Source organism: Aptenodytes patagonicus, chromosome 6, assembly GCF_965638725.1.
Source record: "Aptenodytes patagonicus chromosome 6, bAptPat1.pri.cur, whole genome shotgun sequence".
Taxonomy (NCBI): Eukaryota; Metazoa; Chordata; class Aves; order Sphenisciformes; family Spheniscidae; genus Aptenodytes; species Aptenodytes patagonicus.
The window spans coordinates 7,928,659-8,063,465 of record NC_134954.1 but is presented as its reverse complement, the minus strand read 5'-3'; the positions used below and the strand labels follow the sequence as shown (position 1 = coordinate 8,063,465).

Sequence of the window (134,807 nt, the reverse complement as noted above, 5' to 3'; positions counted from 1 at the left end):
AAGAAAGTCCCCACCTACTTGAATGACCTCGTTAACTCTGCTTCTTGTTTGTCTAAAGTAGGAGTACTTTCTGGTAAAGGTCGATAGATTAGGCTTGGCGTGCAATAAAATAAAATAGTGTTATGGAAAAACACAGGAGAGAACCAGGAGTCACAGTGTGGCACCGTGAGGGCCGTGCTGCCTCACAGCCATCCCAGCGCCGGGGCATGCTCTCCTCCATCGCTTACGGGGAAGGTTGCACTTCGGGTACACGTGGCTGGAAAACAGGGAAGCACGCACCACACATTTTCCATCTTTAGGTTTCTATAGGCCAGTCATAGTATGTCTAATAATGTTTTTATTCTGGCAGCTGGGTGAGTATTGAGGGAAAATTCTTCCTGTAAGTCATTTCAACAGGACTCGTTAGCTTGTTGTGCTTTTCCACTCTAAGATACTAATTTGAGGGACTTTTTTGCTCTGTGCCACCAACATCAGGTAAGAGCTCTATTTACATTACTGATTTTTTGTATTTAAAAAACCCCAACATACAACAACAAAACCCTACAAGCTGCTGTTGGCAGCCACTGCAGTCTCTAGAAATACTTGTTTCTATCTAGAAATGACCCTGGACACTTTTTTTTTGTTGTTGTTTCAGATGAGCACATTTAGAGAAAGAAAATGTCACAGTGCATGTGTCAAGGTCCAGTATTGCTTTGTAAGTCTTTTCTTAGTCGTTTATGGATTGCTTGCAGAAACTTGGGGAATTTTTGGACAAGGCTAATGACTGTTATTATTCTATCCACATGTTATTGCTAGACCCATGAAGAATTATATTTTGCCATAAGGAATCATTTTGGGCAGCTGTCTTTAATAATAATGCCCCTACATACCAGCCAGCACGGAAATAAATGTAGCCCAGGATCAAAATAAGGATCACTACTAGAAATACCTCGTATGCTTCACGCTTTTCTAGAATTCAAATGAAAGTTTTGAGCATCTTTTTAATTACTTCTGGGTTTCATGAAGAACCCAAAGTGTCAAAATACTGTTTTATTTAAAAAAGAAAAATCCTATTTGCTTTGCAAGTTCAGGGGAGATATTTTGGCTATTATATAGGATAGTTTGCTGAGTATATAGGATAGGAGTGAAAAAGATTATTCTTATTTATTTATTTATTTATTTATATTAGCTTCTCTCCTATCTCCAGTTTCATATAGTTGTAGATTAAGGCTCAGGGCACCTGGGAAATAAGTAAGAGCCACAAGTGATACTTTCTCTGTGTTACGACCCAGACTGGGTGACTCAGGGGGTCGTAGCAGTTTCGTGATTCCCTTGGGCTAAATTAAGGTGAAACGACACCAGGTGATCAATTAAACGCTTTATTTATGGAGCACGCAACTTAAACTTGGAAGGCGTAATAATAGGTGGCGTGGATTCTATTGGGGCATTTATAAGAAGAAAAGGAAAGAGAAGAAAAGGAAAAAGAGAGAGAGAGAGAGAGAGATCACCACCCTTGGATCCCGCGATGACGATGACGGACGTGGCAATCCTTCGGTGATGGGCGCGCACGGCTCCTTGGAGTTGTGCCTTTTATCGTCTAGTTTCTGCCCCTCGGGGAGTTATGTAGCTCCTGATCCTTTGTGCAGGCGCCACTGGGGGGGTGGTCGTGAGCCCCTTCCTCAAATAAACTCTGTATGACCTCTGGCCGTACATGGTGCGTTGTCCTGCCGGGCCTATCGGAACATGGAACTGCGCACCCTCCGGCGCGCCCTCCGCGTCCTGAGCTATCTGACCTCTCGTTTAAGGTTTATTGCTGCCATACAGACCGTGACTTGTTTTACCACAATGTTTGAGACATTAACTCTTTCAGTCTCTCACACTCTGTCCTTCAGCATTGTCCAGCACCAGGGCAGCAACGCTGCACCTGGAACTGTAAGTTTCCCTTGAAAATAAGGCTAGGGTTAGACAAGTCCTTACCTTTTGTGATTCACGGGAATTTTTTAAATGTCAGTATTTAAATCAGGAACTATATGTGCATTTTATACTCCTTAGAGTTTGGAGCAGCTTTGATTCGATAAATATTTGGTTCTGAAACATTTTTACTTAACTGAGCCTACCATATGAGAGCAGCATCACACCAGTGCTCTGAAAATACAACAGCTCAGATAAAACCAAGAAGTTCAGTGGAAGCCAGGACAAGCAGGTTATTACTTAAATTAACAATCTAGTAAATAAATGAATTAAATGGTTCCTCATCAGGAACAGTTTTATGTCTGCCTTTATTGCTGCAGGCTATCAAGGGCCTGATACAAAATGGTGTCATCTAATACAAACTCCCAGAAAAGTGAAACCCCAGCAAGAATTAGTGGTGTACAATGTATTTCGTCCTTCTTGACATAGTGCTGTGACTATTGTCCCAGCAAAGTCAATACAGTTGATTCCTTTCCTTTCCTTTCCTAATGGAGCCTAATGGAAAATTAAAGAGATTTTGTCCTTTTGATGATCTGCAAGATGTGTCATTATTGATGTCCTTCATCCACCTGGACACTCATATGGTATTCATTATTGTGATACCAGACCAGTACTCGCATTGTTAAAAACACATGCAATGTGAAGTGGTACTGTGCTTGCTGCTGAGGAAAGCCTGAACGGGTGCATTTTCTTCTTGCTTTGCTGAATAACTGCAAGCAGTGCATGAGGAAATAACGTGAAAGATTCAGGGCAATAAGGTAAGGACAAGAGACACAAAAGGTAGGGGTTGGGAGGACTGTAGAGAGAAGTGCCTCTGTAAACAGATTGAGTGTGTCTTTTGGGAAAGGCTTTGCTCAGTAAGAGCAGACAAACACTGACTGATATGTTGACATTGAACATGCCAGCAAGCGTGACACCTAAATAAAGAGCGTGTATGTGATCCACAAAAACTTCTGTAAGCTAAAACTGTTTGCTTTTAGCTGCAGTGGTTGGAATCAGAGGGACTAGGCATTTTGTCTTGATTTTTGTTTTTTCAACAGAAAACTCATCTCCTCCAATGGGTATATGCATGTGACTTCCATACGCACACCAGCTGGGAGACTGTTATCATAGAGAGGTGTTGTTATACGACCAGGGGGAAAAAAAAACCAACAAAAAAGCATATGTGTGACCTGACTTCAGACTAACCTGTTTGTACAAGCAGTTTCATAAAACGATTTGTCTCAATCCTTTCAGTCTTTTGCTCAGTCCTCTCTTGCCAGTACTGGGTTACAGGGAACACGGTGGTGTAGTTGAACTGTCACCACCCCGGGTAAGGCTGTTGGCCCCGATGTCAGGGAAAGGTTGAAAGATTGTGGAGCTTGGGAAGAGGAAGAGTCTGACCGAGATGAATCCCTGCAAAACCACAGGGCAACTTGAGCTGAAGGAAGGAGTGAGGGTGTCATGGGAACAAAACGAGCAGGGGGCGGAGGAGAACACAAGGAGAACAAAATATTTCTATCGAAAGTAAATGAATGTTTTCAACTAGCTGTGAAATCTAGTATGATCTTTACAAATATGTCCTCGGTGGAAGAAGTATGATGGATCTTCATTACAAAATAAACATCTGCTTGGTGAAATCACGGTTATCTAATGCACTGCTGATCTGTTCAAGCTATAATGCTCTCTTACCTTGTACTTCAGGAATATCACTGATAGAATATGATTAAGAAGGAAAAATGTTTTAAGAAAATCTGTAGAGATGCAAAATACACCATGCAGCATTGATGTGCTTGGCACAATATGTATTTATTACTACAAATATGTGTTAGCTTTCTCAGTGAACTTTTTACTCTAAATCAACTTAACTGTAAAAAACTAAAATAGAATAATTTCCTGAAGGAGATATATCATAGCAGATGAAGTTAAAAAAACCCCAACCCTGTACAAAAGAGATCAGACTCCTCCCTTCTCCCACACTGTTCCGGAAATTAACTTTTGTAAACAGCTTTGTTCAGTCTATTGTTTATAAAGCAACATCATCTTAACTGCAGTCCTGGTTGACGTAGAAGGGTTTAGAGTTCCGACACTACAGTGAAGCATTCAAAGCCCGATGAAATAAAGGTTAGCCTTTGGATCAGGTCATTAAGGCCTTTTGTCAAATGAGTCCAGAGTAATTGTACGCAGCTCTACCAGCAAGTATTTTATATTATTAACTCAGAGAAAATAACTAGTAAATGGTGTAAAACATGTTCTAGTTCTAAAGCCATAGAAAATACTGATGAATGCTAATATAGATTCACTTAGGTAGAAATCACATGCTTTGAAACTCTGGGAAAGATCATTGAAAGAGAACCATATAGAAAAATTGTAAATACCAGTGTGAAAAAGGCTTTTACCTCAATTTTGGAGACCTGCCTAAGGACCTTATTGGTTCCAGAAACCTGCAGAGCCTACCTGCGCAGACTTGTAGGCCAACTCATCCCATCCAACTTGCAGAAGCTGCAAGTCCAGGGTGCTGGACCTCCCGTCTCCAGCAGGAGAGAGGGGCCATCTCCCAGGGTCAGGGGCCTGGGGGGCACTAAGCTTCCTCCCGCAGCAATGCGGGAGGAGCAGCGCGTGTCTCGGCAGGGCTGGCTCCCGGTGTGCCTCCAGCCGGTGCGGTCCCCTCCGGCAGCACACCGCAAACCTGCTGCAGCTGGAGGAGAAACTACAGTCTTTGGCCAGGAGCTCCCACCAGGACCTGTCCTTGCGCAGGCACGGCGGCTGTATCCTGCCTTCGCCTTGCCAGCAGTGAGATGTGGTTAAGAGGAGAGGAGAGGAGAGGAGAAGAGAGGAGAGGAGAGGATACCTCCTCGATCAGTAGCAACCAGCAGCTCAATTACATTAAACAATTGAATCAAGGATTGGATGGCAAATACAATTTATAATACCACACGATACAGCAACCAGAGAGAAGCATCTCCTGGGCTGTGAGTAACAAATCTGACAAACTTGATTTAAGAAATAATAGGACTAAATGTGAATCTCTTGAAAGCTGTGCTCAGGATTTCTAAGGAATGGTCCTGGCCTGAGCGTGAGGTCACTGCTTTGATGAGTAATTTCCTCGTGTAATTATTTCATATCCAAGGTAATCCGTATGAGATAAGAGTTTACTGTACCTGACATTGGTGGCTAGGTCTTAATAGTGAATAGGGTTTATGTCTGATGTAAATCTTCTCCGTTTTCCTTTTCCTATGTTTTCCCCTTCGCAGCTTCCAAACCTCCCCAAATCCCCCAGCTCCCTGCGTGAGAAGCAGTGCCTGGTGGCCTGGTGCCAAGTTTCCTCGATTCTTGTTCTTAATTGACCTGTAAATTCACCTCATAAACTCTTGCAGATATAGCGGCCCTTCTACCTTACAACTTCTTAATCATCTTCTTAATTAATGAAATCCTCAATATCCCCAGTACGTTTTTATCAGATGAGTCTGTCATGAAACACATTAACTCGGACTTCATTGGGTTTAGTAACATTCTGTTCTTAGCCTGGTTATGTGTTTAGGTATTGCGCTATTCGTCTTCAGGTTGATGAAAGAAGCGGGTGCCAGTGCATATCACAGCAAAATCAGAAGCAACCCCATTTACAGCTTTTCCTTTCTCAGCAGCTCCCTGACAAGCCTAGGGTGCCTAATCAAGAATAGTAAAGTTAAAGGGCAGTATATTTTCATAACAGTGAATTCAAAACCAATGCTGGTATCCGAAAGACTAAAATATTGTAAACAAAAGGAGATGTGGACCTGGGTGCTGTCGGATATTCTTTGCTGTGCTAGGACAGAGGTGGGGCTGGGGAGCAGGGGCTCTGGAGGACGGGCAAAGGGAGTGGAGGGGACTCCTCCCCTCGAGCCAAAGATACGCCATTCACCGCTGCCATGGGCTGCTGCTTACTGGGTTTTTTTTATTTTATGTAACTTTTAAAAGGGGAGATTTCAGTTCAAGGCCGCAGGTGTCCTAACATGACGGCTTTATGCGATTCCAGTTTTGTAGCAGCGCAGCAACGTCAGCTCTAGAGGAATGTGGCCGGTGAGTCCCACCCACACACATTCCTCGCATGTCCAGGAAACGTACTGGAGGGAGGGGAGCATTCAAGGACTACTAACACTTTATTGCTGCTGTATGATCTGATGTTGCCTGCAACAGTGCTTAAATGAAAGAACTTGGCCTTGCAAACAACTTAAAAAAGCCCCAAACAAACAAAATCCCCCAAACCCAAACACAGGTAACTTTAAGCAGCCTGGAAATCCAGCGTGCCAACTTCGACACACAGAGCTGCATGACTGCAGTGTGGGGCATGTGGAATTGGCTTGAGCTGGCTTTCCTGGTATATTGTATTAATTAAGCTGGTATTAATTATGCTTTTTAGGAACAAAAATCATGCCTAGGAAAATGTTGCCTATAAATATCTATTTGCAGTATCAGTGTCCCTTTAGCAGAAAACAGGATTTACACAAGCTGCATTTTAAACTCTTGGTATCACAGTTAATCCTAAATGCTGTAAACTGTAATGGCCTATTTCTTTATGTCAAGTTCTTTTCCTCCCTATATCCTGGTTTCCAACTCTAAAGCGGCTTATGCTGGTTTATCTGTAGTGCTGACATTCAAAAACCTGTATGACTGGCAGCAGTAAAACTTTATTTAGCCTCCTTCTCAGTCTAAGAAAGAAATTGGTTCGGCACAAAAACATTTAGTAGCAAAATCAAATATGCTGTATTGTTTCTATTGTTGTTTAGTTGTTGTTTTCCCCTTCTGTTCAAATATCTTGAGGAAAGACTGATGATGACGGCTGACAGTTCACTGTAGGAATTGCTTTTCCTGTTTAAATTATTATCACGATTGTTAGTGACAGCCTGAGGAGACGTTGTTGGTCAGTATTTGTAAAAATATAAGGACTGCTGCTTTATGGCGTTTGGAACTCTTAACTGTACAAGGCTGCTATCTGGATGCTGAATTAACAAAGATATTACAAGACTAAAACCGTTTTCACCCAGTTTCCCTCTCAAAGGAGAACTTAAAACTCATTTGTTAGACTGCAGGCTTGGTGACTGACTTGACATTGTTAAATGAAATCAAATAAGCTAATGGTCCTGTTACCACAGTTACAAATCTTTAATACAGAGATAATGTGTTAGCTGCCTTTTCTGGTTTCATGAATACTTTTTTTATTATCATAGTAAAGGCCTAATTACCGAACCGAAAAGAGAGATACACTGGGACCCGGGAGATGTCGGATGCCTGTCAGATGTTAGCACGATGGAATCCATTTGCCCCAGTTCCACATGAAAGAAATAATAATAATAGTAATTTATCTGCTTTTAAAAATGTTTGGATTTAAACCGCCTTTTACTACATGTACGTCACGTCTGACACACTGGTGGTGGTCTGATATTAGACTCGTCATGTTTTATCAAAATGTAGATTTTGCCTATTGGAACATTTCATTATTTGCCTATCTGCTTTCAAAATCGCTACTGGTTTGGATACAAGTAGTATAAATGCAAAAAGGAAGATAACATTGATTATGGGTAAGATTCCTAAAATGTGAATAATTGGGCGTGGGGGACTAGGATTAGCCTTTTAAAACCCAAACTCTCCCAGTAAGTTCTAAGTATTGTGAAAATCCTATCATTTAAAAGTGCATTTTGCGTGACTGTAAATTGTGTGGTCTTTGCCAGCAAAACCTGTACAGTGCAGAGCAGCCAATATTGCCATCCCCGGTACAGTCAGGATCTACCATTCCTTCTGTCTTCACCAAAATGTTGTTGTTTCACTTTTGCCCCGTCATCCCCAGATGGTAACACTGACTCCAACTTACTCCATCCTGCCTCGTCCCTGCAGCAGTTTCCCCGCGGAGGGATGGAAGGGTTTCACAATGCAGATGTCCGAGTGCTGCTTGGCAGGCCCTAAATCTCAGGTCAGAAACCGAAGGGCCTGGACTCGGTCAGTACCTTTTCCATTCCTCTGCATATGCAGTTTAAGTGACACCGGCCTTTCAGAGCTGTGCACAAGTGAGGGGTGGGAGACAGGAGGAAAAAACCGTAGCCCTTGGCTGGGGGGGTATTGCACCTCAAACCTCACATCTTCTGTCTTTTCTGTGTTTAAGGCAACAACAGCTACTCACAGCTAATCTTTCTCTTCATCTGCCAGGGCTGCTTGCTGGTCTGGGTTTGCTTTCCAGACCCCGGGCTGGAGAAGTGAGTTTGTGCCTTCTGCAGGGTAATGTGCACAGGCACAAGAGGCAAACCTGCCGGTAATCGCTGTTACTTCCTGTAGCATGCAAACAATGCCTTTCTTGAGGTTAAATGCAGTTAGTTATACACCGTTTGAGCTGCACAAAGGCTATTTGCTTCTCACGTACAGCTGTGAGTGAATTTCCTCCAGTGTTCCATCACAAACACCGTACTGCCTGAGCGCTAAGGGAAACAGAGCTGTTTAGGTGATACCAGGAACAAAGACGACAGCTCCTTTGGTCAACACAACTCCGTCCGGCAAATCAGGTTACTGAGACCTCTGTGTCAGAAGCTGGTGGAGGAACTGATCCCGTTTCTGGTGTTGGGTACCACGGGATCAGACGAGGTGCCGGAGTCGGGGGGATCAGAAGCTGAAGCAGTAGCAAGTAATATTCTGAATGTGCAGACCATAAGCGATATACCTAGAAAATGGGGTCAAATAATGTTTCTTTTCAGTTAAACATGCTAAACCTGTAGAATAAATTACTGGGAGCGTGGTCCCTTTTTCACTCCTCTTGAAGCAATTCCAACTTCTCTTCCAAATGTTTAAGGGGTTCCCCTTCAGCACTAATCAAATCTGCTCAATCTGGGGAAAATAAAAAGGTACTGAGCATTTCAACCCACTGATCTAACAGAAAACCACTGACTGTCATAACACCAGTGATCCTAGTTGGATAAGGAAGGAAGTGGAGCATTATTTGATATGGCAAAGACCAATAATTTACTTTGTATTGTGTGAATCATGGCATCTTTTTTTCTGCCACTGCAGGTGAATAGGTTTTTTCCTACTGATAAATGCCTGAAAGGAAGAGGAAGAGATACGCTGCTATCTCTGTTCTCTTTGATGACATGAAGACATCCTCATGTAAGAAATAACATTCATCCGTGTCAAAAAGTCATGTTTGCTGGGCAATAGAATTTAAATTTCTGGGTATAAGTCTGAACTGAGCTAAATATAACTGTTTCATTCCTGTTAAAAAGGGGAGGTAGTATCAAATACTACCATGTATTTCTAATTTCCCAACCATGTCAAAATCTATAGCTATTTCTTAAAAAATGTTTAAAACCTATTTCTTGGTGTCTGGTATTAATCCTCTTAGTGGACTCAATGCAGATGTGTGGAAAAATGCTAGTCAGCTTTAGATTAGATTCTTCTGTACCTGAGGAAACTAGCAAAATAAAATCCCCAAATCCTTGTCATATCCGGTGTCTAGGTGAAATTCAGTGCACAACTAGAATAATAGATTTTTTTGTTTATGGAAAGTTGAATATTGAAATGGAGACCTTATTTGGGGAGTTAGAAGAGAAAGGCTACAGAGTATGTAAAGCTACAAAGTGACCTGTACTTACTCATTTCTGTTTTCTTTATTAAGGATTCAAATTTAATTCCCAGGCTTGGGATTCATGCCTGCACAAATTACCGTGATCAGATTTGTCTGGTTTAGATTAAGTACAGCTTACTTTGCAGAGACATACATGGAGGCCAGCAGCTCCAGTATGGACTACGTGAATGTATAGGGAGGGATGCAGAAGGTTAGTTCACCAACACTGCAATCAGGACATGAGCCAGATTGCTCCAAGTGCTTTCTTTCCCAAACAATTCAGTATTTGTTTGTTCTTGTTCCTGTAACTATGAAGTCCACATGAATATATTTTTTCCCCTGAGGTGGTGCCTTATAAGCAAGGTAAAATTGTTTCAAATACAATTTATTTTCCTTTCAAGGTGGACATACAGCTTGGAGTTATTACCTGTATATAGGCATGTAACCAGGTATTCCATAGATAAAAATTAAAAATGAATGTCTTCCTAGAAGTATAATTACTGAAAAAGCTCAGTATACTTCATGTCACAACTTAAACATTTATCATACTGCTTGAATTTTGTGTAGCCAAAATCTTTTGATGGATGTGGGGGAAAATACATTCTATCATATTCTATATTATATTCTATAATGTAAATATACACATTATACTACATTCTAAGACTGGAGATGGAAAAAGTAAATATCATAAGGAGAAAAGCTAAGTATTCTTTAGAATTTTTTTGCATTTTACAATAGATACACAATGTCTTTTCTGCCCTTCCAGTCTGTGCATGGGAAAAAAAAGGCCCTGAAAGTGTTAGTTAGTTTCGGGTTGGGTTTTTTTCCATTGAAACAGAGTAATAAATTTTGATAGAGTTGTGGGGGGTTTTTTTGAGTGGATATTAAACACGTGGATCTGTAAACAGCACGGACTTCAGTATCAACAACATCATAACGAGCGCTTGACTTCGCTATGGGAACGGCCTGAAGCCCAGCCAAGCGCTACTCCTCCCCTGGCACCTACTCAACTGCGCGGCTCCAGCTCGGGGAGGCATTGCTGGGAGAGAAGGCTGCCTGGCTGCCAGCAAGGGCAGGCTGCAGACTGCATCGGTACTACTCTTTCCTGCTGAATTTTATTACAAGGTTGAACTTAGCGCAATCCAACTTTTCAAACAGGTAGTATCGGCATCACGGGCCAGCTCCCTGGTGACAGCAGGGAGGCTTTGCGACGCACGCAGCACAGCGAGCGGCTCCGTCAGCGACGCAGTTTGGATGATTTCATGTGATACAACACTAATCTGGGATTGCAGTGGACCTCTGCTGTACCGCTCATCAAACCCCTCAGCAATTTGACTTTATTTCCTGCCGAGGCTGCTCTCAGCTACGTCTGTGGAAGTTCAAACCCCCATACTCAGGAAGCGATTTGTCAAACTTTCCGCCCTCAGTGTAGCTGAGTGCAAAGCCGGTCAGACTGAAGGCCATGAAAACTGGGCTATTAATTTGGTAGGTTGTAAGAGATGATAGTTGGGACAGGATTTCATACTGTTTCCTAGTATACTATCTTGGAGTGGGGTGAGATTCGTATTTAATTTTCAGAACCGTTCTCTCCTGGGGACAAAGTAATTTCGTCTTTCAGAGTTATGCATCAGAAGTTCCCTGTGCCCCTGGAGAAGCTGTCAGGACTGTGGTGAAAGAAAGAATGAAAGAGTGGTGAAACATTGGACCAGGCTGCCCAGGGAAGTGGTTGAGTCCCCATCCCTGGAGGTATTTAAAAGACGTGTAGATGAGGCGCTTGGGGACATGGTTTAGTGGGCATGGTGGTGTTGGGTTGACGGTTGGACTCGATGATCTTAGAGGTCTTTTCCAACCTCAATGATTCTATGATTCTATGATTCTATGACTGGTGCTGGCTTTCTTACTGTAAGTCTCTAATTCAGGCTCTAAAACCTCTGAGCATCGAATTCTTCATCTGTTACTTCAAGGTATATAACACGCGATCCAAGGTGAACTGCAGTTAATACCTTGCTGCAAAGGTATTCAAAGCTGTGGGCTCTGGCGAAGAGGTAACTCTATTTGTTGTGCTGCCTGAGCAATGGGCTTATATTTGATGTCATCTGAAATATCCTATATTTCAGAATGATGCTACTTACTATAGCCCCCTTGACACTGTGATCAACTGATGTTACGAATTAGCTAGCTAGTCCCTAACACAGAAGGAGCAGGCTACCTTTGTCCCTTCTTGTGGAAACATCACACGTTTTTGTTTCTACTCACCTATCAGACAGGATTACCTTCTTCATAGGTAACTAGTACTTGTCTGGAAGTAGTCCTAAGCCTTGAGGAGTAGGAATGTATAATGAAAGATAAGGATAGTGGCAGCCTAGAGATGGAAATATCAGAAGTGCATTTTGCTACCATAGATCCAATATTTAGATCCTTCGACAGAAGAGAACTGTTCTTTGCTTTGTTTTATAATTCTGCTATCCTGAAAATAAGGCTTGCATATTGCATCTCATTAGGTTTTATCTGCACCTGTACACATTGTACATGTAATAATATCCAAAGGCTTCTGAAGAATGAAAGACATGACTTTCAACAATATGAACACAAGTTTAAAAGACCCTCATTTATTTATTTATTTATTTATTTATTTATTTATTTATTTATTTATTTATTTAAAGCTCAGTTTATCATGTTTATTGAATGGTCTGGGAACCAAAAACATTGAAGAAACTAGCAGGAGAATTAAGTATTAGATTTAAAACTTGGGAAAATATTTTGTTATTCACTGTAATGTGTTAGAAAAAAATCTAGAATGTAATTGGTTTTATAGAATCTAAAGATTAAAAATTCATTAATATGTAAAAGACAATCCATGACAGTGAAAATATAGACTACATGTTTGTAGACAATAGGACTTCCACGTGAATCTTAACAGTGACATTTAAAGAAATGTCTCCGCAAGCCAATCCTCTGCAAGACGTTATACCAGTTTCTCTGTAACCCTAGAACATTTTATGATGATCATTAACAAGCATTGCATAAATCTACAATGACCCTTATAAACCCAGGCATTTCAGTTTAATATATTCATGGCTTACCTATGTAACATTGATGTTAACTGCATCTTTTGATCATCTTTAACCTGAAAATATTTGGAATATACAACATGTTTTATAATAAAGTAGCTTCTTCCTTAAAAAGCTGAGCTGAAAGTGAGGGATTTAACACTTCCCTGTCTTAATTTTACATGATCCAACAACAAATCCACCAATGAATGGGGCACTTTGAGATATAGCAGTATGTCTTTTTTTTTTTTTTAATAAATTTATGGTAAACCTTATTTAACAGAAACCTTGATGAGCCATTGTTTTAGAGTGATCATCCGGGTCCAAAACTCCAGCTGCTTTTACATGAAAGACCTTCAGCAGCTCTCCTGGTGCTCTCTTTTTGGGCCCCCCCATTCTTCATCACTAAAGGGCTGCTAATGGATTAAGGACGGTGAGTGGCTCCACAGAGCCTACATGGAACCAGGAAAGTACAGGAAACTTGGGACCACGCACAAAATGTATTTGTATACAGTCATATTTGAAATTAAAGTATCGTCTGTCCTTCTTGGGCTTCACTTTGTATGGTTAAATTCGTTATCAAAAGAGTAAACAAATTAATAGGTGCCCCCATCCCTTAACCCAGTTCTCACAATCACGTATGTCTGGATTTTGCATCATGAAACTGTCCCTTTTTGTAAGACTCATTTTTGGGGTAGCTATCTAGAGGCAAATGTTTTTGAAACAAAAAAACCTCTGAAAGTTATAGGAAGCTTTTAGAAATTTTGGACCTTTTCAGACTTAAAAAGTGTTTCCTCAAGCAATATGAATGCACTGCACCATCTGTATTTCTCCAAACGGTATCATACCGATAAGTATTAACGTAGTATCAGACATTAGAATCAACCAAAGGTAAGGTAATCATTTCCTCAAATCGCCTGTGTTTTCAGGAAATCTTTCAGAACTAGTGCATGAGGGTAAGCACCAATCAAAGGTTTAATTTTGGGGGTTTTTTTCTTCCATTGACAGGTATTTCACAGAAACCATCTGTCTTTGCTGAACATTTAGGTTGCAGTGGAAACTTTTTCTTACAGTGGAAACTTTTTCAGACAGGAGAAGATGACAGTGTAAAGATTATAGGAAACCTAAGATTTTTTTTTTTTAGGATTATACTTTACTGTGAATAATCATTTGATATACATATAAAAGACAATAGTTACATGGGCAAGTTTGAACTGCCATACCTCCTTAATGAAAGAACACTAGTGTTATTTTAGTTGTAGAAGTTATACCGAGAGAGACATTACTACCTTAAATTTCTGGCTTTGCAAGAAAAGCTTCTAGAAATACTGCATCACTTAATTTTAAGGAAATATTTGACCTTCTGTTCCACTGCCATAGCAAAAGAAAGCGGTTAAATGAATCACAGAATCGTTTAGGTTGGAAAAGGCCTTTAAGATCAAGTCCAACCGTTAACCTAGCACTGCCGAGTCCACCACTAATCCATGTCCCTAAGCACCACATCTACACATCTTTTAAATACCCCCAGGGATGGTGGCTCAACCACTTCCCTGGGCAGCCTGGTCCAGTGCTTGACAACCCTTTCAGTAAAGAAATTTTTCCTAATATCCAGTCTAAACCTCCCCTGGCGCAACTTGAGGCCATTTCCTCTCGTCCTATCGCTTGTTACTTGGGAGAAGAGACCCACACCCACCTCGCTACAACCTCCTTTCAGGTAGTTGTAGAGAGCGATGAGGTCTCCCCTCAGCCTCCTCTTCTCCAGACTAAACAGTCCCAGTTCCCTCAGCCGCTCCTCATCAGACTTGTTCTCCAGACCCCTCACCAGCCTCGTTGCCCTTCTCTGGACACGCTCCAGCACCTCGACGTCCTTCTTGTAGTGAGGGGCCCAAAACTGAACACAGTAGTCGAGGTGCAGCCTCACCAGTGCCGAGTACAGGGGCACGATCACTTCCCTGCTCCTGCTGGCCACACTATTTCTGATACAGGCCAGGATGCCATTGGCCTTCTTGGCCACCTGGGCACACTGCCGGCTCATGTTCAGCCGGCTGTCAACCAGCACCCCCAGGTCCTTTTCCAACGGGCAGCTTTCCAGCCACTCTTCCCCAAGCCTGTAGCGCTGCATGGGGGTGTTGTGGCTGAAGTGCAGGACCCGGCACTTGGCCTTGTTGAACCTCATACAGTTGGCCTGGGCCCATCGATCCAGCCTGTCCAGGTCCCTCCGCAGAGCCTTCCTACCCTCGAGCAGATCAACGCTCCCGCCCAACTTGGTGTCATCTGCAAACTTACTGAGGGTGCACTCGATCCCCTCGTCCAGATCATCAATAAAGATATTAAACAAGACCGGCCCCAAAACTGAGCCCTGGGGAACACCGCTCGTGACCGGCCGCCAACTGGATGTAACTCCGTTCACCACAACTCTCTGGGCCCGGCCGTCCAGCCAGTTTTTTACCCAGCGCAGAGTGCACCTGTCTAAGCCGTGAGCCGCCACCTTCTCGAGGAGAATGCTGTGGGAGACGGTGTCAAAGGCTTTACTGAAGTCTAGGTAGACCACAGCCACAGCCTGAGTCAACAGTGCTTCCACATGCGGTGCCCCCAGCAGCGGCAGAGCCCTTTGCAGCGGAGAGGCGCTGGAGGAAGGCTGCGGGGACGTTTCAGCCGTGTTTCTCGGTACCATTCATAAACGCCGTTTCTTACTGCGATCAAGAAACGGCGCTCGCTCCCCGCGCCCCCCCCCGCGCTGCCCCGGCAGGGGGCCCGCCCCGCCCGCCCAGCGCGGCCTCCCCCGGGGCGGCCCCGGGCGGCTCCCGCCCCGCAGCGCCGGCTGTTCCGGAGGCGCCGGGACGGGACGGGGACGGGCGGGGCGGGGCGGGGCGGCGCTCGGGGGCGGGATCCGGCGCGGCTGGTCGCGGGGCTCCGTGCGGGACGCCGCCTCGGCTTTGGGAACGGGTATTCTGTGCCGTACGTGATCTCTTTACCGTATATGATTTCCTTTATCTGTTCAGGTATCTATTTTTTTTTTTTTTTTTTTGTCATCACGGGGATGCTTAATGATCAGAAGGGGCACATTTTCCAATCTGGGATTGCGCGTTAAGTTAGAAAATGTCTCTAGCAACAGTTAGTTATGAGAGGTGGCGAAGGAACTCGCTTGCAAAGGCTGGTTTAGGGAAAGATCTTGCTGCCGAGGCTGTCCTGGGAGAGCCCTGCTCAAGAGAGCTGACAGCAGCAGGCAGGGTTCAGGCAATGGTGGTCCTGACACCCAGCAGCGAAGCGAGCAGCGTTAGAGACGTGCCCTCGTCTCAGCGAGGCTGGGTACCCAGAGTGTGACCTGTTTTTTTGGCTCTCGGGTGTTGGGACGCCCAGGTTTCAGGAGAGACGTCTATGTAAAGGGAGAGGGTACCTTACTGCATCAGAACAAAATAATTTTGTGTCAACTTCTAGCTCATTTCATTCCTTCTCTGAAGGCTATTTTGTTAACTTTAGCAGAAAATAACCTGTTTAATTAGATCAACTAGATTATTTTTAAGTATACTGTTTCTCCAGCAGTCAAGGTTAAAGTCCAGTGGCTGAATAGTCTAATATAATGTGATGATGAAAACAAGTGCCACAAAGCTAGCAAGGGTGAACTAATGCATGCCTCACAGCTATTTGGCTTTCTAAGTCTGTTTTTTGAATCATAAACCTTCTTGGAAAGGGCCTGGCTTGGTATTTAAATGGCACCATGCATGATGTTTGTGCTTGGGGGCTAATGTTAATATGCTCTTGGCGGTATTTTATTGAGCTGGATAAGAAATTAAACTGATTGTCATGCTAGTATCCTGTTTTTCTGACAAAACACAGAAGCTCTGTGGTTGACTGAGTTAAGACCTTTCTAAATCAGTTGCAGCATATCTACTGACATGGGAGATGTAGCTGTGTAATGCAGTTCTGAAAATGAGAAAGTGACTGAAAAGAAACCTGGACATTCTGCCATTCCTTAAAAAGGAACAATCTAGGGATGTTATTTCCATACTGTTCTCTGAACTAGAACAGTTTTGTTCCGACTTCCTTTGGAACAAGTATTTCCTCGATTTCCTTTCCAAAAGTTTTTGGCTGTCCTTAAGTGCCCAGGCTCAAAACTCCTGGAGGGGGGAGAAACGCTGTGCCTGGGCACGTGGATGCCTCTGAGGGTTGCTTCCATGTTACCCATTTGAGTAACAATTCAAGAAAGTAAGGAGAAATTGAGGAACCGGTTGGCTGTGCTAGTGCTGGGCAAGAGGGTTTAGGCTATCGCAGCAGTTGACTGCTACTTCCGAGAGCAAAGGGAAAAAGTCTGGGAACTCCTATGGATGAGGAGGAAGGCTGGCAATATGGGTTCTAGGTAGCACAACACATAGGGACAGGGTATGAAGAATGAGACTTCTTGGTATGAGTTCCTTTCTCTCGTGAGCAGTACAGCGAATGAGGTGTGGGGGTCTGCTCTCAGCTTGCTAACCCGCAGCCGAACGGCCACTCTTGGCAGTTGAAGGACCGTTTTGGGGGGCCGGGGGGCGATTCTTTTGCCTTTCATTTCCTCTCTGTGTTGCAGCGGTTGAGGTTGGAAGCCACGCTGCGGGGTTCAAGTTGTGTGTTTCAGGAGAGGTGGCGGGCAGCGCCCACCTCTCCGTCTCCCAGTGCACAGGCACGGCGGGGGACCTCAGACCGTCCAGAGACTGTTTCGTCAGGGTCATTCATTACCAGGCAAACGCTTTGCATGAAAGCGTTCCCAGTTCCCCTGGTGCTTCCTTCCTGCCAGCAAAATCACTTCTGCTTTCCCTTGTGTAAAGCTGAACCCAGGTATGTCCCCTCCTCGAGAGAAGAGAGGGTGTTTATATCTTATTTGTACTCCCTTTGGGGGAGTGGACCCAGAGCTATGAGTTACTATGGGAATCTGTCAGGAAAGGGCAAAACTCGGCACCTTCTCCTGGCCCAGGCTCCCTCGCGTAGCCCTAACCCAAAATAGGCCCAGTGAGGGGTGAGGTGCTGGGAGCTGGAGCCTGGTCCCCACCCTCCTCTCGCCCTTCAGCACTCCAGCTGGGGGATTTTGGGGAATGTTTGATCAGCAAATACCTCAGGTAATGTAATAAAATGTGAAGGACGCTTACAATCCTAGCATAATTGAGGTTGGAAAGGATAACCTTTGGAGGTCATTTGGTCCATTCCTCTGCTTAAAGCCAGCCTAAATTAAAATTTAGATCAGATTGCTCAGGGCCTTGTAAAGCTTTTTATAAGATGTACGCAAAGATATACAGCTGCTTCTTCTGGAACACCACGGCCAGCTTATTCACTCCAACACGACTTACTCTCGACTTACGTTGTAAATTCAGGTTGCAGCATGGGGCCTGCGTAGCACAAGGCAGCTACTGTTTTTGTTGAACCAAAATTAATTCAGTCATGGACTTCTACTTGCTGAAGCACTTTCTTTCTTTTTGTCTTTAATTCTGTGGAATTTTAACTCCATTACAAAGAAATAGCATTCTCCCTCTTTTGTATTAGTGGGAGCTAAATGCAAGTATCTTTACTTTTCCCCGCTAAGTAAGTAACGTTTCAATGACTGTTCCCTATATTTATTTTGAAACTGTTACTAGAACTAGTAACACCTAGCAGCATGTAAAGCCTCATTTTATTAAACTGCAATGAAAATGTAGGCTTCAAATCATCGCTTTGTGTAACCCAGGCAGCTGGAACAAACACGTTTCTAAGTGACTGGTCTTCCCATTGCTGCTGTTTCTTGGCTGAGGTTTCAGCAGGTGGGGATTTCCCTATGCCTAACAATGTGGCTGAACACTATATAGAGGCTGACAAAAGTGAGTTTTTGTTCCTCATTGCTTTGGTATTTCAGAATTTTATGTTATTTCACAATCGTTATAAATTATTCAGATGAAAAGCAGGGCACGACTGACAATGTGTTAATCTTGGTGACTGAACTGGAGGTTGTAGAAGGCGTCTAGAAAAAAAGCAATAGAAGAAAAGAGACAATTTTAATAAAAAGAAATAATCTTAGCTATTCTCTTTAGCATCATATCTGATGAAATGGAAGTTGAACTTTGTAAAAATCTTTGTTGCTTTCCTAGCTATAAAGCATATCAACATTTTCTAAATCCTAGATTGCACAGTGGCGTGTATGTGTGGTTGTAGGGAGAAAAAAAGATTCTGGGCTACTATAAAGCCTTTCTTTTAAATAAATCATACAATTCTGTCTCTACTCTCCCTTTACCAAGGGGTTCAGTTGTAATTCTCATTATTTCACTGAAGTTCAGGTAGTTGGAACATCTCACAGTATAAACTGATAAACTGATCTTTTGCTAGTTTAAATAACGTTTTTTTATTCATCTTTAATTTGTGCTGTTCCTACAAGCTGGTAGTTTTGTCAACATATTTTAATATGGTTATATAGTAAACTTGTTACTCTATATTACCAACTGTGAGAACAAGGTTTGTTATGTAGTTTGAACGTGTACTTTTGGATTTTTGAATTAGATGTGTAATTTTAAATTATTTCCTATGACTTTTTTTTAACCTGTACTCATATGGGGACTAGAATCCAATTAAAGTATGTAAAACAGGATGGTGGTTTTGTTAGTAAAGTCAGTAAAGTAGGAGAAAAAAATATTAAAAAAAGGAACACTTTAAGACCAATTTATTAAACAAAGAGGATGTTGTGTATGTGAGGAGTTGGGAAGTGAGCTAGGTGCCACATCATCCCAGAACCATTAGACATCCTTTTGTGACATCTGCTTTTACTCTGGGAGTGAAGAGCAGGAAGGAACAGCTTTCAGTTTCAATTTGATCCCCAGCTTTGAATGACCATCTTCATTGAACTGAACTAGTTGGAAGAACCGTAACAGACGAAATATATTACTAGTTTAACTTGAATTGCATTCTTAGAATAATCTAGAATAACTAGGTTTATTGTTTATTTTAAAGCTTTTGATCCTATAAAAAAGAGCCCCTATATGGTTCTTTTTTGTACTTCCACGTATGGATCTCCTGGCTATTTTGGACCTCTGTCTTTAAGAGAAGTTGCTGCCATTGTCTTGCTTCTCTTGTCACCCCAGAGACTGAAAGGAGTATCTCTCAAGGTTGATGCTGGCATCAGCAAATGTTCTTTCTGCTTTTTTTTAACTCCTTTTAGCAACCCTGGAAGAGTAGAAAAAAAAGACAAGGAGTTGGCCCTTTCACTCATGATATTCTGCTGTGGAAGCCCACTCGTCCGTGCAAGCCCACCCTTTCTTATTGTGCGGAGACAAAAATTGCATACATGATATTTAGTAGTACCGCTTCAGAAGTGGAATAGCATAAAGAACTGAATAGGTGGTAGCATGGCGTCACGGCTGCTCCAGGATTTGCCCAAGCAGGTTTTGTAGTCAACATCAATACAGTAAACCACTTGCTCTGACATTACTGCAGTAATTCGTTGGTATGAATTGCACGATGCTTCTGAATGGCTGCACAATGGAGTCCTGCACGGCAAGGACTAACTGCACATCCCAATGCTTTCCTCTGAGCTGAGGATGATTTCAGGATACTCAAAGCATGAATGCAGGCGTAGATAATTCAGACTTATGCTGTGGTGGAGACATAGCCTAGAAGGAAGCGGAGATATTGAAAGTTATTTTAGCTTGTATTTGTAGTTCAGCTTTCCCATACGGTTTAGACAGGCAAGTATCTTTTATCAATAATAAATAGAGAACTCTGAATAACTCTTGTGTGAAATTATGTATTAAAAAAACCATGAAATAAAAATGTTGTTTTGCAGAACAATTATAAGCAGATCCATGGCAATGCAAGGTGAGTAAAATATAAACAAAATGTCATCTTTTGTTAATATCAAAGATAACACGGGTCCTTCTGAGGTGTTCAAGCAATATTAGCTTAGCTATTAGTTTACCTTCTAATTTTATGAAATATGTATAAATGTTTTAAACTGAAATTATTTACATTTTAAAACTGAATCATTTACAAAACATATATCTTACATTTTCATATCTTGATTTCGGAAGTTAAATAAAATAAATAAATAAATCATCTTGAAATTCAAGTTATTTCTGCTTACAAGCTGAACTTGGTAAATCTTTTTAAATCCATAACCCTCTGAGTCTGCTAGTGAGGCATTAGTATAGTCCTAACTTGAAGAAATTGGGAGAAAATGTTTTATATAGTGGAGAATGGCTCATTACTAGTCTGTTCTGTACAGGACGGCAGCCTGTCAGTTCCCTGGCAATTCTTTGAATTAAGGCCTCCTTCTAAATATAAATGAACAAAGGCACGTCTGGTCCAGACAGTGAACTGACCCTGCTTGAGCAGGGGTTGGACTAGGTGGTCTCAGGAGGTCCCTTCTGAGCTAAATGATTCTGTGATATCTTCATGACATCATGTGCAATACCTGCCTTTTTTCTGCACTTTAAGGATCAGAACTCCTTTAAGTTATACTGATGTTTAGTATATATACTGTGCGTAAATACGAGCTTGTTATACAGTTTTTGCTATACAGAAAACAGCTGCTTAATTTTGTTATGTGTCTACTCTGAAAAAGGAGGCAATGTTGGGGATCTTTTACCCTAGGGTAGGAGGAAACGAGCAATACTGAGAGTATTATGTTCCATTCTTTCCACACGTAAACCTGCACCAGCACCTGGATTTTCAAACTCTAACTATGCACCAGAAAATCAAGTCCCCTATGGCTACCCTCAGCATGCACCTGGGACTTACCAAGGTAGGTTGCTTGACTACAGATCTACTATACCAGTAGGAAATAAGCACGGGAAATAGGAGGTTTCACAAGGGTGACCATCTCTGATTTACTTCTCTGCTGTTAGTTCTGTAGAGTTTCTGCTAATTTCTGTTTTGCTGAAAAGTCATCTTCTTTCCTTCTTGGTGCTACATGTTAGTAGGTGCTGAGCAGTACCAACAGTGGTAGGAGTTAGAAATGTTGGGTGTTCCTCAGTGGTCACTGTGGGGAGTTTGTTAGGGAGGTGTTACTGATGCAAAGCAATTAATGCGTGGCAGCTTCTTGCTGATAATCAGGTTTTTAATTAACATGCTATTTCAGTATTTCACTTTATTTTTCTCTCGAAATCCAGAACTGAAGAAAGAATTGTTTTCCTCTCGCAGTTCTGCTGGTCCATGTATTCTCTTCCTGTTTCCTACTCTGTTGCTGTACTTGGCACTTTCACTCCTTGGCTTGTCTGCTATCTCATTTTCTGCTCCGCATTCAAAATGCAGCACTCCTAAATAGATTCTCCTGTTCTGGCAACTAATTGCTTTCTGAAGAACCAAGTCACAAAGAGTAATATCTAATCAGGCTCAAAGCATAAGTTGTAGATAAAATGCAAAAAGTTTGGCCTAAGTTACTGTGCTGTTCAAAAGTTAAAGCCTGTGCACCTTGTGGCGAGGCAATCTGAGGTCTGTAAGCACGGTTAGCTTCAGCGGGGAATGAGCACGCGCTGCCTGTGCGATGAAGGTCAGGGGAGCATTTTTCGTTTTGAATAATTGTACGTGCACACACTTACACACGATAGCAGTCGACAGTCAGTCTGTGTGCAAAGCCTGTGCTCAGACATAAAAGTGGTTTTGTATTCCATAAGGGTGGGTTCTTCTCTGGGGTGAGTGATCCTGCCACCTATGAGTTTTAAGCTACAGCTGTTTACATCACCTGAGGTACTGTCCTGCTTATGGCCACAGCGTGAGCTTTCGCATGTGACAGTCCATGTATTGTAATGTAATGTGAAGCATCAGTGCTGAACTGATTTGTGCTAAAAATAAGTCTACAAGTCAGTATCTCGAACTATTTGTCTTTGTACAGCTCTACAAAAATACTCTTTGTGGCTTCTGCGTTGTGCTTGCTTCCGAGTAAAATATAAAATTCCTCTGCATCAGATTGAAAGCCTATCTGCCTACCAGAAAAGCATTAAATGAGGGAAAAAATAGAGTTCTTGTTCTGTAACTTTCAATAGCAACTTCAGCAGCTTCAGCTACAAGGTCATAAAGCATCTCTCTAGCAAAGACCACGTTGCTGCGGGACCGTACTCAAGCAAGGCAGGGCTCTGCGCACAGCCGGGGGACGCGGGATGGGTTGTGAGCACTAAGGCAGTGCTGCGTGTGCCATCTGGTGGGGTGCTGAGCATTTAGACCCTGAAGTGCTTCATGAGAGCTTGCGTTTCCTATTGAGTGCTAACTGGGGAAGACTTACTTGGCATGCACAAAATGTGGAACTATTTCTTCCTTTACTATGCACCTCCTCCATGAAGGAGGTGTGGATTTCCTGAGTTTTGAAAGACCATCTGGTTTGAAAACTGCAGATGAACTTTGCTAAAAGGACATTTCTTATCACATAAGTAGAAGGTATAATTCCAGGAAAACTTTGTCTTAAAATTCCTCATTTGCTCAACTGACAACTTGTAAATGCCAATACTTTTAATGTATTTTAAGGTATTCTGCCTTCTCTACTTAGAAATAACCTTCATTGATTTCTTTCTAATTTTTGAATTGCCTATCTTTATGTGAATAAAATTTCTGCTATATTCAAGAATGATGCATTTATTTATTTTGTTTGGTTTTGTCTGCAGGGATTAGAACATCCCAATCCAGTGTAACTTCATGAAAGTTGTAGTATTCGTAACTGAAATATATTGTGGGTATGAGGATCTTCATAGTTCAAAATAGTGACCAAGTTAATCTTTTGAAGATTCGTGGGGCAATTCTTTTCCGACATCTAAGTTTCACAACAGCATATCTTCTACCACGCCAGGTGTCGCAGGCGCGGGGAGCTATGGCTTCCAGGTACAGGCCATGGGGGTCCCAGCTGGATTTGCTGTTCCACCCATCCAGAACCAGCCCATCGCGAAGGAGGGGACAATCTGGATGCCCGTCCCTCCTCCTCTTCCCAACTGCCCTCCTGGACTGGAATACCTCACACAGGTACCTGCACCCTTCCTCCTTCCCCAGAGAACAGATATTCACCTGAGAAGCAGCCTGCATCTGTTGAAAAGCTAAAAAAAGCGTCTGGCTTTGTTGCGGCTGCATGGGTTGCTGCTTTTGGGCTGCTGAGTGAAGCTTTTTGTAATGTGATTGATGCATGTTTGAGTGTGGAGGTGCCTGTTAGGGCTGCAGCACTTCATGGAGTACTCTCCTGCCAAGTGAGATGCTAAAGGACCGGGGCCACAGGGCTGTCATACATCCTTCCCATTTCTGAAGCTACTGTTTGTGAGATGTAATGTGATTTGGCAAGGTGTATATAATAAATATATATAATATAGACAACTGTAGCACATTAGAGGTGCTTAATTTTCTACATGATGCTTTCTTCACACCTCTTCATAATGTTGTTAGGAGACGCGCTAGTCAGGCTTCACAACGTAGAGAATGCTAATAGCAAAATAAGAATTTTTTCCACATTATAGAATATGTCCTTGTACCGTAAAAGTGCAGTTCATCTCCTCACTGGAAGCAAATATCAAGGCTTAACACTGGTGTATTGTTGCTAGTTTTGCAAATTGCTCAAAAAAAAAAAAAAAAAAAAAAAAGCACCAGTGAGGAGAGGCTGATTTTTCCCCGAGTTTCACTCAGAGCTGAGCAGCAGCTGAGCTTCTGCTCTAAAATGTCTCAGTTTCCTGCTTTTGTCTGTATGGACTCCTGACGTAGGCACGCGGGGTATGTGGTGTCAGAGGCTCTGTCAGGCTCTGGAGCTGAGCTGCCCCGAGTCCTGAAGGGAGCACAGGCACGTGAGCCCTGCGTGCTTGTAACCGGACCTGTTTGGGTACAACTTCTGCCATCTGCTCCGGTGCTCTGAAACACTGTTCTGCTAAATTGACAGAGGACGGGACAGGGGGGGTGTGAGCTACTTCTAGAGCTTTACCGGTAGGTGATCTGCTGCTGGACAATGTATTGGTCCGTAAATCTGCATTCTGAAATGAAACAGCAATGCTTCTTAAAAATAGATTTCTCTTAGTTACAACTTGTTAACTATTTATTCTGTTTAATTTTTCAACCACGAACAGATTGACCAGATATTAATTCATCAGCAAATGGAACTTCTTGAGAGTAAGTGCAAAGTTTTTATAGTGGAGAAATGTTTAAATCTAGTAATCCCAAGAACAGTAAAATTTAGACTTTCTTGGACACTACGTGTTTAAGGTGGGTCACCACCTTTCTCTTTCCTGCCTCTGTTATCTGTTTCAATTCCTGCAGAAGTTGTGGAGGAGAGGAAGGAGAAAATAGGAGGGCAGAGGATTTTTAGCAGGTTCTGTATCTTAAAAGATACATAGCAATGCGACTGAATAATCTTGGTAGGTAGTTATAGCTGAAGTCACACATTTCCCATGTTATTCATTCACACGATTTCTACTTGCCTCTCTTCCCTACTTAAAGATCTTCTTTCCTGTCCTCTCTTACTCCATCTAATGCCATAGACTGGCATGTGGCTCCAATCCCATTTCCAGGCAATCCTGCTGTTTTAGCAAATTGAACTGCTTTCCGTCTGCTCCCCTCATTCCGTTCACTTTAAGAATATCAAAGTCACGTTATCAGTGTCTTTCAAATAGAAGAAATAAAATGGAACATTCGTCTTGGCTGACACCTAATGCTGCTGCATTTTTCTTTCCATAATGCTTCAAAGAATACTTTCATTTGTTAGAGAAATTAATCAAAACTTCTGTCCTGGCTCTTGTTGTTTTCCATTTGTGCTGCTGTGAATCTTGACTATGAGGCTTTTTTTGTGGCTTTCTCATTCTGAATGTATTTGTGCCCTCTAGAGCCCTTTTCTTTCTTCACCCCTAAATTCACAAGTTTCTTTAATTCTCATCCCTTCAGCTCTTCCCTGGGAATCTTCCATGCTGTGTTATTTATAATTGTGGTGCTTGCTCTGGCAGTAGGTGTCCGTGTCTGGTGGGAGGGGACCGATGGACATCTCCATGCCCTTTCTGCGTTGCCATCTTCATGGTGGCTTCTCCTCTCTGAACTTCTCTGTCAGGCTGCTCTGCTTGAGGGTCCTTCCCCACCGCTTCCCTTCGCCAGTAGCTGCCTCTGACAGACTTTGAGCGAGGCCTGCCTTCCCGAAGGGTAGCTTTAGAGTTAGCATGGTGACTTTTCTGACCAGACGCACCGCAGAAATTTAACAGTTCTGTTCCTATTTTTCAGTTTTGACTGGCTTTGAAACACAAAACAAATATGAAATCAAGAATACACTGGGGCAAAGGGTGTACTTTGCAGCAGAGGACACTGACTGCTGTACCAGGAATTGCTGTGGGCCATCACGACCCTTCACCCTGCGGATTATAGACAACCTGGGCCACGAGGTGATAACACTGCAGAGACCCCTCCGGTGTTCTTCATGCTGCTTTCCCTGCTGCTTACAGGAGGTGAGTTGCTCCCTCTCACCATCTGCCTTCACGTGGGACACGGTCCACCCGTGCAGTTTTAAGATGGGGTTGTCTTGAATCAGGAGGCAAGGTGAAACAAGTCTGTAAGTTGTGGGGAGAGAGATCCTGTGGGATTTGTGCATGGGATCCTTGGTCTGGGAAGAAGCAAGTGTGCTGCAACAGTTAGATTCACGCTGGCCACTTCTGATTACAGTAACGAAAAGTTTGTTTCAACAGCATGTCAGGGAACTTGCGGCTAGTGCCGAAATCTGGGCTGGAGATGGACTTGCAATGTTAAGAGTTAGGCAACGGCTTTCGTAAAATAACGGCTAGAGTTTTCACTTTACTGCTGTGAAAGCTGTAATGAAATTCAACACGAGATGATGAGCTTTTTAAATATTAAAATAATTACGGGGTGATGCAACTTCTGAAACCTCAAATCTGAGCCTACTTAGAGTTCTTCCTGAGGCATTTGTAGTAGCTGCATCCTGTAATGTCTTCACTGAATGCTTTCAGGATGCTCACAGCCTTTCTTTCACTAGACTTTGATCTTTATACTGTAGATGCATGGCTTGTGTGCTCCACAGCCTTAGGAGTATCTTATTATTTTCAGTGAAGGCAAAAGTTGCGTATGAGCTCTGCAATTTGTGTGCCGTTTTCTGAAAACATTCACAGAAAACCCCATGCAGCTTCATGCATTGGAAAGCCAGATTGCTGTGGAAAAATAAGTTGTGGTTGGTCTGTGTGCTAGTGTGGGTTTTGTCTAACACGCGTATCAAAGCATGAACGTTCACGTGGAGGTTTTCTTTTTCCTGTGAAGCTGGAAGTTCAGGCGCCTCCAGGAACACCAGTTGGTTACGTTGTCCAGAACTGGCACGCCTGCCTGCCAAAGTTTACCATTCAAGATGAGAAAAGAATGGATATTCTGAAAATTACTGGCCCGTGTGTTGTCTGCAGCTGCTGTGAGGATGTTCATTTTGAGGTATGCAATGCTAAAAATCGTTTGTATGTACCTTCTTTCAGATAGTAGTTCGATAGTAGTTTGTTGCTTGACTCATTGCCTGTCAACTGAACTGTAGTATATATTAAGTAATTAGTACATAATCTTTTAATGCTAGTATAATCAACTCACTTCTCTAGATACCTTGATTACTCTAGATAAGCCAGACAAAATTCCAGAAATGATGTCTTAAAGCCACTCATCAGTGATCAGTGAGACTGATTCCCTGTGGTTGCACACAAATCTCTTAATTGAAATATTTAGCAGCGAAATCTTTTTGATTCTGTTAGATTAGGCCCTAACAAAAAAATGTTATTCTCAGCTGTAACAGGTATTTATTAAAATGACTTCCTACAACCACTCATTTAGTCATTTAATAATCATTCAATGACCAAGTAAATCAAGATAATTTAGACCTAAAATATAGATTTGAATGACTGAAGAGTTACAACTTTCACTTAGAAATTATAGTGATTAACGCATCATTATTTTCATACACATTAAGCAGTAGATTACACTAGTCAACCATTTAATATTTCAAATGATGTTGCAAATAGTTGCTAAAGCAAATTTAGTATAATTTTATTTTGGGGACTAGTCTTTCACATGACCCTGAAGACTGGATCTAACTTTAGGAAACATAATGTTGACAAAGGGCTAATCTCTGCTTTGGAACAGAAGAATGTAATTGGTTTAATTTTCACTTGAGCAGTTCCTGATACATGGCAGGAGAAACTAATTCACTCTCTTGGCTGAAAGACAACACTTCCAGCAGAGCGTGTGTGTGTGCGTGCGGCAGCTGTCTTCCAACACCATTAAACCATTGAACTCCGCAGTCAGATTTAGAATTAAGTTCATGTCTGTGCTACTTAAGACTGACTTTCTGATAGTCAGGGTTGCCTTTTGGTACCAACAGTTGCATTCAATGACTGCATTAATTCAAATAACACAACCTGAAGCTTTCAAATGGATCTATCACGAAAAGGATTTGGGAATATTATGAATGACAGATTTGGTTTTTTAATTTTATATTAAACTAGGTGAAGTCTGTGGATGAGACTTCTACTGTTGGGAGGATTTCTAAGCAGTGGACCGGGTTTTTGAGAGAAGCCTTTACAGATACAGATAACTTTGGAATCACATTCCCAATGGACCTTGATGTAAAAATGAAAGCTGTCATGATCGGTGCTTGCTTCCTTATTGTAAGTCTGTCATTCACTAATACTTGAATATGAACTGACTTTTTCATCTCCATGTTCAAATTGTGCTGGTCAAGGATTTGACTCTGAGCTCCCTGAAGTGGGCGACAGCTTGTTGTGAACTTCCTGTGTGTAAAACTAACCACGGAGGGCAACCAAGAATTATTTCAGATAATAAGCTTATCCTAGACTACAGGAAGTGCTAACTGTATTTAAGGAGAGCCTCATATGTGATGGGACTGAGAAACCCTGTAAAGGGAAGACTCCTTACAGACACATTAGCAGAGGCAAGCACGTTTGTGTGGATGGTGAAACCAGAAAAGTGGTTAGTGGTTAGTGATCAGCAATAGCCAAGAGACCCATCCAAAGCCAGAGCTGCTCACCTGCTGGCTGAATGCTGCAGCCAGTTCCTCCCGACTCTCCTTCTTGGAAGTATGTGAAGCACTGAGCTGAGCAGGATTAAATGCTCTCAGAGGAGTCCTTTCCAATGGGAGGGACTTCTGTGGAGGCAAAGCACATCTAACTCGATACAGCGCTTTTCAGCTGCGCGCTGACTATGCCATGTCAAATACTGCAGTGCAGCTCGCTTTGCTCTTTGAAAACAGTGTGCGACACGCTCGTGTTTCCACTTACCTGTGCAATTCAGCATCAGGTACCATTTCAAAAAGTGCACTGCTTCTGTGCTGGCAGCGCTGCAGAGGGGGAGGAAAGGGGTATGTGAAGCCCCTTGAGTTTGGAAAGTTCTCACCAGCCTTTAACAGCCCTGTGCACGAACCAAGTTTTCCTTAGCCGTGTGTGTTCGTGTGCTGCCATGTGCATGAAGCACAGCGTTAGTGAGTGCGAGCAAGCCAGGACTCCTGACACAGAAGATCGGGCCCCCAGATGTAAACTGAAGATAGTCACCATTATATGGACTCCAGTTTGAGGTAAAATTGAAGGGACCGAGTCAGGTCGAACAAAGCCAGGGCAGGAATCCTGAGTAAAGGAAGAATAGCTTCGGCTAGTGATAATTTAAAGTTTCCACGTAGGTCTTTCACTGCCTCTTTCTCTCCCTGTGGGTGTCCTATTCTGAGAGACGCAGATGATGAGGGGATGGAGAGAGGTGCCCCCACCTTCTTATCATTTGAGGTTTCCGAGAGGAAGGTGCTTTGAATACCTTGCAAAGCAACCAGGAGATCTCTGAACTAAGAACCGCCTTTAAGAAGTATTTGTTTTGATTGCTTTTTGTTTCTCTCTTAGGACTTCATGTTTTTTGAGCATAGTAACTAATAGTGAACAAGAGTTTGGCAATGGACTCTACAACTTTTATATAGAAGGAAGAAGAACATAAATCTCCCAACTTTCCAGTGGATTGCAGAGCTCCAGGAAGAATGTGAGAAACGTACATCTTGTGCTTGCAGTTATATTTCTATAAACTAAAAGCTTTATGGTCTTCTTTTTTTTTTTTGTAATCTGATGAAATAAATTGTAGTATTCAAATAAGAACCCTTTGTCTGTACAGATGAATACTGTAATTTATAGAAATATATAGCTGCCTTTTTTCCCAAGAAATTTGGAATTGTAAAATAACTACTTGTAGTTACTTTAATTTCTAAAAAAGAGGACTACTTCTATATTCAATATTAATATCACCAATGAGCCTAATCAAGAGGTCCTGATCTTTTCCTGTGTATCCTTCTTCGGTAGTTTTGCCTTGGTGTTCACATTCTGTTGTTTCCAACTTCTTAGCAAATATATACGTTCAAAACAAAGTAATCTAAGTGAGCAGAACTATCAGAAATCACTGTAAAATTGTATTAATCTAGGGACAAATCTGCTGTCAAATATGACTCCTTTAGTGTAACTTAGTTTCATCATTTGGGTTGTTTTGAAACTTAAGGCTTTGATTTTCACCAACAGAAGTTTAGAGGAGACAGGAAATATAAATGCCTGTGGTTGCTTCTGTTTAATAATCCTTTAGTAATTGCTTTGTGCATGAGTGTGTTTTTTCCTGAGGCAAGGAAAAACTAGTTACTTACATTTCAGTTTCTCCAGTCCTCTTTCCTCTTCATTTAGTCCATGGTTTTCACAGATGGTAAGTCTTGTCTGTAGGTGTGAGGGCGCAGGAATAATAAACAGAACAATTCCACTTCAAAAGCAGACGCATGACATGGCATGCAATTCTTAGCATTTATAGCTTTATTTAAATGTGCAAGCAATGGAAAAAGCTGCAATTTCTTACCCCAGCTTCACACAAGCATGTGCATATAGCAGTTCTTGGGATCCAGCTATGGGGAGAGGTCCTTGCCAATATTTTCAGTTGTATTCTAGTTCTGCTAAAGATTCCTTTTGTTCAGTATTTTCAATTTATTGATTGCTCCTGGCCAGTCAAAAAGCAGAGGAAAAGAGGAGTGCCATTTCTGCTATGTACCTGGACTCTCTTTGATGTTATAAGAATTGTACAAACTCGTGACAACAATCTGTACTGTTCTGAAAGTCTTTAAAGTTGGATATTATGCCTTGTTAAATTAGCTTCTGTTGCTAGAGACAAAATTCCCTGAATATGGTGTCTTTAGTAATAGGGATGCTGGAGGTGCATTTTTGATTCATCAGCACTATTCTTGGGGTATTAAATTATTGTTATTTTGAAAATATTTTGTGCTTTATTGACCAGCTATTAATGAGATACCGGAAATTCAGTCTTGGTAAAATCTGCTAAAAGTTTCTGATTGCTTCAATTAGGAATAGAAGCTACATGTATAGACACCAGAGTAATGCACCCAGGACCAGACCTGTCCTGTAGGGATTCATATGGCTAAGCCCATCAGTATTAATTTTCCTGCAAGGGGGGACACACAGCTTTGGTTCTGCCTGTAGCTCTGAAGTCCCAGGCTCAAGCACGTTCAATAGCTGCACTTTCAACAGAGAGCCGTTACTCAAATATCCCGTAAACATTTTTTTTGGAGATATTTGAAAATACCTGTTTAATTCCGTGGCAGGTCCTGCATAGAATTTCAGTTTACTTTTTGCATTAGAGTGAGGTCTGTTTGTGGCTGTTTGAAGAATAGATGGAATAATATTTTGCAAGTAGGCAAAACAGTGATACCTTTGCCTATGCTGAAAAGCATCTTGCATCATAAATTCATCCCTTGACAATAAACTGGGGAGTGTATGCAAATTTAAGTGAGGTATTAGGACCTTGGGCTAATGGGACATAACCAGGAGACTTTATTTTCATTCCTCCAAGTAATTCAAAATGTTATGTTCAAATGTTGTGCTTAAGTATTCACCGTAAGTCCTGGAAGCACTGTTGTCCCAACAACCTTGCATACAAAATTATGTAGAAAAATTCACATACATCTCTGTCAAGCAGTAAGGGAAGAATGTCAGAATGCAAACAGTCAAGAATGATCAGCTTCACATCAAGATGTGTCGGAAAAAAATCTTGCAACTCTTGTATCTTAAGTAGAATTGCAGTTGCAAGCAGTAACAATTCTGTAAAGTGTAATCAAAGCAAAGATATCTTTGCTTACAAACAAGGTTTCTCAAATACAGTGAAACCCAACAGGGAAGTTGTGTAAGTTGTGCTGTTGTCATTTAGATTTTTTGATTTTGTGCTGCTTGAGTCCAGTGGTCAAATTGCTACAGCTTATTTCTTTACCATGTATTTAGCAAAATTAGTAAATAAGGTGAAGAATTCGATAGCCCAAGGGAATCAGTATGTGAATCCAGCTACATAGTAAGGTGTAGAAGTTCAAGCTAAGCCTCTTAGATTTGTGGTATCCAGAATTGTGGTAAGAACAGGAAAAGAAGTTCCACAACCTCGGATCACAAAAGGACAGAGAGAGCATTGGACTAGGGGAACTTTCCATCAGTTGGGTAACTGGATAGCTCTGATGCTGGTTACACAGCTCATAAACTTTTGTTTTGTGAAATGGTTCACAGTCTCTCAAGTGGTAAAAATATTGCATGAGAAGTCCTAACTAAAGCTATCAAGGGGTAACTCTTTAGTTAACCAAACAATATCTTATGACCTTTGCAATCTCTTTCACTTTTTCCTAATGATATTTAATTGAAAAATGCTTATTCCTTAAATTTTTCAAGAGCTTCTGGAGACAGCTGTACTCGCTCATTTCTGAAACTGATTGTGCTAAATGCAGAATAAATCATTCTTTGAGCTGTCTTTCTTCATTTTGAAAGAACCCATAACAGCATCCATATTTAATAAATCACCAGGCTCTAGAACTCCACTCTTCATCCATCAGACTATAAGCAATACAATGATTTATCCCCCTATCCATAAATCCAGGCTTTGGAAAGCATTAGAAGACTTTCAGCACGCCGCCTGTTATTCAATACCATCTCAGTTAGGTAGAGCTGTTACATAAAACCTTTAAAGAGTGAGATTTGCAGATGGATTTCTCTAGTTCTGTTAATGACCTTTCCATCTGTATCATCCCTGTAAGTTTTTCATCTCCAGCTGTACAGGAGATGCAGTCACAATGAAACCCTAGGGTCTATACGGTACAGAAAGGCATAATTTATATGATGTTTCTCAGTAGAAAAGCATAGTTAATTCCAGTTTCCAGAAACCAAAATTATAAGTGTAAAAAAAAAAAAAGAAAAAAAAAAGTAATTTACTCCTTCTTTAGTCTTAAGCAAGATTGGGTTTTTGTTAATTGAGGAGAGAGGATAATTTTGCTAATCAGAGAAGAGGAGGAGCATTGTTTTAAAGTGTATTGTATACCGTTGGTCTCCTAAAAACATTTTAATTCATATTAGCAAAGTTCATAAAAAGGCCTCCTTGGGTCTTTTTGTAGACCCAAGGACAGCCCTTACATCCCTCACGTACCTCATCTTGGTTTTACTAATGAGAATAACTTTGCCCAAAAGCCGTCAGCAGGAGCAGGGACTGCACAATAAAAGGTGAGTCAGGGAAGGAGAAAGCAACTGGCTTTCCTGAACTGAATTTAGCTCATTTACTGGAGGTGCAGGGCTAACTCATTGGAAATGCTACGGGTAATAAAGAAAATCGAATCTTTGTTCAAGGGGATGTATTGTAAAGTTGCATGGCTGAAGTGTTTGACTACTAATGGGCACTGTATGATATGAATGCTAATAATCTGTGGCAGGAATACTTACAAAATTGATAAATGGTAAAGGTAAAGGATGATGGAGGGAGGGAGTTGTGGAATCAGAGGAACTTGCAGATAAGGGAACCTCTCACGACCAGGGCAAGGAAGCAGATACAGGTTGCATGGAGGGGAAACCACCAGTACAGCACAAGATGAAGAAGCCATGTCAAGCAAAAAGCAATCATGTGGTAAGATTTGATCTTAAAATTAGTGAGACAGGAGGTAAAAAAGGTATAAAAACCCCACAGAAAACAACAAGAGGTCAGAGGGAGAGAATAACAAAGAAAAAGGTGCAGCTCTCCCAGGGTGGAGGGAAGAGCCCAGCTAGTGGAGAATTCTATTGTGTTGGATCAGGGCTCTGTATGTGCTTTCATGACATAAATACTTGAACATGCTATGCTTATGTACTGGAACAGATTGCTCTAGGACTCTAGAAGCTCCTTGTCACCACTCACAGGGAGACTTCCATGCATTGCCGATTTTGTTCTGGAGAGACTTTATCCTCTGTTCTATGGATATATTTGACTTATCACTTGGTTTTGGTTTATTTGCATTTTTTCCCTGATAACACTACGTTATTAAAGACAGCAGCGAGGAGAAAATGCACATGAAAGCATTGCAACAAATACCAAAGAGGGAGAAGAGATGAGAACAGGGATTTACAATGACTGTCTCTCCTATTTTCAATGGGTGGCAATAGGTGGCAGTGTTAGCACTGGAATTATTTTTTCACTGCTTAAAACCTCACTCTGCGATTCACAGGCAGTTTGGTTAGTTGTCATTCTGATTTTCTCAGTGGAAGAATTTCAGATTACACTATCTCCAAAGTATGTATTCCCTACATGAGTGTGGAAACCTAGATGTGTCTTTCCCACCAAAGCTGCAAAATCTTAAGCTTCAAATGCAATTACGTGCCACTAGGAACATGAAAAAATGTGTGTGAAAGTATGTTAAACTATGATTGATTTAAAAAACCTCAGACAAATACTGTGTAATGTCCTTAAAGTTGCATTAGGCTTGGTAAATGGTAGAATTTGGAATTGGACTGTGATTTCTGACATAATTTACTACACAACGCAAAAAGTTATTAATATATCACAGCAGGGTACGTCAAAGCAAACAGGCTAATTTCATTGCTGGTTTAGTGTCACTGTTTTACATCCGAGGTGCATTTAGCCCCCTAGACATGAGATGGCTTCAGTGTGCGTGGCTGTGACGTGGACCGCAAGCACTGTGGGGCAGTGAAGGAGAGGGCGAGGGACAGAGGAGAGGGCGAGGGACGGGAGACCTACGGCCAGGCGGGCCTGGGAATCTGCTCCAGGCTTCCCCCTAGGCTTTGCTTGTGTTTTTCTTTTCTTTTCTTTTTTTTTAAATTTAAACTTGCTGCTCATGCCTCGGCTGGTTTAACCTTTAGCTGACCTAGTTATTGAATCAGGGCAGCTGGCAGCAGCTGAGGAACTCAGTATTTCTCCTTTGTTGATTGCCATTTACTGAGGAGCAAACAGAAACTGGTACAAGGCTGGGCAACACGTGCAGAGGGGAGCCTGCGCTGCTGCTGTACGCACCGGGGCCTCAGCAACTCCTGGTGTCCCCGGCCCCGCCGCGCAACCAGCTTCAGTCCCAGATTACAAATGCATGCCAAAATAAAAACTGGGGAGTGGGCTAGTGCAATGCAGGGACCGCTGGCCTGGCCTTCTGGCCAGGAGCCTCGTGCGCCTTGTGCGCGCTGCAGCGAGGGAGTGACGCGGAGACAATCAGCAACAGGAAAATTCCAGTGCAACCCTACGTCACAACTGCGAGGAGCACGGACAAAGGCGTATTTCAAAGGTAAGTGGTCAAATGCTGCAACACTGCCATAGCACGGCATACGAAGCTGAGAGATGGCGCTGGCACTGTGGTGGTGGCACTGTGACGATGCTGTGAGCTGGCACTGAGCCCCAAGAGCGAGTGGTGGGTAGCAAACGCTGCGTGGCAACTCCTATGCAAACTGGGGAAGCTGGGGTTTATGGTGAAAGCTATAATTAAAGATATTCATAAGAAGAAAAGTATAAACAAAAGGTAACCTGCTAATTTAAATGACACAGTCATAGATTTTGACCCTGAAGACACTAAAGACCTTGGGGCTGCCTTGACTTTGTGGCTTACAGCAACGTTCTGCTGGTATTATGTATAACCAGCACGTCAGTGCAACAGTGTTCTGTACTTGAGATCCTGGTTGCACGTTGCTGCTCTGAAGTATGTGTAAGTGTACAGTTCCTCCTGAGCGTTGGGACTGTGTAAGTGTACAGTTCCTCCTGAGCGTTGGGACTGTGTAAGTGTACAGTTCCTCCTGAGTGTTGGGATTTTTTTTGGCACAATTTGAACAGCACAACCTCCCAAAGTATCTGAACTTGCACAAGCAGTGCTTTGTGCTGGTCCACTTTCTATTCAGTTATATCCTGCTATACAACTGAGCTGCCATGTACATCACTGATGAGCTCACTCCAACAGTCTTTACATTCTGTAAGTTGTTCCTTCAGTTCTTTATGATCTTTCCCAATCCCTCCAGCTGACATTTCAGCTCAAGCTCTGTCTCCTGGTTTTACTGTGGCTCTCTCCAGCCATGCAGTATGACACGGAGCAACGCTTGCCCTGGGGAATTTGAACAAAATGAATCCTAATACTGCAAGGGTTGTGTACGTTTGCCAGAGACCTAAAGTTTAGCAGCTAAATCCTGTCTTCTTTTACTCCTGCAGCCAGTCCTGCTTTTTAACTCGTATAAAACTTTTTAACTGGTATAAAACTATTTTTTATCGCACCGAGTATGGCTGTACAATGGAACGAGGCACACTGCTTTATTGTGTCAGCGAATTTCTCATTTTCAGGGAGCAGAATTTGTGGCTCCTGGAAAACATAGGTCTTTCAGTAGACTGAGGCTGAGCTTGCCGGCACTCTGTTTATGTCCGTATTCTGCTTGTTGCCAGCTTAGGATAGAAAAGAAATACAAGCAAGTTGTTCAACACAGACAAGGGCTCACTGTGCCCTGTCCTCTTTTTCCACTGAACAAACTTTGGAAAGGCCATGAGAGGTAGTGAGCTAATATTGAAATGCACAAAGAATTAAAGCCAGCCATCGAAATGAACAAGAACTTACCTGTGCGTTGCAGCACACTTTTTTCCATGGAAAAAAAAAAGAAAAAAAGGGGGGAAAAAAGGAAAAGAGCAAATAGTTAATGTTTCAGGGGGAGAGAAGAGAGCAAGAGAGAGGAAGGTAAAATCTCTGTTGAATAAATCAACTAAATTTATGCACATTGTTTGTGCTCCGTTTACGGTGTTCAACTTTCTAAGCAATAAGTTTAGTTGAAGGAAATATTTGTGCAAAAGTGCATAGTAAAGAAAAGTAATGAAAAGTAAATTATAAAAATGTCAGTGGTTATGTATGCTTTAAGGGAACTACTACAATGCGGTGCCAGAGTAAAACATCAACTAATCAATGCCTCTTAAGCTGCAAATATGAAATCTTTACGGCAAATTGTTTTTCCTGGGGATTTGCACTTCAGTAATTACGTGGTGAAATTTAGCGAAAGCTTTCACTATCAGATAAACTCGAGCCAAATTTGCAAACAGAAATATGCACTAGTCAAGTTTTTATCTTTTCAAAAAGATGTAATGAGGTGTAAACATCTATGAAATATGTTTGACTTCAAAATCCTATTGAGCCAAAGCTCAGCGAAGTCAAAGGCAATTAGCTGCCTGGTCCAGAGGGCACCTCGCACCACTGATAAACCTCTGCATCTCAGCTCAGATCCAGCCACACCAGTTATTTCTATCCAGGTACAGATTAGGGGATTTTTGGTTAATGTACATTTAAGATTAGAATTTGACCATTTAAAAATACAAATGTACCTGCTGACAATGGAAAAAAGCAAGAGAAGTGTGCTAAAAATATCAGGGCTTGAAATCTCAGCATAATCAAGCTGCAGCCTGGAGCAAACGGATAAGAGAGCATGATGAGTGCTTGCCTTGGAGGTGTGCTTTGGTGCTGCCTGATTACACGTACATGGAAAGCCGTTGCAATTCCTGAAACTTCATCCCTTCCCTGAGACCGTCACCTTCCGCTCCACCTGAGCTATCCACCTGCAATTCATACTGATTCAAGGGCTTTTTCTTCGGCTAGGAGGAAGAATATGTCATATCCACCCAGGCCGCAACAACTGATGCTGTCTGTCCTTTTTGCTGCTGAGGTAAATCTGTATTGATAAAGCATTTGCAAATGCCTTCCTACAAACTCCCACAGCAATTCCACTAATAGCTGGTTGCTGTTAACAGGCTGTCAGCATGGCGTCAATGGTTTACTCTGCTGAGGACCGAAATGTTTTAATCTAACTCATGTTCTTGGCTGTAATATGAGGGTACATAAGAGGAATGCAATGAGTGTCACATTCTGGTCAGAACAGCTGATCAAATGTCTCTTCTCACACTAAAATATAAGAACTCTCATTTTTTTCTCCCAAAAGAAAGATAAAAAAGCAGCCAGGTAGAATTATGAAGATGCTCCTGTTAATATAGCAATTTTGTGCTTAAGGTTTTTATATTTTCATATATGATGGAATTCTCTAAATAATGATACTTGAATTAATGATTGTATTAGATTTAGTTAGACAGTGCCCTGTTTAGTGGAGATTTCTGTGCCTGTGGAGCAGTAACTAAGTTTCTTCTAAACGCCATCAGTTCCTTGCTAATAATGGAGCAGATGACTAGTGCAAAAGGTTACTTTGGTTTAAAAGTTTACATATGCAACTCCTGAATGAGTTTTAGTGCAAGATTAAGAATTTATACCATAAGTTTAAAATCTGTAGAAGACTGAAAAGCATTCACACAAATCATCTCCTTAAAAGCAATATTCGCTTCTGCTATCACCACTGGGTTCCCTATAGCAGTGCTATAGGGCGCAATCTTGCGGCAGCTGGGGAGGACCAAGGCGTTGTGCCGAGTGGCTGCAGGTCCTGTTGCCAGTGACATGAGCTGTCCCCCAGTGACTTGTCACGAACAGCCACCTCAGGCACAGCATACGTGGAGAAACACAGCATATTTGCTAGTACCTGCTTTCTGAATCTTTGCTGACCGCCAAGTATTTTTCAGTGGGTTAGGGGGAGACCAGTCACAGAGAGATGCTGCTTCCTTGCTGTCATCCATCCATCATCTACATTAGGTGTTTTTTAAATGTTTAATCACCAAAGTATCAAAGCCTTTCTCTGGCCAGTCATGCTCTCCGGTTATGGAGCCCCAAAATGATGGGAATCACAGATTGAGGTTTGTGTGGAGTTAGAAGTGGATGGACAAACTCAGAATCAAACCTCCTCCATAATGACAGACTGATAAATCACGTCTGTTTTCCTCTACAATGCAAAGAGGGAAAAAGCAAAGGAATGACCTAATTTAGTCATTGAGATGTATGGTGTGACAGAAGAGTGTTCCTAAAAATGCACATAAAATGTAAATCCATCTTTCCTGTAAGTGCCTGGGCAACAGTTGACTTCTGTGACTCACTTAAAAGAAATTCCATGGGAAAAAGGTTAGGCTTTCTCTGGGATGAAAAGAAAAAGAGTAAATTATATAAAGGGTGATTGTAAAGCAAATCCCTGCCTAATATCCCCTGTCTACACTACATGAAAAGCAAACACAGCCAGTAAAATTTCAAGTGCTGCAGTAAGTTCCCTGTCTTTGAGAGGTGAAGAGTACACACTCCCACAAACAGAGCTCGGCTTTGAAGGTCAGCCTGAGAGCGCTGATCCTTTTCAAAAGAGAGAGGGAGTGCATCTCCTCTGAAGCTCTTGGCATGCCGACTGAAAATCATGGATATTTAACCAGTAGCTTTTTCCTTACTCCAATCAGATGTCGGTCTGATGTGGAGTAATCTACAGTGGAGTCATGGCCAAAACATGTTCCCCAACTGGCTGCAGGGAGAAACAGCCAGAGTGGAAAAAGTGTGTGGATGGCCTACGTGCAGTTGAGTTCAAATGCACAGCGTTTGTTTATGGAAGCTTATATTCAGCTGCACCATCAGCTGTCTCAATTATAGTCCTAGAGCATAAGGGGAATAAAACGCTAGAATTATGTTTGAGAACTAGAGAATTATTTGTCATAATTCAACAGAACAAATGCATATTGATATACAGCAAGCTGGGCTGCTCACGAACAGCAGAAGGAAGATAGGAAGAGCAGGATTAAATGAAATCAGAAATGAAACAAGAATCTTCAACCTCTCTGACACTGATTTGAAAAAAGACACACAAGGTACCAAGAAGAGAAAGAGGCTGCAACTGAGATTTTGCAGAAGCTTGGCTTTGGCGATGTATGCGTTTTCTTGAATTTCTGTGATTTAGAGGGATTTTTTTTCTGCCTTTACCTTGTCTTCGTTTTCCTTTGGAAATTGCATCGTAGTGCTCTCTCTGGCTTTGGTAGCTACTTCAGGCATGGTCCAATTTAAAGATTATATTTTGTTTTGTGAGCAAGTGATTTCTATTCTTTGGATTGGAAAACTGGGGAGGTTATCACTATTATCTCTAGGGGGGTGAACCTTAAAACTGGGTAACATGAATAGCCTGTGGCAATACTAATACCTCACAACAGCTTTATACAGTGATTTGAGGAGTCCTGATGGCTCAGTAAATATTTAATAATAGTCTCAACATCATTATTCAGATTGCTAGTCCCCTGCTAGCCCGGGTGGTGCTCGGTAGGCTTTTGCAGACTGTCACTACAACGCTGTGCACAATGTGTCTGACGCTCCTCTGGAGTCAAACAATACCAAATTTACCAAATGGATAGCAACAATAAAATCAAATTAATAATAATCTACTGGGATTACTTGATGTTCCTGTCTGAGGAAAGATGTCCACTAAACGCTTTTTGTCTTGAAAAACTTCCAAAATTGTTTATAATATGGATGTGCTATTCAGGAAGGCAAGGTTGAAAAAAAAAAAATTGCCTTGCCTTTGGATGAGAAACTAACAATGTTTGTAGTAGTTCCTAGTTCCTTGCACACAGTAGAATTTCAAAATGACTTTCATGGACACTATTTTGAGAACCAGAAACCGTGGCTTTTATGTTATCTGGCAGCTTGAAAACTTTCAGATGGCACTAACCTCCAGGGGCCTGATCCAACAACTCCCTCGATCTGCGTTCAGTTTAGGTACAAAAACTCCAACTGGCTAGCGTAAAAACACATGCAAAGTGAGAGGATTAAGTGATCCACGGTCTTGGGATCCGATTCTTGCATCTCACGAACCAACAGCTTCAAAAGGATCTTGAAAAAAAGATGAAGGCCACACGACTGGAAATGCTGTACTCACGGCTGAGGGCGTTTACCAAAGGGCTGGAGAGGCGTGTCGGTGTTTCTGAGCACTGCTCCAGGTTGGAGCAGGCTGGCGGACAGACTGGAGGCGGTTGAGTCGTCTCCACGCAGAGCTGGCAGAACAAAAGATTATGCACAAAAAAAGGGGGACTGAGCTAAAGGTAGTCACATGTCCCTGTCATGAAACACAGAGAATGAAGTCTGTATGGACCTGCGGAGCTTTTACACTGAGACTAGGCTAATACAGTACTAATACAGCTCTGGCTACATGGCATGAGCATATTTTGGTAGAAAAAGTGAAGAAGCAGCATCTTGAAAACGGGGATACGTGCAAGGGAAATGATATGAAAGTGACTGGCATAAAGGATATTTTTTGTTTATAATTTGTATCAAATCTATCTGGTTAGAAACAACTTAGTAGCTTAACACAAATGTTTACCTAGCCTTTCCAAGCAGAGTAACAAGAGTAGTATTACTGATTTTTTTTTTTTTTCCTGAATCAGGTATACAAATCCCACTCTGGGAACCTGAATGCAAGAATATCAATATTCCCCACTACATGTGGGGAGCATTACAGCTGAGCAACAGTGAGTTCTGCAGGCTTTATTTCAGCAGAATTCTGAATTCTAGCAGGCAGAATGTAAGCGCAATGAGACAGCCACATTAATAAGACTTTCCAGTAAGTAAGGGTTTTGCAGAGGTGATAATTTGCTAGATAGCTGCCTGCCAGAGTCAGATATAGAGGCTATAAGGTTTTCCTTATTTCTTTCTGGCTACATCAAAGAATGTTGTTAATGTGTAAATATCTCAAAGGCAAAGAATTTCTTTACATTGGTACAGGGATACAAGGAAAGGGGACTTGTGTTTACCCCTTTTCTTTGCTATAACAAGATGGCTTTTACCTGGCCATTTACTAGGAGCGTCCTGGGGATATGCGCTCTGTGCCTACCAAGTTTCCCTCCTCCTTTAGGTACCCTGGAATAGAGGCTGCCTGCACAGTTTATCTGGGGACACTATTAGGTTGAGTATTGTGATTTCTACTCTTCTAAACCCTATGAAAGTGATTTTGGCTACAGCCTTATATACTATGCATATCCTCTTTATGGACTGAAGAAAGACTGAGGAAGAGGGAAGATCAGAAGAAGACAGTGACCCAGGGTCGTTAGCATGTGATGCTCAGGCTATGTGCAATTTTGGCCACTTTCTTAATTCTGCTTGGGATTTTATGAACAGCCATTCACAGTGCTGGAGCACTGCTGGGCTACCTGTGACTCCTGCTATGTATTCATCACGATGTTCCTCCCCATTCTGGAGGAGGTTGCTGCCTTCTCCCAATACATAAAGTAAGTTTGTTTAGTTTTCTTTAAATAGGAAGGAATTTCATTCCATCACATTCCCTAATGTAGAATCAATCTGTATGTTGCCTTGAACAGTACAGGCTTTGGATTATCTGGAAGTGAAGCAGCCAGATCACCTCTGAAACTACCCTCCTAAAGCCCAGACTACAGGAGGAAGATGTACTGCCAATGTCAGGTTTTGCCAACCTTGACAAGTCATCAGAATTATCTTAGCTAGAGGCTTCATCTTCCTGAGCATCCGAACTAAAGAAGCACAAACTGCAGTCTCTAAGACATTATTTCAAAGATTCAAAGTAGCCATCCTTCTGGCTTCTGTTGAGTGATGTGCTAAAAAATAATTAAATTTCCAAATCTTTTGAAAAGAGCCCTCTTGAGGATCTATTGGAAGTTCTCAATTTATTTCAGTCATTCCCTGAACAGCAGTGTCCTCGCTTTGGCAGCACATATACTAAAATTGGAACAATACAGAGAAGATTAGCATGGCCCCTGCGCAAGGATGATAGGCAAATCCATGAAGCGTTCTATATCTGCTTCTCACCCCACTCCACCAGCGAGCAGGCTGGGGGTGCACAAGAAGTTGGGAGGGGACACAGCCGGGACAGCTGACCCAAACTGACCCAAGGGATATCCCACACCATATGACGTCATGCTCATCATGTAAAGCTGGGGGAAGAAGAAGGAAGAGGGGGGATGTTTGGAGTGATGGCGTTTGTCTTCCCAAGTCACCGTTAGGCGTGATGGAGCCCTGCTTTCCTGGAGATGGCTGCACACCTGCCTGTCGATGGGAAGTAGTGAATGGACTCCTTGTTTTGCTTTGCTTGCGCACACAGCTTTTGCTTTACCTATTAAACTGTCTTTATCTTAACCCATGAGTTTTCTCACTTTTACCCTTCCGATTCTCTCCCCCATCCCACCAGGGAGGAGTGAGCAAGCGGCTGTGTGGGGCTCAGTCGCCGGCTGGGGTTAAACCACGACAAGCAGATAGGTGAGTTGTCTTGAATGCAGAGTGGATCACATTTATCAGAACTATGCTGCTATTCGAAGCTTGCCTCCTCTGTGCCCTTTCCTGTGTAAGCTGAGAACAGTCAAGCTCCCAGTCTTAAAAAAAGGCATACGTGCTTTTGCTCGCTGGCCTAAGAAGTACAATCAAGAAGCAGCATCCAGACTGAATGCATTTCACTTTCACAGTACACAGCCCAAACCCTAAAACTTTTTCATTGCTTCAGTAACTCCTGGTGGTTTTAGTGTTAAAGGTCTGAATCTATTCTGCTCTCACACTTACCCTACCGGTCACTGACTTAAGTGATTAAGTACACTAGCGTGGGTTAACAGCTGTGACCCCTGCTCTGCAGAGAAAGTTTTCTAGTAGTCATCCAAACATAACCTTGCTTCATATTCCTTTTTACCAAATTAAACTATGTGCACATGCAATGCAAGATGGAGAACAGGATGAGAAAAAAAACCTCAAAGGCAGTGTTTAGCTCCTAAATGTTTCTAAGCTTGAAAGCACGTTCTCCTACTGATTCAGTCATGAGATTTTCTTGCTTTCTTGCTCGTGTCAGGGACAATGCTCACAACCTCAACTTTCCTGGCAACTGTATTTAACTATTCATTTAAACATAGTATTTTTACTTTCCACGCCTTGTTTTTATTGGCTGCCACCTCTTTTTCCCTGCAAAAGGTTTTCTTGTCAAAAGGCAAAATAGTTAGGTATTGCAAAGCCATACGATATTTTGACCAACCAGACAGGCACTAAATTAAGTAAGATCTGTGGCTCTTAGCTTTTCCTCACCTTTCCCGTGGTCGCTCTTTCACACAACGCCTGCTGAAAAGTGGAAGTTGGAAGGCTCTGTGCAAGGGGACTTTAGCAGCAGCAAAATAATGGCCAGCCCCATCTCCTTTCTTTCTTGAGTCCAGCACTCCAGAAATGCTGCCAGAAGTTGTTCTGTGGACCATTTGGGATTTCTCATTTAGATCATACAGGAAGTAGGGAATAAGACTAATTTAATGGCAATTTTGTTATAAATCAAACTAGATGACTAAAAAGACCTACCTGTCAAAATTAGGTTTTGTCAGACAGCATTTTCTGTTTACCTTATATAAGTCAGCTGGAGAGAATGAGATCATTGTGGCGGGACAGTCATAAAACTCCCAGAGCAGGGGCAGGAAAAGAAACTTCGACCAAAACCATTCCAGTAATCGAGAATATGAAATCTGATGTCTTCCCGTAGGGGAATACTTGTGGGACATGCTTCTCTGCTCCAGCGGTTTTCCCAAATTGCCACTCTAGGAGTCTCCACTAGGCTTCTGAAATCACAAAAAAAGTAGGCTTTAGGGTAACTATTGTAAAACACATACTGACCTCCCCTCCTCTATTGGTCATACACGTGACACACTTCAGTCTGTTTAATACCACAGGCTTACTTCAGAGGAACATTTTTTACATTACGATGGTTTGTTGACATAGACACAAACACTCACATAGACTCCCAGCTTCAGACAATTTCATAAACGCTTTTTTCCACTAGTTCCTATTAATCCCACAGTAGATGTTTAAAGTTATTTTTCTTTCAGCCAGTTTTCTTGAATGTCAGTTCCTTTTCCACTATATTCTTTTCTGCATCCCTAAACTATAACAAAAGCAAGACTTTAAATTAGTCACTATGATTAATTGTCCATTTCAACACCTCTCATTTGAGGCTCTGGGAAGCGTTTTATAGTTTATTGGGTGATGGGACTGAAATCTTTACAAGATCAACCCTGATCAGCAGGGTTTACAAGATACACTCTGCGGGATTTAATTCTTAGTTTCTTGTGCCTATATAAATCACGTAAGAATGAATGCAATGAAAGCAAAAAATGGCGATCAGATCTTTGCGTCTACCAGAAGCAGTGACGGAGGTCTAAAGCATCTGGTTTAAGGCCAGGTCAGCAGGATTTATTCTCTTATGATGCTCACTGACTTCTGTAGTGCAGGATAGGACCTTGAGGCTGGAGCAGTCATGTCATAAATGCCAAAGGATGGACCACAGACGAAAACCTAGCAGAGCTTTTCATGGGCACTCATGTCTTGCTGCTCAGTCTCAGTAAAGGAATGTAGCTCTCCTTGTAATTTCAAAGCCACTCGTTCAATCTTTTGAGTTAATTATGGGATGACAGCTGATTATACCCTGGAAACGCTTGCTAACACTATTAATCTTTTGCTCGTATAGGCTGTTTATAGTTATAATTATAAATGAGTGAATGAAGCAAAGTAATTTCTGATTGGGTGGCTTGGGAAAGAAACTATGACTGCAGCCCGAAGTATTCACTCAGCACTCAATAGCGAAAGGTGCTGAGCATCCGCTGAAACCAGTGGGGTCTCAGCACCCCTGAGGAGTGCTCAGCACGTCTCGGCAACGGGCTGGATCACACCCATAATAACAAGACTGGGGTGGCAACTCAAAGGAATGTTCTTATTGAAGTTGAGGATAAATTAAAGGGAGGCAACCGAAGAGAAACTATTTTCAGGCAGCGAGAGTAGAATTTCAGTAACATTTAGCCTGATTCCTTGGAAATGAAATGTCTATGGAAGATTTCTTATTAGGGTTGAAGTACTTAAGAGGCCCTTATTAAAGGCTCGCATGCACATACTAAGTCAGGCAATGTGATGCACATTTTAATGCCATATTATTGCCAGATGGGCCTTTACATTCATATTGATGTATTTTTGCACAAAATATACATACTTCCTTTTTTTAATTCTAGTTTGGTTCTAGTATTTCATTGGCTTGAGGTCAAATTAAAACAGCCACAAGCATCTAAACAAAATGTATCTGAAGAACATTTTTTCCTATGACCGAAAAGGGATTTTTTAAGCTTTCTATTACTTTGGAATGTTAATTTCTATTAGTATTATTCTATAATAACAAACTTCTATTTTCAGCTACCCCTGACTCATGTAAAATACTGATAAGTGTTGAATTTATAATTCAAAACCAGTATTTTCTTTTTAGGAATTACACAGGGTAAGTCATTTAACTGGAAAAAATAAGTATGACTTACTAACTCAAAGGTGTTTTACTAATCTAATCTCAAAACTAAACTGAGGGTTACTACTTTGATATAATAAATTAGATCAGTGATATAACCACATGAAGCCAAAAACTTCTGTTCAATTCTATAGTTTGTATGCACTTGACCCGGGCAGTGAAATCACAGGGCTACGGAATTACCTCTGTAACACAAAGAGAGGACAAATTTTATGAAACTAGAAAGATATTTGCGGGGACAAGCTATGACAGAATGGGAGAGGAATTAATTTGTTCTTTGTAACAAATGACTAATGACTGCTGCTATTGAAAATACATGGGGAATGACTGACTTGCCCAGACGAAGTAGACTTTTGACTGTTATATGTCAAATTCATTATCTGTTAGAAAACTCTTTATGATCTTTATTGAGGTAAGGGACTTAGGATCCTTGCAGGATGACTTTTTTTTTAATCCTTGGAATACTGCTGGTGCATTGTTGACAATTCCTTCTGTCCCATGGCTTTCTACAGACCAATCTTGTTATTTTTCTTTTCTTTTGATTTTATTACTGTATAATGAACAATTTCAGTGTTGCAAGATTAGGGAAGGAGGTTCATGTGACCAACACCGCTCCATTTTAGCATCTGTGGAAAAGGTATTCTAGTGGGGCTCCAGAATAAAAGAAGAGATTTTGAGACCTAGATGCAAGGTGAGGTGAGTTCAAGGACAGGTAAAGCACAGGAGGAGCACAGACTGTGTTCTTCTTAAAGACAGTGAAATGAAGACTAGTTAGAGGATGTGAAAAAGGTCTCTTATGAGAAGCTCCTGTGATTCAGAAGGCAGATTCCTACTACAGGACCTAGCTCCATCTGGCTGCAGTGACGGGCTGGCGATGCAATGAACTACGTCTGTTTCCATTCCATGTGGCACCAGCTATATGCATTTTGAAATATAAAATTGTCGGTGGTTTGGGGAAGATGGAAGTTGCCAACCCCATGATGATTTCCTACAGACAATTAGGAAAGAGACGGGGAAAAGGAGGTAGGGATAGGCAAATACAGACAGGGAGTTACTGAGACTGCAAAAGAACTATCTATACATCTGAGGAAAAGGCACTGAAGGAATGGAGATTACTAATAGGTCAGGAAGCTGTTGCCTCCTGAAGAGGTCCTGTAGAATTTTGCCCAAGTATCTGCCAGCTGAATTCTAGATATTATTGCTGATCTGTTGAAAATGCACTGGGTCTGAAAAAAAAAAATTAGTTTGGCAACTGATTGTGAGGCTGCAGAAAATCACTTTTCATAGTGACTTTCTGAAGCAAGGACTGCTTGCAGTTGCTCCCTTTCTGGTTTTGCTCACTGTTGCTGGAGTTGAAGAAAACTCCTTGGGCTCCCACGTTCAGAGCCCCACAGCTAATGAATGAACTCTCTCCCCTCCTCCACGCCTACTTAACCAAACTGAGTCATTTCTCATGAAGAAATTGCCTTGTTGCAGAGGAAAAGGAAGGTTTTATTCTTTATGAAAAAGGCTTGATAAAGTCAAAAGTCAAAGGAGCAAATAGTGACAACAGCAAGAAGGTGAGACTGTTTCTTGGGACACTTGTAAGGAATTGTTTCTGGAGTTAACCTCTGTAGTATAATGTGCATACATGGACATTGTATTACACTCTGTTATTATTTAAAATTATTTTGATTTGAGGGTAAGTTCCTACTTAGCAGTTCAGAGATTTAAGTGTTGAGTACACTATAACAGTAATACCGTACTGAAGCAGCTTGCAACAGCACCAGGAGAGCTGAAGACCCTGCTAACCACCAGCTGCCAGTTCAGGCCTTGAAGTTGGTATTTCTGGATGAAAGTAGCATTTCTAACCCAAGTGTCTGTGGAGGCAGGGTGAGACGGAGCCCTTGGGCACTGCGCAGCTGGCGGAGCTCAGTTCTGAAGTTTCACAAGCATTTTCCCTTCCATCGGCCAGTGTCCGAGTGAAGTCTCGGGGGACAGGAGATGTCTTGGCCACATCTGTCACTTTGAAAGCAGTGTTTTGGGTAGCTTTCAGCTCTGTTTTCTCTCTGGGGGCAAAGCTTGCATTTTTTAAGAACAGTCGAAAATGAAATTGGCTTTCAAGAGACCAAGGAAAATGACAAGAAAATGTAAAAGTTTCTAGTCAAAGTCTGGGCTTGCACTTGTAGGTATGAGCTGTCTTTATATCACAGTTCTCTCAACCCATTTTCCTCATACATTCGAAATCGGTCTTTGGCAGCTATTTCCTTTTCTTTCATTATTGCATATTTGCAGCCTTCTTTCACTAATTCTTTTCATTCTTCCCTGCTACTGTTTACACGTAGTTTTTGATAACAAAATGCCTCTTAGGATTTCTCTTGGATGCTCCCTCCTCTTTACGCCTGTTGGTTTCCACCTAACAGTGCTGTTTCAGGACCTGTGCATTAGTCTCTGGTGAAACTAGCTGCTGCTTCTGACAGAGGTGAGGTGCCGGGCTGCGATTTCTCAGAGCACTGTGTGTGTACGTGACACTCAGCTGCTGATTTTACTCTCAATTCTCAGGGCTGAAGCTTCATCTGCTACCCGTCCCGTCCGTGGGAGCCGTGACATCATCTCCATAGTATTCTGAAATGATGCCCAACAGTCCTGTCTTTTTCCCCTCAGACTTTATTGCAGTCATCTGTCATTTCTTTCATAGTTGATGGTATTAAGTGTGTTCTACGTGTCTCTTGTGATTTAATTCCTTCTCGATGAGTTCTTAATTTTTCAGCTTTGTAATTACACTTCCTTTGTATCTCCAAGTACAAGTGTTACCATTAAGCTGTTCTGGATCTGAGGTGAGGTTCGATCTGTTAAGGATCTCTTTTGAAACGTTTGTTTACCTGTTTTTCACCTTAAAACTATAGCTGTAATATAGTAACTATTTTTTCCATCTTCATTTTTCATAGGCCCAATTTTTTATTTGAAATCTTGAACTTGATTTTTAAAAAAATGAAGATAGAGTACTTGCAGTATCATCCCAGTGGTGGCATTGCTCGCTTTCCGCTAACGCAGTCTATGTACCTACGTAAGCTGATCAGCAGCAGTAGTGCTGGTTCTTGGAAGAGTAAGCAGAGGCCGTTCATGGATGTGTGCATAAACGTGGTCATGCTGTCTGCATTCAAAAGATATTTGTTCTCTGGTGAATCTCTGTGTGCCTGACAGAGGTGGCAGGAGAAAATAGGTCATGAGTAATTGCCCAAGAACTGGAGGGTCTTTTTTGTTTCTCCTATAGTTGGCAACTGCAGCTTCATCATTGCATGAACGCATTTTCAGTATTTCTCGATTGCTGCTCTCCTGGGCCTTCTCTCTTCTAGGAGCTCCTTGGGAATGAGGACCCAGTCTTTTTCTTTGGTTTGCTCTACCTCCCTCCCTGCTGTGTGTGCTGCCTGGTCCAGAAAGAATGACCTCTCCCAATTAACCATAAAAGCATCTGGGCACATGATGCAGGCTCTGATTTCTGCTCAGGGTTCCAAACAAAAGCATGTAGTTCTTACAGCTGCAGTAGCCAAGGTCAAGTTTTCCCTTCTTTCCCCCTTTTTTCTTTCCAATGTGGCTCCAGAAAAGCACATCTGTTAGGCCCATAGAGACATTTAGGATAAAAAATGAGGTGTCTATTTGACGATTATATAGGTGGATCTCAGATACATGAATCCTGCTTTCAGCACTAAGTTTTGTTTGGGATTATGCCTTTGGTCCTCAAAAACTATTTGCAAGGTGTAAATCCACACTGATTCCAATAGGCTACCATCTGCTTTTATAATTTTACATGGCTTTTAAACATTTAAGCTGTTGTTTACAGTATTTTTTCGAAAATACTTTGTATCGCAATAGGAAAAATAGTGGAGGTGGGCCAGTACCTCTCCTTCATCATCACCGTGCTTGCCTTCAGTAATTTGGCGGTTTGTTGGGTGGTTTCTTTAATGATAAAAGTGTAATAGTTTTGTGTGTTAAGATTAGGCAAACGAACTGTGTTCTTTTATGGAAATCCGAATGACAAAATGATGGAGGGTTTGACAGGTTATGTCGTTCGCAAGCAGATCGGATGCGCAGTGCGGCCCCGATGCCAACAGCGCTAACGCCCATACGCGAAAGGGTTAGGTTGTTTTTTGTTGGGTCGTGGAGTAACGGCTTCGGTTGCTCACAATCTCCCGAACAACCTTACATTTTCAGGAATACGTTTACCGGGACGTAATGGCGGCCAACGAAACCACTGACGAAATGCTTTGAGGGGGAGGCGAGTATAATTCCCCATGCGGCCAGCACCGCCGGGAACGTTTCCAGGAGTGGGTCGCTAGCGCCAGCTCGGCCCCGCACCCGGGCCGGTCCCGGCAGCGGAGGCACCGCGCCGGGCCGAGCCAGGCTCGACCCGGGGCAGCTGCTGGGTCCGCACTCCCGGCGCCCGGCCCGCTCCATCCCCGCGGCGGCGGGCGGGCGGGCGGGCGTGCGCAGCGCCGCGCACCTACGGCGGCGGCCCGGGCGGCGGAGACCGAGGCAGGGCTTGGCCGCTCGCCCCTCCCCCGGCGGCGGCGGCGGCGGCGGCGGCAGCGGCAGCAGGAGCAAGCGTGCTCCCGGGCGCGGCGGCCACAAGCGGCTCCCGTTGCGCCGCCGGGCGCCCTCGCTGCCCGGGTCCTCCCACCGCCGTATAAAGCCTGGGGCGGGCGGCAGCGCCCTTCGCTCCTGGCCGCAGCGGAGGAGGAGCGGCACCCCGGGCGCGGCGGCTCCCCGGGCACCGGTTTTTCCCCTCGTTTTCAACCCCCGCCCCCTTTCCCCCCCGCTCTCGGGGGCTGGCGGCGCGGGGAGCGGCGGCAGGCCGGCGGGTGCGGAGGGGGAAGATGGCGTGGAGCGGCGCCCGGCCGCCGCGCCTCCTCCTGCCGCTGCTGCTGGCCCTGGCGCTGCCGGCGGCGGCGGAGCGGCGCCCGGGGCCCGGGCCCGGCCCCGCAGGTGAGGCGCGGGGCGGTGCGGAGGTTGGGGGGGGGGGGAAGAGAGCGATGGCGGAGCCCCGCGGCGCGGTCCCCCACGGTCCCGCCGCCTGTGGGAGGTGCGTTCGGGCGCGGTGAGGGTGGCCGCGGCGGGGATGCGCTGCCGGCCGGGCGGTACCGGCGCCGGCTCGGTAACATCCGCCAGGAAGGGAAAACCCTCCCGTCTCCTGTGCGGAGGCCGGGAACCGCCGTTTTCCCGATTTATTAATTTCCACCCCCCCATCCCCCTCCTCCGCCCCGCACTTTAAAATGCCGCTCTGGGCGCCGGAGCGGGCTCGGCGGTGCGGGAGGGGGCTGCGGCGCCGGCCGGGGCAGGGCTCCCCAGGTTGCTCTCGAGAGGAACCGCTTGGCTGAAAAGTGCTTCAACCCGCCGGAGATAGTCATACAGAAATAGATGCACAACCCCCCCTTGAAGAAGAAAAAGATTCCTTAATGGGAAGTGAGTCTCCCTGACTTTCTCCTCCCCCCCCCCCCCCCCCCCCCCGGCTTTTCTTCCCTTTCCCTGAGACAAGGTATTAATGAACATGTTTTTCCAAGGCTGGCAAAAGCATAGCGTCATTCGCTTCTTCCCTGAACTGTTGCAACTGCTGCTGAAGTTTCCTACTTCATGCAAAAGTCGGCTGGAGACTTCGGTGCCCCTTCCCGTCCCTCAGAGGCTTGCTTGCTTTGTGCTCGTTGCGTTCTGTAGTCACTTTAGTTTCAAGGAGCCAGAAGAGAGAAAGAAATTTTATCTTCGGCATGTAAAATAAAAGAATGTATACAGGAAATTCCCTCAGAGAGATGTGTCCAAGCACATGTATGTCCAACTATATGCCAAAACATATTTCTTGCTCTAATACTGTTTTAGAATCTCTGATTTCTATTCTAGGCGTACAAAGGTATTTCATCCCACTAGATTATTACCACATGAAATCCAAAATAGTTTCAGTTCTTGGCTTGTTTACTCAAGGGTGTAATCAAGTTATTTTTAATATTGAGCTTAATTTTCTTCTGGTGTGCGGGAGGAAGCTCCTTTTTTTGAGAGGCAAGTTTTGTCAGCAAGTTCTAATTTTGATAGGAAAACTGCTGACTTGGTTGATAACTAGTGTTTAAAAAAAAAAAAAAAGTGTTGATGAATACCAGAGTACTCAATTAGCTTCTCATTTCCAGTTTTCTTAATGCTTTGCTGCTTTTAGCTGTTCAGAGGATTTCTCGGAAGGTTGTGGTGTGCACTGTAGTTCGCAGTCTGTCAGGGGCGTGTGAGCATTACCGTTCAGCCTTCAGACTGTCCCTCGGAGGTGCAGCCTACGGGGGCATGTTTGGAGTAGAACGTTGAGCTCCTGTGTCTGTAGTCAGGGCAGTGAGATTGTAAGTCGAGCTCCTTTGGAAATCAGTTATTGCAATCGCAGTTATATTTTCTCAAAAATATCTATTCAAATAATGCCGCTTTTAACTACATACTTGAGTTGTGGGATCTCAAGCTGATGTAAGCTGATAGCTGGCATGGTAAGGATTTTTCTTTAATCTTGCTGGTATTCAAAGGTGTGAAAAGCAAAGAGTGCGTAGTCCAGACAGCGCTGTATGATTCGGCAAACCAAAATGCTACATCTATATAAATAATAAAAATGATGCTACACAAATTACAGTGCTAGAAAGCACTGATACATTTATATATAGGTGTTCACACAGGAAAATCTTAATTCTTTTAAATTTAAACATGTGTAGCCTGAATTGTAGCAGGCTCTGCTGAGTTGTAACCACTCCTTGAGTAGTTTCCTGACCCCAGACACTGCCTGCTGTGTTACTTGTTTTTATTCCAGTTTTAACCCTTAAATGTTTTCCCTGAGCCTGTGCTGTATTGCTTGAAGAGGGGCAGACCTTAGCGTGCCTCCAGTTCTAGAAATCTGGGTTTTAATTTCTAGTCTCTTGCTACTTTGTACAACTTGGTGTAAAGCAGCACCAAAGACACCCTGTCAGATTTTAAAGCGGTCCATCAGTATTGCTTGCTTCAGAAATCATCTGTAACAAGAGTGTCTAAAACTGGCTGCCAAGTTGCATCTTTACTTCTTAATAAGACTTTACTGCTTTGCTTGGAAAAGTTATAGCAAGAGAACTGCCTGTTGCACAGCAGTGGTTACTTGAGCAATGAGCAGTCAGCGCAGCCCTGCGGCAAACCATGTTTGCAGAAATCCCTCCTGTGCTCCTTTGTCTCAGCTTTGTGTTTCAGGCAATCACAGAAAAGAGCACTGTTGAGCTCTGAAACACCGGCTCCTGTATGGTGAAGATACAAAAGTTTCTGTGTTAATACAACAGCGTTAAAATATTTCCGTTGCACCATACTTGCTGCATGCACGTTGCTTATCATGTTAATGCAGTCCAGGACGTGTGGAAAGCGAATGGAAAAGACATTTGTCATTGCGCTAGAAGCAGACACTGCTCTTGGCAACAGACATAAATGATGTTCCTACCTAAAATGTTTTATTAATCAGCTGTTTGCACGGGAAATGGCTTTGCTGCCTTTGAGTCTGTTCCCCAGAACAGCTGTGGGGACTTGGCCGGCTGGAGTGGGGCTGCGCTGAGGCGTTCGGGCTGCAGGTTGTAACGGCGGCAAACGGGCAGCTTTTGAGGTGGGCCCCGTGGTTCATTGCTGTCTGTATGTGCTCCCGAAATGTGAAGGGTGGGAGGGTGGGTTGGGAGGGGGTTTGTCACGGAGGGGGCCCTGGCAGCGTGGGTGGCTTTCCAGAGCCAGCCCGTCCGGGAGGTGCGAGCAGCCCAGCAGGCTGCGGGAGCGCTCTGAGCCAGCAGGCTTTCCTCCACCCCGGCGTCCGCCAAATGCCGGTCACAAATGCTTCAAGCAGTAATTGCTGACTGATCTAGCTGTGCAAGGACTCACTTGGAGATACATACTATTGCCATTTCTGTTGACTTTTTTGGGCTCAGCCAAAATGGTTGCTGTGAGTGACAGTGGGCGATCGATAGGCCTTTCCCTCTGAGGCACCTGTGGTGCACAAACAAGGGAATTCAGTCATTCGACCATCTTGACATACTTATTAGGAGTACTGAAAGAGTTGGCCTGCTTGGTGGAGGAGAGGCCCTGACTACAGCACTCTACGCCTGCCTCCGTCTCTCTGCCTGATTTTCTGTTTCTTGCTTCTCTACTGATGCTAATTTTGTCCCATCTTGTCACCACAGTATCTAAAACTGCTGCATAAACCCGTGTTGGGGAAAAACCTCCTCTAGGTCTCTTGGGAGTTTTGTTCCCTTTTTGTGAAGGCTGTACGAAAAAGCTGCCACCCGCCTCTTACAGGTGAAGGGTAAAGGCACAGAGTGACGTACCCAGGACCCGACCCAGCAGGAGACAGCGTTTGGGTTACCCCTGCCCCAGGGACGCCATCATCCCGACTCCCTGGGGAGTATTTAGGAACGCGTGTAGCATCAGTGTGCACCACTTCAGGTGGGTAATGATCACTCGCGTAGATACCTTTAGGCTCCAGCTTTGAAATAAATGGTGAATAACAAATGAAACACTGTGTAGTGTGGGGTGTGTGTGTTTGGAAATTAGTTAAAAGTAAGTGAACATGGCTGTGGAGGAGGTGCAAAGCAGCAAAGTTGTTCTTCCGTCACATATTTTTCCCTTGAAAATACTCGTCCTTGAAAGCACCCAAAGCTGGCAGTCTGAGTTCTTCATAGCACCTGGTTTAGAGGCTGCACAATGCCGGTCTCTGTTGCAAAATTAAAAAAAAAAAAAAAAAAAAAAAAATTTTAGAGGTTTTTTGGCCAGGCTTTTCTTTCTTTCCTTAGGTGGACGGAATAATTAGGCTGTGGAGGCAGACCACAGTGGTGGATGTGACACTGCTTTTCTCTGCGATATGCAGTGGGGTTGGATAGGATCACTGCAGCTTTGACTGTAAAATGTATTTCTAATTAAAACAGGAAAAAAATAAAACAGTTGTGACATCATCAATATTTGATGCTGTAAATTGCAGTGTAAAGGTGCAGTGGAATGACCACCATGGTTATCTGAGCTAGGGGGGTTTTGTGTGAAACGTGTTCCTGGCAAGGATCTAAACTAACGGATTATTTCTCAAAGTTTTCTTTACATTGGTGGCATATTCTGGAGAGTCATGATTTACGTCCGAGTTCTTGGCTTTTTCCCTTGCTGCTGCTTACTTAAGCAAAAGTGACTCGGTGTCTTCATGGGGAAGTGTTTAGTTTGTCTCTTGAGTTAGTACTATTACACTGTGTAGTCAAAAGCAGTATCTTTCCATTTGTGTAGAGCTGCTAGTCTGAAATATAAATTACTTGACATGCTGCTCAAGTGAATTCCCTTGTCATGAAGAGTAAGTATGGTCACAATAAGGGCATTTTTGTTTTAATTTATAATGTCAATTTTTTTATTGACATTAAGGGACCCCTGAGGGACCAGTTGCAAGGCAAACAAGTTTGAAAGTGAAGAATATTTTTGTTCCCTCTTAATTTAAACATAGAGCATGGTTCCCTCCAGCACAAAACACAACTTGACCAAACAGATCAGTAGCAGGAATGTGTCTGTCTGTGTGGGAATGTTGTAGCTCTAGAGAATAAATGACACTTAATCATCAAGGAATACGTGCTTGCAAGCACAGCCTGTGACACCACAAGTGGCTTTAGGTGGTTTAATAGAATGGCTTCTGGAGTATTTCCTTACGGAGAATTCAGTTTTCAAAACATGGATTACACTGCTCATGAGGAGACTAAATATGTAAAGTCACTGTTTCATCCCAGATATCTTTATTTCCAGGAGTTAGAATTCCTTTTACAATTTGTAGTAGAAGGAAAAACAAACAAATGACAAGTCCACTAAAGAAACAGAGTAAATCTTCTATTTGATGGTCAGAGTAATCTGGCTTCTTCATGTTCTCAGCGTGTGCGCATGTCTATATGCCTTTTTTTAATATATGTAATATTTTAATGATATTGGTTCTAACTGAGCGCTGAGACTGCAGAAACTTAGGTACCTACTAATTGTTGAAATATTTAGATTATTGACAAATTATACAGTTGACGTATTTAATCATTTCATTCTGCTTGAACCAAAATTAAAGATACTGTGGATTACTGTATAATTTCTTTTAAAACACATGACTGTTTTTGTAATGGAGCACAAAGTAATTACAGACTAATTTCCTTAATAGTTTAAGGCTAAACAGTAGAACTCTGCCTTGGCTTAAAACATTACGTCAAAATTTATAGGACAATTCTGAAGAAACACCCTTTATTTTAGTGGTTGGCTCACCAGCTTTTATGGTCTGCCCTTTGAAAGTATTCCAGGGTTCCTTCTTGGACAAGTTGCAAATTTATTAATTCACTGTGGATTTTCTTGGAAAATAGACATGGGGAGGTGGGGGGGGGAGTCCTTTTTGGTAGTAGTACTGATTCTTGCAATGTAACTGCAAGTATGTTTTTAAAGCTGACACATGTGGTGTTTGTAATTAATGCAAACAAACTGTAAGGAAAAAAGACAGAATGTTAAACAAAAGTAGGTTTGGCATTTAAGTGCCATTCCCCTGAGAGTTAATTCTGTATCTGTGGGTCTAAGTGTTAATGTACTGAATGAGCCCGTTAGGGGTTCTCGCTGAAATCAGCTGTGCAGAAAATAATCAGTATCTAATAGAATTGCTGTTGTAATTTTTTTTTACTCTTTTTTGCAAAAAAGTAAAAAAGGATTTTTTACCTTTAGTTTTGTAGTTCACATGAAACTTTAATACAGCAAAGTGTTTCCTTAGGCTATCCTCGTAAGCAGTTTACTAATTCTGTTTTACATCACTGTAAAACAATCGTCCACATGTTGGTGTGAGATCAGAACCAGGTCCATAAACTTAATGACTGAAGTTGCCGGCCCAGGTGTTTGATGTTAAAAGCATCTTGAAATATGTGTCATACATGACCTGTCATGATGTATGTTCTGAGGACAGAAGTTTTTGATGCTATTTCATGATTTGAAGGACTGAGTTGTTTGGGGCAGGGCACTTACCTGTATCTCACAAGTGTGGAGTTTAAGTTGCTTGTTCATACAGAAAAGGGATCTTTGAAAAGTACGGTGGTTTTTTTTTTCCTCCTTCCAGGGTTGCATGGCCTGTGTTTCTGTTTGGAGAACTTTACATGTCCAGTATCTGGACATATGGCCAGACGTGAAGCTGTAGGGCAGCTTTTTCAAAAGAACTGACTAATCAGCGAGGTAGTGTCTGCTGACAACATGAACCATGGTGCAGGCATGAAGGACAGTTACGCATCTTCAGGATGGCTCCAGTTCCAGCTCCAATTTCTCCTTTTTTACGCAAAGACTAGTCTAAGGAGAAACCATTTTTGCAAATCTTAACTGCTGAGTTTCATTGATGGATTGATTAGCTGTCAGAAAACGGACTTTAACAATGCCTGGTGCTGTGTGTGACTGCTTCTGTTTAAACAGCTGGATTTGCTAAACAACAGCTTAAGAAGAAGCACGCTCTTCTCTAGATACATATTTTATGAGAGACACAGAGAGGGCAAGGCTACTAAAAGGCAGAAGCTGAGTAAACTTTCTCACTTAGACAGCTGATGTTAATTGTGTCCTGCTCTCAGCTGCACAGCCCCGATGACAGTTTATAGCAGGGCCATCCAATCGGCGTGTTCAAGCAAGACCCAGCCTGTGCCATGACTCCATCCACTCCCACTCTCAAGAAGATTTTTGTGGTTTGATTGCTGTCTGGGCACTAATAAACAGCTGTAACCTGATCTGTTCCCCGCTTGTCAGGAAGTTAGGCAGGTCTTGTTGGAGGAGTTGCTTCATGCATGGCAATGATGTCATTTACAAAGAGTTGATTTTAATTTTCTTTCTTATCTGGGAACGAAGGAATGTGTCTTAGCTTTGCTTTACTACAGAGTGACTGATTCAGTAAACAGGGTCTCATCCAAGTCCACTGAAACTGATGGAAAAACTCTTGACTACTGCTGCTTGTATCTGGTTTTGTTCAGCTATCAAAATGAGGAAATCTTGCATTAGAATGAGTGCGGGCCTGAGCACCGGCCAGCGCTGCACCCGGGACTGACGCGGGTGATTGATGAGTGCACATACAGGTCTTAATGAGCTCTTGTTGACTGTATATTCAATACTACTAAATTAAAAGAAAGTAAATTAAGAGCTGAGGCAGAATCAGCTTTCAAATGTTTTCTGAAATCGGTTGTGTATTAATATTGGGAGTAACTGCTAATCTTTGCCTGAAAGTGTGTGTATGTATATATGCATATACAGAAAAATAGTTACCGAGATACAGTCTGTGGGTGGTGGGTTTTTATTTATTTCTTTTAGAACTGGCTCTATTCAACAGTTGATCATTTCCATGTAAACATTTTAGACGCTGTATCTATGTGACATCAGAAGTGATGTGATAAAAGGCAGGCAGTAAGCAGCAGCTCGGCAGGCTTGCCATTTCAGTCAGTACACATGGAAGAGGGAAATGCCTGTTCACATCCCTGTGGGCTGTGAATTAAAGCACAAGAGAATTTCTTTGCGTGAGAAGTCTTCGGTATTTTCATAACAAACTTTAGATTCTGAAATGCACGGTTGCTATAACACTGTTCACCTCTTCATAAATGGATTTAGATTGTAGATGGCGTTTAACAATAATGGGACTCTCCAATGATAAGCATCTTTCTAAGTCTTGGAAAACTTCAGTTTGGATTCAGTTAGTGGGGGGGGGGGAGGGGAAAAGAACACTCTAGTATCCTGTCCAGGGCCTGTGTGTTAGCAAGTGCGAATCTAGCATAAATTCTGCATTAAGAGAAAATTCAGAGCAGCTCTTGCTTAATATAAGCACGCATTTCTGCTAACCCAGCTTCTTTGTTCCTTTGAGACACATGAGAAGAGGGAGAACCCTGTAACAGGCAACATCTGCTGTGGCTGAGGAAGCTGCAACAGTACCAGCTATTCGAAAGTAACTTTCCCTAGACAGCTTCTGAAAACTTCCTGCCTTTACTAGTTCTGTTCCCTGGCTCGGGACAGCGTTGGGAGTTTTGATACCAATAGCTATTGCTCTGTAGCTTCAGCAAGGTCTACAAATAACCTGGAAGAGCACAGGAAGGATTATCCACGGAAAGCCCGTGCATTGAGTGATCCCTGATAACCACAAATGCCAGTTGTGGTCATAAACTGTTTGCAACAGTTTAAAGGCAGCAGTATTTTTTTTTTTTCTGCAGGTTGAACCATTTTGAGGATCAGGTGGTAGCAGAAGTGATACCTGTGTACCTACATTAGTTCTGCAATAACTATGCTTATACCATCAAAAGACAGACTTCTATTTACTTTGCTTTAATTTAATATGTCTGGTTTAAAGTGGAGAAGGTAGGAGTCTGCTAATAGCTAGCCAAGAAGAGTCTCGTACTTTTCTGGAAGTTACATAAATGTTTGTGCTGCTCTTTGTATCTTGCAGTGAGACATGTATGTATTGAAGTGTAGTGATTAACAGGAGGTTTGTGATACAGGGGAAAACGGACCAAACTTTCAGAAGAGGTCTGTACAGGAAGGTCTGCTTCTTCAAAATCTGGCCTTTAAGATTTATTTGAAGCATTGGTTCTTAGAAATCCATCTCTCTCACACAAGAATGTGTATTGGTATAGGAAATCAGTATGTACTATGTGTTTGGCAACCCATGACTGTTCTTAACTTGCTATCTGTTAATTCTAATTTCATCTTTTATTTTAAATCTTATAACTTTCCAGTCTTTCATGAGTTTTTCAAGCATATTTTGTCTCCCCTCTAAGGATATTTTTTAACAGCAGTCCAACAATGCTATTAAATTGCAGAGGATCCAATCTTACAAGGTGATCATGGCTATAGTTAACGGGACTTTGAAACCAGTTTGCCTCTCTGGGAAGCAGTAAGCTGTGGGATGAGTGGAGGCATGCAGCAAAGTGTTCTGTGCAGAACAGAAGTTGACTGTATAATAAAAAGATCAGGTTAAAAAAAACCCCAGAACTTCCAAATATAAAGTAGTATTGTTCATGCGCCAGTCATCTTTCCCCCTCCTGGAGTGTAATACACATTTCTTTCCTGAGAAAAGAAGACGACCATCTTTGCTATTTCAGCACATTGTCATGTTTCTAAAGAATCCTGGGGGAAAATAAACAGCTGTCAGATGGCTCTGTCTTTTCCCTCTTTATGCCAAAAGTTTTATTTGTCCAGAAATTCTTCTGTTGGTTTACTACTTTCTTTGACCATATGTATGTCATATAAACTGACACTGGGTAGATACATATGTTTAAAGTTTGTGTTTTTCACATTGTGTACTTAAGATCTTTGTTTGCTGCTGGATTACATACAAGTATATGTATGTAGGTATAACTTATAATCATGGTTACATTGTATATGATGGGTTTCTCCTGTCTCCAGCTGTTTGACATCTTTTCAGAGTATGTGGATTTTCAAAAGTTTTATTTGATGTAGAATCTTAAGTTTAGGCTATAACTCCTATTTATAGGGGGGGAAAAAATCAACTTTCCTTTTGAGAAGTCTAATATTGCCTTCTTGAGTGATAAGTGGAAGATCGTGTTGTGCTAAAAATCTGGATTTTGAAAGTGCTCTATGATATTTCAACTTTTTAGTTGGCTTGACAGTTCTTTGGGTTTTGAACATATGGTCTGAGCCCATATAAATAGGGAAGGGAACTTGCTGTTGGCACCATCGGTGACCCTCTAGCTATCTGCAGAGCTTCAACATGGCTTGGAAGCATATGGAAGAATTGGTTTTAGTAAAGTCTTCAAAACTGCGTGGGAAGAGAATTGGTTATCATGACTGTATTGACTCCATACAGTATTGTGTAGCCCAATGATCCGTTTCAGTTTTTTGAATGCTTTCTTTACCATTGTGGGCTTAAACCTTGTGCTGCATTCTCTTTGAAAGCTCTTTCACAGTTTTGCAGTTAATTGGGAACTCAGACTGTTATGTTACTCAGTTTTATGGAGGAAACAGCACTTGAGCCTATAAAGATATTTTCTGACAGGCTTTATATCAGCCATTTTTTTTTATCTCAGTCAGTTTTGTCTTTTTCAGAAGATATTGTAGAGTATTTTACATTTTCCAGGATATCTTCCAGAAATACAACTCATCTGTTAAAGAAATTACAGAAGGTTAGTTGTATAGCGACATTGTATTCCTAGTGTTTAAAGTCTTATTCTTCCAAAATTTACCAGTTTTATCATGAAGTTATGAGAAACTTTAGATCTTGAATCCCAGTTATGGATCATGCCTTCACGTACTGTAACCTGAGCCGCACATAGCTCAACCTGCTCTATTATCCTTTTATTTGCTAACTCAAATGTGTTGTACTCAATATGCTTATCAGGGCAATGATACTGAAATGGCATGTTCTCCAAACAGGGCTGGTGACATGCTGGAAAGCACCCACCAGAAGCTTCTGGTGTGCAGGCAGCTACGCTGAGGGCAGAGCTGAGGACTGTGATTTCTCCTCCAGGCACAGAAATATTCCCCTTTTAGGGGAGCAGAATGGATAGGAAGGTCAAGGAAACTGCTAATTACATTTTGTTTCTAACTCAGACTACTGTAAAGTCTCAGAACATGGATTTTGTTGATGGAGTATGTGCTTTAGGTTGAGGTGCGTAAGGAAGGAAAACAGAACTTGTTGAGGACAATTCCTCTAGTTCACCTTCTTGTTACTGGCTGAGTACAGAAGTTGGAAGGGAAGGTGACATGGCCAAATCAGGACTTACAAATTTGAGATGATTATACATGGGCTAGGTTGCCTGCCTTGGAAATAAACAGGCATATTGAAAACTTCAATCCAAAACCAAACAAGCTTTTTTCCTCCTTTTCTTTTCTTTTTTTTTTTTTAACAGTTAATCTGTGGAAACAATAAATAATAGCGGAAATGCAATCAGAAGTCTGCAGTTAGTTGGGACTGTTTACTGTCACTCTGACAGCTACTTCTCAGTTCAACTTGCTTTTGAACATTCCTCATTACTGTGCTCTTGAAGTGTGACGTGAGGAATCAGGCTGAAAACAGTTTTTAAAGTTGTGTTGTGCTTTAGTGCATCTCTCCAGTGATGGGGAAGCATGCTCCTATGTGATGCTCCTATGTGGTGTAAAGGCAAGCTTAATCCAGTCTGTGGGTTGGTTGTTTTGTTTGGGTTTTTTTTGTTGTTGTCCTGGTTTCGGCAGGGATAGAGTTAATTTCCTTCCTAGGAGCTGGTACAGTGCTGTGTTTTGGATTTAGTACTAGAACAATGTTGATAATACGCCGATGTTTTAGTTGTTGCTAGGTAGTGCTTACACTAGTCAAGGACTTCTCAGCTTCCCATGCTCTACCGACTGAGAAGGCTGGAGGTGCACAAGAAGCTGGGAGGGGGCACAGCCAGGACAGCTGACCCCAACTGGCCAAAGGGACATTCCATACCATGGGACGTCATGCTCAGTACAGAAACTGGGGAAAGCTGGCTGGGGGGAGCCGCTGCTCGGGGACTGGCTGGGCATCGGTCGGCGGGTGGTGAGCAATTGCATTGTGCATCACTTGCTTTGTATATTATTATTATTATCATTATTACATTATTATTATTGTTGTTGTTATTTTATTTCAATTATTAAACTGTTTTTATCTCAACCCATGAGTTTTTCTCACTTCTACTCTTCCAATTCTCTCCCCCATCCCACCAGGGGGCGAGGGGGAGGAGTGAGCGAGCGGCTGTGTGGAACTCAGTTGCCGACTGAGGTTAAACCACAGCAGTTGTTTTTGTGGGAAACTACCCTGTTGGTCTCCCACATCTCCAGAGATGCAGGAGACATAATAATAGGCACAATTACATAGCTTAATTAATGGGCTGGGATGCATCCATGTGCCTCTTCCAGGTATCCATCTCATCCATCTTCTCTTCCAGGTATTTGCCCAGCCTATGCCTTAGATGAAGGTCATGCAGATCACTGCCAGGGTTACTACCTGTCCTTTCTTTGACAGTGTGTATGTAAATTTTTTTTTTTTTTTTTAAAAACCCATGGAGGTATTCCTAGTATGCTTCCAGTTCCCAAGCTTTTTCCATGATCTCTAGGAACTTGTTTATTTGCTTGCTAGAAACCTTTGGTGAATTATTTTGCAATTGTACATGTCTTTGCTCATTTAATGCAGAGATTGATGCATTGTTGTTACTCCGTTGAGCAGTTCTCAGTGGGACATAATCTGCAAATGGCAAAGTAGACTGTGTTTTATGTAGACCCTAGAACATGGATAAAACTGTATTCCAGGAACCAAACATATTTGTTTACTGTTATAAGCCGCTAGTTTTAAAGATAGAGATAGATTTTAATGGCATAATGTGGTACCATGCATAGATGTCCTTTGATCTTAAAGCTCGCTCCTACTCCAGAGAAGTCCATGGCACTTGAGTCTAAGGACTAAATGTCAGCTCCTGTGTGGCTGTGAGCAATATCCTCAGTTTTGGCTGCTCTGAAGCTACTGTACTAGTGCCCGCAACCCCTGGTAGAAATTATGTAGTAATCTTTGTCAGTGTTCATTCAAGATAAATAAGAACCATGTGGGTGTGTGAGGAATGACCGCAGTTCTTTGCGTACGTCTTTGCCAAGGTACAAGGAGAGAGGTCACTGCTACTTAAAGCAGTCCTGCCATGGCAATTCCTGGCTGAGACCTTGCCAGGCAATTCACTGAAGACAAAGGCTCTGGTTTATAGTCCTTATTTCTGGAAATAAATATTCACGATGCAGTCAGATCCCTGATGGTAGCAGCACAAAAGATTGACTAAAGGAGTGAGATGTTTTGATAAACCTTCACTGAATTTCCTAAGATGTTGCATGTGCTCTATATGCAGTGTTGTCTTTCACAACTTGAGTGCCGAAGGGTTTCCTAATTTGCATGTAAAAATGAATTCTGTTTGTCACTGGATATACTTTTCTTGGCCAAACACGTGCTCTCTCAGGCTTGTTTTCAAAACAGAACAGCAGTTTTGTGAATGTAACTATCGGAAAGCTGTCTGGAATAATTGCACTCTAGTAACTTCAGCACCCTCATACCTAGCATGAACTCTTCAGAGATTTCCCCCCCCCCCCCCCCCATGCCTTCCTGTTGAACTTCAGTATAGGGTTTGCATTTCCTTTTTACGCAAACTGACTTTACTTGTGGAAATAAATGCCAAGCTTGGTAATCTCCTCCAGTGACTGCCAAGATGCCTCTGGCAGGCTGCATGCCGGGGGAGCCCAGTCCTGCTGGGCAGCCCGTGCCCTTTGTGGTGTCCCAGTACCCTGGGAGGGGTGTGACCGCCTGCTGTGTTCTTGGTTTCATACATGTTTGCATTTTAAGGATGCTGTTACTGTTTGTTGGAAACTATTACTGAGTGTGTATTTGTCCCCTTGCATGAGGGGGATAGTCAGGCTTAAGAAACTGGGTAGCTCAAGTCTGTATGTAAGAGCACACAGGAGAGCTGTAGGGGTCTACCCAGGGGTAGACACCTGGGTGGAGGGCAGGGCAGGGATTTGTGCCAAAGTGGATGGTGAAGCAGGAACAGTGTTGCTGCAGCTAGACTTCGTCTTGGGGTTTTTGCGAAGACTGAGAATTTTGCGGCTCGCTTGCTGCGGAGTACTGGGCCATAGTGGTAACTTGGGGTCTGAGTAATTGCAGACAGCTTTCTGCTGCTACGCCTGGGTCTTCATTGCACAGCTGGAGCCCTGGAGCTGGCACAGCGATGCTGCTGGGGACTCTGGGCCAGTCACTCAACCTCTCAGCGCGACATTTGCATGCAACTCCGCCTGCGGTAAGGGCCCTGGTGCTGCACTGAACCTCTGTACTGGCAGGGCTCTTCGTGAGGCCAAACCTGCTCCGCACAGCAGGGACACTGTGGGTGGCTGCAGCTAAAATAGATCTAACCGAGCACATCCTGAAATGGAAACAGCACTTGGATAAACTTACTCCCCTGGCATCTGTGTTGTACTTGCACGTTTACACTTTTGTGAGTTCATGAAAGTCACTTTGGAGTTGTGTTACTGGACACAAATGGGACAGGTGTGGTAAGGGGTGGTTGTACCTAAATGTAGCAAACAAGGAATAGATTTTTCAAAGTGAATGAAGTTAAAAGGTTAAAAATAAATTAGCAGAAGTATTTGGTGGTCAGAAGCGTTCACTCACTTCCACAGGAAGAAACAAATATCTCCCATGCTATGCTTAGTGGAACTCTGCCAGTAAAACTGGTGCAAGTTCTCATTTACATCTAAATAAAGTCGCAGGAGCCTACAGGAATTACACTAATATTGTTGTAACGTCTTACTAGCTAGAAGAGAATGGTGCTGCTTTCCTCATTTGGTTAATAATAGTCTCTATAATGTGCCAAGGTAACTATCATTTAATGCACTTTGCATTGTCTCTCCATACACACTATAGACAGAATAAAAGTATGTTAACAAAACAAAAACCCACAAAACAAACCCAAACAAACAAAAAATCACCCCCCCCCAAAAAAAAAACCAAACCCAACAAAGACTAAATAGTCTATAAAGAAACTCTAATTCTAAATGGACTCTAAGTGCTATAATTACACTTCTGCTGCACTTAAAAATTATTTAAGTATCACATGCACCTAAAATTCTGTAGTGCAGCAGAGACATGGAAGTAAAGCCTTTTAAACCTCTTCATCTGTAATTTTAAAAAACTGACCATTGGCAAGTTTGCTAAAAAGAAAACTTTTCCAATGTGAATAATACCTGTATAAAAATAGCTTCCTGTTTGTTCTGTGACCGTACGCAAACCTGACTCAGGCAGCTTCATTGCTTCATTGGCTGTGAGTGTAATACAGGTTCTCTTGCAGTTTCATGTCGGTATAAACTGCTTTATTTGTCTGCTCAGCTTTCTCCATTTTATATAGCTCAGGTTGAAAACTCTTATGACTGGCACATCATTCTCTTTCCTCCTGTTCCACAAAACTCAAGTAACATACCAGGCTCCATAGTGAATCTTGAAATACATGAGCAACGTATAGGTAGAATTACTGTGGGTTCCATTAAAAGAGAGTAACAATATCCCATAAAGAACAGTAGAGTATTTTTTGCTTGCCAAACTGTACTTATAGGTTGATTTAATACTTTCTTTGACTTAGTGACTACAGGAGGAATCTGATGCAGCCCACATGTTGTCATTTACATCATGTTGTCAAGTACAGATTTTTGAAATCCTTGCTGTTAGCATTCCTCAGGAAGGGGTAGGTGTGAAATATGTCTACCCAAACCAAATTCCATGGTTATAGTCAGTGCTTGACTGGTCACCTAGGAAACTTTCAATAATGGATTCACTTGGCTTGGCGATGCAGTCTGGTATTATCAGATTTTTCCAGTTCCCTCTAATTGGAAAATGCAGTGCTTGAACAAAAAAAATAATCATAACTTAATCTCTTCCATAGAGAAAAATCCTATCCTCTGTCTTCAGTTCTGTTTTAGTCATAGTCTAAGATATCATGTTCTTTATTCATTCTGTGGTGACTCCTGTAGAATTACTTTAGATTGCATGACCTTTAGATAAACTGTTTTGGAGGTGTTGAACCATTATTGCGGTGTTTATGTCTATCGGTGAGTCAGTGCATCTGTGAATGCATTGCACTGGAATTCTCTGTGGCGGTCCTCCTGTCCTTCTGACATGTACTCATGGGATTTTCTTCTGATTCTTGCCTACAAAAGACTGCTAGCACTTAAGTGAGAAAAAGATGGAGCAATTAATCTTCTAAAACTGTCTTCCCAAAATTTTTGGGTGTTCAAGTTGAGTTGATTGAATCATTTCAAGTATTTTCAGTTTCTTCTCTACTGTGTAATGTATTGCAGGAGTGTCAGACTGGTTCAGTAGAGCCAGCAGTTAAAATCTTCACTAGGGCTGTTGAGCAAAAGGAGCCAAAAAAAAAAAAAAAAAAAAAGCTGTGGCACGATGTGAGAGAAATCCACAAAATTGTGCGTGGTGGGGAGGACAGGTAGAGATGTTGTCTGTAGTTGAAGAACTTGGGCTGTGTCAGATTCAAAACTGTAGGAGCCCTGCTCAGGGCACAGAAGATTTTTTTTGTTGTTGTGTTTGTTTTTTTTTTTTTTTTTGTGGGTGGTTTTTTTTTGGGGGGGGGGGCACATGGTGCTGTCACTGCTTAAAGGTTACATCAGTTCAAGGAGTGACTAGGTAAGAGCAAGGTCACAAAGGGGACCGAGTGTTTCGGAGTATACGGAAACCCCATCCAGGTCAGGAAAACCCATAAACTGAGACTGGTAGAAAAAGCAGAGAAAGCATCGTATATGCTTGTCTTATCCTTGCTCTTCCTCATGTACACTGTTATAGCTGCTGTTGAGGATGCACTAGCCAGACCACTGTCTGACTTGGTAGGAGTGTTCTCGGAAGTGACCTGTTGACTAGTGCTGAATCCAAGCCTTATTTCAGTGGAAAAAATATCAGTGGCTCCTGAGACTAGTCTCCATAGTTTGCCTGCTGTGGCTATTTTAGACAGACTTGAATTTCATGATGTTGTCGTTAGAGACAAGGAAAAATATTTTTACGAATATATTAATGACAAAAAGAGAGCCAAGGAGAATCTCCATCCTTTATTGGATGCGGGGGGGAACATTGTCACCGAGGATGAGGAAAAGGCTGAGGTACTTAATGCCTTCTTTGCCTCAGTCTTTAATAGTCAGACCAGTTATCATCAGGGTACTCAGCCCCCTGAGCTGGAAGACGGGGATGGCGAGGAGGATGAACCCCCCATAATCCAAGAGGAAGCAGTTAACGACCTGCTACGCCACCTGGACGCTCACAAGTCTATGGGGCCGGATGGGATCCACCCGAGAGTGCTGAGGGAGCTGGCGGAGGAGCTCGCCAAGCCACTCTCCATCATTTATCAGCAGTCCTGGTTAACGGGGGAGGTCCCGGATGACTGGAGGCTTGCCAGTGTGACACCCATCTACAAGAAGGGCCGGAAGGAGGATCCGGGGAACTACAGGCCTGTCAGCCTGACCTCGGTGCCGGGGAAGATTATGGAGCGGTTCATCTTGAGGGTGCTCACAAGGCATGAGTGGGACAACCAGGGGATCAGGCCCAGCCAGCACGGGTTCATGAAAGGCAGGTCCTGCTTGACCAACCTGATCTCCTTCTATGACCAGGTGACCCGCCTAGTGGACGAGGGAAAGGCTGTGGACATGGTCTACCTGGACTTCAGCAAGGCCTTTGACACCGTCTCCCACAGCATTCTCCTGGAGAAGCTGGTGGCTCATGGCTTAGACAGGTGTACTCTGCGCTGGGTCAAAAACTGGCTGGACGGCCGGGCCCAGAGAGTTGTGGTGAATGGAGTTAAATCCAGTTGGCGGCCGGTCACGAGCGGTGTTCCCCAGGGCTCAGTTTTGGGGCCGGTCTTGTTCAATATCTTTATCAATGATCTGGACGAGGGGATCGAGTGCTCCCTCAGTCAGTTTGCAGACGACACCAAGTTGGGCGGGAGTGTTGATCTGCTCGAGGGTAGGAAGGCTCTGCAGAGGGACCTGGACAGGCTGGATCGATGGGCCCAGGCCAACTGTATGAGGTTCAACAAGGCCAAGTGCCAGGTCCTGCACTTCAGCCACAACAACCCCATGCAGCGCTACAGGCTTGGGGAAGAGTGGCTGGAAAGCTGCCTGTCAGAAAAGGACCTGGGGGTGTTGGTCGACAGACGGCTGAACATGAGCCGGCAGTGTGCCCAGGCGGCCAAGAAGGCCAATGGCATCCTGGCCTGTATCAGAAATAGTGTGGCCAGCAGGAGTAGGGAAATGATCGTGCCCCTGTACTTGGCACTGGTGAGGCCGCACCTCGAATACTGTGTTCAGTTTTGGGCCCCTCACTACAAGAAGGACATTGAGGTGCTGGAGCGTGTCCAGAGAAGGGCAACGAAGCTGGTGAAGGGTCTGGAGAACAAGTCTTATGGGGAGCAGCTGAGGGAACTGGGACTGTTTAGTCCGGAGAAGAGGAGGCTGAGGGGAGACCTCATTGTGCTCTACAACTCCCTGAAAGGAGGTTGTAGCGAGGTGGGTGTCGGTCTCTTCTCCCAAGTAACAAGCGGTAGGACGAGAGGAAATGGCCTCAAGTTGTGCCAGGGGAGGTTTAGATTGGGCATGAGGAAAAATGTCTTTACTGAAAGAGTGGTGAAACATTGGACCAGGCTGCCCAGGGAAGTGGTTGAGTCCCCATCCCTGGAGGTATTTAAAAGACGTGTAGGTGAGGCGCTTAGGGACATGGTTTAGTGGGCATGGTGGTGTTGGGTTGACGGTTGGACTCGATCTTGGAGGTCTTTTCTAACCTTAATGATTCTATGATACATTAGAATGTCTGTTTTTTATGTTGCTCTGCAAACTATGTCTGTGCTCCTACAGGTATTTTTGCTTGACTGAGCAGAGGTACACTTGAAGTACCCTGGTGCTTGGCTGCAGAGCATTGCATGAGTAACTAGCAAGGTGCATTTCTTCTACAAAGTGGGAAGCGGATCATCATCTTGTGTGTTAATTTTGCTGGTGTCAAATAAAACAAAATGGCAAGCGGTGATTGATTTGAATACACCAAGGATGACATCTTGGGTATCTGAGGGCTGCTAAGTCTGTGGTGGTGGACAAGGCTGAAGGGTTAATAGGGGTGTCTTTCACACCAGCCACTTCTAGCACATGTTACTGTGCTGGTAAGGATAAACCCGGAGGATGTTTTTTGGGAAAGTGAAGCAACAACAGGCATTGTGTCTGTTGGGGCGATTAATTTTACTTTCTTGTAAGGATTGATCTCATGGGCTCTGTTTAGAGGGCAGCTGTTGCTTGAACTCAAACCAAATTGGGGAGCTGCAACGTGCTCTGGGATCCAGGCTGGTCTGATTGATGTTGGAGAGGGGTGCTGTCTTTCTCATAGCTTTGAATTATGTACCTGGGTTATGCAGTATATTGTATAGGGTGCTGAACGTTGTTCAGTAGTTTAATCGGGAAGCTGTTTAGTGGGAATTCATGGCCTCATTTGAACTATGTCAAAAGCCCCGGGGTATGAAAAGGACATTGGTTGCATGGTCATTTGCCTGCATGCAGTAAGAGGGCAAAATTAGCACTGCTATAATTTACAGAGGCTCTGAATAAAAAAAACCCCAACCTTACTCTTTTGTCTCTGCCCAAGGACTTAAAAGCAGTAAATGCTGCCTGTTGGGGAACTGGTTTCCGTGGTTGTTTTTTTTCCCACCCTGTTTTCATGAAGAACGTGAACCACTTGCTTTCTGGGGAGTTACTGAGGTTGGGTGAAGTTCTCTGCTACCATTCAGTCCTGTGATAAGAGGTCACAGGATTAGCTCAGACTGAAATGTAGTAAGTTATTTTTGTTTTGAAGATTCCTTCCTGTCCAGTAGTCATACTAGCTTTGTTTTCGTGTATTGAGCTAGTTGTTTACAGAGTAGATAGATTTCTTTGCTTCCTCTTCCTGAGGATAATTTTAAATACAGCATCCTTGTCCATAGCAGTTCTTGTTTGATAATGTCTCATGCCTATAACATGACAGTGTATTTGCCTCCTGTCTTTGAATGAGATGCAGGCAAGTCATAAAGCCCCCTGATCCAGTGCTGTTCAGTGCATTTTTTGTTATGAACTGTGGCCTGAAAACATATTAATACATGTTCCTTCTTTTTCTCCCTCAGATAAACTACTAGTTTTTACTGTAGCGACTAAAGAAACCGATGGTTTTCACCGTTTCATGCGAACTGCAAAGCACTTCAACTACACAGTAAAGGTATTGCACGTTTTCATACCAAATATACATACTATACTGCCTTTAGGACAGAAACAGTGCAATAGTAACTTAAGTTGCATTAGCTTCCTTGCATGCTGTGGCAAAGTAAAACAATTACAGAGCTCGGGGGCGGGTAGGACGCTTGCACGTGGCCCTGCTGCTGCCCCTGTTGCTTACCTGCTGGTCCCCGTCTGAACGACCATGGGAGGGTGCTTCTTCCACTGCCTTAGGAACTGTTTTACAGATTAGTAGCTATTGTGGTCAGCGTCCTCAGACACTTACAGGTTCTGTCATGATTTACCATATAGCCTTGCTTTTCAGTGCGGCTAATTTTGTTTGCATGAATGCTTCTGGAAGCTGCACTGCGCTCAGAGGGCTTTGGATGTCTCCTTCCTACTTAAACAAGGCTGGATCCCTGCTGCGGGGAAGGAGGGAGGGCCACAACTGAAAGTTTCATTGTGTTTCCCAAGAACCTGTAATTCTTTGAGAGGACAAAACGTTTCTGTCATTCTTGCCAGCCTTTTCTGCCTTGCTCCATGTCTCCGTATGTCACATACTGAGGTTGGTCTCCGTGTGACCTTGGGAAAAAGGGAAGGCACTAACCTTCTTCTAAACTTTTCCCACAAATTGGTTCTGCAAGAGAAAATCCAGGGATTCAGGTGGTGTTATGAAATTTTTCTGCTTACTTATCACAGTGTCTACACTATAAATAGGAAATTATTTGGGTCTCTGAAGTTTGACTTCTGCCACTGAACTTGGAAGACCGAGGTAACCCTTCCTAGTATGATAATGCTGTACTAAAGCACCTGTGAAGCCTGAGCTCTGGATACATCTATTAGGTTTACAGATTTGTCCAAAACAACATGCAATGTAGTTCTTCCAGGTTTTATAAGTTCCCAAAATATTATGCTCAAAACCTAAAAAATATTTAAGGGTTTTTTTCTGTTTTTGAGATGTAATTCGCTATAGCGCTTGGCTAAGGAGGAATTTTGTTTAGCTGATTTTAGCAGCCAGCTGTATATTGGGGAACCTATCCTTTCCTTGTACAAAAGTGTTCTGGAGGGATTTCAGAAAGACTGGAGCTTGCAATTTGTATTAGTAATACCCTGATCCACCAAGGTCTCTTACACTTCCTGTTCCTAAAGTGATTATATTGACTTTTAAAGGTCTCATTCAGAATGTTTTTCTAATACAAATTTCGAAACAATTATTAGCTTTGTTCTTTTCTTTTGTTCTCCCCCCCCCCCCCCCCCCCCCCCCCGTGGGAGACATGTTTGAATAAATGGTGGTAGCAGGCAATTGCTCGATTCTTATTTGGTTAAGAAATGTCTCTCTCATGTTTTTGCAGTGATGTCATTGTGCTGAACGCTGCTTCAGACATGGAAAACTTATGATGCTGGAAATGCTGGCTTGCTATGCTTTAATGTGTTGCTTCTGCTTTAACATCTGTTTTCAATAAGGGTCTGCTTTAAAAAGCCTCTTGTTTTTGGGTACTAGCAGAAAGTGCTTTTTTCTTATTCCAGGTACTTGGAAAAGGTGAAGAGTGGAAAGGTGGTGAGCTGCCTAACTCTATTGGCGGAGGGCAGAAAGTTCGACTGCTGAAAGAAGGCATAAAAAGCTATGCTGATCAAGAGGACATGGTTGTAATGTTTGTTGAATGGTGAGCAAACCTGGCTTGTTGCCTTTACATTTTAGTCTGGGTAGGCATGCAAAAGTAGCTGCTGTGACATGCTGAAAGTTACATGCTGCTTTTCCCCCCTCACTGTTTATTTGAGAGACTTTGCTTCCATTTTTCTCCATTCATAAAAATAGTAGATCGCTCTTGGAGCAATCGTTACTTTTTTAATGGATTTACAGATGTAGGAGTTGTTCATAGTTCTGCTGCTTTGAGGGGATAAAAAAATGTTACTGGGATCTGACAGGCTTTTAGGCAAGCGTTTGTCCTCTCCCTGTTCAGCTGCGGTGAGGGCAGGACGTGGCTGCGGGCTGGGAGGGTGGAATCGGGGCGGGGGGGAGCAAAAGCAGCGCCAGAAAGAAAGTGGCCAGTAGGGACCAGAGTGTGATCTTGTTCAGTAAGTAACAGTGATATGGAGGAAGCTGGAAAATGGGCCCCTGAGGAAAGCACTTAACAGGAGAACTTCTTTTACATGTTAGAGAACTGAAACAAGAGGCTTGGTGCTGGATATACCCCTGGTGCCTGTGCTGTCTGTGCGATGGAACGATGGAGAGACAGTGCTGCTGCAGGTGCCAGATCACAGCTCATAGCACAGCTATGCCTGAACATCCTCACTGGAGGCCAGATAGGTTTCTTCCTGTCACAGAGAACAGGGAGCTCAAACATGTTCAAATCCTACTTTTTCCATTGCTTCCCTCTGCTTTTGTTTCTCCTCCTCCTGTTCTTTTGCTCCTGTGATGAGAGCATGATCAGAGCAGCTAAGAATCCAGCTCACAGCAGCCGCCAAACTCTTCCACGCCAGCGTTAACCAAAGCAGGCTCACAGTTCTAAAAGAATCCCTGCAAGGAAGGTACGGGACCAAGTCCCGAACTGGGGACATGAAGCCCCGATTGCAGACAGGCAGCCTTGGGGAGGTAGCTGAGTGCAAGCTTGGAGAGGTTCGTGCATGGGTTCACGCTGCTGTTACCGAGTCATGTTGGAATGACTGCTCCAGAATTTTCTTTCATCTTTTAACCTGCTTTTTAAATTTATTTATTTTTTAAAATTTGATAGCTGAAGAATTTTAGGGACCCTTTTGCAAGTTAGAGATTCAGCAGGATTTGTACAGCAGACATCACAAGAGAGAAAATGGTCTGACAGAGGTATTTGCTGGAAAATTCCTTTGTTGTTTTGCGTAAGTTAAGAGTTTAGGAAAGTTGGAGTAGCCTGCTAAACTGGTAGCAAATTTAAAGCTGCTACTCAGTTTTCTTTTTTAATCGTACCTCTTGTGATAAGTAGAAGATAGAGCTAGAAAGCCAATGTCTAAATCATCTTAACCAACTTATGAATAAGCTTTATAAGGGAAACTTACTACACTGAATATTTTCTTTGTACACTTAATTGACAGTAAAGGTAACAGTTTGGAAGTATACATTCAGTTTTTGAATTTTTTTCTTACTGACTTGATCGGTTTTGCATTCAGTAAGTGGAAAAAGTATCTTTCTAAAAGTAAATACACTGCATGTTTGTTCATAGTGTTGTTCTACTGATCATGCAATAACTGAAACTTTTTAGGATTAATTTGGGAGATTGTTTTGTTCTTTACTAAACGCTCAGATGAATCAAATGTTTCCCAAATATTTGCTACTTACATTGAATTTTTGTTTTCAAATTCATTATCCTGATTCATCACTATTTTCTCCCTATATGGTAAAATATGCAAATTTGTTATCAGATTTGGGTATAGCTGAAATTCTTCTCCAACATAATTTATTCTCTCGAGGGGCAGGCTGTCTGCTGGCATGGATGAGAGAGTACAGAGGACCATGTGTGTTGAAGTGGAGATGCCATAATCTTTCTTGCCATGAAAAATCACAGGATTTAAGACCTCCGAAGTTCTTGAGGTCCATAATCCCAAGTACATATTGATTTAAAGCCAGCGGAACTGATTCCAAATAGGAGAAAAAAAAAAGTTTGCTGATTCTAGCATTATGTTTTAATTCTAATGAGCTTTTTCTTTTCCAGGAATCCTGGTTTGCAATTGAAATGTTAATTAATGTAGCAGTAAGTTTGGAAAAGACAAATATAGTGAACTTCCTTTCTTTTTCAAGTGTTTTTCATTATATTTATTGTGAAGCATTTGGAATATTAATCTTGGAGGGGGGGAAGGAAATGTCTGGTTTACTTACTGTAACTAGGCAAGTAATTTCTAGTGAACTGTTTACTTAAACTTAGCTTTTTGCCTTTTTCCTTTTTTTTTGAGCAGTTTTTTTTATATGGCTCACAATTCTCGAAATAGTTTGAACTTCTTCTGTGAACAGCTTGTTTCTAGGTGCAGATAGCAAAATGCTTTGCCTGCAGATGGAATGCTATTTAAATTAGGCTTGCTTTTGTGAGAACTAACCTCTGGTTTACTTTGGACCATTTCAGATTGAACTGGCTAACGGCCAGCATAGAGTGGATGAAATGGTTGATGCTGTGATTGTTCATTCAGAACTCCCACAGCCATCTATTTGTATCGTGGAAGACTTTTGAAGCCTCTCAGGTTTTTTGTTTTGTTTTAAATATTTGTCAGAAAGTGGAGGATAATTACATTTTTTACATATCTCAAAATGGTTAAAGTGTGATCGTGATGGGGATACAGTGTAAATGACAAAATGGCTGTGCAGCTGAACAGTCCAGTTAAATAGGATGAAATACGGGACCGGAATTGCTGGTTACTAGTAAGCCCTCTCTTGTTTGTATTTTGAGCTCCTAACCTGCAGCTCCAATAGCAACGTGTCCTTGTTATAAAAGATGTGGATGCAAAAGTTGCATGTTCAGTTCTAGAGGATCCCAGCCACCATTGCTGTTTCCCGGTGTTGCTGGGCGCGCTGGATACGTAGCCAGGGTGCTTTGCTGCTGCAAAAGAGGAGGAGGGATGGGTGGATTCCAGCCCCAAGCATCTGCCATCTGGGAGCTTCAGGAAATGGGATTGGAGTTGTGGAAGTTTCGTGTGGTGTGGTTTTGTGGGTTGTTGGTTCCCCTCCCCCCCCCCCCCCCCCCTTGCTTTCTGCTTAATCGGAAGGATTTATAAAGAATAAATAAAAGAGTATCTGAGCTTTTCCAGCTTGCCAAGGCAGCCTGCTTTTTCCTGGATATATCCACACTTTTTCTCCCCTGTCAAATTTTGAAGCCCTGTTTAAAGTAAGCCATGTGCATCACCCATAATAACAGTATGAACTGTCAAGGATAGTCCTGGGACCCATTTTGTGACGGTCTTAGTGGTGTAGACCTGAGGTGAATCCTCCCTTACAGTAGGAGTGGAATGCTAGATAGACTGAACATAATCTGACATAGCAGATAAGCAAGGCAAATGATGGATTTACAGGTTTTAGTTTGACTCTAGAAGTTTTCGTGTTGCCTGGAGAGAAAAGCAGGAGCCTCAAAGCAGCTGATGGGGAGACTGGCAGCGAGGGGCGGAAGGCTGGTGGAGGTCCTGCTCGGGAGGAGGTGTGGTGGCAGTAAGTCACCTCTTGACAAAACAAAGGGCCATGAAAATTATTGGAAAACGGAGGTCGATTCATACAGGATTCATACTCCTGCATAATATCCATTAGCGTGTAAAGTTCACAATAATTGGTAATGCAATTTAGCAGCTCTGTACTGTGCTTTGTATTATAAACTGTGCTGTATTAAGTAGCGTATTCCTTTCACAAGCAGAGCCTGTGGCTAGCCCAGCACGTTGCTCAACTTTGGCTTTCTTTTCCAGAATGACAGTCCTTGGAAGCAATATTCCAGGGGTGTTTGGTTCTTTCCTGCAGCTGTAAGTCATTGCAGCAGCAGCACTAACCTGATCAAAGAGGAGAAGCACAGCCTGCCATAAGCTATTAAGTTAAAGACTCAGACAAATCCCTGTTTTTGTCTGTCTTCAACTTGTCTCCTGTTTCTTGCTTCTTGTTCAGGCTCATTCTGGCTTTGAATCGGGCTACACCAATTGAATGGAAAAGGGAGGGAAGTGTATTCCTGTATATTTGGGCAGAAGCAGGCAGTTTTTGCAAAACTGGGGAAGGTCCAAAATGTACAATATTTTTTTTTCATACATTGTTCTGCCAAAGTTACAGAAAAACAAAACAGTGAGAGTTTTCGGAAACCCACTTACTTTATATAGACTACATAACACACTTCCTCGCCAGGGTTCATACTATGCTCTGCGGTGGAAATCTTCTCTTTTGCATTTGTAAGCCAGCTGTTGTTCAGTTCTCTCAGGCCAATTGCATGAAATCCCCTTTGAAGAAAGGACGTTTAAAATAATTTCAGAACTGTAATAAAGAAGTACCAGAAGTCAGTAATGATTGATCTGTTGGCACTATTGCTGAGTAATACGTTGCAATGCAAAAAGTTCTGTGTACTGCAGGTGGGGGTACTGCTGTCCTTCTTAGCCCGGCTAAAAGACTTTGCAAGAACAAAATCTTGGTCAAGGTTTGACCTTTTGATTTTTGGTAGCTGTACCATTCGTTTGCCCTATATCAGGGCTGATGATTTTCAGTTACTGAGGTAGATGTGTGGAATAAGAATATACCTGCATTCGGATGAGGAAGCTGTGAGGCTGAGATGCTGCCATTAAATCCAAACATTCTGCTTTTTCAGCCAGAGACTAATCTATGACATGATTCCAATATTACTGTGTCACGGTTTCACGCTGTGTAAAATGAACCTTGAAGTGGTTTGCACATTAATGCTTTTGTATGTAGATCTCAAGTACGAACAAAGGAACCTTATACTCTGAATAATTTAATCATTTATCCATATTTTGAGGTTTTGGTTTGGTGTTTGTTTTTTCTCAGAGGCATTGATTTAAATATGGTTCAACAACAAGAAACCACTAGGCTTGTGGTACCACATCCTAACATGACCTTTGCAAAACCTGTGCATATTTCTTTCTGTTTTGGGGTAGTGCTGACCTTCAGCTGTGGGTAACTGCTGTTTTTAGAGATGAGCCCTCCACCTTTAGGTCTTTGTCCTCAATAGGAGTTGGGAGTCAAATCTGATGAACACATAAAGGCAGGTGAAGTTTTTCATAAATAGATATTGTGAAGTTTAGAGCCTTCTGAAGTCTTCAGCACATTAAAGAGGTTGAAGGAGAAATCTATATATTGTCAGGATTCAACACAGTTTAAGTTTATGGGCAACTAGACTTTTTGAGAAATATCTAAGTACATCCTTGATAAGACTTTTCAGAAGGAAGTCAGTGCCGTTGTGTTTTGGGACAAAATCATCTAGAGTTTCAAAGTGAGAGCCACCTAAATCATCTTTCAGTCCTACTCTGTTTCATCTGTTAAGTTCTGAATTTTTTTTTGTTTTGTTTTTGGTTCTTAAACACATAAACAGTTTTCTAAAGGGGAAAATATATTTTTTACTCAAAATACATGAAATGTGAAAATCAATTTTCGGGTAGACAAAATCTGAAGGAAAAAGAATGTCCAAAATGTGGAAGGTTAAAAAAAAATGAATGTAAATAGAAGGGGAAACTGTATTGGATAAATAGTATTGACTGAAGTTTTTCTCCTAGAAGTGTATAAGACTTTTACATGGTGGTAAAACATGATTTAATGAGTCCTTTTTCAGAATAAAAGGACTGTCTATGATTTTTAAAATTTGAATAGTCCAACCACTTGTTGTTTTGAACACAGAGACATTAAAATTAAACTCATCTAACAGATGTCTTTTCTTTATTTTCAGCTATGATGTTATCTTTGCGGGGGGCCCTGAAGAACTGCTAAAGAAATTTCGGGAAACTAATCATAAAGTGGTATTTGCAGCAGATGGACTAATTTGGCCTGATAAAAGGCTAGCTGACAAGTATCCTGTCGTCCGGAGTGGAAAACGATTCCTGAACTCGGGAGGCAAGTGTGATTCTTGAACACAGTAAACTCTTGAACTTGAACGTGACTCACTTCTGTTACCTGTTCTATGTATTTGTATGTGGAACTGTTCCTGAATTCCCCAAGTATAAAATCGAGGACTGGATTTGCTGTACTCCTTTTCCCTTCTCCCTCCCCACTTGAATAGCTCCTCTTCTGTGCTCAGGAATAGTTTCCATTCAAACTTACATAGTATTTGTTGGCAATAACTTGTAAAAAGCAGGTAAATAAAGTAACAACCTAGCAAGCAACTGTGCCTTGCAACAAAATGCTGTGCAGGGATGACCCAATTGCCACCGATTGAATCTACTTCAGAAGCAATCTAGTGTATAAGCCCAGTGAAAGCAGTATATGCTATTTATGGTCACAGAATTTCCTGACTTGGCTACGATGTTCTTGGGGATCTGTGCATACAGTGTAGATGTGCTGGTAGCTCTGCCTGGCCCGTCAGCATGGCCTAGGCAGTTCATTCCAAGAGAAGTGCGAGTTACTCCTGTTAATCTCAATGACGTGTTAATTCTGGAGTCTTCCTTTAAATGCCAGTTTTCGTAATAATTTTGCAGTTGATTAAACAATATCAGTATCAGTGCATGTATTAACTGCTACAGAGCACAGTATGTCACTTCTCCTAGGTACATGGTCCTGGGCAGCATGTAGATCTGGGAGTGTCCCTGTTCCTTTCCCTCCCTTCTTTACCTCACCTATCTGCCCTATCTTTTTTTGTTTTGGCTTAAACATAATGTATATTGGTTTTGAGTTGAGTTCTCTTTGTAGTTCTGGCAGTATTAGATTCAGGCTTCTCTGCCAGCAAGAAGTGACTGATGAAAATGAAACTTTTTCCACAGATGGCCTTCTTGGGAACAGTAGTAGTCTAATCTCACGCTTTGGAGTTCTCAGGACCATCCTAAACACATCTGTTTCCTACTTTTTCCCCTAAAATAGCATTAGTATAAAAACATTCCTTAATTATGAATTCTTTAAAACAGAACTGGTACATATCACAGGAAGAAAACTGGATTTTGAGCCAAGTTGTATGAATTTCATACTTTTCCTTTGCTGGCACCAAAGAGTCAGAATGAAGTCCCTGAGTGGCGGACAGCATTGGCAGAGTAGTGCTTTTTATGGAAATAACTTACGTGTGTGTGATATTGCAGGATTTATTGGTTATGCTCCATATATAAACCGTATTGTGCAGCAATGGAATCTGCAGGATAATGATGATGACCAGCTCTTTTACACCAAAATCTATGTTGACCCATTGGCAAGGGTAGGTAGTGACTGGCTTTCTCATTTCTTTATGCTTGAAATAACATGCTGCTCCTCATAAAACATCAGGAGATAAAAATAAAAGGAATGCTGTCTCTTTATTCCTGAGTGCCATGTTGATGGTTGTGTTTGTTCTCTGGAGGTTCCTACTGTTGGAGTGATGAACAGGCTTCCAAAGGGTCATGACTTAATATATTATTTCAGGCTGTCTGCAGATCCAGGCAGTTTGTACTTCGTTGTTAGGAATAATAGCTCTGAGGTATATGATTGGACACATTCATCTCAATGAGGGTCCCATGTATTTGGCAGTTTGACGGCCAGAGAATGTGGCATTTTTCCAGGGTGTCACTGAACTACTTGCTGATCCAGTGTTTTATATTTTGGCTTGCTGCCATTTCAGATCCTGCCTGCAGCTCTCTTTCACTCTTCAGCTTTTTGTGCAGATACGTTCAATAAAGCTGCATCGTAAATTTTTGATGAAGACCTCGCCGTGCCCTAGCTTAACAAAGTTCTCTGCTGAGTAGCAGCAGTAAAGCATGATAGATGTCAGAGGCATGGGCCCTGATGCTGGAAAAAGAGGACTAAGGAAAGTTAACAATGTATTGATGCAAAAAGACTTCTAGAAGCTGATATTGCAGAATTTTGAGGTTGATTTTGAGCATTTGTATACTTAAGGCAGATGTGAAGTTTCTGAAATACATACATGTTTTTCTATTAAGTGATGCCTGAAACATCAGGCATGTTTAGATACAGGTACAGAAATAGAATAGAATAGAATATTTCAGTTGAAAGGGACCTACAAGGATCATCTAGGCAGTTCAACTGCCTGACCAATACGGGGCTGACCAAAAGTTAAAACATGTTATTAAGGGTGTTGTCCAAATGCCTCTTAAAACACTGACAGGCTTGGGGCATCGACCACCTCTCTAGGAAGCCTCTTCCAGTGTTTGACCACCCTCTCGGTAAAGAAATGCTTCCTAATGTCCAGTCTAAATCTTCCCTGGCGCAGAATTGAACCATTCCCACACATCCTATCACTGGATCCCAGGGAAAAGAGATTAGCACCTCCCTCTCCACCTCCCCTCCTCAGGAAGCTGTAGAGAGCAATGAGGTCGTCCCTCAGCCTCCTTTGCACCAAACTAGACAAGCCCAAAGTCCTTAGCCACTCCTCATTGGACACTTCTTCCAGCCCTTCATGTTTGAATTAATTTTATGCAAGTTAAGTCAGATGCTAGATAGCACTTGAAAGGACAGGGTGTAGAGACATTAAAGCTGACTCTGCACCAAAGTCAGAAGTAATATAATTAGCTGTCTAAACAGACTGTCTTCTAGACAAAAAATGTGTACCTCTGCACAGTGCACTACTGCACTGTGATTCAAAATGCCTCCATGGTGCTTAGCTTGGGATCATAGAATCATAGAATAGTTTGGGTTGGAAGGGACCTCTAAAGGTCACCTAGTCCAACCCCCCTGCCGTGGGCAGGGACATCTTCAACTAGATCAGGTTGCTCAGAGCCCCGTCCAACCTGACCTTGAATGTTGCCAGGGATGGGGCATCCACCACCTCTCTGGGCAACCTCTGCCAGTGTTTCACCACCCTCAGCATAAAACATTTCTTCCTTATATCTAGTCTGAATCCTTTAGTTTAAAGCCATTCCCCCTTGTCCTGTCGCAACAGGCCCCGCTAAAAAGTTTGCCGCCATCTTTTTTTATAAGCCCCCTTTAAGTACTGGTAGGCTGCAATAAGGTCTCCCTGGAGCCTTCTCTTCTCTAGGCTGAGCAACCCCAACTCTCTCAGCCTTTCTTCACAGGAGAGGTGTTCCATCCCTCTGATCATTTTTGTGGCCCTCCTCTGGACCCGCTCCAACAGGTCCGTGTTCTTCTTATGCTGAGGGCTCCAGAACTGGGCGCAGTACTCCAGGTGGGGTCTCACCAGAGCAGAGTAGAGGGGCAGAATCCCCTCCCTCGACCTGCTGGCCATGCTGCTGGTGATGCAGCCCAGGATAGGGTTGGCCTTCTGGGCTGCGAGCGCACATTGCTGTACTATATACTGTACTATACATTAGCACTAATTGTCTGTACGGTGATGTCCAATGCTGTAGAATACGTAACAAAATCTTGGAAGACCAAAACAGAGTATGTTATCTGTATAAGGGTTTTTAAGTGTGTTTTAAAGGTTACATACTTTGAGCAACATGTTAAAACTTCAAAACAAGGTACTTTAAAAAAGAATCTAAGTAGGATTAGTAATACAATATTAGGAACATGTTTTAAAACCAGTGGTGTTTTCTATTCTGACATGATACTTAGATTGGGCTTTTATATTTTTGAGACTGTGAAACACAGTATGTTTGGTTGCTTGGCCAAGACTTATTAATTTTTTTTTTAAGGTAAGACACATTTTCTTTGGCTTATACTGCCAAATTGAAGTTTCTTTGGAGAGTTATGACCTTTATCCTTCAAGTTTAGATAGTTTTTGCATATATAAAACTGATTGGTATACAGTTGCACAACTCAGGAATATAGAAAAACTTAACAGTATAAAATTGAGAATTATATCTAAGAGCGGAACATGTAGAGTAGTTTTGCCTGATTACTTGCTGCCACTGCAGTATAACTGTAACATTATCATGAAAACATCGGCTTTTAGAATGCCTCAACATCTTTGCTACTTCTATTTCAGGAACACATTAACATTACTTTGGACCACAAATGTAAAATTTTCCAGACCCTAAATGGAGCTGTTGGTAAGTGTATGATTTGCCTGTTGTGTGTTCTATTAACTGTTATTAACACTTTTTTTGCTTAACCATGAATATCATTCCCTAAACATATGTGTGTTTTAAAGAAATATTTGGATGGGTAAACCTGATTACCAGATTAGTTACAGGTGTCTTGGGTTTAATGCTAATTGATTTCTGCCATTGATAAAATATTTGATTTAAAATAGAAAAAATAGTTTTCAATAAATGAAGTTAGCAATAAATACAAAGTTAAGAACCATTTTTCCATCTGCCTTTTACAAACTTAGTTACAGGAGTAAGACTGGTAATAAAAATTGCATTTTAGATGTTCTTAAGGAAATGGCTATACGTAATGAAATGGAATTGGGAATAATGTGGAATTTCCTTTATTTAATTGTTATGAATTTAAATTGAAAAATGGCATCTGTGCAAACTTCCTTTCTTACTTTTAACCTCCAATAATGAACAGCTGTTTATAATGAGATCATATCTGAAATAACTGATTTCTCTATAAATAGCATTTGCACAAAATTAGTTTTATTTTCAAAGCAGGTTTTATTCAAATACTGAAGGCTGCTGATGGCAAATGCTGAAGTTTGATGTAACCTTATTTAGCATAAGGAGCTTAGAATTCAAGGTCTAGTTAAAAAAAAATGAACAAAAGCTTCCAAATAAGTAACATTGACAATGATAACAACAGCAGGGTATATTGTATCAGCAAGAACTCTGAAGTTTTAGCTTTTATTTATAAACTGTTACTACTGTACGATCTTTGATTTTCAGATGAAGTCCTTTTGAAATTTGAAGAAGGAAAAGTAAGAGCAAGGAATTCAGTGTACGACACATTACCGATCACCGTTCATGGAAATGGTCCAACTAAAGTGAGTGACTGTTTTTATTTTTGTGCAAAGATGGCAATTTTAATAGAGGCAAAAACAACAGTGGAAGAGTCTGAAACAGTCATAGCACACCACTGCTCATTTCCATTTAACGTTAATAAGAATTGCAAGGATAAACAACCCCATCCTAATAGTTCTCTCCATCATGTTATTCTGGTATCACTGTAACTTGATATTGCTGCTGAAAGAACTCATTCTGCTCCCAAATTCATTGTGGCATGGGATATTAGAAGCGAGTAAGCTTATGTTAATTTGTTCACTATTACGAAACAATTCTTGAAGCTAGTGAAGAATGTCTATCTGGTTATTAAATGTAATCAGAAGAATAGGTTTTCAGGGGGAGAAAAATCTAACCAAGAGTCACAGGCTGGGGTACAAAACAGTAACACATCTGATCCTACTGCAGACCTTGGTGTGTGTTTGTATACACATACATTAAAAAATATACTGTATATAGGCAAAAAAAATATATATTTGTGTGTATATATGCACACACAGCTGGCTTTTTTTGTTGCATCTTCAGTGTCGTTGATCACTGCCTGCAATGTACTCATGGCTCATGATCTCTGGGTTCATGGTAGAGCATTGTCTGCCCTGTGAAATAGCTGTTTCGGCAGCTTCTGTCCATGTGTAAGGATTCAGTGGTCCAGAGGACCTGGCACAGTTTTCTCTGGGAGAAATGACTACATTTTGGTCATATGGCAGTTGGGTTTTTTGGTTTTGTTTTTGGTTTTTTGTTACATGGCAAAGAAGCGTAAAGGTGTATCATTTCTAAGAGCCTCTGTTGGCTGAAGGATTGGGCACGGCTACTTTCTAAGTTGTTCTGAATACACGTTCCTTACTGTAGCTTCTTATTTTCAGAAAAATGCCTCCCAGGAGAATGAAATAAAGCTTGAAACTCATTAATATCCCAATGACTGCTGCTTCTTAGTTTTTGCACCGTATTTCATCTTTGGAATTAGTGAATAGAATGATGCCATTATCTGTTTGGCTTGTTCACTACTCAGTAGTGGTGAAATATATGACCATTTTCTTCCATGTTGCTACAGTTATTTTTGCCTCAATTAAATCCTCAAGTTATCTATCATCGCTGGCTTTGCTGGCACTTGGCCAATGAAAAGAAAGGTACTGTATTTTACAGTTGGGCAAGCAGTTTTATGTTGGAACTCTTTATACTAATCCACAAGTTATGCTACATTAAACAAAACTCAGTCTCTGCATGTAGTGATGTAGCTCTGAAAACAGAGAGGAAACTCTTGCTGTATATCACTTTGTCAGTGTGATTAGATTCTTCTGTTTTAAACATAGAATAAAAGAGGGCAATAATGTAATGGGATGGGAAAAAGTTTTCACTAGTTACTTTCATGGTAGTTTATTTACTAATTCCCAGAATTAACTCCAAATAGTAAAAAGTTTTTTGTTTATAAGAATGTTCTGTTTTGTATTTAATGTCTTCAGTTTACAGATTAGTAAATAGCATTGGTCAGAGACACTTCTTTGAAATGGATACTAAATTATCCTGACATCCTAACATGTAATTTTTTTTTTTTCTCAACTGCAATGGCTTGTGAAATATTCATTTTTGTAGACTTTATTGTACATCTCTGAAATTAAGTTCAAGCAATTCTATTTATAATCTGTCTAGAATGATTTTCAATATGCATAAATAAATGCCCAAAATCTGATAAAATGGAGATTGAGTATTGGGCTGGAGTGTGTTTTCTATGCAAAATTGTATTCTATCTTTCTGGTTTTTGATGAGGGTAGTAAAGCAGGAATGAATAGCAGCCTTCACTCAGGCAGACTTTCCTCGGCATAAGAGATCCCTTAACCGTTGCAAATGGCAGTAGAGAAGAGTGAAGTTCTGCACAAACTTCCTGTGGACTCCAGGAGGACAGGGCAGCCCAGGCAGCCCATCGACAGAAAAAGTACATATTTTGTTCAGTGCCAATTCAAAATGTGTTAAGAAGCTAGATGCTGCTTTAAAACGTATTCCGCTGGCTGGCTTCTGAATCTTGGCATAGATTGTCAAAAATAGGTGCCCAGATGATGTATCTTCTACATTTTCTATGTGTTTTTCATATGGTCACTCCTTGTGTTTTGTGTAAAGTGTTGGTGATTCTCAGATTTGGGAAGAGAATTAAACTATAATAATTTTTTTGTTTTGTTTTTTTACTTTAAATCACACCTAGCAGCTTTTGAGAGCTGAATGATCTATAGTCTGTGTCTTGGAAGTCATGCAAGCATTTAGTTGGTAGTTGTTACGCTTGCAACAACTTTCTGGTTTAACTGAAGCAATAAATGTAGATGCTAGGAGAATATCATCTCTGGTTTGTAAATGAAAAGAAGAAAAAGCTTTTACCAGCTGTTTTTTTTATGTTTGGTTTTGTGGTTTTTTTAATGTTAAATAAAGAAAACCAGTCAGTCAATTGCCTTTAGGTATAAGGGATTCAACGACTAAGCCTGAATTCTTTAAAAGGTACAAATCACCATGTGCATGCGTGTTTCGTTAATCTGAATTGTTCACTTATTTACCAGATTCACTTGAATTATTTGGGAAACTATATCCCCAATGCTTGGACACGGGAAACTGGTTGCAGTATTTGTGATTTAGACTTACTAGACCTGTCAACAGTAACGGTAAGAGTACTTTTCACAAGAACAAAACCCTTTTGAATGCATTTGATAGGTGTATAGTGATTTCTGAGGCAAAGCGGCTTTGGTATGCAATATTATGTTCTGTAGACACCTCAGGATATTTTTTTCTGGTATATGAAACTGTAAAGATGGAATTTTAATTTACTGGAAATATCAATACTTCTAGAAATGTTTTTATGCATGCATTTTAATATAGGTTTCCCCAGTATTACTGAAGATGATCCCATCCCCAAAAGCCCTCCAGACCCTTACCTCTGTTCACTGAGGGTGAATGAATTATTTTTAAATCATGCAAGATTCAAGTGAATAATGAGAATTTTTGGGAGGTAGAAAAACTCTTTAGATATTTCAGATTTTTAACTGCAGACCTACAAAAAACTTGCATATGCATCCGTTCAGTGATTTCTGTTACAAATAGAGGTTAACAGTTAACTGTAACATGGTTAACAGTTACTATTTTCTGAGAGATACACAGAAATAGTCAAAACTGCTTCACCTTGTAAAGGGTGATAGAGATATCTGTATTGTATATGCAAATGTGTATCTGTAGAATAAATCTGATGTAACTGAGATTGGATATCAGTTCAGTCTTCAGAATTCTCGTAGGGCAAACATACATGTACACATGCATGTTTATGTATATCACATATTTGGGAACTTAATTTGGCTCTTTGTCTCCAAGCATGGCGTCTTTAGTGTCTTTATGAATATTTCAGCTTGTACTCAGTAAATTTTAGGCAGAGTAAATACTAAGATCTACCATGTGGAAATGTAAGTCTTGTACTTAAGAGAACATTCTGATTATTCTTAACAGGCTGTTTCCAGCAGCTGTTTCGTTTCTGCTCTGTATTGAAGATTTGAATGAGAACAGGTCTTAGAGGGTCATGTTGAGGATAGCGTGAAAGAAGTAGTGGCTTGTTATCTTTGTAATGAAAGGACAAAGTGAAAGAATTTCTGGACAATAAGCAGTTTATGGACTGGAATATAAATTTAAAAAGTTATTGCTGGAATTGTAGTAACTTTCAGATTCTTTTTATATCTTTTTTCATTTTAATTTTGCTTTGAAAATACAACATTAGAATGGTGTTCTACTGAAATATGTTGAGAGTGCAAACACTAAAGTTTAACTGAGGAAAATAAGTTGTCTAAGTTTTTTTCATAATGGTGTTGGCAATTAAAGCATGGTTGGGGAGCAGTTAAATCTTAAAGCCAGTAATGGGGAGTAACTTGCAATGATGTATAGAATCATAGAATAGTTTGGGTTGGAAGGGACCTCTAAAGGTCATCTAGCCCAACCCCCTGCCGTGGGCAGGGACATCTTCAACTTGCTCAGAGCCCCGTCCAACCTGACCTGGAATGTTTCCAGGGATGGGGCATCCACCACCTCTCTGGGCAACCTGTGCTAGTGTGTCACCACCCTCAGCATAACAAATGTCTTCCTTATATCTAGCCTGAATCTACCCCCCTTTAGTTTAAAGCCTTTCCCCCTTGTCCTGTCGCAACAGGCCCCGCTAAAAAGTTTGCCACCATCTTTTTTATAAGCCCCCTTCAAGTACTGATAGGCTGCAATAAGGTCTCCCCAAAGCCTTCTCTTCTCCAGGCTGAACAACCCCAACTCTCTCAGCCTTTCTTCACAGGAGAGGTGTTCCATCCCCCTGATCATTTTTGTGGCCCTCCTCTGGACCCGCTCCAACAGGTCCGTGTCTTTCTTACGGTGAGGGCTCCAGAACTGGGCGCAGTACTGCAGGTGGGGTCTCACCAGAGCGGAGTAGAGGGGCAGAATCCCCTCCCTCGACCTGCTGGCCACGCTGCTTTTGATGCAGCCCAGGATAGGGTTGGCCTTCTGGGTTGCGAGCGCACGTTGCTGGCTCATGTCCAGCTTTTCATCCACCAGTACCCCCAAGTCCTTCTCGGCAGGGCTGCTCTCAATCCCTTCATCCCCCAACCTGTATTGATACCGGGGGTTGCCCCGACCCAGGTGCAGGACCCTGCACTTGGCCTTGTTGACCCTCATGATGTTCACACAGGCCCACTTCTCGAGCTTGTCCAGGTCCCTCTGGATGGCATCCCGTCCCTCTGGTGTGTCGACCACACCACTCAGCTTGGTGTCATCTGCAAACTTGCTGAGGGTGCACTCGATCCCACTGTCTATGTCATAGATGAAGATACTAAACAGTACCGGTCCCAATATGGACCCCTGCAGGATGCCACTCGTCACCAATCTCCATCTGAACATTGAGCCGTTGACCACTGCCCTCTGGATGCGACCATCTAACCAATTCCTCACCCACCAGACAGTCCACCCTTCCTATAGTTTATGTACATCTACTTGGAACGTGTTTTCCTTACTGTAATCCATTCTTTGGACTTCATACCTCACTCTGCCAGCAGAAATAACAAGACTTTTCCTCGGCCTCAGTGGAAGTGTTTACTTGAGGCATTTCTGAGTACAAGCACTATTTCATTTTCTGAATGTGCTTTCTGTGCTGGCCTGGCCGGTTGCTACTTAACGAGAAATCTTCAGTGAAAAGAGCAATGCCAACTCTGTGCCTCTAATAATTTTTCCCATATTGTTTTATTTAACTTTCTGCATTGATGCATTCATACCTTCTGAGGATTTTGCTTGTTCTTCTCATAAGCAAGTAGAGAATCAGATTTGTTGATACCAACTATGTTTTGGGCTTTGAGTTCCTGTAGATGAATTCTGGCATGAATGGGTCCTTGACTCGATATGCTTAGGTGTTGTGGTTTCAAGGTTTTGGGCTGGGCTTACCTACAGACCTTAGCTTTAGCAGTACAAAACAGATAAGCTCCAGCATAGAACAAAGAGCTGAAATAATGCTGCTTTCCATCATGGGCACAAGGATATCATTCTTTCTGTGAAGGTCAGGGGTAGGTATATGCAAGGCAGAGGTGGGTGGAAGCACTGCCATGGGCTGTGCGGGTTGTTCTGCGATGGAAGAACAGAAGAGCCCTCAGTACTACCAGGGTCAGTGTGGGTGGGTGCTGGGACCATGGCCTGTGAAAAGCTGAGCTTTGGGGTTACCTGTGAAGGAGCTGAGAGCGACAAATGCCGAGTCTTTTGCTCGGTCCTTGTCCTGTCTTGCTCCTGTGAACCTCCCATGCTCTGACCACGGCTAACGTGTAGAAACACTCAGTAACTGCTTTCTTCTCTGCTAATGTCAGCAGCCCCTGCCAACCCCAAATTAGCTACCTGCCCAGGTCAAAGCATGGTAATGGTAAATAAGTTGAAGAATGCACCTTGGCTCAATGAGTGTAAATTTTTGCTACTTCAGTTTTTTTTTTTTTTTTGCTAAAACTTAAATTAAATTGGACAACAAACTTAATCACCCTAGAGCTACTTCTTAAATCCTAAGGTTTGTTACTGATATGGAGACTTCCCGGTGCGGTTGGAAAGGATGACCTCGCTCATCCTCTCACTTCACTGGTGCCTTGTGGCAAGGGTTTCTGGACTTTGTCTCAGTATGACTACACAGAGCATTGTCCTGTATTTCTTCCAAAAATTGTCATATGCTCACCTACTGGTTGTGAAAAAGTAAGCTTTAAAAGGCTAATGTATGGCCTTAGTGAAAATGAGAAAATCTGTCGGAGAAAATGTAACATCGCGGTGCAGACTGGGTATTCCCGAAGTGTTTTTGCTGAGGCATAGTTGGGAAGAACCAAAACTTCAGACTTGATATACTCAAAATGCTGGGTAATAAAAGTTGTTCATTCTGACCTAGATTCAGATTATGCAGTGACAACTTTTTATAGTATGGTGAACCAGGGTCTAGATCAATGAACTCTCTGCTTTGAGGAGATGCAGTTTGCAGGAATTTTTATTCTTAATTTTTTAAACACTGTTTTGCTTTGGTCACGCTCCTGAGGTTTTAGTGTAGACACTGGAGCCAAGCGGTTCACAGTTCAGTGTATTGAAGGAGTGTTAGTAATTCCTGATTGTCCCTATAACCTTTGCAGATCCAGCCTGAACCCGCTTCTCTTTGTCCTGGAGAATAAGGGGAAAATGCCTTAGGATTAGAGAAATATGCAAAATAAATCATTGCAGTGGTTCTATTATTGGTAGCACATGGGCATGTTCAGTTTAGCAAGCTTTCCTCATTGCTCGCAATCAGCGGTACCAGTTACCATGACACCAGCCTCAGTGGAGTGGTTGCCAGAGAATACCACAGTTGCTTTTTTCAAGACACGTCAGTGTACTTGTCTTCATCAGCTGTTTTGAAGTTACTAGGATGTCTGCATGAGTATGTATTAGGTTTGCAGATGAAGTTGTGAATAGGAGGTAGTCAGGGTAAACATTGGTGCCTAATGTTTCCGATCTGGTGCACTTGCCAGTATGTTTCTGGATTTCCAATGTAGACAGCGACACTGTGAAATCTCAACATGCGCTGATGGTTTATCCAGACACTTTTCAAGTGGTGTTGGCTCGCTTAAGAAAAGCTAACTTGCAGCCTTTTCTACTCATATAAGGTTTTTCTCCGAGCCTTCTAGTGGGTTAGATGTTTATACTGTCTGTTTTAGAGGTAGAAAAAATTTTTGTTTAATCAGTGCATTTCTTTGTGTAGGAGTCAAGGCCTTTGAAGGTTAAATTTCTTTGTCTCGCATAATGTAATAATATATTTTAGGAATACACAAAAGTTCTGTCCAGGTTAGTTTTAGTGGTCATGATCTCTATATCAAGCACATACAAACCAGGAATTAATACCACTGTTCAAAAGAGGTGACTTCACATTAAAATAAGGTGGATAAAACTTCAGTATCCTTGGATGCAAGGGGAGGAGCTCTAGTTAGTTCATCAAAGGTCTTGATAAAATCAGGGAGTAGGAAAGTAATGCAGAGCCCACTTTTAATGGTCGGGGGAAATAGTGCATATAAGTGCATGGAAGGGTATTGCAGTCTTTGGCTTAAAGTACAGATGAGTAAGATCTTTTGTGGTATGTATTCTTTAACTACTTTTAAAAAAAAATGGTCTTCCCTATATTTTCTTGTTTCTTTTCTTAACATATATATGTATGTTACTTTCAAAAAATGAATCTGCCATGCAGTGCTAGGTGTATTTCCTTAAATACTTTTTTTGCTGTTTTAATATTTTTTTTTTAAAGTAAGAATTTTAAAAAACTGTAATACATTATTTTCCACTTCCAGTTTCTGTTATTGGTATTCAAAGAGTTTTCTAGCAATATTAAATCCACTATCTTTGCTTATTTAGCGAAGTCAGTGAAAATAAACGGGGCATAGCATTTTTGAGTTAGTTCATTTTGATTGATTGAAAGCTGTGTGGCCTGAGTTACTACAATATGACATTAGCTGCTTTTTAATATAACTAATCTTAGAAAGGAGGCAAGTCTTATTGGTTGTGTCAAAATATCATTTTTTTTAGGAATATCCAAGAGTAAAAATTGGTGTTTTCATTGAACAACCCACTCCTTTCCTACCTAAATTTTTAGACAGACTGTTGACTCTGGACTACCCAAAGGAGGCACTCGGTATCTTCATTCATAATAATGTAAGTATGATCTTACTATTGTGCAAAGCTTCAATTTTGGAAATTATGGTATGAATGAAAGTGTGTGAGGGAGTATATGGATTCTATATATGTACATAGTTAAACTGCATAGGAAGAGATAATCTTGCAGAATTTAATATGCAGAAGTGGAAAAAAGACACAAATTAAATGAAATTGTGGCAGTGCTTGCTGAAGTCTATTTAAAGAAACTGCTTAGATTCTTTCTCTTTTAGTAATGAAAAAGATTGTCTTTTAAAGTGTATGCTTCTGGGGGAAGTACTGATTGAGATAAAACAATAGAGTAGAATAAGAGTAGAATAGTTCCAGTTGGAAGGGACCTACAGCGATCATCTAGGCCAACTGCCCGACCACTTCAGGACTGACCAAAAGTTATAGCATGTTATTAATAACTATTATCCAATAGTTAACATTGGATTTGCTTTCCATCTTCTTGATACCCCAGTGCATTTATGTTTCTCTTGGTGCTCCTGCTGGGTGCCATGGGAAAGACTGGTGTGTCCAGGTATGTTTTGAATGGCAGTACAGACAGATAAGTTGTTTTTCTGAATAATTTTTAATGCTTTTTGCTAATTACCTAATGATCTGGTGTTGCTGATACTTCACCAGTGATTTCAGTACTGCTGTTTTCATGAGTGAGGTGACAGACGTGTGTAAGTCTTTTGGAAAAAACCTGGGCTGGAAGAGAAATGGGAGGAAAATAAATTCTGCCCTTTTTCACTTGGCGTGCATTACTGTTGATATCATAGCACAAAAGGCCTGAGTAATAGAAGTAGAGCTTATCTTTAAAGTCTCCAGTGTGCTTTTATAAGGGTTTTTTAAAGGTATAAATGTGATATGCACATAGGAATTGTAGGCTATGCTAGGTTTCATTGTGTCATCCAGAAGTCATATGGTATTTGAAATGAATATAAAAGACTGAATAGCTTTTTTTATCATAGAGGGGGAAAAACCCTACCAGTATTTTAATTATTTTAATGTCAGCCGTAATATGCAAAAGCTACAAATGAGGGCACTGGGTGGAAGCATTACATGCAGCTGAGATCTCTTAAATTAAAGGTAGGGTAATTAGAAATTGTAGAACCAATCACTGTGACAACATTTTAAAGAAACAATGACTGTGATTGTCCACCTGGGTACAGGTGGCAGCTCCCTCTCTAAAGCCATTCTGGAGTGGCATAAAATACTCCTGTGTGCCACTGAGGTTGTAGGATGGGTTTTGAAGATTGTAAAATAAATATCCTGAAAAAATACTGCATGAACAGCCTGTGAATCTTGCATCATTGGTCTGGAGGTACAGCTTTGATTTATATTGCTGATGTGCTGGATTCTTTTGCGAAAATTTTGGACAGAAGAGCTTAATTTTAATGACAAATATACTGGAATATCTTCAAATACTGTTTGCTATCTGTTTGTTTAGGATAGAATACAATGTGTTCTCGGACACTATGTTTATGATTTCATGGCAACTTGTACTTTTCATTCACTATAAACAATGTTGACATGATTACAGGAGGTTTACCATGAAAAGCACATCAAGAAATTCTGGGAAAAAGGCAAGAACATTATCAGAAATATAAAAATCGTTGGACCTGAAGAAAATCTGAGTCAAGCAGAAGCCCGGAACATGGGAATGTAAAGTCTAATTTATAAATCCGTTATTATGATGCATACGCTAACATTTTTTCATCTTTTATGTATATTATTTTGCATCTTAAACAGTAACAACTTTACATCTTAAGATAGAAAAGTGGGAGTTTTTGTGGTCGAACTAGATCTAGATATAAGATATGAACTGTTAAGTATTTTATGGTTTCTGTCTAATACAAAAAGCTGTTGGTCATTGTGAAAACCTCTCTCTGGTTTGGACTACTTCGATAGTCTGTCATCTTGTCTTCTAATGAAGGCATAGACAGTAGTAGACTACAAAGAAGTAAGAGGTGTCAGATTATTTTTACATTATAGTTGTCTCAAACATGGTTATATATTAAAACATGATGAGCATAAACTGTAAAGTTTAAATTTTTTTTAAAATATTGTTATTGAAATAGATGGTACAATACAACAAACTTTAATAAAAAGTTTGTGCAGAAAGTTATATGTAGCAGTAATATAGGGAAAACAAAAGGTGGAAGCAGGTGCAAATGTAAATAGAAATTCTAATTGCAGTGTACCTTCTAAAAATGTATTTGGTTTTATTTTTTTATCCAAAGCCTTTTCAAGCTAACTTGTCACAGAGTGGTTTCACAGAAGTACCTCTTGCATTGGATATGCATTTAACAATTGCACTTTTGTTGTCCTAGTCTCTCCTCCTTTTCTTTTTTTAAATGACATTACATTTAAGTAAAAATATGGTTAAAGCTTGACCTGGGCATACAGGTGACAGAATTACAGTTCTTCCTATGGTTCAGAGAGACAGGAATATCCTTTAGAAGTGCTCCAGCAGAAGTTTCTGCTTTCAGGAAAAAAATAAAGACTTGCAAAGGCAACTGACTTTGTCTTATCCTGGGTCTTGCTTTTTTTCTTTTTTCCTTTCGTTCTTACTAGGGAATCCAACTCTTCAGCTTTTAAACCTGGCACTTGCCAGGCCTAAATCTGAACCTTGTATCCTGCGTCAGACCTGCCTGTCAAGGGGTCTCTTTAGTGGCTGCAGCACTGGCTGCTACCACAGAGTTGCTCATGGCTCTCCCGGTATGTCCATCAGTCAGATTATGGAGTTTTACAGACCAGGATCCCACCAAGACCTCGCTGTGGCCCTTGAGCAGGCTTCATTCTCGCATAATTCTTCCACTCTCTTTTTCTCCCAAATCTTCCATGAGTGTCAGAGCAGAGAAATTACTTTCAAAAGGCTCTTTCCTTTTATACCCAGAGGTTAAGAGCATAGCATAGGCTGTTCATGGCATCAACTGAAAGAATGAAGGACTAGTCCTGAGTCTCCGTGGTGTTCTTGGAAATTTGTTTGAATGGGGTTTTGTTGTGCTGAAGCCACTGGGAAACTGGTATTTGGCTGAGGTCCAAGCCTCTCCTGTAGCCTTTCTAGGAAACACTACAGATGTCCAGTGGTAGTGTAAGCAGCCTTTCACATGTTTATAAATCATTCTTTCTTTATTTCCAATAGCCTCTAAAGCAAATCTACTATGTGTGCAAACTTTTTGAAGTAGTGTATGTTATGTGTAACAGTGGTGGAATTCCTGGAGTTGCCTTTTCCTCTTTGATGTTATATAGACGCCATAAGGCAGAATCTTTAGTGTAAACAATTTCTATACTGGTACTAAGTTGCACCCGAAGATCTTTAAACCTGTCATCTTGTGATAGAACCTACTGACTTACAATGTGACAGAGGTTTTAATATGATACATGGTCTTTGCTTGATCTGTGGATAAAAAAATAGTAATTTAAATGTGTATTTGCACAAAATAATTTCAAATTCTGTTATGTAAGGCAGGGAGATAATCATACTTGTGATGTGTACCACTGGATACACTACATTGTGATGTGTTATCCATTGTCTGGATATAATTTATCATAGAATCATAGAATCATAGAATCATTGAGGTTGGAAAAGACCTCTAAGATCATCGAGTCCAACCGTCAACCCAACACCACCATGCCCACTAAACCATGTCCCTAAGTGCCTCATCTACACGTCTTTTAAATACCTCCAGGGATGGGGACTCTACCACTTCCCTGGGCAGCCTGTTCCAATGTTTCACCACTCTTTCAGTAAAGACATTTTTCCTTACATCCAATCTAAACCTCCCCTGGCGCAACTTGAGGCCATTTCCTCTCGTCCTATCACTTGTTACTTGGGAGAAGAGACCAACACCCACCTCGCTACAACCTCCTTTCAGGGAGTTGTAGAGAGCGATGAGGTCTCCCCTCAGCCTCCTTTTCTGCAGGCTAAACAACCCCAGGTCCCTCAGCCGCTCCTCATAAGACTTGTTCTCCAGACCCCTCACCAGCCTCGTTGCCCTTCTCTGGACATGCTCCAGCACCTCGACGTCCTTCTTGTAGTGAGTGGCCCAAAACTGAACACAGTATTCGAGGTGCGGCCTCACCAGTGCCGAGTACAGGGGCACGATCACTTCCCTGCTCCTGCTGGCCACACTATTTCTGATACAGGCCAGGATGCCATTGGCCTTCTTGGCCGCCTGGGCACACAGCCGGCTCATGTTCAGCCGTCTGTCGACCAACACCCCCAGGTCCTTCTCTGCTGGGCAGCTTTCCAGCCACTCTTCCCCAAGCCTGTAGTGCTGCATGGGGTTGTTGTGGCCAAAGTGCAGGACCTGGCACTTGGCCTTGTTGAACCTCATACAGTTGGCCTGGGCCCATCGATCCAGCCTGTCCAGGTCCCTCTTTGACCCATGTTGCTCCTGCTTTGAAAGGCCTTTTTAATAAAGATTCTGTCCTAAAGAGATACGTAGCATATAGAGAAAACGTGAAGTATAGTGCATGTGAAATGAGACCATGCCAAAATACTGAGTCATCCAGAAAGTATAAGTGTTAGTAGTAGGATTTTTCATGTGAACAATGTAGATAAGATTTGATGGCTCCTTTCAATTTGACTGAAGCAGGTTCAGTTCATCTGCTGCTTCCTTTGCACTCCTGGTCTGCTTGGCTGCCCTTGTGAACATCACCAGCTTCTCTGGAACAACTGCATTTTACTTGTCCTCAAAAAATCTAGCTCAGAAGTATGGGATGTTCATGGCAAAGGCAGATACTATAAAAAATTACTTGCTTTCAACCCTTCAGCTGGCTTCCAACATAATAACCTCATTTGTTTCTCACTGATACTGCAATGGGAAGAACTTGAAAAGAGTGATTCTTTAAACCTGTTTAATGGCTTGATTTACAGAGATTGATATATTCAGTCTTCTGATTAATTTTCTCCTGCCTCTGTCTGCATTATTGACTGATAGTTTTTTTCCATCTGCCTCAAACACTTGCTTTCTCTCTTTTTCCAAATTAGCTGATTTTAGTATCTCTCTGTTAATTTCTGGTAGACTTAGAATTAATTTGGTCTCCTCACTTGCACATTTCATACAAAAAGTCTATTTATCTGAAGCAGCAAAACAAGCTTCAATTAATACAGTTCAGTGCCTAGTGATAGAATTAAAAAAAAAAAAGCGAACTTAAGCATTGAAGGTCTGGTTTGTTTTCAGCAGAATACTTTTGAGTATATAATGCGCTTGGGTCAGTTTTTGCCTTACTTCCCCCCCGCCTTTTTGGCTCAGTAAAAATTGGTGATAAATGACAGTGAGGTTCTCAGTAAATGAGACTCTTATGTCAATATAAATGTGAGAAAATAACATTTTTTAATTTCACCCATAGCCATGCAGCAAACCTCTGTCTACTTTTCTCATTCACATAATAAAGAATAATTGAAGCATTTACTGTCTTGCTTCTTCGTGACGTGGAAAGCCCTCTCCTGCGCTTGTAAAAGTTGGATAGGCGTTGGAAAGGATCCAGAATTGTGCAGTCAGCAAAGACTTGCTACAATTCAACAATATTGGCAAACAGGAGTGCACAGCTTTCCATATTGTGGGCTGAAACAGAACAAAAAGAGAGGAAAATAAAGTAGAATAAAGAGAAGGGAAGTTTAGCTGCATGTTGTCTGAGTATACTCTCTGCACGTACATCCCTTGAGACCCTAAAATAGCATTTCCATGCTTTTTTTTTTTTTTTTTTTTTTTGCCTTTGTCTACAAGGAATCTATTAGAGTTCTTACAGTTGGTTCTTTTTTTTTCTTTAAGAAAAAACTCATCTGTGGTTTTGCCTTGTTTGGAGATGAGATTTCAGCCAGCTGTTGCAGAATTTGTTATGACAGAAAATGTAAAATAACAACATGAAATATGTTCAAGCTATAACATAAAGTGGAGAAATACGAGAATTATCTCATTCGCTTCTCAGGTTTTATTTATAAAAAGCTTATTATCCATAATCTTTTTTCCCGCAGTACTTATGGACTTTAGGGTTTTGGTTTTTTGGGGGGTTGGTTTTTTTCCTCCCTCAAAAATATTAGTGATAGAACTAGGTAGGATTTTTCCTGAACTCTTTTAAAAATGTGATTTACCTCAACTTTTAGTGGGAATGTGCACATTTTAATGGACGTTTACATTGAAAGCTTTCAAAAGTTTCAGGAAGAATAGTAGAGAGATCAGTATCGGTTAAAGAGTTCATTGACCTCACTGAGCTGAATTTGGGGTCTCCTGTGTGCTTCTTGAAAGTCAGAAGATATTAAGTCAATGTCTCTGAGCTCCCATTGGTATTGATAAATGATGACTTGGACACAGGAGGATTCCCTTTTGGTCCTGTGAGTAGGGCGAGTATCTTGGCTGTGCTTAAAGGAAGAGCAGGGATTAAATCCGTGTCTCCAGATGTCAAGTGATTTCTGATGGAGACCTGGATTTCTTTGGAACTGCTTCTCCTGAACACTTGAGCAGTTTTGGGTTTCAGCCTCAGATGGGGGAGGAACATTTTGAACTTTTGAGTGTTGCAGAAGAAAAACAACTTTCCCACCCATACCCGATTTCAGTAGCTTCCAGGTGTGGTAAATACTTAAGCCCGAGATGCAAAACTCAACATTAGTGCTTTATCTGTTTTGTGGCTGCATTTGTTTGTTTTTAGTGATGGGTGATAAGAGTTTCTTTATACTGTTGTGGCTATCTGGAGAGATGCAAAATGTAATCCTAAATGGCAGGCAACGTCACCCAGTCTTTTAGTGAGTGTTGCAGACTTGTGTCTGGGGCACCTTTTCTTTCAGAGGGCTGTCAAATGGTGTAAGTGCTCTCTCTTCGGGCTCACAGTCCACATTTGGAGTTGTATTTCCAAACTGTGAGGGATATAAAAATGATATATGAATTAATTGCAAATTCAAACTATGTCTAAAAAAAAAAAAAAGTATGTTACTCAGTGGTAAAGAAATTGAGTAAACTATATGTCTTACCACTATAAACAACTAGCCCCTTGGAATATCTCAGTGGAAAGTTTGATGAAGAGAAGAGCAGTGACACTTTAGCCTTTCAGATGAGGTCACCGTTCCAGATGGGCTCGCGGTTTGTAAGCAAAGTTAAACATCGCTCTGATTGCAAAATACTGTAAACTGATCTTCCGAGCTTCACTTCACACTTCCAACAAAAAGTCTTGGCCTTCTACTAAATTTTTGTTAATCGTTACACTGAAATGGCTTTAAGTTATGTACAAAAATAAAGCTTTCTCTTCAATATTTGGTCTTGGTTTATAAGCGTGTGGAGTGTAAAGCAAGTAATTAAAGGTTTTAGCCATTGAATTTAGATTAGGAAGTATATTACTGTACATGTGAGTATTGCTAGAAAGCACTTTCCACTTCCTTGCTGCGACCTGGATATACATAATAAATAGTTTCACATATAATCTCGGATTTCTACATCTGGAGAGGTTAGCATACACTGTAAAAAGGTAATACTTTAAAACATGAGAATATCCAGGATTACTTTTATTTCTTTGGGAAAGCTACTTGGCAACATTGAAAGCCTAAAGCGAAGATGCATTAATTTCTTAAGAGTAGGCTTGCTTTATTAATTTTGACAGAAACTCTTACAACTCTTTTTCTGTATATCTGAAACTGGAAGTGTTTTGTGTATATTTTTGTTGGTGACCTTAAAGTACAAAGGCAAAACTTACACTTCACATTTGACATGGTGACTTGTATCTGGAAATGCAAGGAGAATTATGCTTTAAACATGAAGTTTTGCCATTTGGTGATCCAGTCTACAATGCTGTATAGAAAGAAATAGGGGGACAAATGAGTCAAAATACGGTCAGAATAGTAGCTTTGATTTTTGGCCTTTTTTTATATATATATGTATACACACACATATATAAACATATGTAATATAAATACATATATTTAATATTCTTGGTTACAGAGGTTGAAGTTAGAGGTTTCGAATTGTAGGTGATTTGTGCTACAGCCGAATTTCCAGACTATTTAAGGCAGTAATGCTTTCAAAGAGTTTGCAATAGATTATTGAGTGACTGAGTGTGACTTAGACCAAAACTTGTAATTTATTATTTTGTGTTTTGGATTACTATGTGAATGAAGAACAGAAGGATTTTAAACACTAAACACATTGGACCAGTTTTAATAGAATTCTCTGGCTCTGGATGTAAAGGGGGGGGGAAGGCAAAAGTTGAAGGACCATATACTTTGAAATTCTGTAATCAATTTTCCAGTCATGTTTGCCTACAACTAAATATAAATCTGTTCCATTTGTTTTTTCACAATTTCATAATTAAAAACATTAATTCTGTTCCTATTTTTGTTAGCAGCAAAAGGTTTAGCTGCTTTTGGGGGGGTGCTGGCCAGTGTTGCAGCTGGAACACTGGACTGGCATCCAGTTTATTGGTGTCTCAGGTTTAGTTTCCTCATTAGTAGAATGAGGATAAAGGAGCTGAATATTTTTGGAAGAAATTTAACATCTAATGTCAAGTGCAATATAAAAGTCAGGTTACTATTAATAATTGTAATTATGCTAATGATAAAGCTACATGTGAATTGTGTTCAGTACTTGTAAAGCTTTGAACAGAATAGGCTAGTAATGGAAAATGCCGTGAAGACTTAATTGCTGGGCTGTGTTATGGCCAAAATAAAACCTGCTGGTTTCAATGGGGGCAATTATGTGAGAAAGTGCTGATTAAGGAATTGCTGTCATAAAAACAATTTCTATCTTATGTATACATAAGATAGAAAACTGTCAGTGAAGGAAATGTTTGTTAAAGCAGAACCAGAGACTGACCAAAGGTTTAAACTATGGGTGTGTGTCCAAACAAGGTGACTTCAGCAATAGTGGGAAGACCGTTTTTGTCATTTTGGTATTTTAAAATTTGGCTCAAATCATTTACTACATCTTTAGTGGTCAAGTTTGAAGAGGAAGGATTGCTTAGATTTATGGAATAAAAAAGCCAACAAAGTCATAGCTCTAAAGTCCTTTGAGCAGAAGAAAGTTTGAACAAAAAGACCCAAAAGGTGTTGATAGGTAGCCATCCTTACGGGACACAGACTAAACGCCGAGTGAAGTGCCGTGTTAGGTAGTGGAGGGGAATGGAGGAGGAGCAGGCAGGAAGCCGTGCCAGCGGTTGCCTTGGCTTGTATGTAGCCTGTCACATTCACCATTTATCAGCTCTTCTGAAGTGACAGAGATCTTTTCCTTTGCAGAAAACAGTCACAAACAGTCAAATTGCGTGGAACTTAAACTAAAACAGCATTTATAGACATTTTAAAGCAAGAAAGTAAAATAATTTTAATGTTTCATGCTGTTACGATGGAATTAATGCAAGTTCTGTCGATAATAGTGGGGAAAATAGACAAAATCAATAATACCACCTGCATGATAGAAACCTACTGCTTGTTCCACTTCCTCTGAAAGTATATTTGATTTACTATAATCTCCTACTATTCTCTTAGCATAGGAAAGCTGAATTCACTATACCGGATCTTAGCCTAGCAAGCGTAGCCTGCCAGAAACACACAGACTACATTTGTATGTCTTTCATATTTATAGTAGAATGTGTCTTCTGTTTGGTTGAAGCTTTCTCTTGAAGTTGTGGGAATCTATGCAAATAATTTATTTTGATAGAAATAGTGTATGGGACAAATTCAATTAATTTTTCTAATTTCCATTCACCGCCTGTGCAATTGTTTTATATTTCTCTTTGCCAACTGTGTTATTCTTGTAGGTCACAAAAAGACTAAGAAGAGGTCTTCAAATATATATTTCTTTATGCTTTTTGTCTTACGCTCTTCGTAAGGTTTCAATTACTATTCGGATCAGCAGATCACATCTGTAGCATCTTTGCACGAAGACAGTGTTACAGCCACATGCGGTTACTTACTAGAGAAGCTTACTTAATAAGCTCATACTTCACTATTAAGTGACTGTACTGATATCCAGCTATATAAATTAGTGGCTTGATTTTTTTTCCACCCCCTGCCCCTCCATTTTCCATTAGGACAGTACGTAGTAGCTCTTACTGAACTTGGTAAAGGTTAGAGATCATTTAGTTTATTAAAAGAAAAATACAAGGCATCTGATCTATGTTTTTAAATTTTCTTTTAGTTTATCACACTACTGTAATCTAAAGATACCTTTCTTTTACTATACTACACTGCAGAGGACTTTTAATGCGATATATGAGTAGAGCACTTGGTTGTGGTTTGGGTTTTTTGTGGTTTTTTGTTTAGTTGTTTGTGAATCTTTTCTGGACACGTGCGAGTTAACCCTTCCTTTTTGTCTTTTTAGGGACCTTTGTCGCCAGGATAAAGCATGTGAATATTACTTCAGCATAGATGCAGATGTTGTGCTGACAAACCCGAAAACTTTAAGGATACTGATAGAACAGAACAGGTGTAGTATATCTCTTGATTTTACTGAATTTCTTCCAACTTGAAGGGACTCTCTGGGGCCCATCCAGAGAAGATAAGATCCCGTCTGTTCTTGCAGAGTTAGGTCCTCTTTGTTTACCTGTGGTATTTGATTGCCATAGTTCATAACGGGCTCGGAGGCCGACAATTCATGAAGCATTTTGTTCCTTTCAAGCAATAATTCCTGGTGTGAATTTCAAATGCTTCAAAGTTCCTCTGAAAAGAATGGTGTGGTGTAAGCAGGTTTTATGAAATGAATTCAGATTTCACTGACTAATGATTTCAAAGTTGGTCATACACAAAGTGTTAAAAAAACCAACCCCGTACAAAAACAACTCCCCCCAAAACAAAACCAAACAAAAACTCCCTAGAGTTTTACTCTAGTATTGCAGTATAATTACTTGCTTTTAAAATCATAGATGTAATAAAATAGTGGAAAGGTATTGGAGACGAAGCAGCTGTAATGACTGTTTTCTCCTTGTATTAGTATGATCTCTTAAATTATACAAAGCTGTGACTTTATCAGCAGCAGCTTTCAGCAGACTGGGCCCGCTGTGAATGCTGTGTGCTTCACTCCTGCCGGTTTGTAACTTCCCATGTTAGGTAGGTAGCTGGTGTTTGCCTCTTCATAACAGATCTGGGAATCTCAGGTGTATCACAGAAAGATAAATTATCAATGTCTGTTTGACCTGCTAGTGAGAAAGGATGGAGCTTAAGTAAAGATGTGGCTGTTGGTCCTGTGCATTATATTCCTTGTAATATTTACTGTTGTAGAAAGAGGCTAAAAGCCATGTACACTAGGTGGAAGAAACAGAAGCTTTGCAAAATATATCTACCAGTAGGCACCCTCTGAAACAAAGTACCATTTTATTCTTTTTATTTTGGTCAACTTAGATTTCCCCTTTTGACTCTTAAATTTTGGGTAAGCTAAGTATCACTGTGGGTTTTTTGGTTTTGTTTTTTTTTTTTTCCCCATGTCTTCGACTCTGATGCTTTTTGTCAATATTCTATGGTCAGTATTTTTTTGCTTTCCTGATTTATAGGAATCTTTGCTTCTGTTACACTGATGTTGTTTCTGGGCAGTGGGTACTTGGATGCTGTTTCTTCTAGCTTATGTTCAGAAAAGCTGTTCTGACATTTGACAGTTATTGGTGTTTTAACTACACTATACTCCAAACTGAGGAAAGCTGGTATATTTTGACGTATAGTCTACATATAACAGTTCATATTTTCTTATTCAATATGTCACTTCACAGAAAGATAATTGCTCCGCTTGTAACTCGTCATGGGAAGCTTTGGTCCAATTTCTGGGGTGCTTTGAGCCCAGATGGCTATTATGCTCGATCAGAAGATTATGTTGATATTGTCCAAGGGAACAGAGTGTAAGTAATTATAAGCTAATTTTTAAGGCACCCAGTATGGTTATTAGCAACATATTCTTACATTTTCATGCAATCTGGTATTCCTGAAGAGCTTAGGTTAGTGTTACTGTTTAGCTTTTTCTGTTTCATAGGAATGCATTTGTCTTCCTGTTTATTTTTTCCCATTCACAGCTCGAATAAAAAAAGCAAAGTGTTTAACACGATGAGCTGGTATTAGTAATGGACATAGTCATTACTAGTACCACTTCGATTGTGTCTGGTTACTCTAGCAGTGCATAATACAGAAAATGGCAAGACAAACAAATAGCAAACCCAAAACTCTGTATCCCAGGAACCTCAGTCAAAAGAAATGATTGTTGCATTCATCAAATGACTTTAAACGTATGCCCCAAAGAGATGAACAACTAATTTCTTCACGTGTTTCTTCCTGTATATTATGTCAGATATACCTAAGGAGCTCTTGAGAAGTTCTTTTGTGACATAGCCTTTTGGGTTTGTTCTTTCCCTAAAGGAATGTGATGTAAGTTGTTCTAAGCTTGACTTTCCCATGAGGTGATGCCTTTTCATTGCCCTGGAAGAACAAAAAGGTCTGAAACAGATTGGCTGCTTGAATAGGACTGGCTCATTTTCAATTGCACTGAAAGATATGCTCGTGGCGCTGGGAGGGAGGAAATCTGCAGTGTGAGCATTGTGACAGCAATGCTTTTTTTTGTTGATATTGGCTCAACTGACATAAATACGTGGCCTGCTGTGGTCCATGGGTATTTGTGTGAGGAGGTCAGACCAGCTGTATGAAGCCTCAGTGGAGTCTTTCAACTCACTTTAAAATCTGTTTTAGAATTACTTTCTCCATCTGGTAGTGTAGAATAATATTATAAAAAAGTTTGACTGATTTTCTTAACTATGGAAACATGAAGTACATTTGTAGTTAAAACTCTTCAGAGAATTTGACCTTTCAACTTTTATGAAATATTGTTATAAAAAATAGAACTACTGCCTACGCCTATGTTTGAGATGTCCACAATGTCCAGCTGTAGTTTTTCAAATGTCTTGAACCTTTCAGCTTCATTTCCTTGAAACCTGCTTAGTCTTGTCAGCAAATAGAGAGACGCTGATTTGATGGAATAGGCAACAAATTAGTTTTCATGGCTTTAAACTATTTGCATTTGTTGTGGGTTTTTTTTTTTTTTTAGAGGAGTATGGAATATTCCTTATATGGCTAATATATACTTAATTAAGGGACAAACCCTCAGATCGGAGATGAAAGAAAAGAACTACTTTATGCGTGATAAGTTGGATCCTGATATGGCTCTCTGCAGGAATGCCAGGGAAATGGTAAGGTGTATCTATAACAGCTTGCTTTTAAATACACACAGACTTCTTTGTGTCCTGCTACACTTGACTGCTTCACTTGATTGATCTTGGATATTATATTTTTACTTCCAATTCAAAGTACTGGCCAATTTTTGTGACATAGAACATCTTAGGTGTATTTCTTTAAATTGTTGAGAACAGAGTTTTTTGCAAGGCCAGTGCACTGGTGCACTGACTGCGTGATGGTTTTTATTTAAATGCACTGAAAATTCTTATTGAGGTTAGAATACCTTCCTCGTTGGTGCAACCTCAACAGGATGAAAGGCTCAACCTCTCTGCTGTACATGACTTCAAACTTATCAATGCGTTTAGAGCATCTCTATTATGCACGTTTTTATACAGTGTGAAACTTCTAGCAGACTAAGTTGGAATATTTTGCAATTTTATATTTAAGTAGATACATATTTGAACTAATGATGGGCAGTGTTGATACAAAAAGCCTAAGTGATTTATGAAATTGTACAAATCCTCTTAGGGAGCATGAATTACTCATTAATTTTTCCAGATAGATTAAAACTGTATCAGAAATTTGTTACTTGCATTAAGCTGTAAGTAATGAGAGAAAACGTATTTGTACTGTAAAAATATGAATATGTAAATCCACATTTCTACTGATATTTACAGTAGTTTCAGCACAGAAACAAATAAGACCTAAACCAGACCTATTTCCAGACACTATAGCATTGAAAAATAATTTTGCTGAATTGAACAAGAAAAGTTGGCAAGTATTAATTTTTTTATTCCCTCATAACAAGGCATGATCTCCTTTGTTTGTACTGATTCTTCAGAACATCCCCGTCCAATTCTGTTGTATTCAAACCTTCTCAGCATCAGTTATTGCAAACCTGTGCTTCCCATGCGCTCCTTAAACTAATCTGACTGGCTCATCAGAAAATGGCTTTCTCTTTTTTTCCTCTTTCTCAGTCTGTGCTGTAAGATGGTCTGGTACGTGCTTGTTTTTGTATTGCAGCAGATAAGAAGGGGCTGGTGGAAACAGCTTTGACGTGTATTATGAGCTTTGCTTGGAGATGCATGTTGTCTGTAAAGGCATATCAGCTTTTGATCAAAGGCTGCTATTTCCCTAATGTAACTGTGGAAACCTAATAGTAGTCGGAAAAAGAGACAGAGATTATGTATCAGAAAACTGATGTGATGATTCTCCTTCATTTTAGACTTTACAAAGGGAAAAAGACTCCCCTTCTTCGGAAACATTCCATATGCTCAGACCCCCAAAGGTGTTGCTTTATTTTTTTTATTCATTAGTTATTATTACGTGCAGTATTATTCTACCACAGGAAGACACTTCTCCTCTGTCCACTTACTCTAATGAAATACTGCTCTAGCTTTCTCTTCAGTCTTCTAAGGTTCAAGTTTTTGCCAGGGAGAGGTTCTTCATGACCAGCTCGAAGCATCTTAGAAAGGCTTGTTGTTTCCTCAGGGAGATTTCTCAGTGCTTCTGAGGTCAAGGTGTGCTGAAGCTGTGCTTCCGTAGCTAAAATTGATTCAGCAGTCCTAGAAAGGACTAAAGCTCAAACCACTAGCAGATCAGCCAGGCCCCTTGGGTGACCACACAGGGCAGTTGTGAAATCGGTGTCACTTCAAGCTGTTTTTCTTGACCCAGACCCTCCTTATTCTCCCTGCTGCAGCTATTTTATGATTTGGTAAGTGCCCAAAACTGGGCACGTGTTTAACACAATCATTATCTTTCTAACAGTTTATCTCTTTTTCAGACAAAAACATAGACGGAAATACCACAGTACCCAAATGGTAGTCTTCATATGCTGTGAATCCAAAAGTCACAAACACTTCGGAAGTGAAGTTTTAGTCTGAAAAACAGTAAACTAAAAAAAAAAACCCACAGAACCTAAATTTCTTTTAAAAAAGACTATTTTCTGCTACTATTTCTAATCGAAAGAGTTTTGTTAATATCTTCTGTTAATAGCTTGATAATAAAGCTTGATATCTTGCACATATTTTGCAATGTTTGCTTAGGTGAACATACTACACAGTGCTCAGCTGTTTTGTACCCTGATTTGAATATTCTTATATGCTGTATTTGTCAATATCTTTTTATTTCAGGCCAATTCACCAGAAGGATCATGTAGTGAATACTCTGAAATAAGTTTCTTGTTCTGACTTCCATTAGACCTTTTATTGTTAGCTTATTCCTTCAGTTTTTAATCAGAAACTAAACCCTAGATGTTGGTTTTCTTGTATGAGTATTTTCAGTTTGAGAACAAGTACTTCCATTGTGTCTGCTTAGGTTTTCTGGAAAACAAATGAACCAACCACTTCTCTGTTTTTTCCTTTCTATAACTGTATGTGGGTTTACATTATGAACAAGATATGTTTTGGTTTAACATGTTTAGAAAAGAAATTCAAGCAAATGCTTGTAAACAAGAAATTACGAACACTGGTTGGTGATTAGAATCAACCATTTGAAAATTAAAGATGCTAAACGAACAGCACATGTATAATATGTATGTACAAGTGTGTGATATATTTTATGAAAGTGCAGGCATAAATAAACAGACTCTTTTAAAACGTCATTTTTGCTAAGATGGACAGTTTTGCTAATAACATTTTCTCTACTTGGTATAGGGTGTTTTCATGTACATTACCAACAGACATGAATTTGGAAGACTTATTTCTACAGCCAATTACAATACCTCCCACTACAACAATGACCTTTGGCAGATATTTGAAAATCCTGTGGTATGCATCTAATTATTGATGAAACAGTTATTTTATTTGGAAAAAATTGTAAAGTTTATGTATTATAAAGGACTTGGGATTTAAAGACTTTACATGGAGAACATTTGTTTATTATGTACTAAATATTGGTTGTGTACTAAAAGGTGTTCTCTGCCACCCATTTAAGCAGATGACAATATATCATATCAACAAGCCAACCGATGACCAGAGTAAGGTGTTGGAGATATGGCCCTGATGTAACAGGTTTCATGATTTTTGACATGATGAGAACCAGTTTGTTTATGGGTATAAGAAATTGTTTAGTTGTTTCCAGTGTTTTCAGTCGAGCAAATGAATAGAATATAGATTATTTTTTGTCACTTATAAACTCATTTGTTCTGTTTTAATGGCTTAAAACCATGTTTTTTAGGACTGGAAGGAAACCTATATAAATCCCAACTACTCAAAGATCTTCACTGATAATATAGTAGAACAGGTGGGTATAAGTAGTTTTCTTAAAATTTGTGGGACTGACTGATAATAAATTGGCATACAGTAACTATTTCCATGCAAATACTGTTTTGGTCTGTGGCTGAACAGCTTTTTGATGTTTTGGATCAGAACTGAATCTTTGCCATTTTGAAAACTAGATGAGAGGAATCCAAAAAATAATTGCTAGATTGCTCAGAATACTGTAGTTGCCCAAATAATTGCCTTCTCCAAAATACAGATGTATTTAGCTTATTTTGTTGAATAAGCTAGTACCACTAGCAGAAGGCCTAATAAAATTTCTGTAGCAGATTGCTGTGTTTTCTGGTATCTAGTAAAGGCAAGCTCATCTAGACACTTTCCCTGGGGTGTGCCTTTCCCTATGGATTCCTAAGGTCTGACAACCATGAATCCAAGGTACTAAAGCCTTTTGCTGGATACGAAGAGGTCTTTTTTTTTTCTTTTTTCTTTTGTTTCTTACCTGCCTGGCTGCTTGCTTTCATGCAACTGATCTGGACAGAGCACTTCTAAGATGATAATTGTTGTACCAGCGTTGGATGATCAATTCTGTGACAGCTAGGGACAATGATTTAATGAACTTCGCTTCCTTAAAAAGCCGGGATAAATTGATTTTTGTGTTTAAAACAATGTTAAGTTTTAAATTGTTTTTCTTAAGAGCTTGTAACGTAGAAGCTCAGGGTTGCTATTTAGAGCAACCAAGGCACAGAATATGTGGGTACACTGACGCAGCTGTTAATGCTGGGTCATGGCTTACAAGGTAGCTCATAGTTTTTCCTTCATTCTGTGAGAATGTGCTTGTGGATCAAGATGAAGCTTAAGTATTTAAATGTATCTGAATTATGGCTCAGATGAGAACAGCTGATATTCTTTAGTGACCAAGAAAAGTGAAGATGTCCTTTTTTAGCAGTTGAAAATAAGATAGCTGTTAAAGCTTAACTCCACTGAAAAAGATGAATGTAGTTTTTAATTTTTTTTTTTCTTTTGTAGCCATGTCCAGATGTGTTTTGGTTTCCCATATTTTCTGACACTGCCTGTGATGAATTGGTAGAAGAAATGGAACATTTCGGACAATGGTCTGGTGGAAAACATCAAGTAAGTGTCAGCCTATATAAACATGACCTTAATGAGTGAGTATCTTTATGGTAATAAGTCACAGTGTACTGCAACAAACAAACAAACATTCCAACAATTGCCAGTGACCCCGAGACATCTGCTTTGTGGTATAAATGCTTAGTTTAGTCTACCACGTAGCTTGTTGTTTAGATTTAGAGACATTCCTCAATTAACCTTGAACTAGCGAATTCAGACACTAACAGTGGTGCAGTTGCTGTAGTAGTTATCCGACAGTTATCCAAGGCTGATCTTGGATAGCTGTTGGTAAGTGTTCAGGGAAGTTTTACTTGTTTATCTCTTCAGAACTAAATTGTCAGACTTGTCCCCCTAAGCAGTTACCCACAAATGTTACGAGCTATTGTGTTTGTGTTTACAAAATTCAAGGTATTCATTAACTACTGCTAAAATCAGAGGAATGTTTGCCATATTCACAGATGTGGTACCTTGGAAATGAGATAAATTACAGTTATTTTACCGCAGGGAGGAGCCTCCAGAAAGGATTTTAACATACTTTTGTCTTCAAATTATTTCAACATTTATTACCATATCAAGTTGAGGCCTGTACTCTCTTGATCTGATACAACTTCAGTTGCATCTACATCTCAATAAATAAAACCATTACCCCAGGAAGCCCTTATTTACAGGCAACACATCCAAATATTGACTCACCTTTTAAAAAACTCTCCAGTTTTTGCTCATTGATAGCTCAGCAGGTTTTTTTCCACAGCAGTTAGCTGTGAAATTACTGTACAGCAAGCTCACATCTGCCCATTAAAGCATTGCTTTGTTGCAGTTTTGTGATTCTGCAGATTTCAAATAAATATTTGTAGAAGTGCCAGAAGCGTTCCATGTCCATATTTCAAGGCTGTTTATGGTGTTTTCATTAGGACAGCCGTATTTCGGGAGGTTATGAAAATGTCCCAACAGATGATATACATATGAAGCAAATCGGACTGGATAATGAATGGCTGCATTTCATAAGAGAGTTCATTGCACCAGTAACGCTAAAAGTGTTTGCTGGCTATTATACCAAGGTATGTGTTTAAAATTTTTGCAGATAATTACTGCATGGCATGGGTAATTCCAAGTATTTTATTGAGTATACCCTATTTGGTTTGATTGGGGAGTTTATACATGATGTAGCAGTAGTTATAGATGAAGCTTGTTGTTAACTTTAAACAAAAAAACCCCTAAGAACCCTGTGTGTGACTTCGAAGTTCACATGTTGAAGTCTGACTGTATATTTTGTTTCAGGGGTATGCTTTATTGAATTTTGTTGTAAAATATAGCCCTGACAGACAACGGTCGCTCAGACCTCATCATGACTCCTCTACGTTCACAATCAACATCGCTCTCAACAAAGTAGGAGAGGACTTTCAAGTAAGTTGACAACTTACTGACTTAAAATGTCCTTTGAGTGTCTAATATTGGTTCCAAACTAGTTCCCAAATGGATATACTTAAAGACCACGTTGAAAAGAAAAAGATATGCATCACAAATTGAGATGTATTATTCCTTGGCGTTTTTTGACAAGTACTAAATTTGCTCGATTGCGGGATCCAGAACTGTTGATGCAGTCAGGCTGAGCTGGTCAGAATGGTTTCAGATGGTGGGGGAGAAGGGGTTTAAAGAAAAACTTTGGAGATGTTAGCCATTTCATTTTTAACATTCAGAAATGAAGCGTTTCTGTACTGTGAAAACCAATTTTTCAAAATATTTAAATAGTCTCCAGTTGACTCAGATGGCTTCTTTTCTTTACAGCTTTTTTAATGATTCTTTTTTAGATCAGCCACAGAATGAAAATTTTCAACTGTTTCTGTTTTTTTTGGTGTCTGTTTTTTTTTTTTGGTTTGTGTCGTGTTGTGTCCCGTCCTGTCCCCCGTCCCCCCGTCCCCCCCCCCCCGAGATGAATCAATACCAGAGTAGAAAATAATTTACCTAAACAGTCCCCAGAGTATGGAGATAGGCAGGGCAGTGGCAGTAATGTCCAGCTTTGACTAGTAGAGAAACTTAACCTGTTTTGTTTATAAACCTATATTATTCATTGTCCTACTTAACAACCGTAAGTGTGTTTCTCAAACTTACTACTTCAGAAAATGCACCTTCAGTTTGAAAGCAACAGCCAGATTAATTTATTTAAGATTTGTTTAAATGCTATCCTGGATAGGGATGCAGTCCTGGAACAGGGCCTGCGAACATCACTTGCTTCTCCCTGGTATCACCTACAGTAAAGTTATTGAAGATCTGTTTGTCAGAGTTGCTGCTTGAATGAGTTGTTGTCCAGGGAATGCTAAAGCAAAGCAAGGGGAAATCTTTGATTTGCAAATGCATGTCTGTTATGTATTGCTCTGAAGATGGTGTCATTTAAACAACCTTGTTAGGGATAGTAAAAAAAAAAAAGTAAATTATTCTTAACAGCCTATTAATAATAGCAAAATATTTTAAGCTGTGGATAAATAAAAAGGAACTTACTCAATTAACACACAAGGTAAATGTTTGGGGTTTTGTTGTGTTTGTTTTTGCTGCAGGGAGGTGGATGTAAATTTCTTAGGTACAACTGCTCCATTGAGTCTCCCAGGAAAGGATGGAGTTTCATGCACCCAGGAAGACTTACTCATTTACATGAAGGACTTCCTATCTTGAATGGCACAAGATACATTGCAGTATCATTTATTGATCCTTAATTTTATTTTTTTTTTTTGCCCTCTTCAGCAGTGTTTGATTCTTTACATAAACATTTATTTATAGATTTCTTCTGGAAGATGGTGATAAAAGAAACTTTAAGTTACTGTTCCTAGACAGCAAAGTTACTTTGGGCTAAAAGAATGAAAAAAAGAAAATGTTCTAAAATTGTTGAAGATCTCTTGATATCTGCTCTGAGCCTTGAGTCACAAAGTAAACATGTCCTGCTTGTTTTTCCATTCTGCTGTCTTAAAGAATAGGTAAGGAGTGAAAATGGAAAAGCATTTTATAATGAATCCATTTGTTTGTTGGAAAAAACCCAAACAACCCTAGATACAAAATTATCTGAAAAATTTATTGTGGTTTTCATTCAGTAAAGTGACACAGCTAAAGTTTTTGTGGTGTGTATATTTGGTACTAGCCAATTAAAAACCACAGCATGAAAACAAAATCGAGTGAATCTTGTATACAGCTGTTGGGGATAAGCAATAATTCCCTATGCTAGTATAAACTGAAGGGAAAACGTCTCAGTAGCCTGTTTTCTTAATTCGTTTTCAATACTGAAATGTATACCTTTAGAAGAAAAAATAAATTAATTGCAGAGATGGAGCAAGGATTAAATAATTTGGCTAAGAGACAATGGTTTATCATTTGTTTTAAAGGCTCATCCTGTTGAAAATTTACTTTTCTTCACCAAGTGACCTTCATTTAAAATGAGTTATTTTTCTAAATGTGTAATTGCACCCAACTGATACTGGAAATTTGATGTTTATTTTCAGAACGCTGGTAAATTTTAATAATAGGATGTTTTATAAAAACAATTTTTTACTCTTACTTAAAATTACTTGAATTTTGTATCAGGAAAATGAAATTGTGGCAGTCTCTCTCTTAAAGCTAAGGGTCTTAACTTGCCATTTATTTTAAAGAAATTGGTTTAAAATATTCCTACTGTATCTACTGTTTGTAATTTAAAGAAACTTGAAGCAAACTATCTCAAAGTCTACCGTGCCAAAATGCACAATGTGTTGGAAAAACTTGTGAAAAATAAAGGGTAATTTTAAATTAATGTAACGGCTTTTACTTGACTGTATTAGGTAGTTTCTTTGCATGTTGCCATTGTTCTTACAGAAATTTTATTTATTGATGAATCTTTTTAAAGGAATTGTAGATATATTTAGATTGGAGGTTTCTCCAAGTGTCGAGTTTTGGCTTATTTACTCTGTTACTATTGAAATTATTTCTCGTGTGAGTTGGTGCCTGTGTACATTACAGAAAGTGCATTACACTTTCAGAACGACCCCAGCAGGATGGATGTTTCTTGTTGTCTGTGCCAACCGTCCTTTTTTATAGAGAGGCTTTTTGATGATGTAAACAGTAGTTCGCTTTTTACCTGCTAATATTTGAAGAAACTTCATATCACATTTCCTAAACAGAAGCTTTATTTGGAGCTGAAAGGATTGGGAGAGGAGTTCAAAGATTATTCTGTTACCAAAATAAGCATGTCTGCTTATTTCCCTGTTCCGCTGTTTTGGGGAGCGGGTTGTAACCGTACTTAAAGTTACGCTGAAGCAAATGCATCAAAATGTGGTAACTTCAATAATGTACTAAAGTGGGCTGGCTTGAAAAGGAATGGCTTTTCACAGGAAGTTCTTTGCTTTCTTTTCATTTCTCTTTACACTGTCAACTTTTCTCTGTTTCAGGCTAATATTTGGAGCTTGATAGCCCCTGATTTTGTTTCCAGACATGGAACACATCTGCCTTAGTGAGCGTCTCCATATATGTAGGCTGTGCTTAGGCAAACTTTACAGATCAGAAAATCTTCAGGCCTTCAGAATGAAAGCAGCCTTTGTTAATCACCTTTTTCTGAGCATTTGCCTGTGGTCTCTTAGGCTAACTCAGAACAGAAGAATATTTTTACCACTGGATCAGTTACAGACAGTTTACTGTTATGAGGCGCTTTCTTGGAAAAAAACACAAAAATACAATCCTGTAACACACAGGGGAAGTTCTTTTGCAGAATTTTTTTTGCATAACTTGTATTTTAATTATGTATTTTTTTAGTTCTCCATCACATTTGATTTTTTTAATGTGTATTTTTTTTTTCCCTCAACTTACATATGAGGGCTTTACTTACTGTTAAATTTCTATGTTTGCAACTATTAACTTACTCTGTCACGTAGTGACATGTAGTGCTACGTTTACTGTGCTGCACATTTGTTTGAAGGGAAAAATCTGTTTACCATGCTCACATTGCTAAAATTCTCTCTTGTTTTTTCCTTTCGATGAAGTATTTGAAAAGGCTGACAATTACCTTTTCAGGTGGACGGCAACATGTATGGAAGTGTCCTCATTAATTTCTTAGGAACTGACAGATACCAGGAAAAACTTTGTTCTTAACAGTTCACCTGAATTAGTTCTGAAAGCTTTGAGGTACTGCTAGCATGTGCGTACACGAACTCACACAGGCTAAACAGAATTGCCACTACTAGGAAATTATTTTTAATTTTCATTACTTCTTTTAAAAGTACTTAAAGACTCTTGTGTCTCCTAACAAAGTTTGTTTTGGGGCATAGAAGATACATGCATCAGGAGGAAAGCAGCAGCCTTAATTCCAGCAGTGTATGAGAAACCTCGGGAGTACAGGGACATGAAGGTGCTCTGTAACAGATGAGACGTTTGTAAAGTATTTGATTTGTTCTGCTTTCAGCTAGCTCTATTTTTCACTGTTAAGTACTTGAAGAGACTGTGGTGTGGATAAGGGGTGGGAGAGCAGTATATGGGCAAGAGAATTTCGTAATATTTTTAAGCAAAAGGAAACTGAGTATAACTTGATTTTATTTCATATTCATGAACTGTTCCGACTCTACTCCTAAAAAATGTTCAGGGCATTCGGTAGTATTTTATACATTTAATCTTCTTTAACATCACTGTGCAACAAGTAATTCCAATATGTATTTGTCACTTCATTTTCTTTTTTTCCCCTGAAGGATTACTGTTCCACTCTTACTGTGAGCTGATAGGAATAAAACTGACAAGCCTAAAAAGAAGATAGATTTTTCAGTGAGGCAATAATAATGAAATCAATTTGATTGTGCCTTTTTCTTTTGTGATGGCTTTTCCCCCACATCTACTGTATTCACGGAATAAATGTTAATTCAATGCAGGGCTTCCACAACAGCTTCTCTTTTGCAGCATGGAAGAAGTAAGGAGACAAAGACATTTAAAGAGATGGAAAAAAAGTCTAGAAAGGACCCTTATTGTTCCTTCCTCCCATGTGCACGTACTAGTTTTGCTTTTGTTTTTCAGCTTGAAAGAATTTGTTCGGATTTTTCTTTTCAGCTACTGCAATAAGCTTTTTAAAGAATATATGCGTTTCAGTTCGATTTATTTCTGATATGGTCTTCAGTGGATTCAGTTCTGAAAGAGTAAGTATTTTTTGAATCTTCACTTCCCTGAATCCTCTTGCACGGCAGAGCAGACTACTTTGCTATTTTTGTGAGTGAAAGGGAACACAATACCTGTCTCGGCAGCCCCCTGTGACTGAGGTGTCAAGTAAATTACTTGACTGTTGGTTTTTTTTTAATTACGGGATTTTTTTGATTCCATAGCAGAGCATGAATTAGAGGGCAGAGCCTTTATAAAATGCATTTGTAAAATTGATATTGGCGGTTCTTAGAGCTGAGATTTGCACTAGTGGAGTTAACTGTGGAGTTGCAGGAATAAGTAAGTAATTTATGATTGCCAGGAAGTCCCAGTTGTTCTGTTTCTTCCCTCTAGCTGTTGCCAAGAAAGATGGTCTCTGACAGAAAGTTAGTTTCCAGCCAACACTAAAACTGAAATGAGAATTGATGGTGCCGGATTTCGTTGTACCCAAAAGGTTAAAGTGTCACTTCAAATGGTTTTCCAACATGGTTTCCCAAATACTTTCTGTATCTTAATATAAAAAGTTATTCTGGATCTAATGAAGCAGATAGTCTTGCTCAACAGTACTGACGAACATTGTTCATGTGCACAAACCAAAAGCTATGTCAAATGGGAAGATAATTGCAGAAAGAAAAAAAAAATCAATATAACTAGCAAATAAAATGTTTCACTGAAGATAAAAGCATCTCTTTCCAATTGTGTTTAACATTTAAGGTCTGTATAAATGCATCCCCCTTACAGGATGATGGCCATCTTTTAGTGCATTTCAGGGCTGGGGGAGGGCAAAATGAGGAGGGGATGGGTCAAAGCTCAGCAAAGTTCAAAATTCACCCCACAGGATCGCTTCCTTCTGCAGCTACTGGCACAGAGCTGTGCAGCCTCGATCCTAAACTAACAAGTAATATCTGATGTGTTGCTAAGGCTGCTAAAAGTAGAGATGGTCATAATTTTCTTTTTCTCTTGGTAATCTATTGCTTTTGGAAAGTTTAGTTTTCTGGATTGAGCTTCAGTTCAGAAAAGCTGTTTTGGCTGCGTTTAAAGCAATGCCCCTCAGGATTATTTTGCACAAGAATCAAATGTGAGATCGGCTATTCTGATAAAAGCATATTTGTCTTAAGATACTTGATAGAGTGAGGCAACAGTTCAAAAGTAGGATTTCAGTCAGTGTGTTACAGCCTTTATTGGCATCAGTGCAACTTCAGAAGTAGCAAAGCTGAGAGCCTGGCCAGCGTGGAGGATATTGGCCATATCGCAGGCAGCGCTTCGGGGCGATGCCATACCACCTAGGTAGTCGAGAAAACTGTTTTCTTGAAAAAGCTCGCTTGTGTTTTGGGTCCTGAATATCGTTCCCTCTGTGCCTGCCTCCTCCACTTTACTACTGGTTTAAGGTTGTTGAATGTCTCAGAGTACCTGAAGTTGGCAAGGGAGATGCATAGTCGCATGGTAACAAATTTATTCAGGAACTAGTCTTTTGGCTTGAAACTGGAATTCTTCTATTTCCAAGAATCTTGCTTAGTTGTGAAAGGAGTTGCTCAACTACTAATGGCTTTGCACCATTTTGTTTCTGCCGTCTTCTGGGAGTGGGGAGCAGAGAGAGGAGGAAGGTAGCAGAGCAAATTTAGTATAAGCTACTTCCTTACTACGATGTCTGTAGTACAGATGGGGCATGAAAGCACTGCATTTTCACAGCTTCAGTTGGAATGGCAGTTAACGTGAGCAATACTTTAAGCCCAAGAGATGGTTTACAATACTTAATACCTTAAGGCATCAGGACCTACTCTTCAAAGCAGGCTTGACTAATACTTCAGGCTTTAAGCTTTCTCGGACTTGGTTTGCTAATCTCTCACGATGTAGACTCGTCCACTGGTGGTGTGTGAAAAGGAGGTTTGCAACCTTACTGTTTTCCACTTTGTTTTTAGAGTAGTAATTTTCATTTTTAAATTAAAGCATATTCTTCCAAGCATATAAAATAAATTGTCTTCTCCATGTAATACAGCAGCAGAACTAGCAGAATAACTGCTCAGGTCTTTGTTCCTTAAAGTAACTTGGTGACTGATAACAATTCTTATTCTTCTGCAAGGGGAAGGTGTGTCCAACTGCTGTTGTTAATATTTGAATGATAGGTCTTTCTCCATCCTCCTGTGGCAGCAGTGAGGATGGAGAGGTGGAGTTGGTGAGGGTACCTGAGAGAGGGAGCTGTCTCCTACTCTAGTCCCTGGTTGCACTCAGCACACTGATTACGGAGAAATTTGGGTTTTGCTGCTATAGTTGGATCCAACTTAGTTGCCCCCAGGATGTCTATAAAGAGTTTGGAGGAAAAGGAGTGTGCTTTGTAAGGATGAACTCTTCTGGTATTTTAGGCCCTGAATTCTAGCAATTATCTGAGCTTACAGGAGATGAGGATTTTGGGGGGTTTAACTTGTTTTTTCCCCAGCGACTTCTAACTTGGGTATGGTGGTAACCAAAGGCATTTCTGTGAGACGTGGTGTCCCTTACTGAGTTTCAAGTCCCAAAAGCATAAGGCCATTGCAGCTCCTTAAAGGAAGGTTCTCCAGCATGAAGTAGACGCAATGCATGAGAAGTTGAGGCAGAAAGTATTAAGTATAAGCTACTAAAAGCTAGTTTTTATCTTTGGAAGTACTGGGTGAATGTAAGAGGTGGGCGAGCAGACAATGCAACAATGAACTTCCAGCACAGCCAAATGTAGAGACTCGTCATCTCTGAATCACTTCTGCGAACTGTGATTCACCCGGGAGCTATTTCAAGCGTTTGGTCAGGTCCTGGTATATAAAATAGTGTTTTGCCTTAAAATTTCCAGATCCCACTGTTTCAGACTTGTCTTCGTTGTGCCATCATGAATTGTAGAGTGGAGATCTTGATAGCGTTACTTGCAAAAAGAGGAAATTCTCAGTTCTTGTGCTGCAATCACATGCATTAATCTGCATGAGAGCATTTTGGCCATACGAGGTATGAACTTCTTGTTCTTGGACTCCTTGCCCGTGCCCCCATCACTCAGGCATACATGCATACGTTGCTTTCCGCCCAAACTGTGCCCCCTTCACGTCTCATGTGTTTGCCAGATGTCAGCTTTCCAGCAGGGACAAAAAAAAAAAAGCACGGGTGGCCGACGGCTTTTGCATAAATGCAGGCGGGAGCAAGGAAGGCAGAGACAAGGGATCTTTATTTTAAAGTGTTCTTGAAGTGTAAATTTTAAACTGCTGCTTCTGTGGTAATGAAAGATACCTTAGGATCAGAACTAGTGAGCTATTATATATCAAGGGTATAATGAGATATACTCTGTAGAAAAGCATAGAAGATATTTCCTGATTAAACTTTTTTCTTGTAGTTTATACAGCCAGTGGGATGAGATGGATACAGAGGGCCGCTGGCGAGCACAGTTTCTCACATCCCACAGGCGAGCCTTTCATCCTGACCTGAGGCATCGCTGGTGGCCGTTGGAGCAGGTGACCGCTGCGATGTTTCACTGTTGTGATGCGTATTTGGTGAGGGCTTCTTCGTCTTTGTCTCATTATCCATCAGCATATGCGTGTGTGTGTACAAACACAAACCCATGCTTGATCTCTTCCATAGCCTGGCTATATCTTGGCCTGGTTCTACAAAGAGGATTCTTTTTTTTCATTGTGCTGCTCAGACTGGAAAAAAGTGCTTCCCTTATTCTGAAAATTATGGTGCACAGAAGAGTACACAGGCAAGGCTTGATTTTTCTCTAAATATCACTGATGCAAAGGGAATATGAACTTGCCATGAATTAATTGATCCATATTAGTTGTTCAAATGTCAAAAGTAGAAAAATGAGATGTTCTTTAGCTGAACACAGAGGTATGGGAAATGCTGTGTGTTTTTCGTCATTAGGTAGACATGATCTACCTGAAGCTGGATAACACAGACGTGAAAGGCTGAGTGGAGATACCAGTATGTTTCCAAAATAGCTGTGCAGGTGTTCTTGAAATGTTGTTTGAGCAAATAAATGGATCTGTTCTTGGCAAGCTGTTTCCATTCTTATTTACTCTTAGTCTGAAGGGAACAAAAGCACATTCTAAAGCTATAGCACCATTCAAATGCTGGGAATCCAAAGCTCATAAAAAATAAAAATAAATTGAGATTATATTGCAGAGGAGAGGAAAACTTTGTAGGCACTAAGACAACAAAACTACTCTCTGCATGGAGTATTTTATGACCAGAACCCTGCGGAGGCACTTGAGGAATGTCATCAAAATACCGCAGCCTGAAGACTTATTTTTATACAAATTTAAATTGCTTTAAAAATAATTCTTAAAAAAATGAATGGGAAGAGCTCCCACCTGCAAACTTTCTTCCTGAAGGGTCTTTTCTTCACATACAACCAAAAATGAGAGATAGCATTAAAGCATATGTATTCAAAAATAAGGCCAAACTTCTAACCTAGCCATCATTCCTTAGCGGAGAAGCCCGCAGCATGCAATACTGCATACAGCACTAATGCCTACCAGGTCTCATGTCTCGCATTAAAACATAACAAATAAGTTATTCAAAGTTAACAGGAAAAAATTAGACAAGTATAAAGACACGTGGTTTTTCGACAGATTTCATGCAGGAATTGAAACTGACTGCGTTTGTGAATGCAGGTTGCTGATGTAAGTATTAATTTCAGCTAGAAGGAGTGTGTCCGTACAGCTTCAAAGTGCCCTTTGCTTGCAAGTGCTTAAGAGCTGATAACAAGCTTGCAAAATACTTACATGTAAAGTGCTAATTTATTTACTTCCTGCAAAGCAGGTGGTACTATTTTTATATTGAGACCACTGGGGCCAAGGGTTGAGAGTACCTATGTCCACCATTCTGTTCTCTTGGTTTTCCTGGACAAGCTCCGCCTTTAGGACAGTTGTTGAATGGAAGACTTATCTCAAAGGATGCTGAAATCTCACCTGGCTCTTACAATTTGGAATTCAAGACACCTTCCTTGCGTACGGGGGCAACTGAAGTTTTTATTGTCTTGGTATTTTAGAAATCCAGCCAGAGCTCTCTGTTTCTGATGCATTTCTTGTGAACCTGTAGGAGCAGGCTGGCAGTCGTAGAGTAGCACCAGGGCTTGGTGCACATCCAAGCAGAGGCACTGAGATAGAGCAAAGCCCCTGGAAGAGCGGAGGCTGGTAGCGTACTCTGTGTTTTTTCACAGCATTGATCTGGGGTGTTTTACTATGCTGTTTTTTTTGTTGTTTGGTTTTTTGTTGTTTTTTTTTTTTAACTTGGGGAATGAAGGAAGCTAATACAGTCTTGAGCAATGTAAATCACTAGAACTATAGAAATGTGTTAATACGTGAGAAGTGAACGCTTCTTTCTTTCAGGGAAATAGATAAAATATATAATCTGAGTGTTCAAATATAAAGAAATTACTGTTGACAAAGTACAGGAGGTCTTCAGTAAGCAAAGCTTATTATTTTTGCTGGAAATGCCCTTACAGAATTATTTGATTTCTTTAGATAATGTATGCGCAAAGTAAAACTGCAGCTCTTTGCTAACGCAAAAGGAATTGGTCTCATAAGGCTGAAAAATATTTCCTTACTTCACAAAGAAACTTTAGAGAAGGATACCCTTGCGTTTATTATAAGTAACTCATACATAAATACTGCTACTGTATAGTTACTTTTATTTCATAAATGTAGGTTGGATTTTATCTTTCCCATATGTAAAAATACTGCTTCTGCTCTTTCTTTTTTGATGTGTTTATCTTCAAGCTGAAGATTTTATATGCAGCACGCTGTATCGTAGTGTTGCTACTTTACTTCAAAGACAAGCCAAGGAAACTCTTTTGGACTGAATGTCTTCCACAGAATATTTGCTCATGATAAAAACTAATAGCAAACTTTATTGGATTTTTATCTTTTTTCTTTTCAATATCTAAGAAGAGATAAGAGTGTTTATTGCTAATCATAGGAATGTTTTCCTTTCACTAACGAAGCTTGCGGATCCAAAATAAAAGTACTGAAGAAAACTGGTTTGGGATTCAGTTTTGCTTTTCACGAGGAAAGAAATAATTTTTTTTTTTTTTTATAATGGAGCCAAGTGTTTGTATATGAAGTAAAGTTATAAATCTTCATGCATAGGAAATGAGTTGAGAAAAAGTGCAAGGCAGTGGAATTGAGTAGGCTAGCGACAACATTGCATATCATTCTCTGCCATTCGTGAGAAAAATTGCATTAAGTGTAATGTCTTTTTTTCAATCCAATTGCCAAACTATAATGGACAGTGAAATATATTGATAATGTCAGAAGTTAGCAGATCGTCTACTGCCTCTTATTTTCTGCTCTAAGGGGCTGAATCCCCAACAAAGATCTCTGCTGTCATTTGTCACGTTTGGTCAGCTGAAACACTGAGGATTATTTGTAAGGCAACTAATAGGAACTCCTACGTTCCCCCCACCCCCAACTTAAGTTTACTCTTTACGTTTCTTTTTCATCAGCTTTTAGATGACTTTGGTTCATTATTTTTTGACTTTGCTGTGCTGCCCTCAGTGTGTGTTGCTCAGTGGAATGTCTCACGGTACAAGCGTAAGACATGGCATTTCTCCATACTTCATGCAGACTTCTTCCTTGAATCCAGTATTTTCCTAAATGCCTGTGGTCCACTGGTAAAGCGATTACAGAGATGTCTGCAGTCCTTCCTTACCACTTGATTAAACATTTCACTTCTCTCAGATTCCTGGAAATTGGTTGTAGATACAGAGCTGCTTTCTGCATTCCCACCTGGCTTTAGTTCAGCATGTTGGTAGCCCTTTACATAAAACGGACCTTGATAAAGAGAATATTAATCCTTTTCAGGAGGTCGGAAAGCTAGCTAAGGTTTTTTGAATTGTGAATGTTCTTCTTTGTAGTAGAGTGGTGTGGGAAAGGAGAAAACACTCCAAGGACCCGGCCAATACCATTGGCAATATAAATGCTACTTAAATGTGAAGCACGGTTTCTTCATGGTATGCTTCTCCAGGCCCCAGTTCCTCTCTTTGTCTCCATCCCTCCTTTGGTTCAGAAATAAATGTATTCAAACCAAATGCCAAAGAAAAACTTTCCTTTCCTTTTTAGAACAGCAGTAGGTTCAGGACTGTGTAAAAACTTGCATAGATACTGGACCAACAGCTTTGCACAGTGTCAATCGTGTACTTATTTATCACTCAGGAAATTATTTGAAGAAGCATTATAACTCTTTGAACTGAAGTGCTGCCCTCTGCAAGTTGGAGTGCATTATGCTTTGGTTAAATCGTAACACATGAAGCTCAAAGAAAGCCCTCTGCAATATTTAATGGTGCTTTGTGTGCTCATTTTCTTTAGAAGTTGGGGCAGAAGGCTATTAAAAATCTCTAACTCACTAAGCTTGAACCAAGAATAATAACAGCAAGAAGAAATACTTACAACTTAGGGGTGAGTTTTGGGTAGTCCCACAATAACGTTCTGTCTGCTAAGCTTCTGGTCATTTATTCTGCTATCTTGGGTATATATTGAGTAAATATACCACAACAACATAATTTAATTCGTTTGGTGGTTACTTAAGGCTGCTTGCAAGAATAATCTTAAAAGCTCTGTTAAATAAAAAGGAAATAACAACTAATTTCAATTTTAACACAATTAAAGCAGCACTATCTATGAACAATAAAACAGTGAGATCTATTTTGGGGCCATGCCTGCAAATTGCTGAATTTCTGCACATCTGACTTAAGCTTCTTCTTGGAAATGACCTTTCTCAATTTCATTTCATGATATGTCTGTTCTATAAACTCACTTCTGTAATTTGCTGGGGAGGTCAAAGTATTTAACCTAGTTAATAAAAGTATGAGCAAACAGAGAGAGTGGAAAGAAGAAACGCTTTGCCTTATGTATGTACCTTTTCCCTGGTGAGTAGAAGTTGAAGGTAAAATAGTGCCTTTATACTGTCTGCCATCCTGTGGCCAACATCGAATTTTACATATGCTTATTAAAGACAGGGTGGGGTCTGGATAATAGAAATTAGGATAGACATAATAGCTGCAAAAATACTTAAACATAATACTTAAGATACAGTTTTAGAATTCAAGTCTAGTAATGCATTCACATTTGGGCAGTCTGCATTTGTACGTGTATACCTTAAAAAACCATGAAAAATACTTGCATGCCCACATATTTAGGTAATAGTTGCAATTTATAACGTGAGAGAGGATGAAATAGTGTCTGGCAATAGAGCAGTACTTGTATAGCCTTTCATCTAAATGCGTGAAAGTATTTTGTAAGTAGATGTGAAAATTGAAGCTCAGAAAAACTGATTTGTTCATACCGTTTGGCAACAGATCTCAGTTTGCAGTCTTGGCTTTGACCTCCAGCTGAGTGACTCAGTAGCCAGGCGAGCATCCGCGATTCATCCGACCGCCTTCCCGGCAGCCCCGCTCGAGTCTGGGGGTGGCGGGACGGGAGGGGGCTGCGAGGAGGGACGTGCTTCAAATACCAGACAGAGCTCTCTGCCAGCTCGACATGCAGAGCAAAAAGAAAGACAAAACTTTCCCAACAAGCTGATGTCTAGTGCAGGATCTCTTCCCTGGTCCTATTTTCTGCCTTTCTAAAAATGTCTGCTGGTTTGAAACCAAAATCTCCCGGACTGTAGGAGCCAAGAGCAATGGCCAGTCAATGCAATGCCGTGGGAGCATCTCTTCCCTTCCCTCGTCTTGTCTGCAGGGAGCCCTCCGCCTCCCTACGCTACGCACAGTCTCTCCTGCACCTGGCACTTATGCACTCATTTGACATTCTAATGAAATGTTATTTCTTTTATGCTGTTGCTTGAATATTAATATATAGGGGCCGTGTTAATACATAATGGAGCAAATAACTTGTGTATTGTTTTCCTAGATATTGGTTGGATTTGCTGTTTCAGTATGGTGCATGTGGTAAGTATGAAGTACCTGGAGAGGTGGGACCCCTTTTCCAAGCCTTTCTGCTAATTATTTGGACGTGAGAAAACAACCGTTACCTCCCAGAACTAAAAGTAAAATTTCATCTTGTTTCTTTGAAATCACTTACTGTTCCAAAGGTTGAAACTCCGATTTTATTTTGTTTGTTTGTTTTGATATCTCCAGTCCTTATCAAAACACACCATCAAATATTTTAAGTGACCACTGACGTACATGGTTGGTTGTACCTCATCAAAGCAAGGTAAAAAAAAATAATATAGAACTTAAAAACTATATTAAAAAATATTTGCACAGAACCATGTCTTGAAGTCTTTTAACAACAAGAGTTTTAGATGGATAGAGCCATTTTATCAGCTCTAATTTGATGGTTTTGCATACTTATTTTATTCAAGTAGGAAAAAGTTAAATGGAAACTCTTTGTATACTTCAGAGAGTATATTAACTGGTTACGTGGTTTGTAGGCTACAGAGGAAAAAACAAAATGGAAAAATGATTTACATTTTACACCTTAAAACTTGTAAAATGCTTGTTCTATTATGTTTTATAAATATTCACTATTAGTAATAATTCTGTTTCCCTTAACTGCTCTGGAGTAGATCTTGAGCTGCTGACTCTGATAGCACAGAGATTTCACTTTCTATCTCATAAATTCTCTGTTGGCAAAGTTCAATTGTTTAAATGTAATTTTGTTGTCAAAGGAAGTCATTATCAGGAGAAGAGGCAATTTCTTAGTGTGTAAAGCCAGTCTGAGGTTTTTTTGGATTGGCGTTTGAATTTACGGGTGCAACAGATCAGAGAATACAACGGCAGAATTGCTTTCTTATTAGAGATTATTAACTCTCTCTTCTATGTGAGCTGAAAAGTTACAGTTTTGAACCGCATGGAGCTGTTTTATGCTGCCGGATTTCCTTTTTAGATGTGGTGAGTGGGAACAGCATTTTTAAAGTACTAACTGGAAAACAAATTCCTAAACTAGCCTTAAGGATTTTTTTGCTGGATTAGCCTTTATCTTGCTTGGTGGTTACTTAAGGTTCTGCTCCCTCTAAACGCACTAGAAACCAAAGGACCATAAAGGGTTAAGAACCTTCTTTCCTATAAGAATGGAAAATGTAGCAAGTATCTGTTTAATTACCCAGGGACTTCTGTGGTTGCTTGTACTGAGTCAGGTTAAAGCAGACTTCGGGGGCGAGGGGGAAAGAACAGCTTTCTTTAAAAAGAAAGCAGGTCGCTGGAAATATTAAGGTACGTTCAGTTGCTCTTGTGCCACGTGTCAGCACTGTTTCACAAATACCACGGTGCTGGTCTTCTCCAGCGTCCCACTGGACGCCCTAGTTATCCTACAGCACTCTCTGACCACAGCTGGGCTGTCAGCCGCATAAATAATGCTGTGTTTATCCTAAGAGGTCATTCTTGGCCAGGAATGAATACAGGTCTGACAATCCAGATAGTTTGGAAAGTACGAAGCAGTTCTGGAGAAACGAGGGTTTCATCGCATTGGTGGAAAGTTTAGGGATGCAGAGCGGGCTCGGTGCGTGCACAGGGCTGCCGGGCGGTCACTGGGAGACCCGTTTGTTTTCACGGCTCTGCTTTCCCTTGACAGCCGTCCCCGCTGCGGGAGCGGGAGTGAAGGAGGCAGCGCGGATGCGAGGGACAGGGCTGCTATGCTGCTGTCCGGAGGATCAGTTTCCTATATCACCAGTTCAGCTTCGTTGGACTCAGGTGACGCGGCTGGGAAGCAACAACAAAAATGTCCTGTTGCCATTTTTAGTCCCGACAGACATTTATAGCATCAGGCGCAGAAGATGTTCCTCAGCTCTGAGTGAATGAAGCCTCTAAATCAAGAGCAGTACGGCTGCTAATAAAGCAGCTGCTTACTCATTGGATCTTGCCTCCTTGCAAATTCTTCACATCTCTGCTCAGGTTTCATTTCCTAGGTGCATGGAAAGTATATATCCATCAAGGAAGGTGCTATTAAGGACACATAAATGTATGCATGTAGTATATTTTATTTGGATGAAGGCACTTTCAGAAATGGCTTTTTAACTGGAAGGACGCTGCTAGAGCTGAAGTGATTCAGAGGAAGAATAAAGCCTGTGAAACTTGCTTCGAGCAGGGCTGGAAAGAGGCAGTAATTTGTCCCTTGCTCCATTATCTAATTTGAACAGTAGGTTACAAGTGCTTTCAACTGCAGAACCAGCTCTTCTGAAAGCTGTTTGTACACACAACAGATTTTCCTCTGTCCTGACTTTTTGTGAGGGGTGTTTGCTCCTGTGTTTGCAGCCCGTGAGGAAGCAGCTCAGCTCGAAGGCGTGCACCAAAGCTTACCCCCGAGGACACAGACCACAAGCCCTGCCTGCAGCTGGGCAGTGGGCTCTCCCCACCCTGAGGGGAGCCTCGGTCTCCTGCAGAGAGGCACTGGGAGCTGGGGAGTGGAAACCAAGCGATGGGTGCTCTTGGCAACGCGCATCTCTCTCTTTTTATAAAACCTGTGTCTTAGGGCCCCTCGCTTTCGACCTCACAGAACAGAGTAAATATTTGTACTGCATCTCTGCCCATCTTTTTAATATTTGGAAGTCTGCCCTGAAGGGGTATGTGTGTGTAAGAACTGCCTGGGAAATAAGGAGCAATGTTTCTGTTGAAGTTAAAGCTGCTGCAGTAGAGTGAAAAGTAGCTCGCCCCCCCCCCCCCCCCCCCCAACCAGCCCCAGCAAAATTACCTTTTCAGGAAATGCACAGATTTGCTTTAAAAGTTTCCCTCTGCTTCAACGTATTTTCTTTGCCAGCTGGTCTCTGGAATTAATTTAAATTCATTGTGTCAACAGCCCCCATAGCCTCAGCATGAATGTAAAAGTTTCCAGTGGCTTTCATTAATTTGACTCCTTGCATTATCCTGATGCTTAATCAACAGATTGATTGTGACAAGAAAGATTTCAGAAATTTGACTTTGTTTGCCAGCGCGTGGTAATTTCTGATATAAACTTGGTGATTGTTAAGGAAAAATGGTGGCTCTTGCAGGCTTTATTGGACAGATGGATTGAATGTTGATTATGCTATTTATTGTGTAGATTTCAACTGACTGCATGCTATCAGCTGCCTTTTCCTTAGCTACTCTGGAGCTGCTTTTCTAGCAGTTTCCTCTTTCCTCATTCCCTAGCCACGTATGTACTTTCTCTCCTAGCCTTTTATTCTACACAGATGCTCTGTTGATGATCTTTGAACACAGGCAGGGAAAAGCCCCTTGTCATTAATTTTTTTTTTTTTTCCTTCCCTCTTTGGCAGTGAAGCATTTGGCCACGTCTCCATGTTCTCTTCCTACCAGTATTGCTTCCAGATGTTTTCTTGGTGCTTCTTTCTTGTTTGCATTTGGATTGCTGCTTGATCATTAGCACTCTGTTTTTGAGAGGGAAGCCTTTGACTTGGTAGCAACTAGACATGAACCCAAGCCGCAATTGTCTGACCTCAGCTTCCTCAGTTTGAGGTTATGTTTGGATTTGAGATGTTGGTTTGGCCTATAGCAACAGTCAAACCCAGCCACAAAGTTCATTTCTGAATTCGGAGGTGGATTTTTACCAATGATCCAAGACTATACAACTTATTGCTTCATGTTGACTACGTGTAGAGTCAAACTCTATTGCTAAAGATTTAACCACCTTTTTTGTTTGGAATAATGCTATGGGCAACTTGCATCTTCAGTGAAAATAAATGACCTGGAAATCTGAGCTTGATGTGATTTTGCTCCAGAGTGCCATAAATATCTCAGGAAGAAGGACAGTCTCACTTCGTAGGCTGAAGCGAGATCATCTCTCCCTGAGGTTTGCAGTGACCCTGCACAGACCTGAGCTTTGCTGCTCTGATAAGAGGAATTGAAGCTCAGTTTCTGCCTGCGGCTGCCTCAAACACTTTTTCCTTCCCTTAGCACTGTGCAGGTCCTGGAGGAGTCTCGGGGGAGTCAACCTTGCTGGAGTGACAGCTGTGACAGCACTATGAATAATTCCCTAGGGGCCTTGATGCAGGAAGAATTATTAATTACCAATTTAAATAACAAACCAAGCCCTACTACCATGTGTTCCTCACGGCTCTCACTACTCATGCATCATGCACAAGAAAAGGAGTTACGGTCTTTTCATGCATAGCCCAGGTACTCCTATCCTGTCTCGTGGCTGTTGCTTCAGGCATGAAGAGATCAATTATTAGCTTCCCAGTCCTCAAGTGCTGTGTTTCAAAAGTCACTGTTTTTGGAGCATTTCCTACCTCCTACTGGTGGGGAATGTGCCCCTTTATCCCGTCCTTAGGAAGTGGAAGACTAACTGGAGACCAACCTAACTACGTGCTATCTCCAAATCAATTCAGCCATAGTTCAGAATTCAGATGGGTCGCAAATTCAGTCTGTTACAGAAATGGGGACCTACGAGTCTGTTGCAGACAAATCCACCCCAGCCTAGGCAAGGGAGAGGCCTTCATCAGATTGGAAGCAAAAATGGTTTATGCCTGGGGGTCCTCAAGACTGAAGACCCCATGGTCAGGCACCTGTACTGGCAGGAGGCAAAGGATGCAAAAAAAATTCACTCTGCCATTCAAACCTGCTGAAAAAATTGAAGAGTAGTTTTTTGTTCCAGCAAACTTCATGTATCGCCTCTCTTCCCTCAGCTGGAAGAAAGTCAGCATAAATACTATATTGTAAGCTGTGGCTAATTTGGCAAGATGCAGATGTTTATTCCTGTGGCTGATCTGGAGCAGACTTGTACCAAAAGTAGTCCAGAAGTGATTAAATCTGGAGAACAATGTTACATTTACATGATTCACAGGGACTCGGCTCATCTGTGCTTACTTTCTCAGCTGGAAAGGAGCGGGCCATGCCCAGATTTCTCTTGATACGGCAGAGGCGTGAAGAAACACAACAGCTCTCCCTTTTTTTTGGCCCACAGGAGGGCAACGTCGAGCTGCAGCTGAAACTAACAGGCTTTGCCAAAGCAGGTGTACGGTTTACTAATTTAAGAATTAATGAGTTGAAACGAATTAGCTAATTTAGAGATATTATAGACTATGGCTATTTAGTGGTGTGTCGGTCTGCATCGCTCTGACTGTGTTTGGTTGTATTTGTGGTTAATCTGTAATTGTCCTAAATTGCTTTTGTCATCTGTGGCCAACAAGAATGTGTCGTGAAGAATAAGGCAAAGTTGTTAGATGGTAGCGCTTGGGTTTTTTTCTTGCTTCTCTTCCCAAACTGCATTGCATAGTTAAGTGTTGTGTTGAGGAAAGTGGACTATTAGGATTACGATTTTGAATTGTGGAGTTGCTGAAGAGTACATGTATGCTAAGGACTATGTTACAAGCATCGCAGGCTGACAATTGCATGATACTGATGATTTGAAGTTCAGTTATTTGGGCAGCATACCAGCTATAGTGTCTAATGCAGGTGGTTTTCAGTAGTCGTAGTATAGCAAATGTAGCTGCACAAAGGGTTCCTGTTTTGTGATAACCTGTAATCTCCATAAATTCTGATCACAAGCTGGAGCTAGATGCTTTGGGAGGCTGAGAAGCCTGACTCGGGAGGAACTGAGAAATGAGGTAGATATGCCAGATCCTAAGAGGCTGAGAAGCCAGATCAGAGGGAGTTTGGCACTCATGCTTTCTGAGGCTCTGGACACGGTTTGTTTCCAGGTTGCAGTCAGTTACTAAAATAAAGCATTTCTTCCTCTGTATGGGTAGTGGAACATGCTAGAAATAGTAAGCAGGAGCAAAGGCATATCAGGGCAGGAATGGGAGCGGGTGTTTGGTACCTTTGCCGCTGCGCAGGGGTGAGCAGGCTTGGAGCTGGAGCATGGCAGAGCGGTCTAAGAAGCACGTGCAGCACCCTGCCTACCTCGAAGCTCTGGGCTAACCGAGTGGGTGACAGCACCAAGCATCATGCTGATACACGAAAGGGCGTGGAGACCTTCAGGAGTGCAAGACGAACAGGCTGCTCCAAGCACAAGAACCTGTGAGCTATGGCCTCAGGCTGGACGAAGAGGGCAGGACTGAGGTGGGTTTTTTATAATGGGCATTTAGAGACCTCTTTATCGTTATTGCCACAAACCCTTTGTGTAGATGAAATGGGGAAAAGTAGTAAAGAATAAACGGCTAAAGACTTAGTAAGGAGATGCCTAAGGTGGTGCAGTATTGTAGGGGCTTACTCTATAGTCCGGTACCCGTTTCCACTGGAGGATGCTGAGCCCTCGGTGATGGCTGAGCTGGAGGGGAGAGGTAAGGAAGGGAGAGAGGGCCAGTGACTGCAACAGGGACATCACAAACCTTTCTTCAGACCTCACCTCTGCTCTATCCCTTTGGCTGGCAAAGCTGTTTTTGCCAGGGGAATTACCAGGGTGCCTGAACTTTCAGGCCCTTTTCTGCAAGGGGGGTGGAGACCCAGGTGGAGGTTGTGGTGTACCAGGCACAAATAACATTGGCGTTACTAACCAAAATGATCTGGAGAGATAAACAAGGCAAAGTTATTTAGTAAAAATGGTGTCTTTTATTAGACGAACTGATCCACAGTTAGGTTGAGGGAGCTTTCAGGTTTTATGCCCGTATTCCATGGATGTTAATGGTATGGTTAACAGATCTTCATTCAGGCGCTTTTGGTCTCATAGAGACAACGTGTCGCCAATTCAAACAAAAGTTACAGTTTGGAAGCTTCCCCCCCCCCCCCCAGCTGTATAAGCTAAAAGCATTTTTGAAAGTGAAAACCAGGAGTCTGTAACAAGGCATGGATTTTGTGCCAAGTTCCATGGTTCTGCAAGTGGAGAATACTTGAAGTATTGAAGTAACATTTTTCATGTTCAGAGCAGGAAAGAATGAGCTAGGCCTCCACCACACACCCTTCCCCCCCCCCCCTTTTTTTTCTAGGGGCTCCCGAAGTATATTGGCATATACTAAAACAGCTTTGACAGGACATTATAGATGATGGATTGGTGCATAAAGGATACCTTCTAGTATTTTATTAGAAAAGTAATTGTTTGGATGTGTATCACTTCTAGTTTAGCCAGAGGCAGATATATAGTTTCATATAGCCAGTAAGATTAACTCTCTGTGGAGTGACATTTTGGGAAACTAGCAATCTTACAAAGACTCAAAAAAGCTCAAGTAGAAGAACAGGCCTGGGTCCATTTTGCTCTTTATCAGCAAATGCCCTTTTCGGGTCCTTGGGAGCCAGACTTGCATTTGAAAACCATTCCAAAGCATTATGCTTTAATGAAGTGGGGGGGGAGGGGAAATTAAGTCTGGAAATGATCTGGCTTTCAAACCTACTCTGTTGACCTTGTGTTGTTGGACTCTATAACAACAGTTTTGTTTGTCTGTGCTGTCCTGGCCTTGCCAGTAAGAAGTGTAGGTCTTCAGATGCATTTACTCAATTCATTATCAACAAAGGGTAAGTACAGATACTAAGAGATTAATCAGAATGGTCTGTTTCAAGGTAAGTAATAAAAACACTTAGTGGTCTTATGTAAAGCTCAATTATGCTAATAAAATAAAACCAAAAAATGAAACCAACCCAGCCGGTTAGCAGAGAAAGTTTGTTAAAAGTAATGCTAGTTTCTACACGTGCATTTGACTTATTTTTGATGGCTTATGTGGAAGGATTTCGGGGGGTTTGTCCCACTCATCTTTTACCTCCTCCTACTGCCTTGTCAAAATCCAATGGGAGCAAGATGCTCCATGCATCTTTACAGGGGAAAGACTGCCCAAAAAAGATAAGGGCAGTCAGGCATATAAAATCCAAAAAAAAAAAAAAAAGAGGAGGCCAAAAGAAGCACATAGAGGTGAACCCATTGAAATACGCAGGTGTGGTCACGCTGTGGATGTGGAGAAGGAGGGCTCGGGTTTGTGCCCAACACAGCAACTTCTCCGGCCATAGGAGTCCCTGCAGCAGAGGAAGCCACTAGCGCTCAGCCGGCCGCGTCTGCTATTGCAGCGAAGTGCTCACACAACGGGTGAAGAAATCCCAGGCCTGCAAAAGTCCTCCCTTTCACTCCTTTCTTTACAGCTAGAAATGCTAGCTTAGCATAACAAGAGTAGGTAAGACATTATTTCAGATGAGCACAATCTGCCCTGACTTGCCTCAAACTGAGGTTCCACAAGTCTGCTCAATTTCTCTCTCCATCTAGAAATTCCCTTCTCATGCTACCTCTAATCCCTATTCTCCAACCCCCTTTTTCTCCTCCTGGAGCACTCTACAAACGCCTTCTGACAATGAGTAGTTTCACAAGCTGTTTCTCATGTCAGTGCTTCCCCCTCATCCCCCTGCCCTGCTGCATTGCTGTGTCTGCGCCAGATGAGCCTTTGCTGCTGAGGAGTTGCACGAACTGTGCGTGGGATGGGATGGGGAACACCTCAAAGGCATCACTGCTGCCATGAGAAATGCCTGTGAAGCTGGAGTGTTAAATTCTCATTGACAGCTGATTTCTAGCAAGTGGGATGATGTAGTATGGAAATAAGATATTCATAAAAACACAGCCCATCAAAACAAAACCCCTTTTCTCCCCCTCCGCCTCGAAAGAACGTGAAGTATTTGGACTAGATCCAGCTATAGCCTGAGTTTCTACATGAAAAACTGTCAAATGGCAAAACCTAGAGGAAAATCTGAAACTGGGAGGAGACTGGCTAGAGCGTTATTACAGGGGTTAGTATTGTTTCGACGTGAACACGAAGGACTTTTGTTCCTTACTCTATAGCCTTGATAAATCAAAAGCTTCAGATAACATCTTTTTAGACATTGAACAATGATGACAACCTCTGGGACAAAGCTGCAAACATCCTAACTTACCAATTAGGATGGTATCCAGTCCAGTAGTTTGCAGCTAGCAAGTACTTGTGAGTACTTTCTGCCTTGGTTTGATTTTTTTTCAATTGAAAAATAATGCATTTCAAAGTGAAGAATGTGTTTTTGTATGCATATATGTGTGTTTGTGTATAAACTCCCTGATTTCAATTAGTTCCTTGGCCTCTGGGCCCTTGGTACGTACGCCAGGACTAGGCTATGATTCACTGCTGTTGAGACCTTCAGGAGTAACTAAGGACGTGGCAGAAATCCATACAGCTGTAGTGATCGTCTTATTCAGGATATGCAGAGTCTATGCCTGTAGTCAATGAAGTAGGTGAAAGGATGAGAAAATTAACTGATGTTTCCAAATTCTTTCACTGAAAAATTAATTCAAGACGCTCGTGCACACACACACACACAATTGTCCTCCATAAAAATGAAGGGCTCAACATGCACTGCACTCTCCATATGTAATCCCTTAGACACCCAACTTCCTAGCCCTTGAACATTCATAAATGATCTGAAATTTATTCCCCAGCAGTGACTTCCTACTGTGGAGGAGGAGTCAGGGTCTCTACAAAATGTTCTGGGACCAGTACTGAGTGACTACAGGCAAAACCCTCAGACACACCTTTGAAGGGCTGGGAAAATGAAGAGAGCTTTGTAAAGCAGGGCTGCGGGAGTCTTGGGACGACAGAGTAGTCGGTAGGAGGCTGCACATCGTGGCCACAGAGAACCTTGCGGCAGCAGTGAGGTTAACCAGCAGAGTTTGTGCAGCTAAAAAGCACAGACCCTACTGCTGAAACTAAAAGGAATTTGCCATTAGTTTTTGACAACACAGAGACTGACGTTGTTCAGCTATGTCTCGTAAATCTTTCCGTGACCCAGCTGTGCTTCACAGACGAGTGAGCCTGCTCCTTAGTATGGTGACATGGTATGTGACAGAAACAAGCCCACCCCGGTGGTGCTCTGAGCCAGCCGAGAGCTACATCACCATATTAGCACGGCAATGCTTCTGAGTCAGTAAGTCCCGCAGAGAAGCAAGTATATTAGTGTGGGCTCCGTGCCACGCTCATGCTGTCAGATGGCTTTTAGACCAGGGCTGACTTGTGTCCTGCCACTCCAGGGCACAAGTAGAGTGAACCCAAGTTGGCTCCAAGTATCGTATGTAGGTAAAAGACAATTTGTTTATCTAACTGAGAAAAGGATGGGAAGCTCTCAGGTATAAACACCCTAATTCTCCTGAAGTGGCTGGCTATGTAGCTCCTACGAACCTCTTGCTGTGGGATTTTGGCACTTGGGATGTCGTGATGAGTTGAAGTCCGGGAATTCTAAAATCCTTAACAGCACTAAGGAATTAAAATCCAAAGCTCTGGATCATCAGTGTAAAGAAAGTGCTGTACATCTTGGCTTCATAGAGTTCAGAGTTTTCATTCCCTTCGGCAATAGTGACAATTTCTTTAAGCGGAGGAAGAGGTGTCTGTTTTAGGTAGTTTATGTAATGTGTCAGAAGAGCAGAGGAGTATGCATGGAGTAGGGACGTGATTAATGAGTTGGTGGAGAATAACTATTACTCTGATATTTAATATTATGGGCTAGCAGAAACCAGAGACGGATGTTGTCATTACATTTTCTGTCTTCAAAAGTTCGTAAATTAAGGGTGGTCTTAGATAGCAAGGTGATTTTCAAAAAAAGCAAGGGAAGAGCACTGAAATTGATGTATTAGTTATTCTTCTCTTTGTCCTCTGAAGAATGAAAATGCAGCATGCTGGATTATGGAACTGGGTTTATGATGTAATTTGTCATGAAAAACTGTGGTTTCTTTCTCCACCATCTTTGTTAATAATTGATACCTATTCTAAGAACTAAACGCTTAGCATTTGTGCGGTGACAGAAAATAAAACCTCCAACAGAGAGCCATAGATAATAAAACAACCTTTTCTTATGCTGTTTCTACTCATATTTTGAGCAGAAATGTCACTTCTGGAGAAAAAAACTTATGGAAACATTTTAGAGTGAACATTTTAGAGTCGAGGAGCCAATTTATCTGGAAACAGTAACTACCAGGAGCATGTGACGTTCCTGTTTTGGGGAAGCAGCAGTATAGGTGGTGCTATATACTT

The 134,807-nt window shown here is 41.2% G+C and overlaps 2 protein-coding genes and 1 non-coding gene across 8 annotated transcripts; all 3 read left to right on the top strand.

Moving 5' to 3' along the window:
* The first annotated feature begins 15,472 nt into the window (after positions 1-15,472).
* On the top strand, positions 15,473-31,189 carry LOC143161776 (phospholipid scramblase 1-like). 4 transcript variants are annotated; one of them, XM_076341015.1, is made up of 9 exons: positions 15,473-15,522; positions 20,339-20,370; positions 21,212-21,295; positions 23,330-23,499; positions 24,579-24,621; positions 25,717-25,937; positions 26,758-26,919; positions 27,978-28,139; positions 29,376-31,188. In XM_076341015.1, the coding sequence occupies exons 2-9, from the start codon at positions 20,358-20,360 to the stop codon at positions 29,403-29,405; spliced, it is 885 nt and encodes a 294-aa protein (XP_076197130.1). In that variant the 5' UTR covers positions 15,473-15,522; positions 20,339-20,357; the 3' UTR covers positions 29,406-31,188. The 4 variants fall into 4 exon arrangements, with proteins under 4 accessions (XP_076197130.1, XP_076197128.1, XP_076197132.1 ...); XM_076341017.1 differs by having other exon boundaries at positions 15,475-15,566; positions 29,376-31,189; XM_076341016.1 differs by having other exon boundaries at positions 15,487-15,510.
* Positions 31,190-35,036: 3,847 nt separating this feature from the next.
* PLOD2 (procollagen-lysine,2-oxoglutarate 5-dioxygenase 2) lies at positions 35,037-112,605 on the top strand. Of its 3 annotated transcripts, none has more exons than XM_076341012.1 (20): positions 35,037-35,077; positions 70,625-70,716; positions 72,240-72,376; positions 78,092-78,255; positions 79,428-79,540; positions 82,223-82,286; positions 83,067-83,164; positions 85,721-85,822; positions 91,239-91,364; positions 92,896-93,017; positions 101,663-101,767; positions 103,041-103,166; positions 104,360-104,501; positions 105,713-105,775; positions 107,142-107,255; positions 107,665-107,730; positions 108,732-108,836; positions 109,745-109,891; positions 110,112-110,237; positions 111,386-112,605. In XM_076341012.1, exons 2-20 carry the CDS (start codon positions 70,681-70,683, stop codon positions 111,539-111,541), a joined length of 2,112 nt encoding a protein of 703 aa, XP_076197127.1. In that variant the 5' UTR covers positions 35,037-35,077; positions 70,625-70,680; the 3' UTR covers positions 111,542-112,605. The 3 variants fall into 3 exon arrangements, with proteins under 3 accessions (XP_076197127.1, XP_076197126.1, XP_076197125.1); XM_076341011.1 differs by lacking the exon at positions 35,037-35,077 and adding an exon at positions 50,666-50,936; XM_076341010.1 differs by lacking the exons at positions 35,037-35,077; positions 105,713-105,775 and adding an exon at positions 50,816-50,936.
* LOC143162638 (U6 spliceosomal RNA) lies at positions 42,368-42,474 on the top strand. Its single transcript, XR_012995730.1, has one exon. It is a non-coding gene; the product is annotated as a U6 spliceosomal RNA (small nuclear RNA).
* Positions 112,606-134,807: the final 22,202 nt, after the last annotated feature.

Coding starts and splice junctions, on each gene's coding strand:
- LOC143161776 (XM_076341013.1), top strand. CDS start 15,545: ATGATTTCCTTTATCTGTTCAG. Junction 24,622..25,716: donor GCAAATGGAACTTCTTGAGA/GTAAGTGCAAAG, acceptor CCTATTTTTCAG/TTTTGACTGGCTTTGAAACA. Junction 26,920..27,977: donor GTGAGGATGTTCATTTTGAG/GTATGCAATGCT, acceptor ATATTAAACTAG/GTGAAGTCTGTGGATGAGAC.
- PLOD2 (XM_076341011.1), top strand. CDS start 50,828: ATGGCGTGGAGCGGCGCCCGGCCGCCGCGCCTCCTCCTGCCGCTGCTG. Junction 78,256..79,427: donor ACGATTCCTGAACTCGGGAG/GCAAGTGTGATT, acceptor GTGATATTGCAG/GATTTATTGGTTATGCTCCA. Junction 93,018..101,662: donor GAAGCCCGGAACATGGGAAT/GTAAAGTCTAAT, acceptor TTGTCTTTTTAG/GGACCTTTGTCGCCAGGATA.